At 41.2% G+C, this 144,179-nt stretch overlaps 6 protein-coding genes across 7 annotated transcripts; 3 read left to right on the forward strand and 3 right to left on the reverse strand.

Moving 5' to 3' along the window:
• Nucleotides 1-14,634: 14,634 nt before the first annotated feature.
• npc1l1 (NPC1-like 1) lies at nucleotides 14,635-34,098 on the forward strand. The gene is made up of 19 exons (XM_072682477.1): nucleotides 14,635-14,825; nucleotides 15,982-17,281; nucleotides 17,503-17,767; nucleotides 17,863-17,963; nucleotides 18,497-18,669; nucleotides 19,530-19,658; nucleotides 21,424-21,606; nucleotides 22,654-22,768; nucleotides 23,171-23,436; nucleotides 24,181-24,270; nucleotides 25,240-25,430; nucleotides 26,455-26,582; nucleotides 27,427-27,556; nucleotides 27,991-28,049; nucleotides 29,285-29,435; nucleotides 30,193-30,424; nucleotides 30,567-30,680; nucleotides 31,721-31,883; nucleotides 32,085-34,098. Exons 1-19 carry the CDS (start codon nucleotides 14,763-14,765, stop codon nucleotides 32,237-32,239), a joined length of 4,008 nt encoding a protein of 1,335 aa, XP_072538578.1. The 5' UTR covers nucleotides 14,635-14,762; the 3' UTR covers nucleotides 32,240-34,098.
• Nucleotides 34,099-36,183: 2,085 nt separating this feature from the next.
• Nucleotides 36,184-48,119, reverse strand: LOC140557003 (uncharacterized). Its single transcript, XM_072681131.1, has 5 exons — nucleotides 48,036-48,119; nucleotides 44,567-44,618; nucleotides 42,781-42,843; nucleotides 37,788-37,872; nucleotides 36,184-37,101 (listed from the first exon to the last, which is right to left on the reverse strand). Exons 1-5 carry the CDS (start codon nucleotides 48,102-48,104, stop codon nucleotides 37,059-37,061), a joined length of 312 nt encoding a protein of 103 aa, XP_072537232.1. The 5' UTR covers nucleotides 48,105-48,119; the 3' UTR covers nucleotides 36,184-37,058.
• Nucleotides 48,120-50,467: 2,348 nt separating this feature from the next.
• LOC140557004 (synaptobrevin homolog YKT6-like) lies at nucleotides 50,468-60,440 on the reverse strand. The gene is made up of 8 exons (XM_072681132.1): nucleotides 60,359-60,440; nucleotides 58,709-58,829; nucleotides 57,804-57,886; nucleotides 57,619-57,719; nucleotides 56,974-57,078; nucleotides 55,864-55,929; nucleotides 55,647-55,748; nucleotides 50,468-54,203 (listed from the first exon to the last, which is right to left on the reverse strand). Exons 2-8 carry the CDS (start codon nucleotides 58,810-58,812, stop codon nucleotides 54,168-54,170), a joined length of 597 nt encoding a protein of 198 aa, XP_072537233.1. The 5' UTR covers nucleotides 58,813-58,829; nucleotides 60,359-60,440; the 3' UTR covers nucleotides 50,468-54,167.
• Nucleotides 60,441-61,501: 1,061 nt separating this feature from the next.
• On the reverse strand, nucleotides 61,502-85,286 carry gck (glucokinase (hexokinase 4)). 2 transcript variants are annotated; one of them, XM_072682480.1, is made up of 10 exons: nucleotides 85,224-85,286; nucleotides 68,063-68,225; nucleotides 66,877-67,031; nucleotides 66,458-66,577; nucleotides 66,030-66,125; nucleotides 65,811-65,910; nucleotides 65,455-65,638; nucleotides 62,766-62,921; nucleotides 62,416-62,649; nucleotides 61,502-62,283 (listed from the first exon to the last, which is right to left on the reverse strand). In XM_072682480.1, the coding sequence occupies exons 1-10, from the start codon at nucleotides 85,224-85,226 to the stop codon at nucleotides 62,136-62,138; spliced, it is 1,359 nt and encodes a 452-aa protein (XP_072538581.1). In that variant the 5' UTR covers nucleotides 85,227-85,286; the 3' UTR covers nucleotides 61,502-62,135. The 2 variants fall into 2 exon arrangements, with proteins under 2 accessions (XP_072538581.1, XP_072538579.1); XM_072682478.1 differs by lacking the exon at nucleotides 85,224-85,286 and adding an exon at nucleotides 78,056-78,117.
• On the forward strand, nucleotides 82,502-85,418 carry myl7 (myosin, light chain 7, regulatory). Its single transcript, XM_072682481.1, has 6 exons — nucleotides 82,502-82,594; nucleotides 82,681-82,756; nucleotides 83,576-83,680; nucleotides 84,783-84,861; nucleotides 84,955-85,003; nucleotides 85,314-85,418. Exons 1-6 carry the CDS (start codon nucleotides 82,559-82,561, stop codon nucleotides 85,416-85,418), a joined length of 450 nt encoding a protein of 149 aa, XP_072538582.1. The 5' UTR covers nucleotides 82,502-82,558.
• A 2,993-nt stretch (nucleotides 85,419-88,411) lies between these two features.
• Nucleotides 88,412-112,254, forward strand: tbc1d10aa (TBC1 domain family, member 10Aa). Its single transcript, XM_072682482.1, has 9 exons — nucleotides 88,412-89,311; nucleotides 98,048-98,147; nucleotides 101,771-101,878; nucleotides 103,312-103,418; nucleotides 103,705-103,819; nucleotides 104,959-105,024; nucleotides 107,077-107,266; nucleotides 107,627-107,781; nucleotides 108,206-112,254. Exons 1-9 carry the CDS (start codon nucleotides 89,124-89,126, stop codon nucleotides 109,115-109,117), a joined length of 1,941 nt encoding a protein of 646 aa, XP_072538583.1. The 5' UTR covers nucleotides 88,412-89,123; the 3' UTR covers nucleotides 109,118-112,254.
• Nucleotides 112,255-144,179: the final 31,925 nt, after the last annotated feature.

The following is a 144,179-nucleotide window of genomic DNA, read 5'->3' on the forward strand; positions in this document are numbered from 1 at the left end:
GCGATACTTTGATATATCGATATATCGAAACAGTTTTGTGCTTTTCCTGCTCAAGCTCACCTGATTCATCTCACCCAGTAGTTGCCAGAATTAGTAGGTGTGTTACAGCAGGGCAGTCAGCAAACTGTGCTGGACTCCGGCCCCTGGTTCCCCACCCCTGTTCGACAGAAAGCCTATTACATCGACTGGGATATTTTGAATAGAATACAGGTGAATTCCATCAGATTTTACAGCAAAATCAAGAGACCAAGCAGCTCAAGGATGGCTCATTTGTGTAGCCAATGACCAGAAAAACCCTCATCTTTTCATGTCTTAGACAGTGGCACAGGCGAGGACCTGAGCTGATTCTGCGTCTCAGGGAACGTGACCATGTTCCTGCTGTGAAGCAGCATTTTAATCCAGCGAACAGAGCCAGAGCCTGGAGGACTACTGTACATGTGTCAAGCGCAGTGGGCTGGTAGGGGGAATGAATAATAGGGGATTTCAACAGCACTCAGAGGGTATGACTTCACTGCAGTGAAAGCCCACTCAGTGGTTAACCATTCAGTGAGCCCACTGGAGGCCCACACCCTGCATACACCGCAGACAGCAAGAGCACTGCTTTACTTCACCCTCTTTTCCACCTCTTGACATGCGACCATAATGGAAAGTCTTTTTTTATACTACCACTTGAACGTTGTCATAAACCAACTTGCTATTTTAAGGAAATGTGGTATTTTTGCACATTGTAGGCTTAAGTATTCCAAACCAGACACTTATGAAGTTATTAAATGGTAAGAAATAAAAGAAAAATATATATTTTATCATAATTGTCATGCAAAAAAAATTCTAAACTGTCAATGGAAGTCAATGAAAAAATATTTTTTCATTTTGGAGCATTTCTATTGGTCCATTAATCAAGAAATTCTGATACAATATAAAGAACATATCAGAAATTCATATTATGTAAAAAACATGAAATACAAGCTGTGTGTCAGCAATTCTCTCTCTCTCTCTCTCTTTCTCTCTCTCTCTCTCTCTCTCTCTCTCTCTTTCTCTCTCTCTCTCTCTCTCTCTCTCTCTCTATATATATATATATATATATATATATATATAAAACATATACTGACACACGCCTCCTTAAACACATGCACATCCAGCCACCGCCTCTTTCCGACCTGCTGCCGATGCAAGGTCACCAGCGTGTTTGGAGGAGAATACCAGGTACCCGGGTACCCGGTCAGCAACACTGAAGTTACTTGGGGAGAGAGAGCGAGCCATCTACCCACCCAAAAACAGCAAGGCCAGTTGTGCTCTCTCAGGCTCCGGCTACTGATGGCAGTGATGATATATTAATTACATTGACTTGAAATCCCTGTTTTTATTATAACTCCATGGACACTTAAAAGTCCTACTTAAACAGCACTTCCTAATTCTTATTTGGAGATTTTTGAGATTCAGGGATAGGGGCTATCCTCATTTTAGGATACATTAAAAAGGCCTCAAAGAAGTCTTTGTTTGAGCAGCAGTGGACTGGCACAGTTGGACCAAAGAACTATTTGAAGTACCTTTGTTTGTTTTAAAAGTGCAGAGTAAAAATATGATAGCTAGCTACACTATATGGACAAAAGTATTGGGACACCTGCTCATTCCTCATTATTTCTTTATAAATCAAAGATATTAAAAAGAGTTTATTCTGCTTTTGTTGGTGTGACTGTCTCTACTGTCCAGGAAAGAAGACCTTCTACTATGTTTTGGAGCAGGTGAGCATTAGTAAAGTCAGGATGTTGGATGAGGAGCACCAACCATCATTCTATCACAACTCTATGCTAGGGGGCTTTATACCCCTCTAGCCCACACCTGGCATTAAGCAGCATGATCACTACAGAGAGTCCTACTCTATTGGTGGTACTTCTCAACAGAGACTACACAAACTGTCTCTGTCTGTGTCAACAATGTGTGCAACTTAAAGTAGCTAAATGTAGCTATGTTTCATTAGAAAGAGTGTCCACAAACATTTGGACATATTAGGTATGACACCATATTCAGTAGAATTACAGCACCCCACCTTCTTCACAGACATGAATACTCATCTGTAGATGACAAACAAACATCTTATCACTGAAGGGCCACGCCTGACGTCGTAAAGCTAAAAGCATAAACCAGCTCATTTGTGGACTCCCCATGAGATTCCCTGACTCGGGCTGCGTGAGTGGGTGGAGGTATCGCTGTCAGTAGGCACACCGCTGTGATCTGTCTGGCTGTGCGATGGGATACGATACGATAGGCTATGGGGTATGACCCAACCGCAGGTGTGGTCCAAATGACCATTTATTCACTTGGGGGAGTAGACCATTCCTGTGTAGACCATTTCTAATGTCACATTAATAGAAAAACAGCATAAGCGAGATATAATTACTCATTATAATTTGCCAAAGTAAACTGTACTAGACTGGATATCCTGTATTCCAGCTTTAAATGACCACATGCTCCCAGAAGTGTTGTATATATGTCAACTATATATTTCCCAAGGCCTCTGAAGACGTCCTGTGGTATCTGGTACCAAGACGTTAGCAGCAGATCCTTCTTTAAGTCCTGTAGGTTGTGAGGATGGGCCTCCAGGAGCATCATCAAGCCTCGGACGCCCATGATCTTGCCGCTGATTCGCCGGTTGTCCTTTCTTGGAGCACTTTTGGTAGGTACTGACTACTTCATCCCAGAAATCCCCCACAAGACCTGCCTGGTGTCTTGGAGATGGACTGACCCAGTCGTCTCTAGCTATCACGGATTGGTTCTTGTCAAAGTGGCTGAGATTCTTGTGCTTGTCCATATTTTTCCTGGTTTTAACGCCTTCAACACCTTCAAGAACGGACTGTTCACTTGCTGCCCTTTGACATATCCCACTGCAGATGTTATGGCTGATGGCAGTACACCAGTATTGCCAGTGGACTCCCTCATACTCAGTATTTTTAGCACAGAAACGACTAAATCATGCTTTACAGGCAAAATGCAGACATCAGCATTGTGTAGGGAGTCTTGTTTGAGTTTCTGGAGGTCGGGTTGGGGTTGGGGTGGAGGGGGGAGTGGGTGTTTGTTTAGCCGAAGCACATGGTCTGTGTTTGGGTTTATGACAGTGCACATGCAATTCCAGTAATGTGTCTGAATTGGAAAAGTGAGCACTCACTTACACTAATATTAAACTAATTTACCCTATATACAGTACCTTTCCTTTGTTCCACTTCCAGTCCTTCATACTTAGCTCTGGGTTTGCATAAGGTTTCATTCTGTTGTCTGTTCTGCTATCCAGTGGCCCACACCTCTCACTTTTAGGCCCAAAATATTAAAAAAGAGAATCATAGAGTTTAACAGGCTTCAGTTCCTTTGCTGATAGATACTGGATGTGAATTCGAGGCCATGGCCATGGTCGAAAAACAACATAAGCAGGCCTGTTATAGTTATATAACTATAGTCAGTTATATTACTGAACTACTAGACATGGTGGGTGATGATTAAGTACCTATTCCTATTAAGGAACATCACTAGAGGGTTAGGCTAGGCTTAGGCTACTCTATAAATCATCAAGATGTTAAATGTAGTAATTCAGTTCAATTTAGGGGTCATCCATGCTAAGCAGAGAGGGTTAAGTGGCCCCACAGCTTAGCAGACCTGAGTATTGAACCCACAACCTTGTGATCAATGACCAAGCACTCTAATTACACCTGAAGTGCCAGTTTAGCAGACCTGGGAACTAAACTGACCACCTTGTGATTAAACCTTGTGACCCAGAATTTGAACCATACCTGAATAAGTGTATCGAACCCACAACCTTGTGATTCATAACCCAGCATTCTAAGCATTGATCTACAGCTGAACCCATAACCTTGTTCATGTACATTCAAAGCAGCATTTTACCTGCGTATAAATGCACTATATGTCCAAATGTTTGTGGACACCCCATCTAATGAATGCATTCAGCTACTTCAAGTTCAAAGCAGCATGTGGTTGGTGTGGTTGACCAGATAACACCACTTCCTGCCACTGAGCTGTCACACCATGTGGGAGACTGGGGTTCAATTCCAGGTCTGGGTGACTGTGGTGCTGCGCTACACCAATAAGAGTCCTTGGGCAAGACTCCTAACACTACACTGACCCACCTCTGTAATACAGGTAACCTTGTAAGTCACTCTGGATTAGAGCGCCAGCTAAATGCCATGAATGTAAATGTAAATGTAAGTTGTACCTGTTTCTGACGCAGATGTAGGAATCTACATCTGGAGCAGATAGACATCAGAGGGGTATAAAGGGGTATAAAGCCCCCCGTGGAGGAACTGTGTTCTCTGAAATGAATCCTGACCTCACTAATGCTGTTGTGGCATGATGCAATCAAATCCTCCAAGCAATGCTTTTTCAAAATCTTGTAGAAAGCCTTCTCCTCTGGATATTAAGAATTTTTTAATACCCTTAATTTTAGAAGAAACAATGAATAAACAGGTGTCTCAATACTTTTGTCAATATTGTAACAAAAAACCTATGCACAGTGGAGAGGTACCTGTGGAGGCCATTGTGAGGACGCTGGTGGGTTGGGACAGTATAATGTCCGTATTAGCAGTGTAGACGGCCCCTTTCTATCACCACCAGCGCTGTTTGAGGAAATCAGAGCTGATACGTTTCTCCTTTAAAAAAACAAAACAAAAACAAAATCAGAGGAACTTCCTTTTAATTCAGCAGACCCTTACATTTTCCGTAATGTGGTGCTGGCCTGGACCTCCGACCTCATTCAGATAATGTGTTGTTTTATCAGTCAAATCTTGGACACTGATAACGTTCATCCTAATTAATGGGATTCTCAAGGTCAGACATGCCAATCATTTACAGACTGCACCACATCAGCTATAGGTTACAGATTACATGACGGCGGGTGCAGCAAGGTTGCTGCAGAAGCACTGAATGCAGAGCTATTTACTGGAACTAGAGAATTTTAGAGACATTTTTTATAATATCTGGAAAAGACATCAGGAATTCATAGACAAACATCTCCATAGGCTCTCACAACAGCCTTCATCGTGGTGGAGCCACAAGAAGTTGGAAACGATTGCATCAAACAATTCCAGAAGATTCTTTAGGAGCCCCCTCATGTTGCCAATCTCCTGTTCTACCACACCATACAGGTGCTCTATTGGATTCAGGCCTGGTGACTGTGAAGGCCTCTGGAACACAAGCCAGTTTAGGAGACGTCTGGTGTAAGTGGCCGCTAGAAGATGGGTCAATGTGGCCCTGAAGAGATGCACAGGGTCAGCATCAATCCTCAAATAGTCCTCAAATTGTGTTCAAGCCAAGGTTGATTGATGGGACATTTCTCACACCATCACACCACCACCTCCACCAGCCTGGACTGTTTACATAAAGCAGGTTGGATCCATAGAATCATGCTGTTTGCCCCAGATTCTGACCCCACCATCTCTGAGCTTCAGCAGACATCCAGATTCATCAGACCAGGCTACTGTCCAGTGTCGGTGAGCCTGTGCTGAGCCACTGCAGCCTCAGCTTTCTGTGCTTGGCTGAAAGAGTGGAACCCGACGTGGTCTTCTGCTGTTGTAGCTCATCCTCCTCGAGGTCTGAGGTGGTGGTGTTCGTTCTGAGATGCTCTCCTGCTCTCCACAGTTGTACAGAAAGGTTATTTACGTTACTGTAGCCTTTCTGTCAGCTCCAACCAGTCCGAGTCTCTGTCTTTTATTAACAAGGTGTTTCTGCTAACTGGATGTGTTTTCATTATTCCACCATCCTGAGGAACTGTTGTGCTGAAAATCTGAGGAGATCAGCAGATCAAGAAATCCTGAAGCCAGCCAACAATCATAACACACTCAAAATCACACTTGTTCCCCATTCTAATGGTTGATGCTAAATTTTATGACTTGCAAAATGTTATGACTTGCTAAATTTTATGAATTGCAAAATGTTATGAATTGCAAAATGTTATAAATGTCAACATGTTATGAATTGCAAAATTTTATAAATGGCAAAATTTTATGACTTGCAAAATTTTATGAATTGCTCAATTTTATAAATGGCAAAATGTTATGAATTGCAAAATGTTATAAATGGCAAAATTTTATGACTTGCTAAATTTTATGAATTGCAAAATGTTATGAATTGCAAAATTTTATAAAATGGCAAAATTTAATGCATTGCAAACATTTATGCATTGCAAAATTTTATGAATTGCAAAATTTTATGCATTGCAAAATTTTATCAATGGCAAAATTGTATGAATTGCTAAATTTTATAAATGGCAAAAATTTATGAATTGCAAAATTTAATAAATGGCAAAATTTTATGAATTGCAAAATTCTATGAATTGCACTGCTGGCACATGATTGGCTGATTAGGTAGCTGCACAAATAAGTAAGTGCACAAGTGTTCCTAGTACTTAGAATTAAGCAATTCCAGACCACTTCTAATGGTCCATTCATCATGAATTGTCCACGCAGGCTAAAGGACAGTCGGCGCTTTCTGCTCTATGTTTCACTGACCTTTGTGAACAACTCAGAGTACAACTTCTGGAGCACTCCTGGAGTCTTCAGTCATGTGTCAGGCATGTGGGCAAATACTGGGTAAAAGGTGGAAGATAGATACTCGAAAGTTCTCAGAACACAAGAAGCATCAGGCTGAAAAAAAGATATTTCACACAAAAAGAGGCCGCAAAGATGAAACTACCGTAGCCAGTAGATACTGTACGTACAAGCACCTATGTACATGCTGACCTCCGACCCATATGGTTAACCAGCACTGTTAAGTTCGTCTCCCCTAATCACATTCACATGAATGCTGAGACGAAGCTTTCCTGGAGCAGGAATGCAGGCAGATACTGCAGATTATGTAGAGGTTATAAATTCTGAGTCAATGATTACAGCTGTTCAGCTTTTATTTGGATTATTAGTTTATATTTAAAGGTTATATTTAAATACCAAATATCGATTATTCTTTCCACATATTATTTACATTTATTTTATACCTAAAAGCTCTTTTAAATACCAAAATACAGCAATTTCTAGATTTCTATTCCATATACCAATTATAACATTTTTTCTACATATATTTAAATATTTTATAATTAAATGCTCTAGTTTTTATATTTTTATTTTTTATTTAATATATTTTTTTATTTTATTTAATATTATTTAATATTTAAGGGTTTTATATAAATACTAAACACAGTATTTTCTTTAGTTTTTTTTCATACATAAAGGCTCTTTTTAAATATCAATTTTATATTTAAAAAATATATATAAAAAATATCATTTTTTATATTCTTGTAATATGTCATTACTTAAATTCTTTATTTAAATACCAAATACAGAATTCTCTATATTTTTAAAATTATTTTATCATTAAATGCCCTATTTATATACCAAATACCATATTTATATAATTATTTTATTATTATTTAAATGCTATAAATATGAGTATTTTTATATTTCCATTTAATACAAACACCACTTACAGAATTCAGTATCTCTTTATTTATTTTTTCCCCCTCCACAAACTGAAGTAACATGTTTCCCCAACCTACTTTTAGAACTGTCCATTTTTCTGATGTCCCTTTTTTCCCCGATTGCTGTATTGGCTGTTTTCCAAAAGAAAGGCTTCAGTCAACAAAAAGCCCATCCTTAAAACAGCCTACCAAGGTCATGGAAGCAGCATTTGATGGACAGGGGTGTGTGAATGATAAGAAGGCACTGGTGATTAGTTCAATTTATGACTCAGGTGTGTTGAGGCAGGAAAACATTAGGACTGCATTTGGGAAACTTTGTGGAACAGCAGTTAAATATGCATATAAGAGAGAAGTTGCTGTACTAAAAGAGAAAGTCTGTTTTTGCATCACTAAAGCTGTGTTGCACTTTTCATAGAGAACCAAATAAACATACAAAAGAAAGTGCATCAGCATTTTAGCTGATATTATTTTTTCACATAATATGAATGGACGAATAGAAGTCTTTACACAGACTTCCATTAAAAGTGAAGAATGTTTTTTCCTCCTTTTGTAAAGTTTTCTCTGTGGAGATATGAAAAAAAAGGTAATGCATTTATTATTTATTATATATTATATTTATTTATTAATTTATTTATTAATCTATCTATCTGTCTATCTGTCTATCTGTCTGTCTGTCTGTCTGTCTATCTGTCTATCTATCTATCTATCTATCTATCTATCTATCTAGTAATACTGACTCTACTGGTGTGCTTTACACTTGCAGCTTGTGACTGGAACTCACATGCTGTCTGCTGAGTCTACTGAACGCTGCCACTGGCTGCTCATCCCTGTTGCCAATTACTCTTGGTTGTATTAATGTGCATTTTAAAATCTGTTATTACTGTTATAACTATTAAACTATCACTTCAGCCATTCCTAAAGAGTGTATGCTCAAAATGTAATAAATGTTTTTACTCATTTATAACTTTCTTTATGTGGTTATTTATTAATTTATTTATTTCTGCTAACATACTTCTTTATTCTTTTAGTTATCGCTATACTTATTCCTGCACTGTACAGACTGGTCTACCTCAGCCCACACTTCCAAACTCCCTGTTTCACTCTTCATTTACACGCACAGCACATCAGTGGAATACATATTTAATCTATTTAATTTATTTTATTGTAATACAGTAAATCATTTAGTATAGTAATATAGTATAGTACATTAACTTAGTAGTACAGTATCTTAGTATAGTAACTTAGTATAGTAACTTTATATAGTGTAGTAACTTAGCAGTATAGTAACTTTGTATAGTAACTTAGCAGTATAGTAACTTTATATAGTATAGTAACTTAGTATAGTAACTTTATATAGTATAGTAACTTAGTATAGAAACTTCATAAAGTATACTAACTTAGTATAGTAACTTTATATAGTATAGTAACTTAGTATAGAAACTTCATAAAGTATACTAACTTTATATAGTATAGTAACTTAGTATAGTAACTTTATATAGTATAGTAACTTAGTATAGAAACTTCATAAAGTATACTAACTTAGTATAGTAACTTTATATAGTATAGTAACTTAGTATAGTAACTTTATATAGTATAGTAACTTAGCAGTATAGTAACTTTGTGTAGTAACTTAGCTGTATAGTAACTTTATATAGTATAGTAACTTAGTATAGTAACTTTATATAGTATAGTAACTTAGTAGTATAGTAACTTTGTATAGTAACTTAGAATAGTAATTTAGTCAGTAGACTAGTAGATTAGTAGATTAGTGTAGTAACTTAGTAGAATAGTAACTTAGTAGTACCTTTAGTATATAGTACAGTATAGAAACTTTATATAGTATAGTAACTCTGTATAGTAACTTAGTATAGTGTAGTTAGTTAGTTGTATAGTAACCTAATATAGTAACTTAGTATAGTAACTTTGTATAGTAACTTGGTAGAATAGTAACTTAGTATATAGTGTAGTAACTTAGTGTAGTAACTTGGTATAGTATAGTAACTTAATAGTACAGTATCTTAGTATAGTAACTTAGCAGTACCGTAACTTAGTATAGTAACGTATAATAACTTTATATAGTAACTAAGAATAGTAATTTAGTCAGTATAGTAAATTAGTATAGTAACGTAGCAGTATAGTAAGTTAGTATAGTTTAGTAACTTAGTAGAATAGTAACTTAGTTTAGTTACCTATGTTAGAACAATGACAATAAAGTTAAATTAAATTGAATTGACTTAAATTAAATTCAATGATTAGTCCTGTATTTAAATCTGCTGGGAAACTTATGTTTTCTAATGAGTTTTAAACATTTCTTTAAATAGTAAAAAATATATATATCCATATATCGCATATATACATATAACATATAACCCATATATTGGTCATTATAATCTTATCAATCATCTGCCTATCAGAGTGATTTTGAGTTATCAAAGTTTGTATCAGTTCAGAAGATGATGCAGCAGATCTGTCTGTCCATCTATGATATCCATTGACGGACTTTGGCCTGGATGAAACAAAATAATGATGAAAACACAGAGTATTACGGACATATGCGTTTTGTAGCGTACACAGTGTAGCACTGCTAAACAACCCAGATGAAACAAGACCCACGCAAATCTTCAGGACTCAACAAAACTGTCCTTATCCTTTCATTTTGGCTTTGAAGTGTCATTTTGCTTTGAATAACATTCATTAATTGTTATGATTAAAGATGCATAAAGATGCAAAGTTGCAGGGACACTAAAGGGTAAGAGGGTGGGGTGCATGGATGGACGGATGAATGGACGTACTAATAAATAAAAGGATGGATTTCCTGTTTGGCTGTTCGATATGATCAATGATCCCAGACATACCTGCAATCCTGGATGACACTGCAAGGTGTGGTTTTAGTGAATCAGAGTTCACCACTTTAAAGGCTATTCAGAGGTTCTTTGATGAATCCAAAGTGATTCTTCTATGGCATTCCTCAAAGAACCTTTTGAAGCACCTCTGTTTTTAAGAGTGTAGTTGAAAGATGGTTGGGGAGGAAAGTGAAGCTTTCTTCTACTGCTGCTGCATTTTAACATCAAACATGAAATGATATGATCTGATTAACCTGTGGAAACTGCGAAATATGGCCAGGAACTAACAAAACAAAGGTCAATATTGATTTGAAGTGGACTTTAAGTAGAGATACTAGTCGAGTCAAGGTTGATCTGTCATTTGCACAACATGTCAGAATATTCTTGCATTGGAATGTTTGTGATGAGGCTCAGGTAATCATTCTACAGCAGGATAACACCAAATACACAGACCTGAACTTACAAAATATGCAGAAATCTGTTAAAATATGCAGAATTCAATTTACAGAATATGCAGAAATATACTGAAATATGTTAGAATATGCAGAATTAAATATACAGAATATGCAGAAATATACTGAAATATGTTAGAATATGCAGAATTAAATATACAGAATATGCAGTAATATACTGAAATATGTTAAATATGCAGAATTAAATATACACAATATGCAGAAATATACTGAAATATGCAGAATTAAATATACAGAATATGCAGAAATATACTGAAATATGTTAGGATATGCAGAATTAAATATACAAAGTATGCAGAAATATACTGAAATATGTTAGAATATGCAGAATTAAATATACAGAATATATGCAGAAATATACTGAAATATGTTAAATATGCAGAATTAAATATACAGAATATACAGAAATATACTGAAATATGCAGAATTAAATATACAGAATATGCAGAAATATACTGAAATATGTTAGGATATGCAGAATTAAATATACAAAGTATGCAGAAATATACTGAAATATGTTAAATATGCAGAATTAAATATACAGAATATACAGAATATATGCAGAAATATACTGAAATATGTTAACTATGCAGAATAAAATATACAGAATATGCAGAAATATACTGAAATATGCAGAATTAAATATACAGAATATGCAGAAATATACTGAAATATGTTAGGATATGCAGAATTAAATATACAAAGTATGCAGAAATATACTGAAATATGCAGAATTAAATATACAGAATATGCAAAAATATACTGAAATATGTTAGGATATGCAGAATTAAATATACAAAGTATGCAGAAATATACTGAAATATGTTAGAATATGCAGAATTAAATATACAGAATATGCAGAAATATACTGAACTATGCAGAATTAAATATACAGAATATGCAGAAATATACTGAAATATGTTAGGATATGCAGAATTAATGGAAATTTTGGACCCATCGATTTCATTTCAAGTTGATTTATATAGACAGGCTTTTTTGCAAAGTAGCTTTACAGAGATCTGGATCTGAGGCTCAAGTGAGCAAGCCAAAGGCAACAGTGGCCAGGAAATTGGTAAAAAGGGGAGCCTGCAGATAGCACAAGAAATAACACAACAAACTCATGGGTACATAAATAACTAAATATGATTCAAAAAACGTCATACAAAAGATTCGAGACCTTGCAAAGATTTGCTGTGAAATAATAAAGAGATCATTTCTGAAAGAGATGGTATAACTTCATAAACTGGCTCTCTGGAGTGCTTTGGTTAAGGTGAATATTTTGTTACTGTCATGCAGAAACCTGTTGTTTTTTCACTTTTTGACATTTTTAAAATTACGAATCCAGCTGTTGTTCCTTCAGGATGAATTTCAGGATGAATCGACCAATAGAAATGCTCCAAAACGACCTGGAATAAAATCTTTCTACTTCCATTAAAAGTCCCATTGATGTTTTTTTCCTTTGTCTTGTAAAATTGCAATTTTGGGTTTATAAATGATCATTTATAAATGTTTCTGCATGACAACAACAATTAAAAATTAAATTAAAACTTAATAAAAAAATATATAACATTCTACATGCATTTTTGTTTAAGGCAGTGCTTCCACAGGGCTGTACTGTTCCAGTTATTACTATTCCCAGTATTTCTTCAGACGCACTCTACGTAAATCTCGCTCACCTCTCTTTGCCCTGACCTCCATTGTGTCAGTAATCACTTGGCAAAAGGTGACAGTCTAAGGTCCCTCCACCAAGAAGTGTCCTTGATCGATAAGGTCCTTGATCATTTCTTCAAGCAGCCTTTGGCACTGATCCTATTTCAGACGTCTGTAGTATGTAGTTGAGCGTCGGATGTTTACTGTGGTCCTGAAAACGTTGTGTTGTCTTCTTTTAATGTTTATAATTTTGTTATTTTAGCCGGGGCAGCCATGCTTTGCAGAAAGTGCAGGAATGTCCAGAAATGTGGGCCATTTGTCTTGCAAAAGGGCTTGGCTAAATAATCTAATTACCATAAGCTGAGGTCACTGATTTTACTGATGAAAAACATGTTTGTGACTAAATGGACCTGCTGTGTTCTGCAGAACAGTCATCCATTTAACTCGGAAGACACAAAGGCCTATTTCACAGCCTATCAGGCTTTGTAGAAATTAAACAGCAAAAATTATAAACAAATTGACAAGACAACCATATTCCCCATCAGTGCACCATTTTGGCCCCATCCCCAAAGCCCTTTTTACGCACTACCTGTGTGTACCTCTCCCATGACTAACAAATCCTGGCCCTATCCAAATCTGACCGCCTTGAAGTTGGCGCCCTCATACCCTGATGTGACTTCCTGTTTGCTAGGCAAGAACAGCCTGGATCCGTGACATCCAGGAATCGGCATGGGTATCTCCAACAATGAGCCATACAAGAGGGAAGTGCACCCCATCCCAAATGTTTGGGTTGCAGTAATGTCCACCAAGCCACACCCCGGCATGGCCAGCATACATAAGGCCTGCTTCATTGCCAACCCCCAGAAGAGTCACCTGGGGCTTACCAGAACCTACAGAAGGTACGTCCCGACCTTACCTAATACACAGTGTTGAGTATTGTTTGCAGGCGCAACGGCAGGAGGTCAGAACACTGAACGCCAATGTTGATCCCCACTCCAGTACCCGTGCATTTTGGGCCAAGACATCTGCTCTCCTGGGTTAATATTTAAGGGGGGCGGGGGGGTCACCTGTGGCAGGTTAGAGGTCTCCAAACACCCCCTACGCTGTCCAAGGTTCTGAATTTTGGTCCCAGACTTTCAGCAGCACTCTCAGGCGAGGCATTGGGACACCTGTACATTTATTGTTTCGTCTGAAATGAAGTTTTTCTTGCTTTTGTTGGAGTAGGGAGGAGAGGAAGACCACTAGAGGAAGTGATTGTTGGAGAATTGCTATGGGGATTTGAGAGCCTTTAGCGTTGAGAGCATTAGTGAGGTCAGGATGTTGGATGATGATCCCCATCCCACCTCATCATCCCACCAACTCCCAAACTCATCCCAAAAGTATTGGATGGAGCACCAAGCATCATTTCAGAGAACACAGTTCCTCCACTGCTCCACAGCTCAGTGCTGGGGGGTTTTATACCCCTCTAGCCCAAGCCTGACATTAGGCAGCATGGTGCCAATAGGTTCATTTTGTTTATTTGCTCCAGAGAGTCCTATTGTATTGCCAATACTTCTCTACAGAGACTAGACAAGCTTTTTTGTGTGTGTGCATTTGCACATCTGTGTCAGCAAGGGCTAAATGCATTCATGTCCTAAAGCACTTTGACACATAGTGCATTAAAGCATTGTCTGCTATTGCACACTCCTAAAAGCTGAGAATCACCTCAGGCTACTATAAGCCCGGGATTTTAAGCAGTTAGGCAACAGACCGATGAGCTGAGATCTTGCGTTTGACCACAGGGGACGTTTCAAGGCTGTAGGTATGACTGTTGAGTATCAGTCCTGAGTTTCGGTGTAGCACCACTACTGCATTTCAGGTTTACTCAAATACGCAAACAAAGATATTTCCTAAGTTTTGGTTGCTCAGGATCGGGATTCTCTCTTCGGCTGAGAGGAGGGTCAGAAGGTGGGGTAGGCAGCTGCAGTGAAAAGGAGGATGTGTTGTTTTGCACCCCTGTTTCCATGATAACTAATGCTAAGTTATGTCCTCCCCCAAGTTAATTATCAATCCACTGTATTAGTCTTTGTCCTCTCTGATTGGCACTGAAAGCATCAGGCCAGATAAGAAGCAGTTCATCACCAACGTCACGTATGATTCCACGGAGGTGGGGGTAGAAGGTTTCACCTCCTTCTTCATTCCTTTCCACGTCACATATTTGGGGTAGACTGGGATAGACAGCAGACATCTATCGACCCCTCTAGTTCCCTCTCCTCTTTCTTTCCCGGGACTGTCCGTCGGATATAACACTCCAGTTCCCGTTCCTGCCTGACACTGAGTGGCAGAATGGGGATCCACAGGAAGAGCTGGGACAGCACCGTCATATTGCTTACAGTTGCTGCATGCCTGGTAAGTCTTGATTCAAATATTTATAATAATATATATCATTCAGATTCTACACAGATAATGTACAGTACCACACCTGGACACACCTGCTTGAATGTGTGCTGACCATCATCTTATAATTTTTAAATTATTTGATCCAAGAGGACACTGGGAACACACTGGTACACACTGGCAGTAAGAATGTCGTAGCTGGGGGGATTTCAGTTGGCTGAAGTTGTAGGTTGAACTGAATATATATTTGGTCATATTGGTTAAGGTCATTTACTGGTCTTTGCTAGATGAGTAAATGTAAATACATTAATGTACATTAACAATAACTGTAGCTAAAGGGTCTGTGAGGTATTTCCCCCCTACTTAAATCCACCGGCCTAGCCATGGCATCCTATCCAACTACAGTGGATAGTCATGTGTCCCCAGTGTGAGTGAAAACGGAAATATGGTCATCCTAGCATTAGGATTAACTGGTTTTAAGAGGATGACCAGCACCAGCATTAGTGTCCAGACTTTTGATGGGTACTGTATGTATGCATACGTCTAAAAATTGCATGTACGACAATTGATGCTTTTTAGAAGTCCTAAACTTAGACAACTGAAAATATGGGTTCTTCTACAGTCCTTTAGTAAATGCAATGGTTCTATCTGGAACTATGATAGACTCTTAAGGAAGCACTTAAGCTTAAATAGACATTTGCCTGGTTATGTACCATCCCATACCGATTCTGCCTTCTTCTCTACCACGTTAAAAGGTTGAAGGTCTCCTCAACTCAGGAACTCGGGTGTCAAAATTATCTCTGAAATTTTACTCTAGGAATTACGTTACATTACTTGAAGGGGTGTTCATGTACAACTTCCGTGTCGGGAACTCACCGGTATTCGCCGTAATTCCCATTAACGCATGTGAGCGTAGCACTCAACAGGCAAAGGCATCAGCTACGTTAGCATAGGCCTTAATTCTGCTAGTTGTAAAGAGGACATTAATAACACAAGCTTGCAAATGTGATGTTAAGGTTTGCTGGGATACTGCAAAACTGCCAAGGTCCTAACATTTAATCTTATTTGCACCCTCGAGTTTCTAGTAGACCATTGTCTTACCTTATGCTACAGCATCGATTTCCTTCATATCCTGCTGTTACTCATGATCCTCTCCCTACCGTTGCAGGTGATTTCCGAAGCTCAGCATGAACCTGGTTTCTGTTCAATGTATGACGAATGTGGGAAGAACCCTACCGTGGTGGGATCCTTGCTCAACTCAAACATACCCTGCAAAAACCCTGGCCCAGCGAGACAGGTAGTGGGAGCGCACTATGACCGTCTGAAGGAGGTTTGCCCCATGCTGGACAAGGGTAAGGGGCAAACGTTTGCCTGCTGCTCTTTACAGCAGCTCAGCTCCCTGCAGAACAGCCTGACATTGTCCAAAGCCGTGCTACTGCGATGCCCATCCTGCGCCTACAATTTTGCCCACCTTCACTGTGTGACTACCTGCAGCCCCAACCAGAGCCAGACAATCAACATCACCAGAACCATCCCTGTCAACATTTCCGGGACGGAAAAAGAGGCTGTGGTCGGCTACCAAGCCTACCTTTCTACTAGCTTCTCCAACGCTTCCTTCAATTCCTGCAAGAATGTGAGAATTCCAGCAACCGGAGGATACGCCATTGCAACGATGTGTGGTCGATACGGCGCCAAGCTGTGCACTGCTCAGCACTGGTTAGACTTCCAGGGCGACTCAAGCAACGGTCTGGCTCCCTTGGACATTGACTTCAGGCTCATTCCACCACAGCATAGCGCAGAAGTTCCCGCAGGAATGGTTGCATATGCAGGGGTGGTTCTAGGGTGCAATGAGACAACACCCACCGGAGGAGAAGAGTGCTCCTGCCAGGATTGTGAAGCGTCCTGCCCCTCAGTCGCTCCACCAGGCCCTTTACCTGATCCCATGACCATCGGAAATCTGGATGGGGTCCTCGTCATCTGCCTCATTCTCTTCTCCATTCTTGTTCTCCTGTTGTTGTGTTACCTCATAGCCAAGTGCAACCGTCGTGGAAAGGCAAAAAGGAGCAAGGACAAGAATGCGAATGATGTAGACCAGAACCAGACAGTGGATCCCAGCGACGTTACGTGCACCGACAGAGCAAGCCTGGCCACCCAGGAGTTCTTGGGTTCTCTGTTCCAGAGCTGGGGAACTGTAATGGCGAGACACCCGCTGAAGGTTATCTTTGCATGCCTGCTTGTTGTGGTAGCGTTTTCGACCGGGATGATGAACATGAACATGACTACCGACCCTGTCCAGCTCTGGTCAGCTCCCAACAGCCGTGCCAGGCGTGAAAAAGACTTCCACGATGCCCATTTTGCCCCCTTCTTCCGTACCAATCAACTGATTCTGACCGCTCCCGACAGGCCAGGCTATACCTACGACTCTTTGCTCTTCGGCAGAACAAACTTCAGTGGTCTGATCTCTAAAGGTACTTCATAGAATTCAGTTTTACTAGCCAGAGTGAGTGAGTTAACATAGGTGCTCTGCCTAATCTAGCATGTATGGCCTAGCCAGTGCCTTGACAGGTAGATGTCATGTAGACACTGATGATGATAGACTGCATCACTGGATCTAAAAGCCATGCTATAGCTGGTACATCTAGATAAGTGTAAGGCTCCAGTCCCGATGAACTTCTTCTTCTCTCCGCAGATCTAATCTTGCAGCTGTTGGAGCTTCAGCAGAGAATCCAGGCTATCGAATTCTGGTCCGACGAACTTAACAAAACTGCTAGCCTCAAAGATGTCTGCTATGCTCCACTCAACCCCAACAACCCCTCTTTGACTGACTGTGCTGTCAACAGCCTACCGCAGTACTTCCAAAACAGCATCGATAACATAAATGCAAAGGCCAACATGACCGAGCTCGGGGTGACCAAAGAAGTGGACTGGAGGGACCATTTTATCTACTGTGTGAAGTAAGTCTCATCGAAAGCACCACTGATTAGCTCATGACACATTTTCACATGGGTGTAGAAAAGTGTCAGCTCTGCTGATCTTTACCTCTGTGCAGCTCTCCGCTATCCTTCAAGGACATCACTGCACTCGGCATGAGCTGTATGTCGGACTACGGAGGACCAGTCTTTCCCTTCTTGGCTGTGGGAGGATATGGACGTAAGACAAACAGTACCAGTAAAATATGTGGACACATCTGGATGAATGTGCTGAATCATGAATCATCTTAAAAACATTAGATCCAGCATATTCAATTAATACTTAAACACATAAATATAGTACCAGTCAAAAGTTTGGACACACCGAAATCGAATGTGATTTCATCCACATACAATGGAGACCATATTTATTATTGACCATATTGGATATTGGAGACCATATTTTTGTTGTCAAAAAGAGGACACTGGGGACACACAGGTATCCACTGTAGTTAGGATGTCACGGCTGGAGGTGGGGTGGGGGGTCAAGTAGGCCCAAGTTGTGAGTTAGGCCTACTGGAACTACTCCTAACTACAGTGGATTCCCATGTGTCCCCAGTGTCCTCTTCTTTGAGATCACACTAGCTTTTCAATGTGTGGATGTGGATGTGTCCAAACAGAAAGACAGAAAGACAGGAGGACAGGTCACAGAAAGAGTCACGTATGTGCCAACAAAGAAAAAGGTGATTTACTCGCTTTGTTTTTTCGGTTTAGATGAAGACTTCACCACCGCCAAGGCCTTCATCCTCACCTTTTCTCTCAATAACTACCCACGAACCGACCCCAAGTTTAAAGTTGTGGAACAATGGGAGTCCATGTTTCTGCAGATCGTTGAGGAGTACCAGAAAGATCCCAACACCAACTTCACATTCGCCTATATGGCTGAGGTGAGTTCATATGACAACTATGCTGTCTATATCTTTAGGTTCTTAATGTAATACATAGATTTTTTGCCATATATTGTAATAATAATAGTAATCATCCTCATCAAAATAATCATAATAATCATAATATTAATAGGTGCTGTTATTATGTTATTATTATTATTATTATGAAGAAGAGGACAATATATATAGTATATGTTGATATATTATTATATGCTGTAGCCATACATTGTATTATTGTTGTTTTGGTTGTAAAAATATTTTTTATATATTTATATACAGCTACAGAACCAGTGAAAAGTTTGGGCCTACATTATGCTAGAATGTGCTAGATTATTCAATTTCATATATTATATATTGCATAAAAAGCAATGAATTGTAGCATATTCAATTAATATTTAAACACATAAATATAGTACCAGTCAAAAGTTTGGACACCCCTGCTTGAATACGATTTGATCCAAATGCTATGGTGACTACATTATTATTATTTTTATTTTATTTTATTTATTTATTTTTTTTTAATTATTATTTTATTTTTTTATTATTATTTTTTTTTTTAGAATACTGGGGACACACTGTTTTAGCCCAATAGTTAAGTTGTCATGGCAGGAGATTTCAAGTAGGCCTAAGTTGCAGGACTGTGGCAGTGTGTGTATGTGTGTGAGAGGCTGGAAAAAACTCTCAAACATTAATGCAAACACATTTACTCATTTAGCAAAACAAGTAAATAGCCTCATTAGCCTATACGTGACTAACTATGTGTTCAGACCTTTGACTGGTTCTGAATGTTGTAATAGTAGATTAGTAGATTATATACAGCTTCATTTTCTTCTCATTCCTGCCCAATTTCTCCCCATCAGAGGTCTTTAGAGGATGAGATCAACAGAACTACAATGGAAGACTTCCCCATCTTTATGATCAGCTATGCAGTCATCTTCTTCTACATCGCCATAGCTCTGGGAGAATACTCATCTTTCAAGCGCATCCTGGTGAGTCATTTCATCAATGCATTTATTGTCATTACACTTAAACAGCGCAATGGCATTTTCCCAGGGTCTGCAATGCTGTGCTGTGGTATTCCCGAAGCGGAGAGGGTTACGGGTCTGGCTTAAGGGCCTAACAGTTGCCTCTTAGGGAATGTGGGTGTCAATGCCCACAACCCTGTGAGCAACAGTCCATAGATCTTGAGGTCAGGGCTAGGATCAGGTTTATCCCTTTGGTAGCTTTGGGAACCACAAATTCCCCTTTTCGTGGAAAGTCCCTCAGTTTAGACCCTTACGAGAATCCAGAATCCATTCTGAAAGTGGTGAAGTGCTTTAAACGGCCTGCGGGAAGTAAAGTCCCGAAACTTGCTATCATGACAGGCACAGATTATTGTTATCAGTATATAGGTGTTTATCAGTTGGAGTAATATGGCTGCATATCTTAACAACAGCCCTTATAAATATACACCCCATGCTGAAACGTGACAGTTTGAAGGAATGGATTAATGGGAATTTCCTTCATTGATTTCATATAGGCTCTCTCTCTCCCTCACAAGTGTGTTACAATATAGCCACAGCATCTTCGCAATAGCAAACCCAGCTAGAGATGTTCGGCTAGTACAACATTAGTAGAGCGTAAATGTTCGGAACGTTACCATTTTGGTTCTTAGAGCGTTCAGCCTGTTCAATCAAAACTGAATATGTTTTTTTTTCTCGGTAGGTCTATTTTTAAGTTTACGAAGTTTTCATTTTATTGTATTTTAGTATTGCTGAAAGTTACTTCATACATACTTTTTTAATAACTGAGAACACTGCATGGATATTACCAATAATGTTGTGATGCAAACCATGGCTGTGACGGAAATGGATCCCTACGCCCTTATTAGTATTATATATAGGTGTAATATATAGGTGGAGACTGTTTGGTTCACTAAGTAGCGCTAGAAACTTCGGACTTTGGACACGTTCTCGTTATCAACATGTGTCAGCGCTGGTCGCATAAACTGTATGGGGCCTTTATGGGTACCAATACGGAAACCAGTTGGGCTACCTCGAGTTCCACATTGGCCCCACATAGGAATGCCCGCCAGGGTCAGTGATGGGACCAGGAGGGGTTAAACATAGGTCCTATCTGGGTTGTACACTGCATACAGGCCTTGATGGGACTCATTTGAGATGAAGTTGGGCTGTGACAATGAAGCCCATTTGGGTCCCAGTAAAACGAACCACGTTCCACCTATGAGCATGTTGGCTAGGGAACTACATTGGAAAATATCTGAAATTTACAGCGTTCAGTGGCTCGTAGCTATCTGTAAATGACTGCATTTCGTTCCACTGTCTGCTGCTTAATACACAGTAAAATTGCCAATTAAATGAACATTATGAGTTACAGTTATAGTTGCATATAGTTACAGTTATATAAGTTATAGTTATAGTGTTGATTTAACTCTAACTGTGTAGCAGCGAGACTCACAATGCATTTTGGTCCATGTTCAGCCCGTGTAGTGAGCTACGATGTTCACTATAAATGAGCAGTGCACTGTGGGAGTTTGTAGTGCCCTCAAAATCAGGCTCAAATTCCACTTTACGATTCAGAGAAAAATTACCGACGTACTCGTTAGTGCCCTAAAACATAAACAGGGAGCCATATTTGTCACATCCCATTATTATATGACACATTTTCAGAAGGTTCCTGGAACATTACATCTGTAAAACCTCGCAGAACATTCCCGGATGTTCCTATTCATGTATCTCTCTCTGTCTCTTTCAGGTGGATTCTAAGATTTTGGTTGGCCTGGGTGGTATACTGGTTGTAGCCTGCTCAGTGCAGGCATCTATGGGCTTTTATGGCTGGGTTGGAATTCCCTCCTCGCTGATCATTGTGCAGGTGGTGCCCTTTCTCGTGCTGGCTGTCGGAGCTGATAACATCTTCATCCTTGTTCTGGAGTATCAGGTATCTTCCCATATAAATATATAGATATATACATACTCCAAGATCTTCGCACAGTACTTTGTGTTGGACCCATAGCAAAAATGATGGTCATACGCTTTAAAAAAATTACCACTGCAGATTCACAACCCAGATAACATGCCCATGTGGGGCCTGTATGTCTAGCCCAACTGAGAACCAGGAAATTTCCTCCATGGGTTCCATGTTGGCCCAACATATGGATACTCACCTGGGTCAGTCATGGGACCAGGAGGGGTTAAATGCGGGCCCAATCTGGGATGTACGCTGCACTTGGGGCCTAGATGGGACTCATGTGAGATTAAGGTGGGCTTAATGATGATTAATGATAGGGCCCATTTGTCCCTGTAACAACATATGGACAAACCCATTGACCCACCCACGTCCCACCCATGTGAGCCACACATGAGCATGTTGGCTGGGAATTCGTATTGTTGGCTAATGGCGTGCTCACAACCGTGTGTAGAGTTACTCAGCACCTTGCGATGTGCTTGAGCTTTCCAGACCTCCGGTTGTAATCCACAGCACCTTTAATCCCCACTGCCTGACTACTGCTGCCAAGTTTATTACGGTTTGGAGCCATTAAAGCAATAAAGATCGCAATGAAAAGTGTGCAACCTCAGCAAACAGCGATCCACAGCACAATAGCACAAGACAGATGAAAGCAGCCAGTGTGGATAAATGTATGATTATATGCATTTTAAGGTTCAAATATTAAGATATAAAGTGTGTTTAGCTGAGATAGCTATCCCAATTTAACCCAAAGGAATATTTTGATAGCTGTATGCTTAATTAACCATCTTGGATACCTGCGCCACCTTGTGGCAGAGCAGTGCCATTGCCTCAGAGGGCTTTCAGCAGGTTCGAAAGGTTAATTAGAAGGTCCAGGACCGTCAGGACTCCCTGTAATTGCCTATATATACATATATAGACTGTATAATTGTTTAGTATCTATGCTGCTAAGAAACCAGTGAGTTTACCATCTCTCTCACACACTCTCTCTCTCTCTTTCTGTCTCTCACACTCCATTAGAGAGATGTACGTCGGCCTGGAGAAACGAGAGAGGAGCACATTGGCCGAGTTCTTGGAAACGTGGCTCCCAGCATGCTCCTCTGCAGCTTGTCTGAATCTGTCTGTTTCTTTCTGGGTAAGACTTTAATTCTAAAGCCATTGCAGCCTTTCAGCTCACCAACCAAATCAATCAGCCCACAGATATGAAAGCCCACAATCTCTCTTATGGACGTATCGGACGTATGTGTATTGCTCTGGATGTCATCATGACCTGTGCATATTGTTGTAGTGCCATTCTCAGCTGATAACAAAGATATGGGGTGGTAATCATCCAACATCCTGACCTTACTAATGCAATCAAATCCTCATAGCATTCTTCCCTGGACAGTAGAGACAGCTACTCTAACAAGCAGATGTCCCAATATTTTTGGCCATATTGCATATGTCGGTGGGCACTAAAAAATCCAGTGTGCTTGAGGACCACTCTCTTATTACTTCTCAGTGCCCTACATGTGTGTGTATGTGTGTATATGTCCAGGCGCCCTCAGCACCATGCCTGCAGTGAAGTCATTTGCGCTCTATGCTGCCCTGGCCGTCCTCATGGACTTCATGCTGCAGATGACGGCGTTTGTGGCTCTTTTGTCCCTCGACGCTCGGCGGCAGGATGGTAACCGCTGCGATCTGGCCTGCTGTATAAGAGTGAAGTCCCAGCGCCCCTCCAAACCCAGCCAGGGATTCCTCCTCCCATTCATGGAGAAGTACTATGCCCCTGCGCTGCTCAGCCGCATCTCCAGGATAGTAGTGGTATGCACATGGCCTTCTACTAGGGGTGTACATTTCTGACCTCAGGGCCAGTGTTGAGGCTTAGACTTTGGGTTTGGGAAACAGGTGGTTAAGCTAGTTATGCTGGTTGACCAGCTCAGCTCTTGACCAGCATTGGGTATGTTTTGAGGAGGGCCAGAGTCCAGCTCAGTTCGCTGATTTCCCTGCTCTCACAGACCTACTAAACTTGACAGTTAACAGGTGAGTTCAATCAGGTGTGCTTCAGCAGGAAAAGCAGTAAAAACTGTGCAGGGTGGGCTCTCCAGGACCGGAGTTGCCCACCCTTGGTTTAGCTGGTCTACTAATATGACTAGTAGAATCAACTAGTATGACCAAGCATGTTGACCAACAGAACCATGCTGTGTCCAAAAGTATAACCAGCTTTATGAAAGCAGTCAACCATTATGACCAGTTTAGTGACCGTGTTGCACCTGCTGGCAACCTGACTAGTCCACCATACTACATATAAAGCCTTAGCCTGTGCTGTGCTGGTTATGAGCTAAGCTGGCTTACCCAGCTGGCTTGACCATCTAAGACCACCTTAGACCATCTAAAACCAGCTCAATTGTTTAGCTCTGTGTCCATGTCCTTGCACGAATAACTAGCTTCAGTCCAGTTTGTCCAAATTAGTGTCCCCTCCAACCTGCTGGAGGACTCAACCAAAACAGTGTGTGTTGTCTATTTACTTACATACATGCCTCCTCCCCTCTCCTCTCCTCTCTGCAGATGGTGCTGTTTATCTTCATGTTCTGTGCTTCCATCTTCCTCACGTCCCAGGTGAAGGTGGGCTTGGATCAGGAGCTGGCCATGCCAAGCGTAAGTGCAGCGCTCCTCATCGAGGAGCAAACACACACTTCCTCAGCATCGTAGTCAAGTGATTCCGTTTGGGCTATTTACGTTGACCATCAACAGTCAGTCAAGGCTTCAAATTCAAGGTTTTTTCGAACACTATATAAAAATGAGCGTCCGGCCTATTTGCTTCCCGTGCTAGCTGAATTTTGGGTTTAGCAATTAGCTATTAGTCTATTTAACACGTTTACAAAGTATTTTCTTTTTATAAACAGAAAATCTGAATTAATTAGCTCATACATTGTTCATCATATTCAGATTTGACCAGGGACCTGACAGGCATGTGTTGGTGGGCACCAAAAATCCAATTCTCCTACTGCTGTGTCCACCAGTATAACCAGTTCTACCAAAGTAGTCAACCATTATGACCAGTTTGGTGAGCAAGTGGTTCAAGTTGGTCATGCTGATAGAGCAGCTAGTGTACCATGCTACATTAAAAGCCTTAGCCTATGCTATGCTGGTTAAGAGCTGTGCTGGTTAACCGGCTTAACCACCTTATTTTAGATATTTGATAACATCCCCATTCACCAAGGCTGAAGGAAGATGATGTGTGATTGGTTTTAAAGCATTTCCTTCCATATTATGGCATATTTCTAAAGACAACATATGGCAACATATGATATTAATAATATCTATAATATGAAAATAGATCATATATATTATTATTGTTGCTGCGCCCCCTGGTGTAAGTTTGCCAGATGCTTTACACTGGTGCTACAAGGCTAATGCAGCTAGTATATGACATGCTGTCTGTAACAATGGTAAAACATCATTAGCAGTTTTCTCAAAGCCTGAGCTTTGTCTATAAGTTGGGCTTGACCCTTGGTGCCTTGGCTGACCCCTTGGTTTGCAGGGAAAACTGAGTAATTGTGTACTCAACTGAAGCGTTGTCCTAATACTGACCCATAACCATGCCATTTCTTCTCCTGGCCCCAGGACTCCTACATGCTCACATACTTTGAATACCTCTACAAGTACTTTGAGGTCGGGGTGCCCACATACTTTGTGACGACAAAAGGCTTCAACTTCTCAAGCGTGGCCGGGATGAACGCAGTGTGCTCCAGCGTGGGCTGTGACTCGTTCTCCCTCACTCAGAAAATCCAGTATGCTACAGAGTACCCAGAAAGGTAAGCACCTCAGACACTGAGCGTCTGAGATGTGGGACTTGCATTGCTTTTGCTCTACCAGTCTTCAGCTCCTAGTTATAAACAGTGTATGCAAATACACTGTAAAACGTTGGCACTGCTGTGTAAATAGTTGAGTAAATTTAGTAAAAATGTTAAATTACAAGTTTGCAACCCTTCTGGCTTCTGCCTTCACGTTTTAAAAATGATCAATAACTGTTTGAACAGGAGGCTCACGTGATCTGCTGGTATTTCTTGTCTTATTCCGTGCTCACCTGACCTTGAATTTAGCTGATTTGATCAATATCTAAAGGCCACAGTGAGTGCAGCCTTGACAAGCTATGGCAGTTAATGTGTAATAGCAGTATGTAGAGATAGGTGAGACAGAGATACAGTTACAGGAATGCAGTCTGCTCTGAACCAGAGAACAAATTTATCAGCATTCGCTGAAAAAATTTATTTAATATTTATTTATTATTTTTTTGGTTAATGAAAATCTGAAATCTAAATTGACATAGGCTTGGTATTTAAATTACTATTTTATTTATTCATTTTCATTTTATTTATATTTTTTAATACTTAAAATTCACAGCTGGGTATTTAAAGTATTATTTTATTTTGTATTTTTTATTTTATTTGTATTTTTTAAAATCGGAATCCAAATTCATGTAGACCTGGGATTTATATTATTTTTATTTCTTTTTTGTTTACTGTCTGAAATTTGTTTAATATCTGAAATCCAAATGAATGTAGGCTTGGGATTTAAGTTATTGTTTAATTTATACTTTTTTATTTTACTTGTATTTTTTTATATCTGAAATCCAAATTGACATAGGCTTGACATTTGACAATTAATATTTTATAATATATCTGTAATTAATGAAATGCTTTATAATGGTGGTAATTTCATCTGTTATAGCGGAGATATTAAAGACAAAATAAAAAACACAACCAGGCCAGACCAATCCAAAGCACTCCTAAAGTTCTGAGACTTAAGACTGTAAATATGCCCTTTTTTTAAATGTAGATCCTACTTGGCTATCCCAGCTTCCTCCTGGGTGGACGATTTCATCGATTGGCTGAACCCTGGATCGAGATGCTGCCGCCTTTACACCACTGGAACTAGCTGGGGAAAATTTTGTCCGGCCAGTGAGAGTATGTATCAGCTAAGTATACATAATGAGACAATGCAGAAAAGTTTGCCTCATAGACACAAAGCAAAACAACTAAATATTACATCTGAATAATATGTTGTTTTCATTTATTTATAGTAATTTATTGATGAATAATCTGCCTTGAGATTTTTAATAAGAGGTATTTTACATTATAACTTCATTCTTTCTCAGTCCTTTGAAGGAAGCTGTAAAAATGAAGAAATGCTAGTTGCGTCCAGAGTCAAATCTGAAGAACATCAAGAATGTTAATAATAATATTTAATATAATATATAATATAATTAATATAAATGATAATATGACCTTAATAATAATAAAAATAATATCCATTTAAAAATATTCAAGTCAGCAAGAAAATACTGTACATACAGAAGATGATTACATGATTTGATAACACATGAATAAACACAGATCAGCCATATCATTAATACCACTGACACATAAAGGGGAAAACTTTGATTATCTTCATCTACAGTGGCATCAATCAGTCAAGGGGTGAATATATTAGGCAGCAAGTGAACAGGCAGTTCATGAAGATTATTGGAAGCAAGAAAATAATCAAATTTTGACAAGAACCAAACTGTGACGTTCTAGACTACTGGGTCAGAACTTCTCCAAAACATCAGGCAGCCTAGGTGGGGAGTTCCTGCTATGCAGTTGTCTGGACCTACCAAAAGTGCTCCAAAAAAGGAACCACCTGTGAACTAGCGAAAAGGTCATGGGTGCCTCATTTGGGCTCATTTGGAGGTCCCACCCACCTTTTTCTTGTTGCTAGACGCCCCTTGATGTTAGTATTCCACTTCTCACCAACCTCTTCTGCCTGCAGGTACCTTTTTATGTTTGCGGAGGTGTATGAGCCTCCCGTCGAGTGGGATCCTGCGGCCAGATGAGGCACAGTTCAACAAGTTTCTCCCCAGTTTCCTGACAAACCGGCCTGATCTGCAGTGCCCCAAAGGGTAAGCGAAGGTGTTAGACAACTCAGGGAAAGTGTGACTGCAAAGAAATGCTGTGTCCCTGGGAAATTCTTTAGACATTATTTGCTGTAACTATGTCATGACATTCAGTCTTTACTGATGTGTTTGAGTCTGCACTTCCAGCTTTTTATCAAAACATGACAAAAACATGTAAAAAATGCACAGGATTTGTTCCTTTTGGCAAAACTCTGCTCTGAAAGACTAGAATCTGTACTGTCCACATCATTTCTCTGCTTAATACATAAACAAAGCATGAAGCCATTCCATGGTTTAGGCCATGGAAGACATTGGAGGGTTGAGATTCATGAGGAACAGCTTAATTTAGCTCTTCTCCAGGAACAGCACTGAGAATATGGTGAAGAGTGAAATCAGTGTCTGCTGTGCTTTACTCATCATTCCTTCTTTTTCTGTGACAGTGGACTGGGAGCTTATGACACATCTGTGGTGTATGACAAAGACACTGGAGAAATATTAGGTGAGACACTTTAAACGCGAGCTGAAATGTGCTGAAAGCCCTAAATGTGGTGTTGAGGGTTTATTAGGGCTAAAGCAATACTCCACCGTCCATTTCCAGCCATGAACATCAAACCTTACTTTAGGGTCTTTTTTTTGAGAGATTTATCGTCTAGTCGGGCGTAAAGGAAACACAGAGGAGTAATGGGGTGTTAAAGAAATGGGGTTGGCTAATGTGGTGGTGAGAAGATAGGGTTAAGTATTGGGGCACTGACAACATGGGGGATGGAGTAATGGGGCATTGAGGTGATGGGGTGGGGTAATGAAGTATTGTGGAGATTTGGTGGAGTACTGGGGTGTTGTGGAGATGTGTAGAGTAATGGGGTGGTGAGAAAATAGGGGTGGAGTAATGGTGTGTTAAGGAGATATGTAGAGTAATGGGGGTGGTGAGAAAATAGGGGTGGAGTAATGGTGTGTTAAAGAGATATGTAGAGTAATGGGGGTGGTGAGAAAATAGGGGTGGAGTAATGGTGTGTTAAGGAGATGGGTGGAGTAATGGGTGTTGTGTAGATGTGTAGAATAATGGGGTGGTGAGAAAATAGGGGTGGAGTAATGGTGTGTTAAAGAGATGGGTGGAGTAATGGGTGGAGTAGGGTTGGTGTTCAATATTGGGGAACTGACAAGAAAGGGGATGAAGCAATGGGGTGTTGAGGACATGGGGTGGAGTAATCGAGCATTGAAGAGATGGGGTTGAGTAATGGGACAATCAGAAGATGGGTGTGGAGTAATGGGACATTGAGGTGATGGGTGTGCAGTAACGGGGGGTTGAGAAGATGGGGTAGAGTAATAGGACAATGAGGAAATGGGTGTGGAGTAATGGGGCATTGAGGAGATGAGTGTGGAGTAACAGTGGGTTGAGAAGATAGGGTGGAGTAATGGGACAATGAGGAGATGGGTGTGCAGTACAGGGGTGTTGTGGAATTTGGGGTGAAGTAATGGAGCACTGAGGAGTTGGGGTGGAGGAGATGGGTGTGGAGCAATGGCACATTGAGAATAGGGTAAAGTAATGGGGGTTGAGAAGATGGGGTGGATTAATTGGACAATGAGGAAATGGGTGTACAGTAATGGGGTGTTGTGGAGTTTGGGGTGGAGGTATGGGGCGTTGAGGAGATGAGGGTGGAGTGGGCTTTACATATGTTTGACCTACACCACAGGTTTTTTTTTTTACACCACAGCTTCATTTCTCTCTTTCTGCAGCGTCTCGGTTCATGGCCTACCACACCCCCCTGAAAAACTCCCAGGAGTTCACAGCAGCCCTGCTGCGGGCGAGGGAGCTGGCCCACAACATCACAATGAGCATGAGAAAAATTCCCGGGACGGCGCCGGACTTCGAAGTTTTCCCATACACGTGAGTGTCTCCCGTCCAGCCCAATGCACTCTTTCACACGCCGTGCTCTGCATGGCCCTCTCACTGAATGATAAGATTTATGGTGATTAAGATATTGTGCAAACGCTTGTGCAAACATGATAACGTGTGGAAAGAGCGCGTCCTGAAGGAGACTAAAGAAACCACCCACAAAAAATTATCTTTATAACTTTATTTTAAGACACGTTTATTCAGCACTTCTGACGGGAGATTCAAGGAAACAATGTTGGTTAAAAATGTACATTTTAAAAATAATAAAATATTTTCTATGCTGTGGTTTAATGCAGCATTTTTTTTTTTTTTAATTGTAAAAGTGTCAGTCACTCATACTTTTACATTTAATACTGTCAACCCTTTAAAGCCAGTTGTATCATATATGATATTTAATACATATTTGAGTTTATATGTGTGGCAATTACATAATCAATTATTTGAAATAACTAAAATATAAACAGTACTATGTAATAAATTAAATAAATAATGATGGATTGCATGAATTATATATATATATATATATATATATATATATATATATATATATATATATATATATATATAAAACATATCCCCCTGGTGGATTTTACCATGCACTGCATGCACCAAAAAAATACATAAAAATACATACAGATTTTTTAAGTATGAATTTACTTGATTTTTTTTATGTTTAGAATTTACATAATTTACTGTGATTTTATTGATCATTTTATTGAGCCTTTGTTTTCCTGCTGCATCCCCACAGTGTGACCTACGTGTATTATGAGCAATATACTAACATAGTGTACGAGGGGCTGGTGAACATCTCTCTGTGCCTGCTGCCCACCTTCGTGGTGTGCTGTATTCTGCTGGGCATGGACATGCGCTCTGGCCTCCTCAACCTCCTCACCATAGTGATGATCACTGTGGATACGGTGGGGGTCATGACCTTGTGGGGCATCGACTACAACGCGGTGTCGCTCATCAACCTTGTGACGGTGAGCTGGGCAATATACTGTATAACTAAAATCATATAATTCCTAATATTATGGATCATGATACTGAATATATGAACACAAGGCTAGGGGTTGTGCTGTTGCTGTGAACTGGTCCCTTATGGTGTCCCTCTCACGTCTCCAGGCTGTGGGGATTTCAGTGGAGTTTGTGTCTCACACGACGCGTTCCTTCGCCCTCAGTACTTTGCCCACAAAGGTGGAGAGAGCCAAAGAGGCCACGGCTAAGATGGGCAGTGCAGTAAGTATCACATCTGCGTTCATGCCACCCATCAAAAGTTTAGGGACATCACTTTTTTATTTATTTTCAAACTACTGTTAAAAGCACATATTGGCTCTAGAAGTGCTGACATCACACCAAGGGATAACATGGGTGTGCTTTGACACAAGCAGCATTGGCACTATTAGGCCTGCCAATCAAAATGAAAACCTAAACAATAGAATACAAGCATATTTTGCAAAGCAAGGTGTCCATAAACTTATGACACGGTGGCGCAGCAGTGGTTCTTAGGCATGTTTTGGGTTTTCCCTGCTCTAATGCAGCAGTGTTGGAAATGGGAAACGCTAAATTCCAGAAAACAAGAAATGTCTAAACTTTTAGTGGTGTTTTAATGGGGTTTTATTCCAAGTAATTGATTTTCATTGGTCCATTTATCCTTAAATGTTTCAGTTCTTGTAAAATGAAACAAATGAATTCTTGAATTACGTTCCACCCCATGTACCACATGTGATGTGAACGACAATAAAGTCTCCTTTATCCTTTAGATTGGATAAAAATACAATTAAATTGTCACTGCCGTGCAAAAAACTCAAAAACAGCAACTTTACACTAGAAGGAAAAAGCCTTCCTAACTTTCTATGGATGTAAATGTGAAGAGATTTGATTCCAGGTCATTTTGGAGAATTTCTATTGGTCCATTCATCATGAATTAACCAACAAAACAACTTCCAGATTCATATTCACAACAACATACAGATACAAAAGGTGTCCCAATGATTTATTACCAGTTATAAATAGTAACTAAATAGTGAAATATTACATATATATTTGTAGTATTTATTTAATATCTAATATTTTATTTTATTTAGTTGGTTTAGTACTGGAAATATCCCTGATTTACTCATATCGGGAAGGAATTCCTCACGATAAGGTTAAATATCGTTACATCGGCCTGCCCTATCTGGAGCCATTTGACGTAGGCTCAGTGGACTTCGCTCATGTATATAAGAGTTAAGTGTACGTGTGTTAGATAGCTGATATGCTGTACGCCATGTTTACAGGTGTTTGCCGGCGTCGCTATGACCAACCTGCCTGGCATCATCGTGCTGGCCTTTGCAAAGGCTCAGCTCATCCAGATCTTCTTCTTCAGACTGAATCTGGTCATCACTCTACTGGGCATGGCCCATGGCCTCATCTTCCTGCCTGTGCTCCTCAGCTTCTTCGGTATTACACTCTCAAATAGATATTACACACTCATTATATACCTTAGCACTATGCTGTGGTTGGGCTATGGCTGCCTTAGCCTTGCCAAAAAATGAGAATAATGAAAATAAATGATTAATAAGGCTAGAAGAACACTCAGATGATGGCACATTTTTGGATCTTCTTCTCAAGCTAAAAGCAACTGATGTTCTCCTTCTCCAGGTCCTCCTGTGAACAAGGCTGTACTACTGGAGCTGCAGAAGAAGAAAGCCAAGGAGACAGAATACCGCAACAAAGCACTTTATGACAACATGAGCTTCGAAAATAATGAGAATGGCATCAGCCTAGAGACCACCACGCCATCGCAGAATAACTGAGACAATGCCACTCTTCCTCTCAGCCTCCGCTTTGCAACCACACACGAGCAAGAGCTTGGCGTTGCGGACTGAGACCGGAGCTGGCTGTTTAGTTTGTTGAAAATGGGACATTACGCCAGTACACATTAGTGCAATATAAGGGTCAGAGGAGCTGCTCCGAGGATCTTACCCCTCAGGACTGACCCGTTAATCCAATGGACTATTATAGTCAAATGGACTCTGCAGTTTTGTGTTTCGCCTGTTCTAACACACCCGACTCAACTCAACCGAGAGGTTGTTAACTCGGGGATAAATGTGGACAGTTTACAGTAGACGGTTGTCTCCAATCTAGTCAATCAGCTTGAACTTTGTCCAAGTTTCAAAATAACAGGATGTCATATACAATACGTCAAAAACCACACCGGCAAGTCAGTTATAGTAGAGATTGATGACCTTTGTGACCTTGAAGGAAAAAGTGGTTTGGTGAAAAGATTCAGATGGGGAATTTCTTAAATTGCCTCTTTATCCCAGATGTAGCCGATCAGCCAAGACATACTTTCTCTCTAAATTTGATGTTGGAATTGACGGCACTGAAGATACTGGGCTAACATAGCTAACAAACACAAGAAGTAAGAAATCACCCGAAATATTTTCTGAAAAAAACTAAAACACGTGTGGTCAGAGCGGTTTAGGCCGCAGTATGACTAACTGGGAGCTGTAAAAATGAGCAATACTTAACCATGTAGCAGCTGACCACTGGGAGACCCCATTTAAAAAACAGCCATATTTGGTCTTCCACAGAATCCACCTCCCTCACTGTACGCAAATATCACAAATGTTGAAAAAAGATTGGTTAAGAGCTATGCCGATATGACGCATATGCAAGCAAATGGGAGTCGAATTGTGGCTGCATTAAGCTAAAAGTTAAATTCCTGTCCATTTTTATAGCTCTGCTCCCCTTCAATCGCATCGAGTCTTCGTAGCCTAAACGAAGACCTAGATGCGGTCTGAGAGAAGCATGTCAGCATATATTTAACATACAGAAGAGATTTTCGGTGAATACTAGCTTTATTTTTTTTAGTTTGCTAGCTACTACATTAGCCTAGTTTAGCTCCAGCGCTAAACTAAAGAAGCAGCATGTGGACTCCAACGGTCCTGTTTAATCAGCTGTATCAGAGATTAGCTGAAAATAAATAAAACGCTATATCAATAAAACATACTGTTACTGTTGTTAAATGTTCTTAAATGAACGTAGCTAGTAAAGTGCGCAGGCTGCACAGTGCTAATTGGCAGCATATAAGCTTCCATGACTTGTTAGCTAGCTATATTAGCCTTGTAGCTCAAGTGCAAAACTAGCCACAGAAGCTAACCTCAGACGCCGAACATGTTTCAGCTGATTGACTAGACTACACTGTGGGTAAAGACAAAGGGGATGACTGTAAAAACATAAAACTGCTCAGAAAATTGGGGTCCTAAGATCTAGGACTAGGAACTAGGATCTAGGGCTAGCCTTAATGCTTCAGGCTGTTAGCAGGCCGTAGCCTGTTTTCCTGAACGATCTTGCCTTTTCACGTCTGCCAGTCGGCCTGGTGTGACACGTATCTGCTGCAACTCTGTGGACTCTTCAATGGGTTTCCCATCATTTTCGGGAATTTACAAGTTTTAGATTCATTTATTTTTTACACAGAACACTCACACTTTTTCATTTATTTGTCAAATGTACTGTGTCTTATTTAATTTCGTTATACTCGCTTGTTTTAACGTGATACTGTTGTGGGAAATTAGCGGCACACCGTACACTCCAGAGAAAAGAGCGCAATGTCGATGTCTGTTTGTGTCTGAATGATTATAGAGAGATGAAATACACTTTGGGATTTTTACAGCTTGTCAGTTTGTTTTATTCGGTCATGGTGACAAGAATGCATTTATTGAGTATATTAAGTTGCTGTTATGTGACTCTGATTGGGGTGGGAAATGTTCAGATGCAGTTTTACCACCCTGTTTACAACCCTGTTATTTTACCTCAGCTGATTTTCCTTTTACAGAGGGCTTATTGGCTGGGTTACGGAACCGGTGATGGCGACGGCTCACAGTATTCATTTGTTATATGACAGTTTTAACATTGTAAAAAAAATATATATTATTACAGGTAAGTGCAGCTGCTGTCCTCTCGCAAGCTGAAGAGATTGTAGCCGGTTAGCATTTACTGTTTAGCCTTGCTCCCTCTCGCTTTCCCAGGTTGGACTTTCTCAAGTCTTACTTGTAAAAAAAAAAAAAAAAAAAAAAATTGGCAGGCTAAACCATTCCTTATAACTTCAGCAGAGAGCCTGGCCACTTCCTAGGCCTCTCGTTGTATCAAAAAATGACTGCAAAACGCCACAGGGAGTATTCAGACTAGGGAGTATTCAGTGAATGGACTTAAACGGCTAAAAACTCTAGTGTTTAAACACGTGTCCAGGACCGTCCTTTAATTTTGTATTTCAATAAAAAAGCAAAATTAAAAGCAAGCAAATAAATAAATAAATAAATAAAATCAATATCTCCTTAATTCGACAGCAAACAGGTTTTTAGAAATAGAGGCGCTAGAATTACTGCTACTGAGTGCTGACAGGTCAGCGAGGTGAGGCTGGATTGTCTTATAACTGGAGTTATTAAGCTTTAAAAAATACCTCATTTAAAATTAGGGCTTTTTTTATTAGGAAAATGAGCAAACATTTGTAAACTATGATTTTGCTTCATATTAACCCATTCATCTTGCACTTGCTCGGGAGCGCCCTCTAGAGTCTGACAAACCCAGACAACAAGTGGTAATTCTCCCCTCTACAAGTTCTCCGTTAATAGTCATATTTAATATTTTACTTTTATGACATCACAAAAACCTTTATATATATATATATATATATATATATATATAGGGGAAAATGTAAATATCTAAATGTGAAATGATATATATTATTTCACATTTAGATATTTACATTTTCCCCTAAAATAACATATTTTGCTTATGTTGCCCTGTAATAAGGAGAATAGCATAGCTGTTGTTGCTACTCCGTGCTCGGCTTATGCTAATCGCAGTTTGTAACTTTGGAAAAGCGGGCAGAAATATATTTGTGTAAAATCATCTTTGGTGTTGGTGTTGGTGGGGGGGAGGGAGAGGGGGGGTCCAGGAGTAAGAAATGCCAATATTTCCTAGTGTGACAGTGAAAAAGTGAGAGGAGACACTGGAGTAAGCATTTTTTCAAACCACTCATGACTTTAAACAGTAATAACTGACACAGTGGTGCTATAGTTAGACTCTTTTCAATACATCAAGCAAGCTGGAAGATATTTGAATCAGATATTACGTCACATCTGTCTTGGTCCCATCACCAGGAGCTTGCCGGTTCAATGCCCAGTGATACTACAGCCATCCGTAAGCAGGAGTCCCACAGACCACACTTGCTGGCCCTTCCTCTCCCTCATCACTCAGTGCGATACTAGCTGATGTAACACAGCTGGCAGTAGACATTCTCCTCCAAGCATGTTCAGCAGTCTATTGACTACAGTGGCAGTTCGAGACCGTGTGGTTGGCCGGCTGGCTTCATGTGACCCAGAGGAAGCGCATGCTTGCTAGCCTTCACTTTCCCAGCTGGGGAGCAGAATGGCCAGTAAGCCTCTCACAATAACCATTAAAAAAATGTGTACATTGGTAAAGAAATAATTGCAATAAACACAACTGCAATTTTTAAATAATTTTATGCCACTTATTAAAAACTATGTAATTTTACAACATTTAATTATTAGGAATATTCTGACATTGGAATTGGAATATATGCCAGTCAGCAGTTGTGCTTGACCATGCAAAGTATGGTCTCAAAGCACAATTAATAGATAAACCATTAATACCAGAGTTGAACACTGGTTTAGGATTTCCAGACAGAAATGTATTGACATGAAAACACAGTTTTAATAAATGAGGAAAAAAATTTACTTCGTAAAAACTTTAATTATTTACATCTTCACACAGTTTACTACAGTAGCAGATCGAAAAACACAGTAATTCAGCATAGCTGTGATGCATAACTTTCAAACCATCACACACACACACACACACACACACACACACACACTTTCACCCAGTAAGAACTGTGTTCACTGATAGAAATATTGCTGGTTCAGAGTTCACTGTGGTCAAAGGGGCTGTTGGAGAGAAACTAGGAGCTACGCTAAATTTACCTCTGAGCAAAGTCCTGCTTTAAGGAGAGATGGGAAATTCAGGCCTAGAGGGAATAAAAAAATATATAATCCACCTCTGGATGTTGTTCCAACTGTCCAGGCAGCTCTGCTGCAGCTTAGCTTAGAACAAAATCCTTGGGATGGGCTTTTTACTTTTTTATTTATAAGTCTTTCATTTAAGATCATCATCATGTGCCTTCATGCTCGTTTCCTTATTGATTCCTCAGGCCTGAAACTGAAACTGCCATGAAAACAAAGCTACTCAAAATGTGTAGCACGCTGCCATCTAGTGGCGGCCGTGACGAGAACCCTCTGCAGGGTTGTTAGCTTCTGAACCACCAATTCCACCGAACTCCTGCCTTATAAACTAACACCCCAAACCATCACTGTTTAGTATTTACCACCATAGTGAAATTCTGACTGCTGGAGCGGCCTGACCAGCCTTGAAAAAGACAGCAGGCCAAACCAGCGTAAGCAGGCCCTTTACAAACCCACATCCCAGAAGTATGGGGGTCTCCATGTCTTTAGAAATGTGCACAGACAGGAGCAGTCTGTGTGCAACAAAGAAAACCACCCGTCCACTGAGAGAGCGCAGAAGACTGATATTCCTGAGGCTGTTGGCAAGTCAGACTCCTCGCACTCCCTTCAGGATCCTTTTCCTTTTTCCCCTGAGAGAGAGAGAGAGACTGATAATCAGTGCTGCAGTCCAAGCCCATGGACAAAAGTATTGGGACACTCAATCTTTCATTGTTTCATTTCAAAAATCAAGGGTATTTATATTAAAAGACAGTTTATCTTGCTTTTGTTGGAGTAACTGTCTCCACTGTCCAAGGAACATTGCTGTGAGGATTTCATTGCACTCAGCAACAAAAGCATCAGTGAGGTCAGAATGTCAGATGGTCACCACCCCACCTCATTCCAATAGTCTTGGATGGAGCATGAACCATCATTCCACAGAACACTGGCGTTCCACAGCCTAACACTGGGGGGCTTCATACCCCTTTAGCCTATGCCTGGCATTAGACATGGTGCCAGTAGACAGGTTTGTGTGCAATGTTGATCGCAACCCGGGGGCTGAAACCCCCCACCCCCCCCTAAAATTTGTGAACAGGAAACCAGTCTATAGGTTCATCTGGTTGATCTGCTCCAGAGAGTTCTATTGTATTTGCAGTCCTTCTCTACATGGACTAGACAAGCTAAGAGTGCGGGTGGGTGTGCATTTGCACTTCTGTGTCAACAATGGGTGCAAATTAAAGCACTTGAATGCACTGATTAGGGGGAGTGTTCACATTTCGGTCATTGGATTGGATTGTTAATCACATGGAAGAGCAAGATCAGCCTTCTCCGTTCATACCTTTTGGGTGGGGAGACCATGCATTTCCAAAGGACTGTATAGAGAGCCAGTATGAAGCTTATGAACAGTGCTGCAGCTATCGCACCTGCGGAGACACACACACAAAGAAAAAAAAATTTAACAAGGTTGTAGAAATGCAGATGTAGGTGCCGACTGAACTGCAATGATTTTGGAATATATAACTGAATTATATATAAAATCGACTTATTGTACAATACATGGACCTCATATCACCTATTGTGTTCAGTTACTAAGGAGAGACCATTAGCAGGTGAGGACTTTCTTCAGAAACTGCTCATTTATTTATTTATTTAAAATAACCGTAATATTTAGGTGTATTTAGGAGTTATAATTTATGATATATAAGAAAATTATTTATCTAATGAATATTCTCATTAATTTAAAGTTCAGAAGACAAAACAACCTACTCAAGACTTCCCTAGTTGAATCACTTTATTTATAGGCAGTGTGTTTAAGGGAAATGAACATTTGCATTGCATTTCATAAACAATGGACAACATTTCTCCTAAATTCCAAATAAAAATATTTGATATATAGAGCATTTATTTGCAGAAATGACAACTGCAGAAATAACCTCCACTGCCAATCACAGCTCTCATGTCTTGGCCGGCTCTAAATTCAGCTATGACTGTTACACCCCATCCCCCCCAGCCCCCCCTTCTGCTGTCACCGTCTGATAATAACACTGTACGGTTCATTTTGCAGCATGTAATGAGTGACGATCTCAGAAGCAAAACACAGTAAACAGTAAATAACAACTACCACTCGACACCACGGTCCCCGAGAGAAGAAGCTGCACCCAGATCACCTGCTGAAAGCACACAGAAACCACATTCCAGCACGCTGTTACCAGGGTATTCTGAGGTCTTATGGATGACTACTACTCTCTGACATGCTGCAGCACCACCTCATGAAACCGATGGTGGCCACAGGGCACTGTGCAGCTCTGATCTCAGTCGTATGAGCTAAGCAAGGGCGCTGTCTGCAGGCCGGGGCTTGACAAAGCTCTCAAATGACAACAACAACAACAACAACAGGGATGGCTGTGTTCCTTTAAAAAGCTCACTGCACACTGTCCTTTGTGTATCTATGACCTGCAGAAGGCCTAAAGCAACTGTACACAGCATAAGCAAACAAACACACACACACACACACACACACACACACACACACACACACACACACACACACACACACACACACACACACACACACACAGTGAGTGCTGAATGGCTCAGTGCGTCGGTGTGGTCGTGTGAAGAAACTGAAGGAAGGAAAAACTGAGCGAGGGAACATTCCAGCGCTGACGAGATAACCTGTTGGGTCCTGTGTGAACAAAAAAAAAAAAAAAAAAAAAAAAAAAAAAAAAACGCAGAAAGAAAACCTCTGCCTTTCCTCCCCCCTTACTCACACACTTCTTTACCCACACTGGAAGGATGAAAATGGCAATAAATTAAAAAGTAAATAATTCGTTTGTTTAAAAAATAAATAAATAAATGAATAAAAATATATTTAATTAATTTATATATATTTTAAAAATTATATATATATATATATATATATATATATATATATATATATATATATATATATATATATATATATATATATATATACATACATACATACATACACACACACACAAAATAATGCAGATTGGCAAACTACTTTATTTACCCAGTTTTCCGAACCCACTTGTTAGTTCTCTCCCTCACCGACCCTGGGAGGGTGAGGACTGACACATGCGCAACCAGCCACCACTGCAACGCCACCAAGCAACCAACACGTTCAGAGGAAATCGCGGGGTACCCAGCTCTTATACATCAGCTAGCAGATGCTCGTGCCAGCCAGCATCATGCTGAAGTCATGTGGGAAGAGAAAAAAAGAAAGAAAGAAGAGTGAGAGAGAGAGTGAGAGAGCCATCTACCCACCCAGAGAGCAAGGCCAGTTGTGCTCTCTCAGGCCCTGGCTGCTGATGGCAGGCAGCCAGACCCAGGATTCGATCCAGCGGTCCTCGGGTCACAGTGGCAGCGCCTTGGCTTTCTCACTTTGATCAAAATAAGGTAAAACTAGGCCTCTCCCTTTCTGATCTCACCTCAGTCTCTGAATAAGATCCCTAGAAGACACATGTAAAATCTCTCCATTTCATTCCATCAGTGCAATAGGAGACCTCAAATGACCAGAGCAGTGCTGAGCTCAGTGAAAAAGAGGTCATTTGGCCTGTAGTTTCCTCAGAGGAGACAATTTTGGAGATTACTCTATGTGGGGGAAGTGGAGAATGGATAACCGGATGGTATTTGATAGGGATAGCGTGCAGCGGTTGTATTACAGAAAGCTCCAGAGCAGATTGCTTGTTGGTAAAGGCAGATGTGTAATACCTAAAACATCCTAATGCCCTTTTCTAGACTTTGGGAGGACCTTGGTGCCCCCATTTATGGCTTTTCCCTAATTTCCTTCGATACAAACAACCAAGCAGTGAAGAACAGCGCGTTCTGAAATCATGTCGATTCAACATGCAGGATCAGCTGCAGACACGACCGCGGCACTTGCATCGCTATCCTCAATTTTTTCCTAATGTTTCGAGGCGTGAGTAGCTCCTCCCTTTGTTTCGCATTAGGTTCTACATACTAGAGCTGGGCAATATGATGATATTTTATTGTATCGTGATGAATTTTGTTATGGTGATAGCAACATGCTTATATAAGCATATGGAGGAGACTGTTAGTGCTTAATAATCACTGATCAGCTGCAGGTTTCATTACAGACAGTGTAATTAGACTGGGTTAATTAGATGAAGAGCAGCAGATGTTGAGTATAAATCACTGTGTTCAGTACAGGAGAGGATCTGAATAGTAGTTTATAGGAATTTGGTGCTACTGATGTTTTTAGTCTTTGTATTTCGATAAATATCGCAAAAAAAGTCTTTAAATATCGTGATCTAGTATTTTTTATCATATCGCCCAGCCCTACTACAACCTCAGAAACTACTTCATATTACAAATGTTTACTAATTTACTAAATTTACTAAATTACTTACCCAGTTTACCACCATGTATAAGTAAAATCTACAATCAATAATAAAAAAAATAAAGTAAAATAAAAATTATATATAAAAATAAATAAATAAATCCCATTTTTTATATATAATTTTTCATATATATCCCATTTTTTAGTCTAACCTGGAGATTATAGCTACCACACACACACACACCAGCCTGTCTAACCAAAGCCAAGAAAACACAATACACAGCTCCTCTGTTCACCCTCAATGACACCCTCCCCACTCCTGTATACAAGTGAAATGAAAGTGTACAGGAACAGACTCGCCTCCACGACGGGCCTCACTGATCCCAAACAGTCACCACCACCACCACCACCACCACCACCACCACCACCACCTTGCACGTAGCTGAATTACACCTGCTAGTGTAATTCAGTTGCATTGGGCCCAAGTAGAAACCAGTCAGTGAAGGACGCTTCCTCTAGTAGAGGCATGTTGCTACAACAGCAGTTGTACACTCAGAAATCCCTCAATCCCAACAGCTACTGTTGCTACAGGGTTCGGTTTTAAAGCACAAATCCACACATGGGACTCAACAGGGTCAACAAACACAGACAGACATGTAATTGGGGCAGAGGAAGGGAGGAGAGGAGCGGGATTTAAGTGCAGACGCTCGGTTTCTGCTCACTGCAGCACAGCAGCTAGGCTACCGCTCAGTCCTTTACAGCCAGAAAACTACTACTAGCATTTCCACAGCACAGCGGATTAGAACACCACGATATCAGTTATTATAACTCAGTGGTCATCTGACTATTAGATCATATGAAACAACATACAGTAGTATACAAACGTCCGTAAAACCCCTAGACAAATTATATTGCCCCTTAAAGTAAAAGAACATAGAAAGAAATAATAACCTTGACAGCAAACTTTTATAAAAAATATTATATAAAACATTAAGACTTGCAAGAAAATGTTATATGTTACTTTTTATACTTTTAACTCAAATTTATTCATTTGAATTTGAAATTTGAATTTAACATTATCAAACCGTGGCAATAATAATAAATAATAATAAAAGTCCCTTATACTTTATAATACTATCACTTCTCTGTTAAGCAAGGCTACCTGTATGAAAAGCTATGTAATAAAATAAATAAATTATATATATATATATATATATATATATTTTTTTTTTTATTTTTTTTTTTTTTTTATTATTATTATTATTTTTTTTTTATTACTTGTAAATCCATATTTATTACTTATTCTGTAATTTTATAGCTCTTTCTATTACATGCCTTATGTCCAAATGTTTATGGACACCCCTTTATCTAACGGCAGCATTGAGCTACTTCAGGTTGCACCCACTGCTGACTCAGCTTGTCTAGTCCCTGTAGAGAAGTACTGCCAATAGAATAGGACTCTCTGAAGCAGATAAACAAACATGACCCTATTGGCACCATGCTGCCTAATGTCAGGCGTGGGCTAGAGGGGTATAAAGCCCCCCAGCATTGAGCTGTGGAGCAGTGGAAGAACTGTGCTCTCTGGAATGATGGATGGTGCTCCATCCAATACTACTAGGATGAGTAGGGGAGTTTGGGATTAGGTGGGGTGGGATGGTGATCATCAAACCAACATCCTGACCTCACTAACGCTCTTGTCACTGAACGCAATCAAATCCTCACAGCAATCCTCCTCCAAAATCTAGTAGGAAGCTTTTCTTCTTCCCTGGACAGTGGAGACAGATACTCCAATAAAGGCAGGATAAACTTCTACTTGATTTCAGAAGAAACTATACAAAAGCAAGTGTCCCAATACTTTTGTCCATATGATGTATTTTAGGGGATTTGAAAGTACTGGTGGTTCTGTTGGTGCAGAGTCGTTTGGGAGAGGTTTTTGAGCGTGGAGGGTGGAGGTGGAGAAGAAAAATTGAGGGGGTAAAGACTAAAGGTCAGCATGTCAGTTTACCTGGTACGATCCCACTACGTTTTGGGGTCTCTGTGAGCGGAGCTGGAGATGCCACCGTTGACCCTTAGGAGAGAAACAAAGAAGGTTGAGCTTAAAGAAGTTGTTCGACATCAAAGATCAAACTGCTTCACCAGTGCTAATGTAGCTAACAAGTAATGCAGGTCTGGGATCAGCAGTTTATCACTGTGCAAAGAGAAGGCCTAGACCATCGCACACTCAGCGTAAACCACAGAACATCGTTACGCCATCTCAAACAGACGTCTGTGGTCTCTGACCCTGTGTGACACACTGGTGTGTTTAACAATGGACAAATGTACTCAGCAAAGCTAAAAACAGCAGATCACCAACAGTGGATCATACAGCGGTGGTTCTGAACCTGTCCTGCACATTTTAGGGTTTACCCTGTTCCCAGCACACCTGATCCGGCTAATCAGCTCAATATCAAGCCCTTCCTGAGGTGAAGTCGGCATGATAGAGCAGGAAACCAGTAAAACATGCAAGGCAGGGGGTTCTCCCAGGGGGTTCTCTGTGCTATGTTCACAGAGCAGACTCAAACTTTAAATATCACACTAAATCTTGGGCATTTTTAATGTGGCCCATATCTGACAATTTTTTTTTTGATTGATTTATTTTTTAAATATTTTGAAATATGCTTTTCAATTTCAGTGCTATTGGTACCGACTATCAAATTAAAAGTATCATGACATCCCTACTCATTAGCCTTGTAGCTAAGTAGCTACATTTCAGACACCTTAAAATGACTGATTGTGGGGCTGTGTATTAGCAAGAACCTGAGGACACGATGTGCATGGCGATACAGGAGTTACCACCCAGTATATTGCGATATACTGCAATACTATAAGCAAGACGACACACCACTATTTTAGGAATACAGTCATAGTATGAAACACTGTCTTCTGCCTAAATTTTGAGTGAAAATCGTTACTTTTAATCCAATCAGAACAGTGGGATCTGAAGACAGAGTACAACACTGCCATCTAGTGGTCAGGGTTTAAACACAACACAAAATGAACCACTGTATGACACCAATATTTATGTGTGAACAATTAATTTAAAAATATATATAAATAAAATTCACAGTTTGAGAAACGATACAGTTTTACAAAACACAATATTGCAATACTTCGATATACTGATATTTTCTAACAGCCCTACCTGACTCTTCTTAAACTCGCCTTTAAAAGGCACTTGCATAAAAGATAACGTCCATATGTTCTATATCAAACTGTTCAGAACAATCCCAGCTCTCTCTAGAAGAAGACCCAATGTGACCTAGAGCACTGTGTGAAGAGATACTCTGACCCAAAACCTTAAGAAATTAAAGGCGATTTTAGAAATTCTTCATATTTCTCGTGAAATCCCACCTTTACCCATGTGGGCGAATTGTTTTGGTGCCTGAAATGAGTTTACCAGAGTCTTAGCTTCACTAAAGCAGCGGAAGGTGTTGTTAAAATAGTATATAAATGGAGAGGCCCAAAAAAGTTTTCCACCAGTTTAGACACGGGGGGAGGCAGAAGAGAGTATCTCGACCCATCTTAATAGCCTCGTAACTCAGGATGTAAGTCACGTACCGTCTGGCGACGAGATGCAATCAAAAGGGCGGGCTCTGCAGATTCAGGAAATGTCTGAACCCTATTTCTGCGCTGTATTATCTCAAAGATATTAATAGAAACATCGAGTAACAACGAATTTGATGCGTTATTTTATAGACTCCAGAGGGGGGTAAAGGAAAAAATGATGGAATGAAGGTGGTTTGAGGGCTTACCATTTTGGAGTGAGCTGCTGAGGGGGGCCCGTGAAGGACCAGGGAGAATGACCTGGGAAAAAGGAGAGGAAACACACCATGAGATTTGGGGGGTGGGGGAAACACCATGAAGATTCGCAGATACTTGCGCACACACTACACGTAACCTGCCAGGCCTGTTACAGCAGGAGGTTCACAACACTGGCCACATTTCAGAGATGCTTTCCTGGGGTGTTCCCTTTTTCGATGAAAGAGGGGAGGGGGGTTCAATACAGATCAAGTCTTTAGCTCATCAGCTCTACTGATCGATTAATTACTATTACGAAGTTAATTACTATTACAATCCAGGTCAATTATAACATTAATAAGAACGCTTACACTGACAGTCTGGACAGTTTCATGGTAAAAGCACATTTTATAAAGGACTTCTGATTAAAACTGACCATTACATCCACTGATTAACCATAACATTAGCATCACTGACAGGTGATCACTGATCATCATCATAATCATCATCATCTATAGTGTCATCAATCAAAAGGTGGCTTTATTGGTCAGCAAGAAACCAACTAGACGACTGGGTCAGAACATCTCCAACATGGCAAGTAGGTCTTGTAGGGTGTTCCCGGTATGCAGTGGTCAGTACTTTCCCAAAGTGCTCCAAGAAAGGACAGCCAGTGAATCAGTGACCACTGGTTATTGATTCAATTTGTGAATGTCCCACCTCCCGACTTACGGGACGTCTTGCTGCCAGATACCACAGGACACCTTCATGAGGCTTGTGGAGTCCATGGTGGAGTCAAATGGTCAGCTCTGCTGTGGGAAGGTGGTAATAATGTTATGGCTGATGTGTATACTACAGGAAGCCTGATTCTGGAGGTCGTCCTGCCCTGTGCTAATGTGTCAAAGGAGGAGTAGAAGCAGGATTCTCTCTAATGCACTGCCAGTATGGCCCGGTGCCACGGGTTTGAATCCCGAGCCATGCCACTTTGCCATTAGCGCCTGGAGCCGAGCTCTCTCTCCCCTCATTGCTCTTAAAGGATGTTGGCCAGCACAGGCGTCTGTTAGCTGGTGTGCTGGAGCTGTGGACCCGGTGCTTTTCTCCGATGCTGCATGGGCAGCAGTTTGCAAAGAGGCGGTGGCTGACTTTGCATGTATCGGAGGAGACGTGTGTTAAGCCCTTACCCTCTTAGTGTCTGGACCAATGCCAGCCCTAGGTGGAGCTACGAAAAGGTGGGTTAACCGGCATTTTTAATTAGGGAGGAAAAAAAAGGGAGAAACTGAACAAATGTTACATTTTAAAAGGCTGAATTTCTCAGTAATCCCAACAACTTCTGCTCAACTGCTCCTAATAGTTTTCCTTGTTAGATTACAGCACCTAGATGATGACAGGGATCCAAGACAGCATTAACGGCTTTTATTAAAAATGCCTTTATAATTTGGATGTCCTTAATGGCATTTTATTAAATGTGAAAATGCCACTGAAAGAGAGAAAACCCACACCAGCAGGATCTCACTAATACAAGCATGTCTGTAATTACAACTGAAAAAAGGAGTACAATTATATACTTTTTAGGTTATGAATGATGTGTGTATGAAGTAAAATGTTTGGTTTTGTTTTACTGGGTCTTTAATAAACAGCGGAGCAGACAGCTCAGCTAACCAGCTACTCCCAGAAATGGAAATGAACACATTACTCTAAATTTACTCTCATTACAGTACTTCAGTACATTCTTCCTTTAGAATTAAATTAAACCACATTGTTTTTACTTCAGTACTTTTATTTTTATTTTTATACTAATATACTAATTTATAATATATATATATACATACATACACACACACACACACACACACACACACACACACACACACATACACATATATATACACTAATTCTACTCAAAAACAACAAAAAAAGTTTATTTTTGATGGAGATTGAGGATAACGTTACTAGAACACAGTGAACTTACTTTGCGCAATCACATTAATATGTGCTGTGTCCTAAAATGTGTAGAAATCTCTGCGTTTTACATCTCCACCATGAGGAAGAACATAAACAGTTAGCTGGCAGGCTGGCCAATCTCAGCTCAACCGACAGTGTTTTTCTCCTCGTCATTTTACTTATTTATTTTTAAAGGTATCCGTCTGAGGTCGGTGAACGGAGTGTTAGCGCAGTCTTGCCCGAAGACAGTGTGGAGCGTGTTGGTGCTTGCTTTGCTGGAATATCGAACCCTAGTTCACCCCGGGGGGAACTAGGGAGCGGTGTGATTACCCACTACACTGCTCAGTTTACTCAATACTATGGCAACTGTCTATTAAACATCAAAATATCTAAGGATAATATTTAATTGCAAATGTATCACATTTTGGCACTAAAAAAAAACTTAAACTGGTTTTGATGGCATCTTATATCTCACATATCCATTTAGTTCCAACGGTAGCAGCGGCCTACAGGCAACCCTCAGAGTTTGGCTTAGCTTGTCCAGTCTAAAACCCTGAGGGTTGTCCCATGCAGCTCATCGGGTCTTCTAGACTGTAAATGAGGACATTTACAGTCTAGAAGACCTGATGAAATCTGGACACAGTGGGTTATTGTATAGGAAGCCAACACTTTCCAAGCTTGCAACAGCTGACCAGACCTCTTTTGGGGTGGGAGGCGTAGTCAAGGGATTCCAAGAACTGGATAATCTGGGGATGATGTCCATTGTAGCTCTTCCATGTCTCAAAAAGACCCTGATTACATCAAGGAAAACCAGAACTTCCCAGTCAGGTTTGGTGCCTTTCTAGTCATCTCAACCTTTGTGAAAACTAGCAATGGGTGACCAGACCTTCTATATGGGGAGGGAGGCCTAGTCAATGGATGGATGGGGGGGGGGGTCCATGTAGACTATGAAGACTATGATCTGATGTGCTTTCAAAGGAAAACACCCACTTTCAAGCAATGTTTCAGGACATCTTTGGAGTTTGGTCAATTTGAACACTTAGCAGACCTGGTCAAGGGATTCCAGGCCTCCTAATAGGGTTCATCTGAGAACCCTAGGGGTTAACAGAAGCTGTGGAGGGACAGAATTTAAGGGGGGGAGGAGAGCATGACCCAGCACCATTGTTTGACCAAGATAAGAGTGCATGGCACTGCTGAAAGTTTCCACAACATGCTGGAGGACAGGAAACGACCGAGAAAGAGAAATAAAGAGTGTGTGAGTGTGTGTGTGTGAGAGAGAGAGAGAGAGAGAGAGAGTGGGGGGGGGGCATAAGCCAGGTTCTGCACTAATACAAATATAGCCCAGCAATAGTGTGTTATCAGCCTACCTCCTCACCAACACACACACCGGGGATTTGACCCCTGCATCGACCCCTGCAGTAGAGTCCAAGGCAGACGATGCCACCACTGCCTCCAGGCTGACTGGCTGAACACGTGGGGCGAAGGGAAAGAGGGAAAACAGCCCGTTTTAGTGAAAGACTGATAAACAAGCACAGCGAGCTCTACCTGAGACAGGTTTCCGTCCCGTAGCTCGTCGTAAACCGTGTTGGTCCTGTTCTTCAGCTCCATCCACATGCTCAACCCCTCTGCTCCTCTCACACGGCGCTCTCATAATAAACAGCCTCCAAGCGCCCGTACAGGGGGAACGTGAGAGCGAGTGGGCGGGGCGAAGCGACGAGCGTCTGGGGGGCGTGGCCTATGTGTGCGTTGATTGCGTTTAGCTTTGTAAATATTTATATTATATTATAATTTAATAGGGTGCATTTGCTTGTATAATTAATTGCTTTAAAATGACAATACATGTAAATAGTAAAAGTAAAGGTAACGAAATGTCTGAAATGTTGAAATTAACCAGTAAAGAAAATTGAATTTCCAGAGCTTGTGAAAATAAGAAGGGTTGTCTGGACTGTCTACCATTGTTTTACATTTTATGGCCTTTTGCTGACATGACTTACAAGGTTACTCATATTACAGTCTTGCCCAAGGACTCTTATTGGTGTAGCACGGCACCACAGGCACCCAGACTGGGAATCGAACCCTGGTCTCTTAACTATCTGCCACTATTAATATCACCACTATTAACTATCATTACTCTCATTACTCTGACCATCACTGCTGTCACTATATCAAGTTCTACTACACCATGATTATTATATTATGATTATGATCAGAGCAGTTCAATAGTATAGATGGTTTGATAACTTTTATCAATAATTTATTAATAGTTCTGATCAGAGGAGGACGGGTCGGGTCCCCCTTGTGAGTCTTGGTTCTTCCCAAGGTTTCTTCCTCCAGCTCTGAGGGAGGTTCTCCTTGCCACTGTCGCTGTTGGGGTCTGCTCACTGGGGGTCTTTGATCCTTCATATCTTCTTATGTTATTTCTTTTTTTTCTGTCTTTTACCAATTACTAATTATGTAAAGCTGCTTTGACTTGACTTGACTTGACAACCCAGTGTTGCCAACTCCTCAGTAAGTAATATAGCTATCGGCTATTCTAAGAAGGCCCTAGAAGTCGCTAAATGACGCCATTGCCTAATTAGCATAATTGTCAATTTGCTTGTATTTGAAGCTGTAGGATAAAGGGATAACACTGTGGGAGAGAAAACAGTGATAATATACGTCGGAACTACAAATGAACTCTAAATAAAGGAACTTCTGTTGATTCTGTTTTTGTTTTGAAATAGGCCGTCACTTCTCAAAATAACTTCATGACTTAACTTAATGCTTTGTCTAGACCCACATTACATAAATCATTTTTACATAAATTATGTAAATCAGTTTTGTCCTGTGTTGTTAAATGTTAGCATTTCAAATTTAATCAAAAGACTGTATGTGGGGTGGAACTGCTACCACGCTCAACCCTCCTCCTTTATCCGGGCTTTGGACTGGCAAAGTGACCTTAAAAGAGACCAAAAAGAGAACTTAAAAGAACACAAGAAAAGGTCACTAGATTTGACGCTTGTAGCTTTAAAAAAAAAGTCGCTAGCGGGGTCTGGATAGTCGATAAATATATGGACAAAGTCGCTAAGTTGGCAACACCAAGACAACCCTGTCATTTTGTCATTCAAAATAGCAATTACAAGCCACCTCATTACAATTATACTACATCCTGTCTCAGTAGCTCCGCCCACTACCACTGGGACAGCAGTGTTTCAAAAGGCAGCTGCAGGTCAACTGTCAGGTCGTTGGTGTGTTTTTCAGGTCATGTCAAAAAGCTACTGTAAGCCAATAAATCAGGCTGCAGACAGTAGAAAATTACGAACTAGTTTATTGGTGGATATCAGTCCTGATTTGAGTAGCTGGAAACCCACGGATGGAAAGACAGGTAGATATATAGTATATATAGTAATAATAGCAATAATTAAATAGTAAATGAATAAAGAATGTGGGAGAGTGATTGAGAGAGAGAACCGTGAACTCAAGGTGAAGTAAAGGGAGGCTAGCTTGTGCGCTGGGTCAAATAAAAATAAACTTAGAAGTAAAGTATAAGGATTTTGTGTGTGTGTGTGTGTGGGGGGGGGGGGTGTTATGGGATAGGTTGAGCAGTATCTCATGATCATTTAAAGAAACAGGCCCTCAAACTAGTCATTCTGGATAGGGCTGGTAGACAGTGTGAGAATGGTGCTCTGGTGCTTAATCATTGTAGTAGTTTCACTTGACACTTCATTAAGTCCCCATGGATCTGTGTTAAGTTTGGGGAAAGGGGTAGAATAAGGTCACCTTTAGATTTTCTGTGTAAAGATAGGATCACTTTCTTTTTGATATAGCTTATTTATTATAGTGCATCCAGTGACTTCATTTCTTCTCTTATTGATTCTTATTGAAGCTCTTCTATGGAGGAATTCTACCGTCTGAAACACACCCAACAGACGACGTAAAAAGAAAATAAAAAATAAAGGAACGAAACAGAAACAGAGTCTTGCAATCAAGAGCTTTAATTAAGAGGGCTGAGAGTAACAATACTGCAATCCTTCAAGTAGGACACATAAATCTAACCGCTGCTACTGAGGCAATCCTGTAACCTGACAGTAAATACTGTAAACAGATGTACAGTACAGAAGACTGACGCTGGCCAAAAGCACATACATGGAAAAAAACCTGATACAGTAAAAGAAAAACAAACAGATAAATAAGGCAAATAAAAGAAAACAAGGAACTGTTTGTGCTTAAAACTGAATAAAACAGCCATAGTATTAAAATTAGACATGTTCAGATGGACATATCCATCTATTGCCAAGTCCTTTTCCATAAGACACAGCAAATCTATCACTAAACACAACACAAAAACACATACAACAGTTTACAATTTCTACATCTTTTGTGTTATTCTTGAGAAACAAGCCAAATTCCGGGACCCTGAAAACACTGACATCACTAACTCCTAACATCGTCTTTGACTGAATACAAACGATGATCCCTGGCTGACGAACGAGACGTAAACCTGAATGTTTTCAGTGATCTGACATTTTCCACCAATACCAAATGGTCCAAATGGAATGTACGACATGTGAGATGTGTAGATAATATTTTCTGGGAACAACAAGTGAGAGAGAGTGTGTGTGTGTGCTGTGGGAGAGCAAGCGAAAAACAGAAATGTGAACTCAAGGTGAAGTAAACATTAGCTTTACACATAGTAATGATGGTAAATCAGGTGAGCTGCTGCTGCTGCTGCTGCTGCTGCTGATGGAGTTGAACACATCCTCCACACTGTGCTGGCTGGACTGGGGGGCGTCCAGGAGAAACCTGGAGGAACCGAGCTCTGTTCTTCAGACTAGCTCACCGACAAGATCTCACTACTTTCTTTCTTCAGAATGAGAAGCTCTTGTTTCTCCTTTTTACTGATTTATGTTCACCTGCTTTATCTGTTCTGATGAGATCTGGAGTTTCCACAGTTTCTACAGCCTACAATGTGCACAGTACTGTATGTAAATATACATACACAAGCCAAAACCTTTAAAGGGGCTGTATACGATTTCAACCAATACACTTTTCTATAAAATTAAGCTTATGTTTAAGCTTATGAAAAAAAGTCAGGTGTTGGTACTTAGCCCTGGCAAATAAAGTGCCTCAGACCACTAAACACAACTCTATTCCAGCCAATCAGCAACATGGGGTGTTTGTGCTTATACAAAGGACGGGGGAAGGGGAGGGGCAAAAAAGACAGCATGAAAAGGGATGAGGATGGTGCTCTGTATGTTGTTTTGCCCCGTTTGCGAATGTCTGTGATAGATAATCACTACTAGTTTGATTAGCAGCAGTAACTGTAGCAACAGTTTGCCAACCCACAATGTGCATTACATTTTTGGGGGGCGGAGCTTCTGAAGGAGCTTTGAAGGGAGGGCTCTGTTTGTTTTGATGTTGAGTTCAAATATTAACAGACTTGTAATTTCCAGAATCGCATACAGCACCTTTAAAGCTGAAAATCAGATAATAATAATCAGGAAAAACAGATAATAATAATCAGGAAAAACAGATAATAATAATCAGAAAATTGGTTGCTGTCTTACAATATATACAATATATATAATTATATGAACATTGTTTATTTGCATGACTACACGCAAATATTATATATTATATTTCATGAGGAATGGACCAATAGGAACGATAGAAAAAGTAATTACATGAAAGGAATGTTCTTCTTCTTCTCCTATAAAGGAGATACAGTATAACGAGGCTGGGATAACGAAACAGACGCTCATTTCCACGGAAGCTCTAAAGCTGGTCTAAGTGCTTTCGGACACTTCTTCAATCCAGACTTTTCACACAGACTTCAAACTTCAAACAGCGTGCACTGCTGCCAAAGTAAGCAACAGTCCTCCACTACACTGTTTATAAATAATACTAAACGTCTGCAGACTGTCTCCGCTGTCTGCGCTAAGCTGCCTCTTAGCCGCCTCACAGCTCTTAAAGCGACTGTTCAGTAAAAACAAACAAACAAACAAACAAACAAATAAATAAATAAATAAACCACAAACACAAACACACAGATTTCCCCCGTCACCCCAAATGCAGCTGATCAGCAAAGGCATTTTGGTGTCTGACGTTACAAGAGCTACGTGGCTAATGTAGCTAACAAGCAATGGAAGCGTATGTACACCAATTAGCACATGTGCACTCTGCATGCTTAAAGAGAGAGCGCTCATTCAGATTTGGTTACTGTGCCTTTAATGCTAATATATGTAAATGAGCCTGTTTTGTATTGTGACTCAGGCCGGGCTGGAATACTCCTCATACCGTCAGTATATGAGTGGGTGGAACTGCTAGACTGCTGTAGAGTGAATAGGTGGATATATACTATACGGACAAAAATATTGGGACACCAGCTCATTTACTGAGAGTATTAAAACAGAGCTGATCCTGCTTTTCTTGGAGTAACTGTCTCTACTGTCCAGGGAAGAAGGCTTTCTACTAGATTTTGGAGGAACATTGCTGTGTGGATTTGATTGCTTTTAGCAACACATCAACCTCAACTCCTAAGAGTACTGGATGAAGCCCTTTTCACAATTCCAGAGAACACAGTTCTTCCACTGCTCCACAGCTCAATGCTGCTGGGGGGCTTTTTACCCCTCTAGCCCACATCTGGCATTAAACAGCACGGTGCCAATAGGGTCATGTTTATTTATCTGCCCAAGAGAGTCCTATTCTATTGGCCGTACTTCTCTACAGCGGCTAGACAAGCCCTGTGTGTGTGCAATTGCAAATATGTGTCAGCAATGGATGCTTAACTTAAGGAGCTGAATGCATTTATAAGGGATGTCCACAAACATTTGACCATATAACATATGGAAATGATTGATTGCATAATGGGCAGGTCATATATGGACTGTATAGTCTAGACCAGGGACTCCATATTCCAAAATATTAGTCCTTTAAAGCAGTGGTTCTCGAACTGTCCCTCGGGGCTCTTTCAGATGGTCCAGATATTTGCTCCAACCCCCGAGAACCAATCTGAGAGCCACAGCTTCAACCGATCACACACCCTAAGGCCATCTTCAAGCTTAAAGTTTGTCCATACCTTTGTCCAATGTCCTTTACAAATCTTACCATTACTTGTCAACCACATCAGACTTGTACACTATATGGACTAAAGTATTGGGACACCTACAGAAGCTTTTATATGACATCCTATTCTAATCCTATAGGCATTATTAATATGGAGCTGGTCCCCCTTTGCTCTAAGCTCTAACAGCAGCAGGTCTGGATCTGATGGAGGAAGATCTAGGAGGGAGGAAATTTCACCAGCTGACTTGTTGTTGTTGGCGCAGTGGTGTCTCCTATTACATACAGAACCACGCTGGAGTTCAGTGAGCTCTTCAGAACCTCCCATTCTTTCACTGATGTGTGGAAAGATAGACTGCATGGCTAGGGGCTTGATTTAATACATCTGTGGCAATGGGACTGAATCCAATGCTTAAGAGGTGTGTCCCAATACTATTGTCCATATAGTGCATAGTGTAACAGGCACCAAAATGAATGCTTTTTAGAGGCTCAGTAAAGTCAAGGATAATAATTCATAGGCTCCCTCCACTCTGATGGTGTCCTCAAAGAAAATCAAGAAAAGCAATGAGTGAAAAAACACATTCACGCCAGTCCCGGCGTCGCAATCTTCAGACTGGAGACCAGAGGCAGGACAAATCACATCATTTTGCAGCAACGGTTCTGCTTCCGAGCCTAAAGGAAGATAGACTGGAATCAAATTATTCAAGCGCATGATCATCATGATCATCCATCCAAGATAGAGGTCTACTTGCTGTGTAGTGTAAACGTAATAAAGCTGAGCAGTAAGAAGAACATCTGTGGTGGGTTCAGGTGCTCACAATTCCCAATAAAACATTCAGCGACTCATTAGAGGGATAGGCCAATCTGAATGAATGAATGAAATAAATGCAGGAGCCCGTTTTCTCTGGTAGCCGTTTCTTCAGTTCATAATGTTAAGAAATAGCAGTTCACAGAAATAGTGGAGGTCAAGTTGAGGTCTGGAAGACCATAAAAACGTTCATAGAGAACTGCTTGTTTACCTACAAAAGACCTTCAAAAGGTTTAGCACCCTGTAGTGGTGGCGCACTATTCTACTGTGCAGCATGGCAGCATAATAACCAGCTGTAACAGATAGAAGGCCACTTGCTGTGTAGTGTAAACTAGGGCTGGGCGATATGGTAAAAATATTATATCACGATATTTAAAGACATTTTTACGATACACGATATTAATCACAATAGACATGATTACAGAGAAAATGCATCATTAGTGACAGATTTTTAAAAACTACTATTCAGATACTCTCCCATATTTAGTACAGTGATTTTTCTTAAAAACCTGCTGCACTTCATCCAGTTAAACCAGTCTAATTACACTGTTTAGAATGAAACGTGCAGTTTCAGTGGTCAGTGTTATTTAAGCACTGGCGATATTCTCGATATGCTAAGAAAAGCATATTGTGTATCACGATCATAAAATGTATCACGATACGATAAAATATTGTCATATTGCCCAGCTCTAGTGTGAACCTAAAAATGCTGTGTAAAGAAATACAATCCACAATAAAACATTTAGGAACTAGTTAAAGCACCTGTTAAAGCGTGTGTTTATATAGTTGCTGTCAGACAAAAGCCTTGTATCTCCACTTTTTTAGATTTTTTTGACATCAGAATTAAGGACATGAGAATTTCAGTATATTAAAATGCATCAATAATACACATGGGCTCTTCTGAAGATATCTCATGAATCCCCTTCATGGGAACCATTGTCAAACCGCAGCCTATCAGGGTAGATTGGTTGAGGAGGAGGAGGAGGGGCTTACATTAAATACACACCCACAATCAAATTACATTTTTGTCGGCAGACCTTTACTTTGTCGCTGTCATAAAATATATAATCTCAATTTTGCCATTTTCACTTTTTGACATAATATGAATCTGGCAGTTGTTCTTGACATTGTGTCCAAATTTCAGGATGAACGGACCAATAAAAATGCTCCAAATAAAATCTTCTTAAATTGACTTCCGTTGAAAGTTAAGAAGGCTTTTTCCTTCTTGTGTAAAGTTGCTATATTGGAAATACAAGGTTTTTGCAAGACAGTGATGATATGCATCCCAGTGCATATCCAAACCTTACAGTTTTGTAAAAGGCTTTGGATGTTTGTCCAAGTTCCTCTGACTTCTGCACCAGATCATCCAGCTTCTCCCCTCTCTCCAATAACGACTCCATGGTCCTGTGCTATTGGAGACACAAAGAACGTATGAAAGGTCACATGGTTTTCTCAGGACTGCTGGTCTTGGATCAGTATTTGCTGTGTTTAATGGATTAAATGTCTGCGCCCAAATGATCTCACCAGAATGATCTTTGTCTCGTCCACTTCTGCCTGAACTCTGGTCAGTGCATCAGCTTCTCTAGGGTTCTGCAAGGCATGAGACAAGAGTTCAGACGGTTTCACAACAAAACACTTAATCCACTCACCCAATACCATGACTCACCTGAGACCTAACAGTTAATTAGCCAAGATACAATACATGTCCAAATGTTTGCGGACACCCCTTCTAATGAATGCATTCAGCTACTTTAAGGTGCACCTACTGCTGACACATTATGTCTAGTCCCTGTAGAGAAGTACTACCAATAGAATCGGACACTCTGGAGCGGGATAAACTAGATGAACCTATTGGCACCATGCTGCCTAATGCCAGGTGTGGGCTAGAGGGGTATAAAGGCCCCCAGCATTGAGCTGTGGAGCAGTGGAAGAACTGTGTTCTCTGGAATAATAGTTGATCTCCATCCAATACATTATGGGATGAGTTGAGGTTTTTAAATACCATTGATACCATTAATTCTGAATTAGAAGGTGTCCTAATACTTTCGTCCATATAGTGTATGTTTGGTATCTGAGGTTTGGTAATATTATTAAGAAATGGCCTGGAGGTCTGGAAGACCAAGAAAATCTGCAGAAAGAACTGCAAGAGACCATGGTGGTGCTCATTTCTTCTGTAGGTCTACCGTACGACCTTCATTGGAGAGTCATAAGAAGAAAACCTTGCCTGCAGCCTCACCACCAAGGTTCTTTATAAGGAATATCTAAGCAAGTCTGATGGATTTTGGAAACAGGTCCTTTGGAACTAACCTAAACATTTTGGTCAGCAAAGGTATGTTGGAGAGAGAAGGATGCAGAAGTTCATGAGAAGAACACATTTCCAACTGTTTGTGTTGTTTGTGTTGCAGCCAGTGGTACAGGGAACACTTTTCTGGTATAGAGAAGAAGGGATTCTACTGAATACCAGCGAATTCTGGAGGTAAACATCACAACATCTGTGTAAAATGATGGTAACTGGTAGCTGCTACACACTTCTTGTTACACATTTCTTGTTAGCTACATTAGCACCAGGGTGAGGGAGCAGTGTCTCTACAGCCAATGTGAATATTTATGTATGTGTATCCGTGTGTAGAGTACCTGGTATTTGCTAAGGTACTCTTCTAGCATGGTGAAGCGGATGGTCTCTGGAGTTCCTGTAGGCCACTGTCTGTCATCCACCTGTCTAGAGAACTCATCCAGCACCTTATGAAAGTCACATTATTAAAAATTAATGCACATTCTTGTGTAGAGATGGACTGACCACAGATGCTGGTGTACAATCAATCCTACATTTCAAAAATGTACTCATTCATATGCATATATTTATTTTCAATTACCCAATTCCCATTTATGTGAACTCACTGAATCACTAGCAATGCCCCTAACACTAGGAGCATGAAGGCTAGCACATGTCTCTTCCGACACATGAGAAGCCATCCACCCCTTCTTTTTTGAGAACTGTCGCTGATGCAGCATCACTAGGCAGATGCCCTGAAGTCCTGGCCAACATCATATGTTCTCATGTGGAGAGAACATGTGAAGTGCCATTAACCCACCCCTGAGAGAGCACGGACAATTGTGCCCACTCTGACTCCGACTGCTGATGGCAAGCAGCATAACCCGGGATTCATACCAGCAATTCTCTGACCATTGTGGCAGAGCCTAAGTCCACTGGACCAACTCGGAGTGTCGGTGAGTTACAGTTTCAGAGGTGCAAGCTTTCTTCACTGTCACGTTACACACCTTATCCAGCAGTGAGAAACACACTCGCTGTGGGTACTCGCTGTCTGCGATGACCACAGCAGCCAGGCCGTCGTCCCGTATGTGCACATGACACATATACTCTAGTTAAGGGGAAACACATCTAATTAGGATGGCTGAACGAGTATAAGCTGATTATGATGGATTCGGGAGGCGGAGTTACTGACCTTTCTCACTGATCGAAGCTCGACTGCCCAATGCACAACGCTCCACTAAGAGGCCACAAGTGAACGTCATGAACTCCTGAATACTGTCAAATGCATGCATATATGTGTATTATTTAACTGTATACACATATATTTAGACATAAACAATTTGGACAAATGTTTGTGGACACCCCTTCTAATGAATGCATTCAACTACTTTAAGTTGCACCCACTGCTGACACAGCTTGTCTAGTCCCTGTATAAAGGGACTGCCAATAGAATAGGACTCTCTGGAGCAGATAAATAAACATGAACTTATTGGCACCATGACCATACCTAATGCCAGGTGTGGGCTAGAGCGGGGGTATAAGGCCCCCCGGCATTGAGGAGCTGTGGAGCAGTGGAACTCTAGTGTTCTCTAGAATGATGGTTGGTGCTCCATCCAGTACTTTTGGGATGAGTAGAGACTTGAGTTACTCCAACAAAAGCAACCGATCAGCCATAACATTATTACCACCTGCCTAATACTGAGTAGGACCCACTTGGAGTCTCTATGGATCGCATCACTGCTTAGCCGAAGGTGCCCATGGCCTTCCGGTCGTTCTTTCTTGGACTACTTTTGGTTGGTACTGCCCACTGCATCCTGGGAACACCCCACAAGACATGACAGATGTTTTGGAGATGCTCTGATTCAGTCGTTTAAGTGTCAAAGAACTGGCCCAGTTTTTACTGCTCCAACACATCACCTTGAAGAATGGCCTGCCTGCTCACTTGCTGCCTAATATATCTAGCCCATGGCAGACAGATGCCACAGCAGATGAAGATAATACTACTAATGTTATGGCTGATCTGTGTTTTTACTGTATACACGAGCTACAAACCATTCACTGTAGGCTATGCTAGAGTTTGGGAACGTGAGAATGTACCTGGATCTTTGGAAAAAGCCGAACGAGGACAGTTCATAGGCGGCTTTAAGGAGGTTGGATTTGGGCTCTGCTTTGTAGAGGACGCCGAGACACAAGAGCTTCATTCTGCCTGTAGGAACACCTGCGAAGCAAACCCAGAAAACCAAGAGGATCATTATTATCAGCATTATTGGCTACAATATTGGTCACTTTTCCACATGGTTCTTAAAACTCTCATTGCATTTTTCCATTGCAGATCATTTCACCATTTCGCCAAATTCTGTGGTTGATCAAACCTCTCATAATATTAAAGTAGAAAGGTTAGGTGAATAATCCAGAGCTGCTAGCTGCTTCATATTAAAGGTTATGAGGTAGATTCAGTCTAACTGGTCTGTGATTCCCACTGATGGTGCTTTAAAACCAGTGTATCAAGACGTGTGAATTCCTGGGAAAAAAAAACAAAACAAGTTACCTTAGCAAAAATAGACATGAACCCAAGAAGGCGGCACCAGGTACGCTGGAGGTATGCTGTGTTGTTGCTGTTGAGAAACACTCCAGACCTCGACGATTTCGGCAGTTGTCAACTAACACTGAGCAGGGACATGGTCACAGGTCATGGTCAAGGGCCCTGAGCACAAGCATCTTTGGAGATCCACCAATACTCCCAACCAGAACTCAAAAACTATCAAAAAACAATACTTCCTATGTGCACAGCTTGGCTTCACCCACCATCCCTCAAAACATATGGAAGACAAGCATCTAGACTTTCCCTGTCCTGGAGCTGAGGTGGTCCCCAGGCTGTCTGAACAGAGTCGCTCGGCGCATTTAAACGGGACACTTATTAAAGCTTGTGATTGTAGTCTATTCACTCTAGCCAGCCAGATATGTTCTGAGTGTATGAATACACGTAAATAACCCAGAAATACCCAGTTTTATTATTTATTTGATCTAATTCCTTTTATTTGTATTAAAATAGATCATTTAGCTGTTTAGTAATTCTTTCTTATTTAGACAGCCTTAGTAATTATTGTTTAATTGTTCTTACCTTAACATTAATTAAAACATTGGATGTTGTCTAGTCTCCTGGCTGCCCATAGACTAGAGTTTTAGGGGCCTTTAACGCGTCAAGGTAGAATTTTTTTTTCTTTTTTTTCTATTTAAATCTATAACAAATATATTTATTATTTAAAATGTTCCTTTGATTTAATAATAAATTAAAAACGATTCCCTTATAAATAAATAAATTCGTCAATGTAATCATTTCCCCCTTACCCTATCAAATCGCTCCCTCAATATAGCCAATAAAGTGTCCTTTGTAAAACTAAGAGGCTTTAAAACTTATAAACAAATAAAATAAAGTGAATAAATGTTTTTAAAACTTTATTAAATTGAGGGAACTTTTAAAATGATTTTTGTCTTTGTTAAAATTATTTACTTTAGGGGTTCCGGTAGCTAGCTTGCTAGTTTTTAAGGCGCCAACTCGAGTGCACAAGTCCGGCACAAGGGCGCACTGCAGTGCAGATTGGAACGCGGCCCACATCCGTGTCTTCCGTCCGTTTCCTCAACACCGCTCACCCACCACCCAACGACCCACGTCAGCAGCCCTGAAAGTAGCTCTATTCCCGGTTCAGGCGCTGGCCTGTAGGCGGGCAGTTCCACCCCTGGACTCACCTGAGACGGTGAAATGCAGCTCTCCTCTCACAATTCTGGGTCTAATCGTCCCGAAACGCCGCGCTTCCCTTTAGGTCCTCGCTATGCGCTCTCGGTTTCCATGGTAACCGTAGGTAAACGGTCGGCTGATGAAACTGCATCGGGTGGAAGCGGCGGGCACTATAAATGCGTTCCGCCCTTTTCTACCACGCCCAGAGGCCTGCAAAACTTTAGGCACCCCTAAATAGCACAATACCTGTTGCTGTGAATAGCTGAGGCAGGCATAACGTCAAAGATGTACTTTAAAGAGTATTTTAAGCAAGATGACTTTTTTTTTTATTTACAACTTTTACGATTTCAAAACAGCAAATAGGGAAACAAAGGACCCGAAGCTAAAGTTTGGGAATCCTGCATAGTCAGTACAGTAAGACACCCCCTTTGGCGCCCATTCTTCTGACAAAAGGCTTCTAGATCTGTGAAATTCCCTTTTTTTCAGGTCTGCCCACAGATATTCAGTGATGCTTTGGTCTGGAGACTGTAATACCATGGCAGAACCTTCAGCTTAGGCCTCGTCAGTGGCGAGTCAGCGTGAGTTTAGGATCATTAACCTGCTGTAGGACCCGTTTTTCATCTTTTCAGCTTTTTACAGTTTGCTGGCATGTCATTGTCATTGAATCCACTCTTCCCTCCCCATGCCACTGGCTGCAACACATTCCCCTAAAGCATTGTGTGCAGGTGCTGCTGCACAGTAGAACGGTGCACCACCACTCCTTCTAGCATTGCTTCAGGCAGTCCTCGCGGAAGTTTTCCTGGTCTTCCAGATCTCAACGCGACCTCCATCATTCCTGTTAACCACCATTTCTTAATTACATTACTGTCAACTGTCTACTTATAGTCTTCTCCTGCTTCGCGGGCCTGTTCTGAGTGCTCTGCAGCTGCGTAGAGGAGCCCATGGCTGCTGATTCGAGGGGTCGGAGTATTTACAAAGCTTTGACATTTGCATCTCCTGGTCTTGGCAATCGATGGCAATGAACAAGCTATTGTCCTAGCATGCTAACAAAGGTCCGAGGCCTTGGTAAAAGTTATCTGAGAGCTCAGATATTGTATTATTCAGACATACACTTTATCTTACAGGAACTTTATTTACAATAATTATGCCTTTTACATGTGTAGTCATATCTGCTATGTAACATGGTATTTAAATTAAGTTTAGCTTATCACAGGATACAAACACAGTTTCAAATGTAATAAATAAAATAAGCAAAATACGAATCAATAATAAACCTTTTACAAGTGTCAGTTGCCTGTTGACAGTGCCATCAGTTCTCCTGCTCTCCAGCCCACGTATCAATACAATAAGAGTCACCACAATACAATAAAGACGACGTGTAAACCACAAAGCAACATCTACATTGTCGCCCATGATAGGAGAAATTTAGGAATCCTTCAAAGCTAATCACACTGCTATTTGAGACATGTACACGCATATGATTAACATCATCCTTCGCATGGAAAATACATAGCATACAAACAGCTTCTGAAAAGATAGCCTACATAAGAGACCGTAGTTTAGATGTCAAACATGTACAGCAGCATGGACTGTGCGGCGAGGACCTAATGCCAGAAAGGGGGCCAAAGCCATGTGCTCCACACAGCCAAGCCCCATTCTGAAGAAATGCACGTTCTGTGCGAAGGGAGGCTCAACAGGGCCGCTTCAGGTGAGCTTCACGCCTCACTGCGCTTTAGCAGTGATCCTGGAGCGCCATCTAGTGTTCGGGGCATCCCACAGCAGACCTTCTCATGGCGATATCATGCAGGCAGCCATCTTGCAGGCCACAGCAGAGATGAGCGCAGCTCCTCGGCCGCTGCCTTCTTCAGACTGGATGAAGGTGATCTCGCAGTTCGGGGTCAGCTCCCGGACGGCCTTGTGGAACCTCTCCTGGAAACTGGACCAAGAGATTCGGGAGTCAGCACTGGTTTTTTACAGACCAATAGGAGTAATGTCCCACATCCCTAATGAAGGGACATGTCCCTTGATTATCATTATCACCCCCCAGCCTTGCCCACCCGCTCCTCACCGTGGGTGAAGTTTATAGACGGAGCCGTCAACTCCCACTGTGATGTTCAGCTCCTCCTGGCAGCGGCGCTCCCTCATCAGGTCGATGACCCCAGCCAGCCCGGCAGCACACATGTGGGCGGCGCGGGTGGACACACTCTCACAGGCCAGGCGTACAATATCGCAGTCCAGCTCGGAGGGGAGGACACCCAGAGAGCTCAGGATGTTATAGATCTGCTTCCTGTCCCCGGTGTCGCTGGAGTAGGAAAAATAACCATTATTCTTGGTTATTAGGTCCCGTAGCTCATGTGAGCCCACTGTAATGCTGGTATTATTATAATAACTCTCAGCCTGGGAGACTCAGTCTAGTACCTCTCAATCTGGGAGACGAAGCGAGTCTCAAAGCTGCCCCTTGTCTTCAGCATGTCTGAAGCTTCACCATTAAAGAGCAAGTCTTCGTTCACCAGCTTTACCAACACCAGACGAACCAGCTCCCCCATGTACTTCCCACCAATCAGCTTCTCATACCTGAGAACACCGGAAAAAGAGAGTAGATTAAGTAAAGTCCTAAAGATCGTTCTAGTCCTAAACCTGAAGGAACCCAAGATTTGAAAGAACAGGACTACAAGATTGCTTATATGGAGAGAAACTAGTGCTTAACCTGATAGAACTGTGAGAACGTGGCACTAATCTCAAGGAACCTAGTAATAATTTTGATAGGATGATAGTCCTAAAAGAATCTAGTACTAATCTTAAAATAATCTAGGCTTAAACCTGAAAGAACCTAGTGCTAAACCACAGTGGTGGTCTACTAATCTTAAAAGAACCGGATGCTAGTCTTGAAAGAAACCAATGCTAGTCTTAAAAACATAGTGCTAATCCTAAATGAACCTAATGCTAGTCTTGAAAGAACCTGATGCTAGTCTTTAAAATATAGTGCTAATCTTGAATGAACCTGATGCTAGTCTTGAAAGAACCTGATGCTAGTCTTGAAAGTATAGTGCTAATCTTTAAATAGCCTGATGCTAGTCTTGAAAGAACCTGATGCTAGTCTTGAAAGAACCTGATGCTAGTCTTGAAAGTATAGTGCTAATCCTAAATGAACCTAATGCTAGTCTTGAAAGAACCTGATGCTAGTCTTGAAAGTATAGTGCTAATCCTAAATGAACCTAATGCTAGTCTTGAAAGAACCTGATGCTAGTCTTAAAAATATAGTGCTAATCTTGAAAGAACCTGATGCTAGTCTTGAAAGAACCTGATGCTAGTCTTGAAAGTATAGTGCTAATCTTTAAATAGCCTGATGCTAGTCTTGAAAGAACCTGATGCTAATCTTTAAATAGCCTGATGCTAGTCTTGAAAGAACCTGATGCTAATCTTGAAAGAACCTGATGCTAGTCTTGACAGAACCTGATGCTAATCTTGAAAGAACCTGATGCTAATCTTTAAAGAACCCTGATGCTAGTCTTGACAGAACCTGATGCTAATCTTGAAAGAACCTGATGATAGTCTTGACAGAACCTGATGCTAATCTTTAAAGAACCCTGATGCTAGTCTTGACAGAACCTGATGCTAATCTTTAAAGAACCCTGATGCTAGTCTTGACAGAACCTGATGCTAATCTTTAAAGAACCCTGATGCTAATCTTGACAGAACCTGATGCTAGTCTTGACAGAACCTGATGCTAATCTTTAAAGAACCCTGATGCTAGTCTTGACAGAACCTGATGCTAATCTTTAAAGAACCCTGATGCTAGTCTTGACAGAACCTGATGCTAATCTTTAAAGAACCCTGATGCTAGTCTTGACAGAACCTGATGCTAATCTTTAAAGAACCCTGATGCTAGTCTTTAAAGAAAGTAATGCTAGTCTTCACATTACTTAGCACTAAAATAAAGCTACTAATTAAAGCTAAAACATTTCCTTGCCTAAACGTTGGTTTCAGTGAGTGACAGATTGACTGAATATGAAATAAGGAATGATGGTTTGGCGCGTGTGGGAAAGCTAATGGTGAGTTCACTGCTAGCTTAAAAGCCCACTAGCCCAATGGGTCAGTCTGCGTCTGCCAGCATCACTCTGTGGTGTTAAAGGAAGCCCTAAGGGGTTAAATTTGCTTTCAGAGAGTCAAATTTAATCCACTTTAACCCTGTAGGAGTTAATAACACAGATGATTTTAACTGTGCACTGTAAACAGCCATTAAGCTAGCCACATCGCTAATGATCTGCCGCGGCTGCCATTAATCTCCCGGCGCGCGGCCCGCCACTGACGTGGCTACCTCCGCATTCGCAGAAAAACAACCCGGTCACCCGGAGACCGCACAAGAGCCCCAGACGGGGACCGAGCCAGAGCTCAGTCAGGCTGGGAACAGGGAAGCTGTGGGCAGCTATGGGAATTCTGGGCTAAACTGCTGGTGACGAGAAACGTGACAACAGCTAACAGTCGCTGGCGTCAGAGCCAGGTGTGTTTGTGCCGAGTCCAGGTGTGTAGAGACCAGGTGATGGTAAATGGGTTGTGTGTGTGTGTGTGTGTGTGGGGTGGGGGTCATAGCTTGTACTGATGCCCCAGGTGCTATAGGCCTATATACGTGCATAGACTGGCAGCTGTATGGGGTTCTTAGCCTCTCTGGCAGCTGGTTTCAGTGTATCTGGGTAAATTGGTTGAGGAGGAGGGGCTTAGTTTTAATCCACACCCACAATAAAAGTACTTTTTTCCTTATAAATTAATTATACAATGTAGAGGTTGTAATTTTAGTATTTTCGGCAGACCTTAACTTTGTCGCTGCCGTGAAAACCTTGTATCTCAATTTTGCCTTTTTTCACTTTTTGACATAATGTCGATCTAACAGTTGTTCTTTACGCTGTGTCAAAATTTCATGATGAGCGGACCAATAGAAATGCTCCTAAATGACTTGCAATGAAATCTTTTTCCATTGACTTCCATTGAAAATTAAGGAGGTTTTCACCCTCTCCTGTAAAGTTGCAGTTTCCTAGGCCTGCTCTGCCTCTGTCTGTTTTAGTGTGGCGGTGTTTGCTTTGATTTCCTTTGATGGAGGGAAGCGACTTACAGCTGTCGTCCCGGGTTGAGCGACGACTCGTCCACCACTCGGTCGTACTCCAGGCGGAAGTCCTCCAGCTCTCCGCTGTCTCCGAACGCACCCCACTCGGTATTCACACACATCCGGCCCTCTTCCCCCTCCACCAGCTCCACCTTACGCATCTCCTCCATATAACACGCATTACACCCCGTCCCTGAGATACAGAGCGGGAAAGAGGGAGAGAGTTCCACATTAGACTGAATGACATAATGGTTTCATGGCTTGTTTTTTTCCCTGCTTGTTCCTGTCGTAAAGTTTAGATGTCTGCTATAAAGCATGTGTGTTTGTGTGTTTTCGGTAGTGGTTGATTATTATTATCTCCTTACCCACTATCATGCCAACCTCACAGCTCCGGTCCTCATAGTAACAGGAGATCATAGTGGCCACTGTGTCGTTCACCATGGCAACCACATCCATCTCAAAGTCCTGCAGGGAATTTTTTACTTATTTATTTTTTTTACTTTATTGGTAAAGAGGTGTAATGAAGGTGATAGATACTGCATTACTGCTTGTAAATGATCCAGTAGTAACTGTTGCACACTGACCCCTCTCCTTTTGATGGCATCTCTGAGCAGGCCTACGACGTTATTGCCTTCAGCTCCGGAGGCCTTGAACCCTTTAGTCCAGTTCAGTAGAATGCCCTGTGGGAAACAAACAGAAAACACTTAGAGGTTAGTTTATTGTGCTTAAAAATCGTCGTCCAGAGGCAAACAGTCCAATATGGCGCCCAGATAGTGGTGAAAGTTTTGGTTTAACCCTTCGAGCCCATCCCTGTAATTGACCCTGTTTTATTACTAGGCTTTCTAGCTTCTAGCTGCTCTTTCAAGCACTAATAATACCCACCATAAGCTGATTAGAGACCCCTGGCAACTCAAATATGTCATCATGTAAAATAAAAAGTTCTCAAAGACTGTTTGGACTATTTTCCAACCCCCCAACACCCCCCCCCCAAAAAAAATGAGCAGGAACTGACCTTATCTAAGTCCTCATGGCGGACCGGAAAAGAGAAGGTGAAACCCAGAGGAAGTTTCTTATGTTTGATGTGATGCTTGTCCAGGAAGTCGGATATGCACTCAGCGATGTAGTCAAAAAGCTGAAGACAGAAGATGAGAAAAGAAGAGAGTTTCAGTGAAGTTCCACCAAGCTGATAATGAAATTTCCCAAATCCAGTCTGCCCTGCTAATCTGGAGGGCAATCTTAGCTCTCGACCAGCATACGGTGTGTTTTCTTTAGAGTTTGATGGTTTAGCTGGTCGACCAGCATGACTAACCTGGCAAGTCTACTCAACCAGCATGACCAAGCTCAAGGCCCGCCAGCTTTACAATGTACTCAACCAGTATTACCAGAACTAAGCAGGTCAACCAGCTTAAGCTTAACTCATCGTGCACTCACCATTTCAGCAGTTCCCGTCATGGCGTCCTCAGGGATGGAGTACATGTGATGCTTTGTCTCCACCTTCCATCCTCTCTCCTCATCTTCACCCACTTTCACCAGCATCACACGGAAGTTGGTGCCACCCAGGTCCAGCGCCAAGAAATCTCCCACTTCTGGAAGCATAGACGGAAAAATAACTCACTGACTAATTGAGTCCATTTTAAAATAATAATAATAATAATAATAATAATAAATAAATAAATAAATAAATAAATAAATAAAGCCACATGCGGTGTCCGAGACCACATAAGCATGTCTACTTGAGATTACTCAAAATCTCAAAATACTTTAAAGCAAGTGTGAGTTAGCATACTGTAGCCATATTAGCCTCTGCAAACTAAAGAGAGAAACTTCAGGCCACAAACAAGTCTTAGCTGTTGAGGTAAGGGAGGAAATATGTGAATTTAAACTTGAACAATCAGAAGTTAACTTGGTTTAGTAGATGTTGAGGTTGGAAATATGACACAAATGCCCAGTGTGGATATCTAATACCTTCACGTTTCACTACAAAGCATAATTCACCCTGTTTAACTAGTTGGAGTTCAGAACATTTTTGAATGAAATCACTAAAGTATTTGGACATTATAAAATCTGCCACTACCAGAGCATTTTGTACATATATTTTTGTTTGGCCATATTGCCCACCCCTTATTAAGTCATATCAGCAATCTTGCCCATTTCCCTTAGCCGTAGATGAGCCTGTATCAGAGCAATAACTACTGTATGTTGGTTTATTGAACACCGACCACAATTATTGACTCTGATAAGCAGTGTTTGAATGCTGATATTTCTTGGCACGTACAAAGTGACCCAATCCACCGGTCGGGATTTCCAACGCGGCTCATTTCTAAATTAACCCCTTAAACTGCAGTGGTTCTGGGCTTTGCCTTAGAGTGTTAGCCAACCTTTACATTAAGTGGACGCTCTTTACACGTCTCATTTACAATAGCTCAGTTGCTGTTTTCTTGTTATGGTCCCTTACTGCTTTTTTTTTATTATTTTTTTTACAATGTCTCAAAATTGATAATTTAATAATAATAATAATAATAGATTTGAAGTTTGCCAGGTTGCCAGATCATGATTAATTCTGCGTATAACCTTTACGTGTAAGGCCTATGAAAGTTTTAGGGGCGGTATCACTCACCGGAGCCTTCGGGTGTGGAGCGGACGTAGGTAGGCAGCATTTTAACGCTGGCCTCATCGTGGGTCTCCAAGCGCAACCCTCTGTTCATCTCTCTTTGCATCCTTCTCATCACTTCTCTTAGTTCTTCTTTGGTCAGGACAAACTCTGAGAGGATTTGGTCCACCTGTGCAGAGCGAGACAACACGGCCACCATTACTACAACAATTCTCAACAAGGCCTTATAATAAGGCCTGAAATAATAATCATATTACAAAATTAAAGCCTGAATAAAAGCCAGCAAAGCAAACCCTGTATTTAACCCTTTCAGTTTCTCAGTCAACTACAGGGTATTCTACACTCTCGACCCTCAGTTGATTTAGTGCTGCATTGAGTTTAGCTGACTTCAACATGAATACATTACACCAACACCTACAATCTGTCTTTTGGCAAAACCTCCCAAAATATGCAGTTTATGGAAATGATAAATGCACCGTTTTCAGTGCATCACTAAAAGCTTCTTTCAGACGTTCTTACCATCAAAACCTTCTCCAACACTGACTGGTAAGCACTCGGGATTCTCAGCATCTGCTTGCGGACGGAGGCAGGGCACGGCATCTTTGCGAGCGTTTTTTCTGAGCGAGTCAAGTGAGTGAGTGAGTGAGTGAGCTGGTGTGCGTTTGAGCTCCAGGCAGACTCAGCGCTCTTTTTATGCCCCGAGGAAGGATGGGCAGTCCATGTGCTCAGTGCTCTCTGTACACATTCCCCCCTCCCAACAAGAGTATACACACACACATACACACACACACACCTACGCACACATCGGCACTATCATCTCAGAGGAGTCAAGGACACACAACATGGTCACCTGCTATAACTTGGACGTGGCCTTCAAGTATGAGTCAATGTTAATAGTGGTTTAAAGCCTATCTGGGTTACGGTGGACTGCAGGTACTCGGCAAAGCAGTGTGCTGAATTCACCTGTACATCAGTTCCCACAGTAAAATAATGTATTGGGTGATTTTACTTGACATTCGACTTGGGCAATGGCATTCTGAAGCTACCAACCAATGCATTTCTATGTGCACTATGACTACTGACCACCATGTCACTATTGTAAAATCTAGCCTATAAAATCTTGGTTACCCCCACAGTTGTGGGCTGAAGTTACATACACTTAAGTATTGATAACCTGGTAGTATTGGGATTAGTATTGGGTAGTATTGGGATTGGGATTACTTGGGCAGAATGAGTTACATCATACATCTTTAATAAAAATGGTCAATATTTACTAGAAAAAGCCAAAATTACACAAACTACACAAAAATTCAGACCTGCTTTCAGATTCCAAAATGTATTTTAACTTGCCAAGGCCTAGACCTCTTAACTTCCTGTTAGTGATCATGATGGACTACAGCCCCTATAGAGACAAAGATCATGTTGTCTGGCCACAATAACAGTCCATGGTCCAGAGGAATGTGGGGCATTCAACTGTTCAACTTACTGGGGTTGTTTTGCTACCAGTAGGCTAACATTAAGCTTTTGCAATCCCAGCCAACATGGGTGGAATGTGGGCTAGGTGGGTTCCAGGTGGGCATGGGCTCTGAGTGGGTTTGTACATGCATTTTTACTGAGACCAGTTGGACTTTCCAAAAAGAGTCTCGCTGTTACATGCTACCTTAATCTTACATGGGTCCCATCTAGGCCCTGATGGGCATCCATATGTGGAGCCAACCTGGAACCTGAGGACAAAACGGTCTTGTTTCCAGTTGGGCAACCCATACAGGCCCCACATGGACATGTGTTAGCTGTTGTTAGCTGGGATAGCCTTCCCAAAGCCAGCCCTATAAAAAAATATATGGACTGTGCATAAAAGATTTAACTGAACTCTACTGAACTCAAATGTCCAACCAAGATCCAGCCAGAAGCTAGAAAGACTAACTTGCTAAGGAACATTTAACCAAATATTATGTGTGCTGTATGTGTCATTTTTGGCCTGTGTTGATTATTATTATATTTTTATATTAAAGTCTCATTCTGCCCTAGAAAGGAACAGGTCAAAGAAATCACTGGAAGCCCAATATGACCCTTATAAATTTACGTCACTGCATCTACATTGGCCCCCTTGCAGATTTGAGCCTTTACTGTGTTATAAATTGAGCCTGGCATGAATTGAGGTCAGAAGTGGGTTGTAGTGGGTTTAAGTTAAATTTAGTTCAGCGTTATTTCTAAATTTATCTTAAACCCTTTCGAACCTGAACCCTTTCTAAATTTAGAGGCCTCTGTTTGCACGGACAAACAGATGTAGCTGATGTTGTAACACTGTTGTAAGTTAAAGTCTAAACTTGCAATGTCTGTGGTAAGAGGTTGAAGAGTCCAGAGATAGCGCAACCTAGTCGAATGTGAGAAGTGGTTGAATATTCTTCCCAGTTTGCAGTTCTGAACCATTACTAGTCAGTTTAAGTACGATTACATAGCCAACAATAAGGAGTTATAACATGAGTTATAGTGTGGATTTATCTCTTAAAGGAAGAAATCCCTTTTGCAGTGTTGTCTTTAACAAGACAAGATCATCTTCTGATCTGCTTGGTCCAATTCAGGTGGTGGCAATATGGCAAGCAAAGAAGCCCAGGCATCCCTGACCCCTACCACTTTCACCAGCTCCTCCTCGGAGGATCCCCAGGCGCTCCCAGGCCAGTCGGAAGATACAATCCCTCCAGCAGGTTCATTCAGACTAGTTATCCAGATACTGGATAATGCATACAGCTGCGGTCAGAAGCTTACACGCACTCCTCATGGACATGAATGCTGTGGCAATATTGGGTTTTTAATCATTTCTTTGAACTGTTCTTGTTCTTGGGCAGAATTACAGTTACAACACACAGGGGCGTCTCTAGACTACTTGTTGTACTGGGGCACAGCTGTAGAGGGGCACAGCTGTACCCCTCTGTTTGCCTAATTTTATTACTAGTTAATACTATTACTGTTAATATTATTAATAATATTGCTAGTAATATTACTGTTGTTTTAATACTATTATTATCAATATATTATTAATATTATTAATATTTCTTTGCAGCATTAAACATGTGAAACTGTGAATTTTGTCTTAGAAAACACAGGCTTTTAAAATCAGTAGTTTACTGTAATCCTGGCTAACATTACATCACGTTATCATCACCCCTTTTATTAGCTAGCATAAATAAAGCCTATGCTAACGTAGCTAAATGATGCCGTTGCTAGTTTGCTAGTCTGCAGTAGTCTAATCTGCAATCCAGGATAAAATTGGCTTTTTGCCACTTTAATATTAGGTCAGGCACAGCAACACTTGAATGTAAAAAATGGATCTAATGACGTCGCGGATTACACACATCTTTAAAGGAAATAAACAAGAATTTGGTGCCCAAATGTACATTTTTGAAGATGTGAAATTTGAAAGGGGTCAGAAATACACATAAACCCACTTAAGTCATTCAGGGTCGCTGCTGAAAGCTCCAAAGTGGCTTTTAACTTGTCAAGGTCAAGGCCTCTTACCTTAATGTTAGCATGTTGGTGGTCACGATTGACCACAGCCACTGTAGAGAGACAAAGGCCAAGTTATAAAGGCCATGATAACCATCAATGTACCTGGGTGTTCAGCTGTTATGCACAACTGTTAAGCATGAGGGTGGTAGCCAACCAAATACTAGATAATAACAATTGCTAATACTGGGCCTCCACTGGAAGGTTGGTTAAATGATCACATTGTCATCTCTTTATTGTGTTAGTGGGTTTATTGTTGTGTTTATTAGAATTTTGGTAATTTTTTGGAGTAAATAATAAGCACCTAATTTTTAATTAACACTTTTAAGTAACAGTTGCACAGTACAGTTAAAAAACGTGCGTCTCCATTTTTGTTCTTTTTTCACTTTTTTGACATATTGTAAATCTGGCACTTGTCCTTTCTATTGTGTCAAACTTTCATGATGAGTGGACCAATAGAAATGCTCCAAAAGTACATAAAAATCTTTGACACTGACTTCCATTGAAAGGTAAGAAGGTTTTTTTCTCCTCCTGAGTGTGAATGCGGGACAGACATACTTTATGAGAATTTGTATATCATTTTTTTTTTATCTGTCCACGCTACCTCACCATATCTCCACCATATCTTTACTCCGCGTTTGATAAGCTGTGTTGATAGAAGGTCTGTTAACCTTTTTCTTCCAGTCATAAGACTGAGCGAGGGATCATAAATTCCAGACAAAATTCCAAAAAAGGTAAATGACGTCCAGCAGGGCTCTTTATTATTATTATTATTATTATTATTATTATTATTATTATTTTATACCTCAGATTTGATAACATCATACATTATCAAATCTTCTGTTTATGATTTACTATTAATTACTCACAGATAGAAATCATTAAAGTGGTAGACTCAATTCATACCATCCGAATATGTTGCAAATGAAAATAATTTAAATGTATTAAATGTAGTTTATTCATATTGTGGCTGTTGTGCAAAAACCTTGTATCTCCATTTTTGACATCTTTCACATTTTTGAAGTCTGCGAGTTGTTCCTTGTGCATTGTGTGAACATTTCATGATGAACGGACCAATAGAAATGCTCCAAAATGACCTGGAATTTCAAGATGGTTTTGCAGGACAGCGACGATATGCATGCAACCACCTGACACCTTTGAATCATATATATTGTAAGCACATATTGCGTTTCTCAGTTTACTCTAAGGGCTAGTAAATAGGGAACTGAGCTTGAAGCGACACGTGTAACACACACATTGACCCGGAGTGTCCCACTACACACCTACACCAAGTGGCCCCACATTGTGACATTGCTATTATCAGCTATCAGTGCAAACACACTCCTGATTTGGGATAACTTGCAAGGTCTTCCGTTTCGGGCTAATAATAGCTCGGTCAGGCGAAGCTAAAATTAGTTCAGTCAAACTGACCACTCGGTCAGAGCCACTAGAATATGCAGTACGGAGACTGCCAATCAGATCAAACATAACCTTAGTGCCATGGCCTGTACAACTCTACCGTGCCGTGTTCCCTGAATTTCTGTGAATTTTTGTGCAAACTGTTTATAATATACAGTATAATTTAGACCCCTAACCACACTATTTAAGCCAATTCTACCAGCAGTGAGAGAGTTTTTACTGTAGGAGCTCCAGATCTCATCAGAACAGATGCAGGTGAACAGGAATCCAGTAAAAAGGAGGAACACGAGCTTCTCATTATGAAGAAAGAAAGTAGTGAGATCTTGTCGGTGAGCTAGTCTGAAGAACAGAGCTCGGTTCCTCCAGGTTTCTCCTGGACGCCCCCCAGTCCAGCCAGCACAGCGTGGAGGATGTGTTCAACTCCATCATCAGCAGCAGCAGCAGCAGTTCACCTGATTTACCATCATTAAGCCCTGATTTACCACCAAACCAGGTGTTGATCTGAGGAGAACTCTAAATAATACTAGACTCCATGAGAGAGGAGAACCTTGGAGATGTTCTAATGATGAACACAGTGATGGAGAACCTCCACCACTTTAATGTTTATTCTAATATCAGTATTTTACTGAGCAGATAAACACTTACAGCCCAGATAAGCAGAATGTTTTGTAAGAATTTGCATATCATCGCTGTCCAATGAAAACATATATCTCCAAAATAGTGACTTTACAGAAGGTAAACTTGAACATTTCTATTAACATTTAACTTGAACATTTCTATTGGTCCGTTCATCCAGAGTTATTCACACAGTGTACAGAAGCAGCTACAGGGTTCAAACCATGGAGAGAAAACTACAAACAGACAAATGGAGATACATGGTTTTCTTTGCACAGCAGTGAAATCCACCTATGGCATATTTGTACGTGACATTACATTATGCTGCTTTGCTGGGGCATTAAGCTGGCTGGCAATGAAATATTCTAGGATGCTTTCCACGCAGATGAGGCCTAATTGCTGACCTGGATTCTAGTAAAAAAAGGTTGTTTTGTAAGTGTGAACATTAGTGCCCACTAGAGCATTTTTTACTGACCATTTCTACAGAATCAGAAATTTCATGTGATATATATATATTTTTTTGTCCTTACATTTGGTCCCGGAGTTGTGTCGTACTATACTAGGGTTAATGGGTAAGAGTAAGGCAGTGACTGGTAGTTAAACTGTTCCTTAGAGAACGGGCAATAAACCGTTTACAACCTTTATAAATCACAATGACTGGATTTGTACTGAATGCTACCATTCGAATGTTCAGCTGAAATTCTTATATAAGCCTTGTTCCTGTTACTTCTTCATTTGGAAAAAGATATATTTTTAAATAGGCCCAATATATAAAGTAGACATATATATATATATATATATATATATATATATATATATATATATATATATATATATATATATATATATAGTCTACTTATACATATATTTCATATATTGGGCCTATTTTAAAATAAATCTTTTTCCAAATGAAGAAGTAACAGGAACAAGGCTTATATAAGAATTTCAGCTGAACATTCAAATGGTAGCATACAATTTCATCAATCTATTGACTTCGTCCAGCAGACCGGGGTCAGCAGTCAGTCTTCAAAATTACACAATGGTGCAATTAGTATGTCCACATTCAAAACTCCATCCAAGCTATCTAAGAATCAATGTAAGCTACATGGACAAAAATATTGGGACACCTGCTCATTCATTGTCTTTTCTGAAATCAAGGGTATACAAAATAAGAGTTTATCTCTACTGTCCAGAAAAGAAAGCTTGAGATTGCTACTAGATTTAGATGGATTTGATTGATCGCCAAGAGCATCAGTGAGGTCAGGATGCTGGATGGTCACCCCACCACCATCATTCCAGAGAACACAGAGTTCCACTGCTCCACAGCTCATTATGTTTATCTGCTCCAGAGAGTCCTATTCTATTAGCAGTGCTTCTCTACAAAAACTACAAAAACTAGACGAGCCATGTGTGTGTGCCTTTGCACTTCAGTGTCAGCTATGGGGGCAACTTAAATTAACTGAATACGTTAATTGGAAGGGGTCTCCACAAACATTTGGACATATTGTGTATCATACTGGATAACCTTGGGGTTACAAACATGATCTTTTAAGAGTTCTTTTCCATCCATTTAATTTCACAGAGCGAAAATATAGTTGTAGTAAATGCAGTAAATCCAGTGGGAGCAAACTAGACTAAGATTGCATCAGACTGGTACAGGTATTGATTTGTGCAGTCCTGCCATAACTGCCAGAAACTAAGGCAAATAAGTCAATTTAAGTAGTGTCATCTTGTTCCAGGGCTCTTACACACATGACTGAGCTAATGGAGGCCTCATAATAACAGGGCCCAGATAGCACGCTGAATCATAGAACATGGGGAGCTCTAAACTGTGTAATGGAGGGGAGGTCCAGGACCATGACGGGAATCCACAGCACATTACACAACTAACCAAACAACATGTGTGCCTGTTTCTCTGTTTCTTTGCCTTTGCCTTTACCTCAAACATCTTCTATAATTTTAACTTGATTTACACCCCCCCACCCAACCCCCCACCCCCGCCCTTATATATTCTAAGGTTTTTATAGGCCCTCATTTCACAGGCTTTCAGTTCCTCATTTTAATACATACAACGCATGATTTACATATTACTGTTAGTCACTTCCCATTAATTTTTAATAGATACTATAAATAGCATATGATACAAGTTAAAATTTTAAGAAAAAACATAGTAAATATATTAATATTAATATATGTGCCAGATATTCATGCCAAGCAAATATATTTATTTACCTGCAAATGCTCTTTCTGAGGATCCCAGCCTGCCATTGTATGTCAACCACCATCACTCAGAATCATAAATTGCTCCCCAACCATTACTTGGTATCTGTGCCAGCCCCACCCAAACAAATCCACGTGTGTTACTATCAACAGTGTTCCTGGGATGTTGGGTGTCTTACAGTAACTGTAGTAAAATTCGTTGCTTGACCCAGTGTGTACATTTTCACTTCACGCTATTATGTTTATTGTTGATATAACAGCCATAAACCTAAACGATATCGCCGCCAACACTAATATATTCGCTGTATTTGATTATGGCATTGGACATGGCGTTTAGCTGATGAGCACCATTAGCACCATGTAAAAGGAATGGAAAAGGGTTTCTGTCCTTGACCTTCTGTCTAGGACCTTGAATCCATGACTGACCTCTATATAGGGGTAGTACAGAACCAAGAGATGTATACCTTTTAAGTCTTGATAAGGCCAAACCATTGTGATTTGGCAATGATGCCTGGATTTGATATAATTTAATAATAATAATTTTACAGTGGATGTGAAGTAAACCGAATACTGACATCAAGAACGACAGTAAATCCCACCTCGTCATGATTTTATGGCAATAAAATATCCAACCCTCCAACACATATACCCTAATAATAAGTTTATACTTGTATTTAGGCCAAGCAGTTACTGAATAACCGCACGTAAGCCATAAGGGGTGGCCTTCTAGAATCCAGGGTGATGTTGATACATCATTAGGCCCTCATTTTTTATCAGAATCATAATTTTTGGCTGAGGTTGCAATTTTGATACCAGCACTGTGTTGGGCCAGTGGTAAAGTATCAATGACGGTACATGGCAAACTCACTTTGTCAATTCCAACAGACAGATGTTTACAGCTAACTGCTACATCTGAGGCAAAAAAATAATAATAACAATAACTTTTCATAATGTCAAAATGTAAAATATGATTGACTTTTGGTAAAAAATTTTTTTTAACTAAATATAATAATAATAAAAGCATTAACTAAACTTTCTTTCCTTCATACTGTGGCGAATCGCAGGGTTGTGACTGAAGATTTTAGCTAGCTATGTCTTCAGCTGCTAACGGAAAGGCATTACTTTCATCGCTCACATAATGTCAGGCTAGCGTTAAAGGTCATTAGCATAGGAAGCTAGCTAACGTTGACGAGAATTGTAAGATTGTGATTGTGAAAATTGAACTAGCTAGGTACTTATTATGTTAACATAATGATTCACAACGTCAATGGATTAAACAAGGTTGTAAAATCATTGAATCTTTTCACATTGGCGAGATTTGTGGAGAAAAGCTGGACTAGGCCGCTATGCAGTGAATTGCTTAGGTGGACCAGGCCTCCAGTGCTGCTCAAGTGCTGCACCATTGGAACATGAACTGTTCCAGTTCTCAAATTTCAGTAAGTAGTAAGTAAAAAGTAGCGAGAGAAGTTCATGATAGATCCACGGTTACGTTAATTGCCATTTTAATGTTGGTTTGCTATCTGGATTAAGGGTTAACCTACTGGGCTCTGATAAGGGCAGCATTTCTGGGCAGATCCTGAGCACACTGGTTTGGATGGTCAGATATCTCTTTAACAGCTCTTCATGGAGCAGTTAGATACATCATCTTCGTGATGTCTGGGTTTGTCTCTCATGATTTTACAGTCGTTGTGTCAAAGGTTGCGTGATAACATTGAGGACGACGTTGAATGATAAAGGGCTATGTTTTAAGGTGTCATGCCGGGATTGGATTTCTGATGAAGCTCTGATGAGTTGGCAGGGATCGACTTTGGTGCTGAAATTAGAGCGAAGCATGACCGACATAAAAGACTAGCCCAGGGTTAAAAGCGCTAGATTGCAGTAGTGTAAAAAGAGCACCTTCAGCCAATGGACTTTACTTCAGTGGATGACGCAGAAGAGGGTGGATCAGATACAGATGAGCAGATCTTTGTTGTGGGGGGGAATGGGCTTATAGGTCATTAAACATAGCATTGTCCAGCTTCCAAACAGTGTAACTGCAACAATCCCTAGATAAGACTTATAAATATTTAGAGCCTCAATATAGCATTGGTTATTGGTTATTGCCCTAAATGCATTGAAGAACACTGATAGATGGGTCGGTGACCGCACCATTGAATTCATAGGGTAGCATTGTATGGTGTACCTGTATGTGTTAAGTGACGTTAACCATGTCCATCGCAATGAATAATGAGCTTAGATTACCTTTTCCATGGTGTGAGGTTCGATCCTGCATCTCCCAACGGTCATGGGTGCAACTTTTTCCCCCCAAGGCAATTCAGGTCAGCTTGGGTGGCTCCTGTTTTCCTTCCTGGAGATGCTTTGAAGTCTGGTTCAACTCCTGAAGTCTGTCCGAGACCACTTATTTGACTTCTTATTCGACTTTAATTGTCATTTGATGGCACACATGGACGCACATGCCGCTAACTGGCTGAATTAGTAGGCAAGGTGCATCTCGCACTTCTTGTGAAAGTGTCCAGGTTATTTTGCTGCTGTGATGGTTTTATAGGCGCGAGTAAAGCTTCTAGTTCTAGCTAGAAAGCACATGCCATGTCCATCTGTCCAAACATCCCAACACTGAAGACAATGTCCTCCAATGTCCTCCTGAAACAGTTGCTGTCGTGGTTATCCCTGTTTTAAATGTGTCAAATCCACATTCTGAGTAAATTCAGGATCCGCCTTCTGCAAAATTTGACAGATTTCATAGGTTCCTACCCATGTTCTCTCCCTCTCTCATCCTCTCCACGCTTGGTCCATTGCTGAGGGATGCTGCTCAACTGTCCATGGATTGTCCGCCTGAAAAATATTTGGTTGAAAGGAATCAGTTATATCTGGAATGTGTTCAATTCCCATGAAATTGCCCGTCGGCTGGTGTGGTATTGCCCTGGATATTCCGCCGGACCTCTAAAAGAAAAACGCCCTTCATTCATAACTTTCTTTCCTTCTAGGGTAACTAAGGCAACCCAAATTACCTCCTCGACTGATTTCGTCCAAAGCTCCTCGCACCTGTTGCCACCAGTGCTGCTCTCTCGTCACTATGGTGAGCCCGTCACCCTGGACGCCTGTAAAATCTGCGCACTTGATATGGAAAACACTTACCTTGGCCTGGGGTAAGTGCCCAGCTGGATTTGCTAAATGGGGCAAAATTGCCAAGGAAAACAGTAAAGGAGTGTGACTCTTATTTGGGGAGAGTGAGTGGCATCCTGCAGACCTATCACAGTTTTATATATATGTGTATATATGAGCAGGAGGCAGCCTGTCTCTTTAAAAGCTTCAAAATATGCTCATCAAATCACAGAATGATCATTCACTATTGCAAGAAAGGACATGCCAGGCAATAAAAGCTTAATCTTTGCCCAGTGAACTGGAATTCAGTCTGCAGGACACTCAGACTCGTTAGTAGCACCAGTTTCTACTCTGTTTTATTGTCCCAAAGAAGTTTCTAGAGATGCTGGACTAGGCACTTTGCACCATTTCTCCTATGAGCTGCACTGAATGGTTAAAGCTTTTACGGGAGTGGGACGATCGTTTGAAATCGAGGCTTGATGTTTCATCATGTCTGAAACCTGTACCTAATCACCAGTCTAGTGAGGGTCAAAAGGAGGGTCTAATAATTTGAATTAAAGTTTAGATCACAAGCTAGAATTGTGAACTCATTTATAACCGACAAACCAGACTGTACACAAAAAGTAGTGTCTGAACCTATAGTCTGTCTTCTGTGTTTGACTGTAGCCAACAAAATTCAGTCTGAACCCAACTGTAGATTAAAAAAGAGTCTGAACTCGCTTGTAGATGCCAAAATTCTGTCCAAACCCAATTGTAGCCCACCAGACGTCTGTCTGAACCGACTGTAGTCGACAGCATTCGGCCTAAACCTGATTGTGGCCTAGTAGAATTCTGTCTGAATCCAATTGTAGCCCAGCAAAAGTCTGTCTGAACCTGACTGTGGCCGACGGAATTCTGTCTGAACCGACTACAACCCAATAAAATTCTGTCTGAACCGACTGCAGCCCAATAAAATTCGGTCTGAACCAACTGCAGCCCAACAGAATTCTGTCTGAACCGACTGCAGCCCAATAAAATTCTGTCTGAACCGGACTGTAACCAACAGAATTCTCTCTGAACCAACTGCAGCCCAATAGAATTCTGTCTGAACCGACTGCAGCCCAATAAAATTCTGTCTGAACCGGACTGTAACCTATAGAATTCTGTCTGAACCGACTACAACCCAACAGAATTCTGTCTGAACTGACAACAACCCAATAAAATTCTGTCTGAACCGGACTGTAACCAACAGAATTCTGTCTGAACCGACTACAACCCAACAGAATTCTGTCTGAACTGACAACAACCCAATAAAATTCTGTCTGAACCGGACTGTAACCTATAGAATTCTGTCTGAACCGACTGCAGCCCAATAAAATTCTGTCTGAGCCCGACTGTACCCAGCCAAATTTAGTTGACATTGTGTTGGATCCAGTTGGCCCTGTAGGATTCCTGGTGAGTGGAGCTCAGACTGGAAGGGGCCATGACATATTTGTCTCTACCTAACTTCTGGAGACCCACTAACTATTTAACACACCTACCTCTAGTGCTCTTGATTAAGTGTTGATGTCAGGTTTGTGAGATCAGGGCTGGCACCTTTTCAGTTTAGTAAATTCCTCTATCATGATACTCCCCCATGATAGCCCCATCCACATAGATCTGTACATCTGTACATGTCTTCCATCCCTCCTAATTCTTCACTCCCTCCCCCCATCTCCTGTTCTGCCTCTCAGGCATCTGCCTACTTATGTGCTTATCATGGCTGCTGTTTTGGGGAGCCACTGAGTGGCCTTTTAGGGGACTGAGAGAGGTGCTGGAATCTTTTTAGAAGCAGCCCAGTGATAAGGTGTGCCACATAAAGCCCTAATCAGCAGCCCCACCAGCCTGGGCACTCACACTCAGCGAACACAAGCAACCAGTGGACATGGTGAGTAAACCGGACATGGAGGTTTCTGCTTTTTACATGTTTTTTAACCCATTTTCTTTTCATATACAGCTGAATAATTGAATCCACTGTTTAAATATGTAGATCGTCTTTGTCACATGAAAAACCTTGTATCTCCATTTCTTTATAGTTTTCACTTGTTGACATAATTTGAAATTGGCGGTTTTACATTGTGTCAAAATTTGTGATGAATGAACCAATGGAAAAGCTTCAAAATTACTATATATATATATATATATATATATATATATATATATAGTAATTTTGAAGCTTTTCCATTGGTTCATTCATCACAAATTTATATATATATATATATATATATATATATATATATATATATATTATTCAGCAGAAAGTTGCTGTTTTGGAGATATGGGGTTTTGCATGACAGCAAAAATATGCCTTTTTAAGGTATATAACAGCAAAATCTGTCCAAGTCTGATGCACTCATGTTTTTCACCTGAGAAAAAACTATTTAAAAATCCATATTCCTCAGAATTAAACAGGCTGTTTTCCGAGTGTGTCTTTAGGAAGATTATCAATTACGTCCATGATAATCTGAACACTCCTTACAACTGTAGCATAAACGGGCACAGCTAAATGTCTGTAGGCCAAATAAGTAAGGTGCAGATGGCATCTTGCCCATTTAAGGGAACTCTGGGTGTACGTTCGTATGACAGAAATAAATGGGAAAATGAAACTACTATATAATAAATATAACACTATTATATAAGAATATCAGCTTCTTGAAATGTTCTTTACAACTTTACTACTAACTTACCAAATTTCATTGAACTTTGACTGCATTTTTTATGAGCAATGTTCTTGAGGGTGCCAGTTTTATAATGCGTTCAGATGTAGCATCAACTGTACGATTCATTAATGAACTTGCAATTCAGAGAATGCAGTGACGATCGGGTGGAAACTTTACACAGGTCAAAGCTTATCAGGGATTTCTGTATCAATATCAGCTGCAATAGCAATGATTTTCGCTGCAGTAGCCCCAACATTTGGTGTGATAGCACCAATATTTGGTGACATAACAGCAATGTTTGGCACAATAGCAGCAATTTTTAAATCCCTTCACTTCTTCACGTCATAGTGAAATCAGGCTTAGATTTGGAGTTCCTAATATTAGCATGAAGACTGACAACATTGGTCAATAAAAATGCACTGATTTCCATGAAATCATAAAAAACATTAAATTGTTAACGGTTTCCATAATATATGGACGGTACAGACTGGGGCTTGAACAATGTGTTTTTTGCTAAATGTATTTCAAATTCCAGTTATTATGTTATCCTGTTATTATGTTATTATAATGTAATATATAATTAATATAATATAATATATTATAATGTTTAACTCTGAGTGTTAAACACTCAGGTCCTTTGTGAAGTGACTGGATAAAATAGAGTAAATCTGCTAACAGAAGATGTTCACAAATAATTTATGAATAATTCTCCAATTTCTTAATTTTTATTATTATTATTATTTATAAGCCATCCTGATATCTTAAAGGACCTCCATGCTAGTATACAGTGGTACAGTCTTTCCTTCATCGACTGTGAATATTTTCTAAAATCTGTTTAACCACAAATTAACCATCAAATGAAACAGTCGAATCGTTGTTGAAAATGCTTGTTTTTGATTAGGCTAGTAAGAAAGCAGCATCAAAGAGGAAGAATGCCCAGCGGGCCTCATCCAACGTCTTCTCCATGTTTGAGCAATCACAGATTCAGGAGTTCAAAGAGGTGAGGAATAATAACCGTCAGTGACCTACAAAGAGAAATATTGCTTTGGTTCAAACCATCCAGCAGATCACATGTTTTTTTTACAGGCCTTTGGCTGCATCGATCAGGACCGAGACGGCGTCATAAAGAAATCTGACCTGAAGGAAACATACGCACAGTTAGGTATGAGGGAGGAGCATCTCTGCCAACTTTTACTTACATCTATCACCAACTTTATCCATGTACAGAATGACTATTTTAAATACCACACAAGGCCAAACCCTTATATATGAAAGAAAGGATTTTTTGCTGAATAGCCTGAAAGCACTGAAATGTCCTCCAACAAGCAAAACTCTGATGACAGGGTTGTGGGTTCGATCCCCAAACTGCCACTATTGGATCCTTGAGCAAGGCCCTTCACCCTCTCTGCTCCCCGAGCACTGGAGTTGGCTGCCCACTGCTGTGTGTGTGTGTATGTGTGTGTGTGTGTGTGTGTGTGTTTACTACCAGACATAGTACAGTGACAAATACATGCACCATTACCTTTTTTTACCTTTAGTGTTTGATGGTGACCTAATGAGAGCACACATGAAACTACAAGAGATTAGACACATGTCCAAATAGTTGCGGACACCCCTTCTAATGAAGGTTGCACCCAGATGTGCGAAGGGAAGCTCATATACAGCGTGTCTAGTGTCTGAAGAGAAGAACTGGCAAAAGAATAAGACTAAGCTTGAACCTATTATGTCACCATGCTGCCTAATGCCAGGCGTGGGCTAGAGAGGGGTATAAAGCCCCCCCAGCAGCATTAAGCTGTGGAGCAGTGGAAGAACTGTGCTCTCTGGAATGATGGATGGTTGGTGTTGGGGAGACAGCCTTCTTCTCTGGACAGTAGAGACAGTTACTCCAGCATGATGATCTGTAAAGCTTCACTGCAGTGTCGAATAACTAAGTGTGTGTTTTCTCCTTGATGTGTGTGTATGTTTATGTGTGTGTGTGCAGGGAAGCTGAATGTAAGTGATGAAGAGCTGGAGGGCATGCTGGCTGAGGGGAAAGGTCCCATCAACTTCACTGTTTTCCTCTCACTGTTCGGAGAGAAACTCAATGGTATGTAAATAAATTATTAGTAGATATTCTGAACTTACAGTGGATCCAGAGAAAAGGTGCCTTCAAAGCTCCGCCATGTGATTTTTACCATAGCCGCAATTTTGTCTTGGGTATTTTTAAGGGTTTGAAGGGGAATGTATCATTATTGTTTCATAAAAACCTCATTACTTCATTCATTTATCATTTTTTTATGTGAATTGGAATTATTTTAATTTCATGCCATTACATGCATGATTTATTTATTTATTTATTTAAATTATATATTCATAATTTTACCCCAGTTAGTTTTCTACCCAATTTGGAAGTGCAAGTACCCAATCCCCGCTCATATAAGCTCCTCCCACCACTAATAATACCCCCACAACACTAGGAGGGCAAAGGCTAGCACATGTCTTCTCCAACAGCATTGCTAGGCAGCCAGCACAGGTCCAATATAATAGCTCACACAGACAGGAGTGATGTAGGGAGGAAGTGTCATCATCGCCCCCCTGAGAGATCAAGGCCAATTGGGCTCTCTCTGACTCTCTGGCTGCTGATGTCAAGCAGCCGGGATTCGAACCGGGATTCGAACCAGCGATCCTTGGCTCAAAGTGGCAGATACTTACAGATACTACCACTGTAACCACTCAGAGCTTGGGCAATCTTTTTTTTTTTTTTTGGTCTTACCCACTAGTCCAAGGTGACATAATCAAAAATGTCAATGAAATGAAAATATTTAATATATTTAATCTGACATAAAATGAAAAATCGTCTTCAATATTTCCTCAAAGGTCCAATCTTTCAAATTACAGTTTCTACACCATCTGAAACTGCCAGAAGCCCAGAAGTGTGACCAGTTGAGTTTACAGATGCTCACCAGTCACCAGTTATTTTGCAGATGTCTTACAATGCAGAGCTAGGACATTACTGTATTTTGGGAGGAGGATCACGGCCTTCTATCACAAAGCAGATGACACCTAAACTGCAGCCAAAAGTTCTCTCCCATCTCTTATAGAGTCTCTTCCCATTATCATATGATGGTGTGGAACTTGTGAAACTGACCGTATTAAGCCACTATGGCTTCACTGAGGCTTTAATTCCTGACCATTATCTCGTCCCACAGGAACTGACCCAGAGGAAACCATCCTCGCGGCCTTCAAACTGTTTGACCCTAATGGCACTGGCTTCGTCAACAAGGATGAGTGAGTGTGCCACACGTTGACTTATGGAATTCTTGTAAATGTTCATATATACATACAGTTTTCATGTATTTTGGTCATTTTATTTGCCATCAGGTTCAAAAGGCTGCTGTTAACCCAGGCAGACAAATTCACACAAGAAGAGGTTTGTGCTGCAGACGCATTTACAGAAACATAAATATACTGATTAGCAGCTTTATTACCCATACCGTATACCAGTGGTGGGCAAGAGGAACCAGAGTTTGGCACAGTTTGCTGATTTCCCTGCTCTGATAGATCGGCTAAACCTGGCAGGAATAGCACAAAACTGACGGAATCTGGCCCTCCAGGACAGGAATTGCCCATCCCTGTCTTACACAACCTACCATACTAGTATAGCAGTGGTCATCAAGTCCAAGCCAGAAGTCAATGATGTGTTGAGCCTCTTCTGTTCCTTTGTTTTTGCCCATTTCCAGGTGGAGCAGGCCTTCGCAGTGGCACCTATAGACGTGACTGGGAATATTGACTACAAATCCCTGTGTTACATCATCACACACGGAGACGAGAAAGAAGAATCGTAAAGAAACTCCTAGTAAAGATCTCAACTCGCTGCTGCTGTTATGATTAGACATGCACAGACAAACACACTTCACTGCTGTATTCACTTTGTGCATTCGGAATGAGCTGTTAGTAAACCTCAGTGAGTCATACATGGTGTAACAGGGTGGTTTTGCATTCCTCAAGGATACCAGAAGGTTTTAAACCGTCAGACTGGAAATAAATAACCCAGATGTTGTCTGCCTCTGTCTGCGTTAACATTAAAATCCTGATTAGCTCTTTCTAAAGCATCTGTCCTTCATTGTTGACCCTTTCCTCAGCCTCTTGACCTCCAGCAGAACACTGTACGCCACACCACGCCGTCATTTTCAAATGCCTGTTCAAGCAGTGATTCAAAGTTTACTAGATGGCAGCAAACAACCACGGGACATAAACTGCAAGTGCACTCCTGGCTGTCTACGCCCATCGGCTGCGCTCCAATTTGCACACTTGTAGTTGAGTACACTTGACTAGTGAGTAGAACAGAACTTGGCAGCTGCCATCAATGTGCTTGAAAGTGTCACAACATCAGTTAGGCCATGCCAGAGCTGGATTTGTGTGCGTACCTTAGGTTTATTTGTTGCTTCATGTCTATGGTTATATTAAGCACATATTAATATATTCTAATTTCTACCAAATGATATTCATTTAGTGGCTGCCTGTGAAAGGGTTCCTGATTTTTGGCTGTCATCGTTCACCAGCAACAGACAGGAAAAAATAAAACTATAATAATACCAGTAATATTATATTTGACCTCCTTTCAGTGGTTGTGCTGTAATGGGGCACGGTGGGCCCAATTTGTTTTTATTGATTAATAAGCAGGTACTGACAAATAAGCATTTACTGAATTATTAGAACATATAGAATTATCAGTAGATATTGAAAAATTTATAAAAGCTGAATAATTAGGTACTGCATAATTAGTACTTACTGAATACTAATACATTTAGAATATTAATAGTTAGTACTTACTGAATCATTACTAGATACTGAATAGTTAGTACTTACTGAATACTAGAACATATAGAATTATCAGTAGATACTGAAAAATTATTAAATGCTGAATAATTAGGTACTGCATAATTAGTACTTATTGAATACTAATACATATGGAATATTAATAGTTAGTACTTACTGAATAATTAGTAGGTACTGCGTAATTACTACTTACTGAACACTAGTACATATAAAATAATTTGTAGATACTGAATAATTAGTTGGTAATGAGTAATTAGTACTTACTGAACACTAGTACATATAGAATAATTTGTAGATACTGAGTAATTAGTACTTACTGAACACTAGTACATATAGAATAATTTGTAGATACTGAGTAATTAGTACTTACTAAATATTAGTACATATAGAATAATTTGTAGATACTGAATAATTAGTAAGTAATGAGTAATTAGTACTTACTGAACACTAGTACATATAGAATAATTTGTAGATACTGAGTAATTACTACTTACTGAACACTAGTACATATAAAATAATTTGTAGATACTGAATAATTAGTTGGTAATGAGTAATTAGTACTTACTGAACACTAGTACATATAGAATAATTTGTAGATACTGAATAATTAGTACTTACTAAATATTAGTACATATAGAATAATTTGTAGATACTGAATAATTAGTAAGTAATGAGTAATTAGTACTTACTGAACACTAGTACATATAGAATAATTAGTAAGTAATGAGTAATTAGTACTTACTGAACACTAGTACATATAGAATAATTTGTAGATACTGAATAATTAGTACTTACTAAATATTAGTACATATAGAATAATTTGTAGATACTGAATAATTAGTACTTACTAAATATTAGTACATATAGAATAATTTGTAGATACTGAGTAATTACTACTTACTGAACACTAGTACATATAGAATAATTTGTAGATACTGAATAATTAGTACTTACTAAATATTAGTACATATAGAATAATTTGTAGATACTGAATAATTAGTACTTACTAAATATTAGTACATATAGAATATTTTGTAGTTACTGAGTAATTAGTAGGTACTGAGTAATTAGTAGGTCCTGAGTAATTAGTACTTACTGAATACTAGTACATATATAATAATTTGTAGTTACTGAGTAATTAGTAGGACCTGAGTACTTACTGAATACTAGTACATATAGAATCATTTGTAGATACTGAATAATTAGTAGGACCTGAGTACTTACTGAATACTAGTACATATAGAATCATTTGTAGATACTGAATAATTAGTAGGACCTGAGTACTTACTGAATACTAGTACATATAGAATCATTTGTAGATACTGAATAATTAGTAGGTACTACATTAGTAAGTGCTGAATAATTACTAATAATTGAAACTAATCATACTGCAAGGTTTTAATGCTGCTTAACAAACATGTCAGTTATGGTTACGCAAATTTTCTGCCTATATCCCCCCTCTTGGTGGAACCGAGTGAACCAAATTTTTGTCTAAATGTTCAAAAGCACTGAGTGTAAAATCAATAACCAAATCACAGTCTTACACACACACACACACACACACACACACACACACACACACACACACAACAAACTTATTTTATTTATTAATTTTAGGATATTTATTTATTAGTGTTGGTTTATTAATGAGTAAATATTTATGCTTTAATGTTCATTAACATAGTTGCATAGTTTGAGAAATATTAAAGTCACTCCTACTCTAAGAACACACACACACACACACACACACACACACACACACACACACACACACACACTGCCACATAATCCTAATCGACCACATCATCCTAATAACCAAGGTGGACGGAAGTGTCCCCCATGTCCCCTTTTTAAAAAAAAAACAAAATCTGCCCACCCTCTGTAAAGAGAACTGCCTGGCTGGTAGGGGACCGTGCATGTGTCCTCCACAGCCTGCACTAGCTAGTGTACTAGGGCACAGAGCATGAGTGCGCCAACTGGAACACGTCCTTCCCAGAGACATGCGCAGCTCTGGCAGTTAGGAGGAGGCTGCTGGCAAACTGCAAACATGACATTTCAGCGTTAAGCTCGGCTTTTAAGGACTAACTGTTATTTCTTACAACCACGGGACTGTAAATTAGACCTATAAGACCGCTGACAAACGGGGGACTTCAGTAACTAATCCGCTCGGCGCGGTTTTATTTGGGGTTGTGGAAAAGGTTCGTGTCCCAATTAGCTGCAGCTGCAGCTAGCTCAATGAAGCGGACGCTAGCAGGATCAGCTAAGCTAACGCTTTCTGGCTAATGAGTTTTTTTGGATTAATTTAGCTAAAAACACAGTATTTCACATCGTATTTATGTGACTTGTTAATTTCTGTTGTATTTAGGTAGCTAGCTAGTTAGCCTGTTAGCTTGTTAGCTAGCTAGTTTAGATATTAGCTGCTAGCCAACCCTTTTTTCTGTCAACAAACCGACGTTAGCAGCTCTAAACTGCATCAGCAGGGCAGTGTTTTCCTCTTGGGAGACGTTTGACTGTCCGTCCAGCAAAAATAACGTCTGTCAATAATGAGCTGGAGAGTGGACAGTCGTTAGCTAGCTTTAGCTTTAGCTCTAGCTGCTAGCTAACGCTGCTAGCCCAGGTGTCAGACGGCGGTAGCGCTAATCTTCAGTCCGGGGTTGAACCATGAGCCGGGCTTCAGCGTAGTGTTGGGTGTAGAGTCGGTTGTTTAGCTGATGGCTTTTCTGGACAAGCTGGAGAACGGACGGCGGTCCGCGGACACTGTGAGTTTACAGACTGTGGGCAGTCAGCTGGATGAGGAGAGCTCCCTGGGCTCAGACTCGGAGGTCAATGGCTTTCCCAGCTCGAGGGAGACGGACAAGTATGGCTTTATTGGAGGAGCCCAGAAGTACTCAGCAGAATCGTGAGTGAAGATGTAACACACACACACACTCATACACACACACACACACTCATACACACACACACACTCATACACACACACACACTCATACACACACACACACACATACACACTCATACACACACACACTCATACACACACATACACACACTCATACACACACACATACACACACACTCACACTCACTCATACACACACACATACACACACACACTCACTCATACACACACTCATACACACACACACTCACTCATACACACACACCCATACACACATACACACTCATACACACACACTCACACTCACTCATACACACACACACTCACTCATACACACACTCATACACACACACTCACACTCACTCATACACACACACATACACACACACACTCACTCATACACACACACTCATACACACACACACTCACTCATACACACACTCATACACACACCCATACACACACACACTCACTCATACACACACTCATATACACACACACTCACTCATACACACACTCACTCATACACACACTCATACACACACACACACACACTCACTCACTCATACACACACTCATACACACACACACTCACTCATACACACACTCATACACACTCACTCATACATACACACACTCATACACACACACACTCATACACACACACACTCACTCATACACACACTCATATACACACACATACACACACACACTCATACACACACACTCATATACACACACTCACTCATACACACACTCATACACACTCACTCATACATACACACACTCATACACACACACTCACTCATACACACTCACTCATGCACATACACACACACACACTCATACACACACACACACTCATACACACACACACACTCATACACACTCATACACACACTCACTCATACACACTCACTCATACACACTCACTCATACACACACACTCATACACACACACTCATACACACACACACTCATACACACTCATATACACACACTCATATACACACACACTCATACACACACACTCATACACACACTCATACACACACACACACACTCTTACACACACACACTCACTCATACACACACACACACTCACACACACACACACTCATACACACACACACTCACTCATACACACACACTCACACACACACACACTCATACACACACTCATACACACTCATACACACACTCACTCAGACACACAGCGAGGGGTATACACTCACTCATATACACACACACACATACACTCACTCATACACACACACACACTCACTCAGACACACAGCGAGGGGTATAAAGCCCCCCAGTAGCATGGAGCTGTGGAGCAGTGGAGCAGTGGAAGTAGCATAGTGTGTACTCTGGGATGATGGTTGGTCATAGGCTCCATCCATCCAGCACTGTTGGGATGAGTTGGGGATGAGGGGCTATCGATGACTGACAGGGTTGTGACAGGGTTCGAGGGTTCCCTCTCTGCTCCCTGGGCGCTGCGGGAATGGCAGCCCACCACTCCGGGCACGTATGCTCATGTGTGTGTTACACACACACTGCACGGATGGGATTAATGCGGAAGCCAAATGGTCAACATGGTTTGATGTTAATGTTAAAAAAAATATATGGTGACAATGTCAAAATTTCATGATGAATTTCAGGGCCGCATATAGTTAAGGTTTCTGGCCGTCCTTTGACTCGCCCACTGAGTCTTGGGTGCCCATGAGCCTTCACCAGAAGGTTCACCGGTTGTCCTTCCTTAAAGCACTTGTGGTAGGTAGGTACTGACCGCTGCATAGTAGGAGCACCCCACCAGCCATGCCGGATCTGTTCTGGAGATGTTCTGACACGGTCATCTAGTCTCAGATTCGTTCACTCGCCCATTCTTCCTGCTTCCAGTTAATCAACTTCCAAAAAAACCAGATAATCAGTGTTTTAATGTTACAAGGGCTTATCTGTGTATATAAAAGGCAGGGAGTGTGGGTAGGTGTGGGGCGTAACCAGCAGCAGCAGGATAAGACCTCTAGTGCTCATCTTAGTGTTGATCTGTCTGTGTGTATGCTCTGCTGTATTTGCATGATATTCTCTCTCTCTCTCTGTGTGTGTGTGTGTGTGTGTGTGTGTGTGTGTGTGTGTGTGTGTGTGTGTGTGTGTGTGTGTGTGTGCACTCAAGGGAAAGTTGTTTGCTTACAATAGGCGCTCGTGCGCTCCGAGATAAGTTCAGAACATCCCAGGGGACTAACTATGGGTAATCTTCCTCCATTGTGAGCCAGATATCACACAAGTGTTTATATGATCGTGTAAACACACAGTATGCTAGCTGGCGGCTGACTGTGAGGTCAGCGGGATGGACTTTGTCCACGTTGTTGAAGAGTTAGAGAGCAGTCCTGCAGTGTCAGACTGAATTTGATCATTTATTTTTTTATTTTATTTACAATACTGACATAGATAATAAAGATTCCCCCACTTCTGTTAGAAGGACCATTCAAGAAGCAGCCATGAATCAGTTTCGCTTTGTCTGTTTTGGGGATGCACCGATCCCTCTTTTTCTGTTCCGATACAGATAGCAAGTATCATCCGATACCATTGTTGAATTAAAAAACATATGCCTGACCATCTGACTTCAAGCATCAGCATTGACGTAATCATTACTTTGTAAAACAAACTATAGCAAATCATCACAGATATAAATGAACCCAATTTCTGTTCATTGGTCACTAAAATTAATAACTGTGCCAGACCTCGGACCACAGTGTTGTCTGGACTCAGGACTTTTATTCTGAAATTCGAAGTCTGTGAGACTAAAGAGGTCCTAGCAGCTCCTCCCTTCTCCGTTCTACTTATACTGAAAACAAGCTGGATTGCTCGCTGATAGTTCATGACCGGTCGAGGGTCATGCTGGTTAGATAAGGGGAGTCTCAGAGCTGTTTGCTCTGATAAGTGTATGATGTCTGAAGGTTACTCAGATCCTGGGCTATGAAGCCTAGAATACCCCCGGTGCGAGAATCGGGTTCCATGAATGGAGCATTTGGTCATTTGAATCAGACTATTCAGATTATCCAATACCCGCTTGCTTGTGTTCTTTATGCCTATACCAGACTCTGTGGTCTTGTTTTGGACCAGAAAATGCATATAGAAAGAAAACCACCATTTCTTTTTCACTTCTGTCTTGGAGAAACCACAATGCATAGTGTATTATTAAACATGTTGCATTGTGGTCGTCTATATGGTTACTCCCCTGATTTCCACAACAGATGTGTGTGTGTGTGCTGAACGGGTGTGACGGAGTACATCCCTGTTGATTCAGGATTGTTTTGGAGCTTAGTTTCATTGTTAGGCAATGTGGTAGGAACTTGTATGATCAGATTTCAGTATTTCGGTAAGCGCACCAAGTATGTCCACATGCCAAGGTAGCAATGATACGGCCATATGGGACGGAAGAGGTAGCTTTGAACCAAGAGTCTCGTGTCTGGATTGTGAATCTCTTGTCGTCATTTGTCTGGATGAACCAGTTTTCCTCTGATTGAGTAAAGTTGACCTCCTCTTACTGCCTAGGCCTGTACACTTTACAATGTACGCTACTTTACTGTGCCCTGTAACAGGCTGTGCAGTCGAGACAATGAGTGATATGGTTGATGTTATGATATACGATATAAGTATGAAGTGTGATACACTGGAAGTATGTCAGCGAAACACTGACGAACGATGATACCTATCTGAAGACCCCCGTGAAGAGCTTGCCGTGCAGTGGGTTGTTAGTATATGGATATAGGGCATGGGCTGGGTGTAGGTATTAGGTATGTTTTTGTTTTTTTTTCCTCTTCTTGTAGTATTTATTTATAGTATTGTTGATATATGAGCATGGTGCTATACTGTGCTTCAAGATCCTGGTCAAGCCAGGATCAGACAGTAGCTGTTGCAATGTAGTGGTTGATCAATATAAGGGCGAAGGCAGTGGGCTGGACCCTGTATGTAACCCCAAGTATAAGGTGCAGAAGATTGCATGCAAAAATGTGCCATTATAAGGATTTAGTCTACTATGTTGATGTTCTGCTGTTATTATACGCTGTGTTGTTGTTTCCAGTCTCAACATATGTCTAGAACTGGTAATTTTATGGTACATGCAGTTGAACACTGTTCTAGAAATGCTGACGGTACCTGTGATTAGGCCTGTTGCAGCGTTTGTATTCTTTACAACCTGTGATTTAACCACTAAAGGCATTTAAGGAGAGGGGTAGTAATATACACCAATCAGCCATAACATTAAAACGACTGACAGATGAAGTAAATAACATGGATTAGCTTTTTCTACAGTGACACCTGTCAGAGGGTGGACATATTCGTCAGTTCCTGAAGGTGATGAAAGTGTGCAGAAAAAAAAGGGTGTAAGAATCTGAGCCATGGAGGCCCCACATTACCATGTCCAGGACTTCTGGACAAGGATCACTTTGAGCCACCACTGAAGGACACACATTTTTGGACAAGCTGAGAGATACAGGAGCGTGTGGACTGAGGTGGTAGAGTATTATTACAGGATTTTACACAAATATTATGCAGTTCTTGCAAGTGTTGTCCTGCCCTTTTTACTCCAGCTACGTACTGTAGTTAGTTAAGTCTTAAATGTGCCACTATTTGCTTGCTGGTGCATTTATTTCTGTTCAAAAGTGAAAAATAGAAAAGTGCAACACATAGTGTGTCACGGAAATGTCTAAAGGGAGTGTGGTGTTATGTTTGTAACACATATCCCACCTTTAGTATCACCTGCGGTGTTTACTTAGATGTTTAATTTGATACAGCCCAGCTTTACACTTGCGGCTTGTGTCGGGGCCTGGATCTGCTACTGCAGTTCGGAATAATTGAGTGAGCGTTAGACTGCACTGCTGAGTGGACGGTAGGCTTCCTGTTTCCTCTGCTTTATGGGCTTTGCTGCCCTGAGGTCATGCCAGCCCTGCCCTATTGTGAGCGACTTTCATTCAAAACAGGCTCTCAACTTTCTAAACATTTGTTTCACGGTTAATTTTTTTTATGTTGTTTTTTTATTTGTTGCTCAAGTACACGCTGTTAGAAAGTGGGGGATATAGGCCAGTTGTTTTTAAATGTAGTTTGGTCAGATGTGATAAAAGGGAACTATGCCTTTCATGCATGTCTTCACCTGGTTAGTATCATGTTTTCCATTAAGAGGAAGCTGTGTTTTGATCAAAGCAGTGGGCTGTGTAGCATTAAAATAATCTTTTATGAAATTTATTATGCTGGTTAAGTACTTAACCCTGTTTGGGCAGTCCGCACGGGTGTTTAGGCACTTTTAGACCCTTTTCAGATATCAGTCAACGTTTTTAATATTAATAACTGCACTATTTTATTTTTATTTTTTTATTTGTTTTTTGCAGAGCAGAATGTTATTGAAAGAGGAAGTGTATAAAGTGTGTGCTGTGTTTTTTAAGGGGGAACTCGAAACGAAACTACGGTTTAGTGGCTATATAAGCAGATCCTTAAACTTTAGTCTAAATTAGCCACATTTCAGCAGTAAAATGTGGTGAACGTGGTGGACTCTAGTCTTGCACTGGTCTTTTCTGTGCCCTTATTAAATGTCTTGATCATTTGCATTTGTATAAATGTGTTTTTTGTTTGGCAGATTCAAAAAGTTTTGAAGCCGTTGATGTCAAAGACATTTGCTAATGGTTCTTTAAATTGAAAATTGTGCTTTAAATAAGGCAAAACTATGATTTGTGACTTGTCAGTCAGATACACCTATTGGGACACCAGTTAATTAACTGTTTCTTAAAAAATAATGGTTCTTAATTAACTGGTGTGATGCCATAGAAGAATCTCTTTTGGTCGCGTTAAGAACCATGTTTGGAACCTCTCAGAGATCTAAATGATCTTCACTTGATGTAAAGTTATTCACCAATTCAGAGGTTCTTCATGGTCACACATCTCTACAACATGGTTATTTTTGGAAGCAAGGGTGGGTCTTCTGTGACAAAGAACCACTGAAGCATCTCTGTGTTTAAGGGTGTTGGTATCATTGCTGACTTCTGTTTCTGACAGTGATTTGAGAGTCTTCAAACTCTAGTCTGGGGGTATTTAAATAAAATTCATTAGGTGCAATTAGAGAAACAAAATCCTTAAACCAAAGTCTGGAACATTAATTCAGACGTGTATTTAGACTGTCAAATCAGATTCAAAGTTTAGTGACAATTTAGTACATTTTAGAATGATTTTTATTATTTTATCTTTGTACATTATTTAACATTTACATTTAAGGCATTTAGCAGACGCTCTTATCCAGAGAGACTTACAAAGTGATTTGCTGTTTACCCAAGAAAACCTCAGCTAGTTAGAATAGACTAATAGTTCAAAGATACCTCTAAGCTTTAGACATTACTGAACACAAGTCAATAAGGTGACCATAGTACTCTGCCATTCGTCCAAGTATTCTTAGAAGAGGTGGGTCTTCAGTCTGGGTTTGAAGACAGCGAGCGACTCGGCCATTCAGACACCCAGGGGAAGCTCGTTCCACCACTTTGGTGCCAGGACAGAAAAAAGCCTGGACGCTCGTCTTCTGTGGATTTTGAGGGATGGCAGGTCAAGCCGAGCCGTACTTGAAGCGCGAAGGTTTTACAATGTAAATGTAAATGTACATTTACATTTACTGAATGAACTGAATGAGTTATAAATAATAAACACTGTAAATTAATATTTTTTTTTCGCATTTTAAGTCAAATTGAAAAAGAAAACCATGCTTTAAAAAAAAAATGCACTTTACTGACATCTCTGCTTATAATAATTATAGTGTGGATTTAATAAACCTGTACAATAGTGCTGCACAATATATCTTTTTAAAGGTAAAAAAAAGGTAAAGGTGCACGTATTTGTCACTGTACAGTGTACACTGTACAGCCAAATGTGTCCTCCGCATTTAACCCATCTGGTAGTGAACACACACACACACACACACATGTGCTAGGGGCAGTGAGTACACACACACGCACACCCAGAGCGGTGGGCAGCCAACTCCAGCGCCCGGAGAGCAGAGAGGGTAAAGGGCCTTGCTCAAGGGCCCAACAGTGGCAGCTTGCCGAGCCCGGGAATCGAACCCACAACCCTGTTATCGATATCCCGGCGCTCTTACCGCTGAGCCACCACTGCCCCATCTGCATCAAAAAAATAAATTATCGAAAAATAAATTATCTATAGATAAAATTCACACTCTGCATGGACATGGTTAAGTATGCACCATTAATATTGAATACTATGAAACCAACATGCATCAGGCTTGATTTTCTCTGGGTTAAGTTGTGCCGTTAAGTCGTCTTCGGAAAGCTGCGATTTCTACAACTTGGGCTTCGAAACCGTGCAGTGAACAGCTCTTCTGACTTACTGCTGACATCCCCTCTTGCTCAGATGTCCAGGTCTGTGCTGTAGGTCTGGGTGGAGTTTACCACTTTAAACAGATGACTTGCTTCAGTCTAATCAGCGTGGGAGGAGAGCCCTAACTAAAGGCGCCTGCCACGTCCTCGTCCACCCCATAATTACAGGAATATGGTGGCGGGCTAGTGTGTAAATATTTATGATAATGAAATAATTACAGCTTTCTTGTTTCTTAAATTGAAAGTGCAGTAATGCAGAAGTGTCATTTGTGATCCTATGAGTGGCTCTTATGAGAGACGGTATAAAACAAAAAATGAAAGATGAATTGAACTGAGGCCGAGGGTTTCTGTGCTGTAGAAGAGCTAGAAGATAAAGAAGGACGAGGCTTAAAAGAGATTTCAGTTGAACCTACTGGATTGGAAAGGTATTTACTACGTCTTTGCTTTTTTCACTCCAAAGAGCCCTTTTTACTCCCCTCTGTCTGAGTGGAACCTGTTCTGTTCAGCAACCTTTCCTCCATAGTATTTGAAATGAGTGTACAGACCCATTATACTGGTAAAGCCAGTTCCCGTCAGGCAGATGCAGAGCTCTGTTGCTAACTCCCCCACAGATAGCACCTCAGTGAACCTGCTAAGAAGTTAATGTGGGGGAAAGAATGATAAATAATAAATGACAGATTCAGAAAATGAAAAACAGCAAACCTAGAGACAACACGGGTTATTCTTTTTTTAGGAAATTCAGTACACTACAGGGACAAAAGTATTGGGACATCTGCTCATTCATTGTTTTTATTTTTATTTTTGGAGTAACCATCTCTTCTGTTCAGGCAAGAAGGCTTTCTGCTAGATTCTAGAGGAGCATTGCTGTAAGGATTTGGTTGAATTCAGTGACTAGAGCGTTAGTGAGGTCAGAATGTTGGATAATCACCATCCCACCTCATCTCCAACTCATCCCAAAAGTATTGGATGGAGCTCCACCATCATTCCAGAGAACACAGTTCTTCCACTGCTCCATACTTCAATGCTGGGGGGCTTTATACCCCCCTATTACAACAGGTTCATGTTTATCTGGTTCAGAGAGTCCTATTTGGCAGTACTTCTCTACAGGGTCTCGACAAGCTGTGTGATAAAACATCTATATGTTTTTAAATAGAAATATTGTGTACCTCCTACCAGACCAGCAATGAAAGCTAATGTAAGTGTTAAGCATGGACAGAGGTGCAATAGAGGACATGATAAACCTTTCCTGTAACCTTTCATGTTCTTGTAAACAAATAATCTAAAAAATATCAAAAATGTTTGTATGTGCTGAGTTTAAAGATTTGAACAAACAAGGAACACATTTGTTTCCGTTCTCTCCTTGCAGAGCTCAGGATGTGCCCCCAGAAGTGCTGAGACAGAGAGAGGTGAAATGGTTGGACATGCTGAATAACTGGGACAAATGGGTCACCAAGAGATTCAAGAAGGTGAGACCTCTTAACTTTTGCTCCTCAGCGTCTACATCATGAGCTGCCCTTTCAAAAATAGACCCTTAGACAGGCCCTTTTTTTTCAGTAGGCTAGTGTGATCTGTCTATTAAAGCATGATCTTTCACTATGCAATTCTTTGGAATCCAGATTTCATAAGCCGTTCTTCTGCATTATAATGATCGAGCACCCTCTCTGACGTCATAACGAACAGTTTCAGTGCCTGAAATGTGGTGGTGCAGTAGAGTGTAGTTGTTCTTCAGGCTGTACAGCTTAACATGAGCTGCCTTCTGAATCTTAACATGTGCTTTATTAAGCAGTGTGACTAAATACATCTCTTATTAGATTACGAGGTGATATTTTTAAAAACATCATAAGCTACAACGCCCTGGTTCTGTCCATCATCCAAATCAAAAAATAGTTATTTTATAGTCTGTTAGAGGTTAAATGTGTTCGATGGAAACACCTTATTTTCTCTGCAGATGAATCGCATGATTGCATGTTCATGCACTTTACTGGTACTGATGATGAAACGTTGTGTCTGAGTCTGACTCAGATCTTAATAAAAGCAGTGAAAGGGTTCTTTTCACCATTAAGCTTATGTGAGGTTGCCGGTCACTATCTTACTGCAAAAATGTCGTCACTGGTCAAAATTGTCACCGTAATCGAGACAATAATATCGTCACATTTTCCAAACTTATCACTTGAAACGATGAATGGCCTCAGTCGTACTCCGGGGGTCTTTATATGCTTTATATTGTTACCATTACTTATAAGCATATCAATGATTATCGCTACACCTGTGTTTATTTGGTGTTAAGGTGATTTTATACCATTTGTGAGTCATTTATAAGCCATACGGACAAATATTGGGACACTTGCTTATTTACTGCTTCTTCTGAAATCAAGGGTATTAAAAAGAGTGTATCCTGCTGCTGTTGGAGTCTCTACAGTCTGTACAGTCTCTGATTGCATTCAGTGACAAGAGCATTAGTGAGGTCAGAATGTTGGATGAAAATCACTGCCGCACCTCATCCCCATCTCCCGAGCTCATCCATCCCAAAAGGTTTGGATGGAGCATTAACCATCAGAGATTTATACCACTCTAGCCCACGTCTGGCATTATGCATGGTGCCAATAGGTTCATGCTTATCTTCTCCACAGGGTCCTATTGTATTGGCAGAACCAAGGCCTAGACAAGCTGTGTGTGAGCATTTGCACATCTTTGTCAGCAGATAGGTGCAACTTAAAATAGCTAAATGCATTCATTAGAAGGGGTGTCCACAAACATTAGGACATAGTGTAAGTGATTTTGACCAGAGGAGGATGAGTCCCCCTTTGTGAGTATTGGTTTCTCGTGAGTCAGGGAGTTTTTCTTGCCACTGTGGTCTTTGGGTTGCTCACCTGGGGTTCCATGTTTCATTTGCTTTGTTCTGTAAAGCTGGTTTGCTCAGTTTGTAGGTAGTGCTATACATGTATATTTGACTTGCCTGCCCCGAGCAGGGCCATGAACGAAATGCAGCGAATTCCTCGTTGTTAGACACAGAGTCTGTTCTTTTTTCTTTCTGTTTCTTTTCCTTCCTCTTATATTATCTCTCAAAAGCAGCTTTCTCTGCCACTGCCAAACTCTGATGCCTCAGTGACTCAGTATCAGAGCTGAGCTTTGTCTAGGCAGGCACAGCATCTCCGTGATCTGTCCTTATACAGTTATACTGTGTGTATGTGCATGTGTGTTGCAATCGCTCACTCTTTTCTACTCCCTTAAGCTCTCTAAAGCTTCCACTGTGGGTGAAGAAACCTCAGGTAAAGAGAATAGTTCCCTTCTGAAGCATCAGTAATAGAGTTACAGTAGAGTTTTTCTGAGCTGTCATGGTTGAACTTGGTGTTTGCATGTCTGCCTGTCTGTCTGAGTGTGTGTGTGTGTGGCGTAATAGCTGATAGTCGTGGATCTGCAAGAAGGCTGAATTACTGCTGCTGCTTTTTCCTTTGAGTTTTTTTTTTTTTTTTTTTAATTCCCTGTGAAGTGTGAATGTTTACTGTAGCATGTGCATCAGCTCTTACTGAATGCTTACTCACAGTGAAAACTCGGCTTAAAGAAGAGGTCTGCAGTCTTTGAGGAGCTCTGGACGTTTTAGAAACATCTCAAAAAGGCCAAACAATGTAGGCCATCATATGGTTATTGCACGCAGGGATTCATTTCGTTTAGCAGTGGGGGCCGGGGGGTATCGATCACTGATTATTAAGCCCTACTCTGACTCCAAACCTGACAAATTTAAGTCAGATTTTAGAAATTCTTCATAGAATTCATCCCTTTACTCATGTGGATGAATTATTTTAGTGCTTGAAATGAGTTTATCAGAGCCTCGGCTTTACAAAAGAAGTGGAATGTGTCAGTTATATAATATAGAACAGTGAGTGTCTGAGTGTACATTGGTCTGTTTTTCGCAAACCTGTGAAAAGATGCCCAAATCCACAAACTACAGATGAGAGGCAGATGACAGACACACAAATCCACCAGTTAGACACAGTCGTATAACTCTGGATGTGAGTCACATCGTGCAATATTAGACGCAATGGAAGGGCTCTACACATTTAAGAAATGTCTAAAGTGCATTTCTGTGCTGTATTATCGGAAGGATATTGATAGAAACATCGAGAAACATCGGATTTGATGTGCCAGGGGGTTAATATTCATTCACTGCATGGACGCTTCATTTAGAGCTTAGTATATTACCACATACCACATTACCATATATTCTTAGTATGATTGCATGCACAAATGTGAAAAGCTATGAATACATGTACTACATACATATTACATTTATTTTAAGTTTAATGTGGTTTGTGATTTCAAAAGAAATCAATATATATATGTAAAACTTCTGTTATCTACATATAAAATGATCACTTTTACCCTTACTTTTCATTTTCAATGCCGTACCTGCCATTGCACTTTGTGGGAGTGAAATCATGCCGTTGTTACTGCTAACCTGTGCATCATAGTGAATGTGTGTGTTGAAGTCTGCTTACATATGGTGTAAAAAAGGAGTCCCTGTAGGGGCTACATCTGACGAGGAGGGCAAAAGGGAGATCTGTGTTCAAAAGTGTGGAATCACTGTTTTCAGTAACTTTAGTTGCTTATATAAATGTTTTTTGTATATATGAATGTATATAGACATATTGTCTCTGGCACACAAAAACTATTGTATTATGCACTATGCCAAGAAGTAAATGTAGATTCAAGGTTTTTGCATGACCATGACAGTATGAATCTGAGATAATTGTGACCAGAATGTGACTGGAGCTGTAGAAGACTCCAGAAAGTAGCATGTGGAACGACTATAGAAGTTGGTAGAACATCAAGATTGAAGCTTTTATAAAATGAAAAGCCAGAACGCCTCATTTTTCAAAGGTAGTGAACGAATACCATGGCAGATAACATTAGACTGACTGATTGTAATGTATATTATATGTATATTATATATTATATCATATGTATTACGTATATTTAGCGATAATAATTCAAACTTATGGAAGTGGAGTAACATAATAAAGTAATTGATTCCAGACTTTTGAATGGTTTGAGTACAAGTGTAACAGAGTGTTTCCTCCCTCACACACAGGTCAGGCTGCGATGTCAGAAAGGAATCCCTCCATCGTTGAGAGGCAGGGCGTGGCTTTACCTGTCAGGAGGAAAAGTGAAGAAAGAACGAAACGACGGCAAGTTCAAGGTCTGGGATATCTGCTCTTCTTACAACAACTACATAATGTCTTATGATATAAATGCCTTATAATATTGAGCTACAGGCTTGAGATTGCAGCTGAATTCATGGAAACGTACTTCAGACTTTTTTTTTTTAGAGGCATTTTAATATCTCTCTGATTAAACAAATGTTTGATATTTTTAATTATCTGTTAATGATCTAAGCTGCTTATCTAACACCAGTGGCAGCAGGCTGAGGCATAATTGTGGAGCTGCACTACCTTTAACCCTTTAGCAAATACGGTCCCACCAGCAGGCTTTGCCGTGGCTGGTTCCTGGTTGGTATGTTCCAACCTGTAGGATCGAATGTCTGGCATACGTCGTTCGTCATCGAATTTGACGTAACAACCAGCTTTAATTCCACTACATCATTCAGCCTACTTCCCCAGGCACACAGCGTGTCCCTGCAACACTGCCAGAACACAACACCTGGGTTAAACAATGCTAGACAATGCACAATCTGACAGTCATACCAGCCACACACTTGCTCGTTTAAAATGAATTTGCTTGCTTATATATGACTTTGAAGATATAAACAACAACACCTTAAAAACGCCATGGTTACATGCAAAAGCCCTTTCTTCCACACCATTTAAGGTGGAATGGACAATTCCAGTAAAAACAAAACTGGAGAATAACACTGGTGAGTGCAGCTCGTCACATAGTGTTAATATATTACTTGTTGTAGTAAGTGAGATATTTATATGTAGGTTATGGTATTCTTTATTTATAGTAAATATTGTAACTTATATTTCATAACATATAGGCAGTAGTTAATTCATGCCTCATTGTAATGAGAGAGAGATATGTATCTATAGTGGATTTTTTATATGACTTTTTAGACTGTACCACCTTTTATTATTGTATTGTATTAGCTAGCTATCTATAATATTTTAAACATCCATTTCAGAACGTGGCAATTTATGAGTTATTCTCCACCTTCATGCTGTCATTTTTCATTCCACCCTAAATGGTGCAGAAGATGCAGCTTTATGCACAGAACTGCAGAGCTGGTTTAAGGTGGAATATCACACATGGAAATCTTTTCTGTGATGTTTATATCTTGAAAATTATATTTAAAAAAAAAATATATATATATATATAAAAGATCCAGCAAATACATGAATTAAAGTCATGAAAAGTCAACCCCTTCATTATTAATCACAGGAATCTTGATCTGATAGTTCGTACAGTTACTTCCCGCTGATTCCCCACACCGCTCTCCAGATGACGTACAGCTAAGTTGCTCGTGCGGACCGTCACAGCCTGCCAGAGCTTACTTACTAAAGGGTTAGCAGAGCAGACCGTACTGTCTGGGTTAACGGCTTCTCTTCATGCTCTTTCTGGCTGTGATTAGTTGTTTGAACGTCTGGTCCAAACTGCATTCTTCTGTGTTTCCAGGAGCTGGACAGCATGGAAGGAGATCCGAAGTGGATTGATGTAATTGAGAGAGATTTACACAGACAGTTTCCCTTCCATGAGATGTTTGTGTCACGAGGAGGACACGGGTCAGTCTTCAGTAGTTTGTTTGTGTTTGTAAATACAAATGAAAAGCCAAGATTCTGAGAAATTGGCACTCTGCCTTTTAATGTGGATATTGTCTTACTATGAATTGAATTTTTAAAACATATAAAACTATACTATAATAGAAATATGTAACCTCTGCCAATCACAGTCAATTAAAACATCTGATTGGTGGAGTGTCTTAGTTGATCTTATGTAATGATTATGTAATTGATTCTTACATCGTATGTAAGAACATATTGGAATATACTATTTTCTACGTGTTTTTAGTCAGCAGGACTTGTTGCGGGTGCTGAAGGCCTACACATTATACAGACCAGAGGAAGGCTACTGCCAGGCCCAGGCTCCCATTGCTGCAGTGCTGCTCATGCACATGCCTGCTGAGGTCAGTTTTACAAAGGTTGCACTGTGTGGACTCACTGCTGGATATTGTACTCCTTTCCCTAACTTAATAAACTGTCAGACATTCATCAGATAATTAAAAGGTCCTTTATGATTTGATTTGGGTGTTTTATAGCAGGGAACCCATTCCAGCTGATATGTAGCTGCAATAGTATTCAGTTACTATTAAACACATTTTAGTGATTTAGTAAAATTAGCAGTAAAATACAAGCAGTGTGAAAAACTCTGCTCTGAAATCTACTGTATGGACAAAAGTATTGGGACATAATCATTGAATTCAGGTGTTTTATTCAGTCCCTCTTCCAGAGGTGTTTAAAATCAAGCATCTAGCCGTGCAGTCTGCCTTTCTTCCACACATCAGTGAAAGAACGGGAGGTTCTGAAGAGCTCACTGAACTTCAGCGTGGTTCTGTATGTAATAGGAGACACCGCTGCACCAACAACAACAAGTCAGCTGGTGAAATTTAGACCTTCCCTCCTAGATCTTCCTCCATCAGCTGTGAGTGGTATTATTATTGAACAGTGGAAGAGTTTAGGAGGAACCACGTAAAATCACAGAGCGGGGTCAGGGCCGAGTGCTGAGCTCAGAGCAGAGTGAAGAAAAGTCTCCAACTGACTCAATAACTGCAGAGCTCCAGACCTGCTGCTGCTGTTAGAGCTTATAGCAAAGGGGGACCCGTTCCATATTAAAGCCTATAGGTTTAGGATGGGTTGTCAGAAAAGCTTCTTTATATGTATGTATAGATGTCCCAATACTTTTGTCCATATAGTGTATATCCTATAATAGAAAGACTAAAACTTGAGCTTGACATTGAATTAGCTAAGAAACCTTGATCATCTATTTCAGAGGGGCATGGATAAACATTCACAAATTTAAATATATATTTCCCAGCAGCCTCTAGCTTTTATTGCTCCAAACAGCTGTTCTTACAGTCCAGACCTATAGGAAATGACCTAGAGTGCTGAAACACTAACATGGTTATACAGTGGACCTCCTGAATTTGTTTTTGGTCCATCTGTAAATGTCATAATCCATGCAGTGTGTTATTTCTAGGCATTTGTATTTGTCTAAATGTACAAATCCTAATTGTTTCTCTTGCTTTGTGTTTGTGTGTGTCTGTAGGATGCATTTTGGGGGCTGGTTCAGATTTGTGAGAAGTACCTCCCTGGTTACTACAGTGCAGGCCTGGTGAGTCTGATACAAAAGCAGGAGTCTAAAATGGTTTCCATTTAACTGAGAGAGTTTTAAGCTTAAATTAGATTTACAAACACATCTCACACCTTTATTTCTTTTTTATTTGCTGTTCTCTTTTCTAGACAAATGGTTCAAAATGTCTTAAATGTACACGAAAGCTAACCTTTTTAACCTTCTCCCGTACAGTGACCATGTTGGAGAGGTTTTGTTATGACAGTGCCGATACGCTCAGTGATTTAGTTGCTCATTGACGGCATGAACTGCACTCCTCCTTTTAACACAGTATCTCTTTAGTTACCACTGTAAACAAATACCTCTGTGGTTGCTCTCCAGCAAGCTAAGCTGCCAAGATCTTTAATGAAGTCATGCCTTAAAGCCCATCTGATAAGGGAGTATGAGTTGTTCCCTGTGAAAGGCAGCAATCATAATAAAATCCACAAGCTTACGCAACAGGGCTGTATTAGCAAGAACCTGGCGGTACCCCATACGTACCACGATACAGGGCTTACGATTTAATATATTATATATATATATATATATTATGATAGGCCAGTTGATTTATTGTCAGTGTTTTTTGTTTTGTTTTGTTTTTTTGGGCAGTGGTGGCTCAGCGGTTAGAGCGCCGGGCTATCGGTAACAGGGTTGTGGGTTCAATTCCCGGGCTTGGCAAGCTGCCACTGTTGGGCCCTTGAGCAAGGCCCTTTACCCTCTCTGCTCCCCAGGCGCTGGAGTTGGCTGCCCACCGCTCTGTGTGTGTGTGTACTCACTGCCCCTAGTTCACTAGTGTGTGTGTGTGAGTGTGTGTTCACTACCACAGATGGGTTAAATGTGGAGGACACATTTCGCTGTACAGTGCACACTGTACAGTGACAAATACGTGCACCTTTACCTTTATGCATAAAATAAAGGTTAACTTTTCCAATCCAGTCAGAACAGTGGGATCTAAAGACAGAGTCCTGCACTGCTGTCTAGTGGTTGGAGTTTAAACACAACACAAAATAAACCACTGTCTGCCACCAGTCTTTACATCTAAACTATTCATGAACTATTAAATCGATACTGTGTTTTTGAATAAAAACAATATTGTGATACTTCTATATCGATATTTTTTTACACCCCTGTTACACACACCAGTTTAGTACACCATGGGTCAGTAAGAGCTTGAATTGGAAACAGAAGCAAAAGTAGATATGCCAATTGTTTTTGCTTCCTTTGTTTGTTTTTATTTTCTGATTTTAATAAAAAAGCAATACTCGTTCCAGCATGACTCACTTTCAGAAAAAAAGTTATTTGTTGCATTTCCTCATTCAGAAGACTGCAAGATACAACATGCACAACTTGCACATTAAGACTAAGCATGTTCAGTTAAATAGAGTAGAAAATTCAGGATTATCCCACAATCTAGACCGAACTGAGAGCATCTGCTTAAGATTGTTCAGTCCAGTTCAAAACGTCTTGTCTTTTCTGGCTGAAAGCTAAGCTAACACATTCTCTGACTGATATGCAATCATGAGTCAGAGTCATTTTTCACATTCTTTTCATTACACACATATCAGAGATACGGTAACGTGCCTCCTGTGTCTGTTAGCTTCTGCAGACACTTGGTTATGCAGGGTTTCTTCAAAAATCAGGGTTTGAAAAGCTCCAGCTCTTCTGGGGAGGTATTACACTTAGAACAGAGCCACAGTAGCATTGATCTGTGAAGCAGTGGAACTGTGTTCTCTGAAATGATGGTTGGTGCTCCATCCAGTACTTTGGAATCGGTTTTGGAGTCATGAGGTAGGGTGGTGATCATTCAACACGCTGGTTACTGAATGCAATCAAATCTTCACAGCAGTGCTCCTAGTAGAAAGTTACAGTTACTCCAACAAAAGCAGGATCAACTCTTTTTAATACCACTGCTTTAGGAAGAAACCCTAAATCATTGGAGCTCTACAAAACTATACACTGTAGCCAGACACCACCCTCCCACACTTGATGAGGTTAATCAACAGCGCCATCTAGTGTTGATCTGTGTGTCCTTGTTTTGTTTTTGTTTTTTTGTAGGAGGCCATTCAGTTGGATGGAGAGATCCTGAATGCCCTGCTGAAGCGTGTCTGTCCTCCAGCATACAGACACCTGGACAAGCACAAGATCGAACCCATCCTGTACATGACAGAGTGGTTTATGTGTGCCTTCTCCAGAACTCTCCCCTGGGCCTCTGTGCTCAGGGTGTGGGACATGTTCCTGTGTGATGGTGAGAAACTTGCACATTTCTCTATTTGAACATCCCTGTCTGGACCTTGGGTGTCTCTCATTTTTTCATCAGTCATCCTGTCCTTTTACTCTCAGTAATTCCTCTGAGTTTCTAACTATGTTGTATCTAGAAGAGGCAATTTTGCTTACTGACTGCCTCAGGAAATGCTACAGGAAACAGAACAGATGTGATTTCATGCCACAGAACCTTTTTCACAATAAAGAGCTGATATTTTGGTCCCCCCATTGTTGGCCATTGGCCATTCTATGCAGCCAGTGGTGGTCCAGCAAAACAAGGGTTGCCTGGGTGTTTCTTGTCTAGTCCCCTCTCTATACTATGTTTTTTTTTCCCCTCACCCAGGTGTAAAGATAATATTCCGTGTGGGTCTGGTGCTGCTTAAGTGTATGCTGGGCACTCGTGAGAAGCTGAAGGCCTGCCCTGGTCAGTATGAAACTATGGAGCTACTCAGAGCCCTGGATCCCAGATACATGCAAGAGGCCTTCCTCGTACAACAGGTAACACACACACGCACACATTCCTCAGTCATTGAATAAGCTATTTCTTATAGATTCTTGGTCAGTGCCCCATCCAGTACTTTTGGGTCGAGTTGGGCATGATGAGGTGAGGTGGTGATCATCCAACATCCTGACCTCACTAACGCTCTTGTTGCTGAATGCAATCAAATCCTCACAGAAATGCTCCAAAATCTTGTGGAAGGCCTTCCCTGGACAGTAGAGACAGGTCTTTTTTTCTTGTTGTTGTTTTTTTTTTTAACCCTTGATTTCAGAAGAAGCCATAAGACAAAATTATCAGCTGTCCCAATACTTTTGTCCACATAGCACAACACAGTCCATTTGGCTGCATCAAGAAATGTAGTTGTACATTTGGATGTATCATATCGCTTTAAAATCATTGACAACTCTACTTGTTGTGTCACAGGTGATGGAGATGCCCATCTCGGCACGTGACGTGGAACGGGAGAACCGCGTGCAGCTGAAGCGTTGGAAGAAAACACACGGTGAGCTCCGCTACAAAGCCGCTCCCAGATTGCATGGTGCTCGGGCCATTATGGACGCTGAGCCTCACACGCGGCAAGACCTCCGCCAGAAGCCTACCATCATTGTCCATTACCCCTCAGCTCCTGAGCTCAACCCTGAATTCAGTCGTAGCAAAAAGCGGGGGACTTTCAGGAAAAATCCGACACTGGACATTGAAAACCCATACGCCCTACCCAGTGACTCCAAATCTGCCCATCCGACAGCTACTGCTAACCAGCCCAGCCAGCCGTCTTTAGCGGCAAAGCCACCTCCAAATCCAACAGCTTCAAAGGAAACATCTCAGCAACTGCCACAGCCTTCAATCACTAACCAGACGGCGTCCATTAAAGAAGCACTTCCTCCAGTAGAGCTGCCCAAACAGTCCCCAAATTCTTCAGTCAAACAGAATTCCTCAGAATCTGCACCTAATTCCTCTCTCTCTCGGCTCGCAATCACACCTCCTCAGCCTTTGCACCTCCCTCCTCCTCCAAGCTCCACTCTAATCCAGCCACCGCCACCCAAAACTCCTCCTCCTCCAGCACCCACAGTAGGAGAGCCGCTCCAAATGTGGCGTCCGCACCTGCAAGACCCCTCACCTGTCCAAACATCAGCACCAGTTGCAACACCTGTTCCCATCCCTGAGGATTCAGCAGTCCTTGAAGTCGCTTTAGATCCACCAACCACTACAAACTCAGACCCTCCACTTCCACCCAGCAGCGTTCCTGCCAGTAAGGACTCTAGCGCTACCACTGAAAATGACACCCTACGCAACTCCACTGACAGCGTCAACAGTTCAGAGGACACTTACTTGTAGCTCTCTGTCACCACCTAGTGGTGTGGAGCAGCATTGGCCTTTCTAGCAAGGTCTGCAGTCTGGGAGCGTTACTGCCTCAGTATAAATACAGGCACACAGGGAGAAAGACTGCAATACAACTACACAGAAGGTAAATTAGTCTAATTTAGACATGCAATGTTTAATTTGGGAGGACTAGAGCTTCAGAGCTTCAAAAATCCATAACCTGTGATAGCTTCCCGTGAATTCACTACTGACGGAAACTCGTCTCAAGAAAACTTTTCAACTGAGAAAATCAAATCAAGACTTGTCCATGTGAAAGTGACAGAAGAGTGCAGTGATGGATGAGTTAAACGTCCCTGAGAAGGCTTCACCAGCAGCATTCATCTCTGACCGCTTGTGTTAAGAAGATATATACAGGCCATACAGTTCTTTTTCCTTTTTTTCTCGCTCAGGCATGCCATTAAGAACCACAGTTGGCCTTTATAAGTGCTGAACAGCTATCAAAAACATCATTTCCTGGAACCATCGATCCTCTAAAGCTGATGGGAAGTTGGTTGAGGTTGAGGATTGGTGGAGTATGATGGTGACTCTCGTGCACACTGCTTTAAGATCAGCTTCAGCACTCAAGTCTCTAATTTCCAGCTGCTTTCTGTTACTCTCTTATTTGCTGCTTTGAAAATAAGGTCATTCTAACACATTTATAGATTTGTATTCACATACAATTGTATACCTGCCTTTCTTCGTAAACGCATAGCACGGACCACTAATGCAGAAATATTACTCAATGACTCACTTCAGGTTTTCTTACATGTGAAAGGGATACTCCATCGCTTCTTGACCGTATCTCTGTATGTAGCAGAGAGTCAGTTACTAAGGACAGTCATTTATCTGTATGTATAACAGAACCAGATTTTTGATATAATACATAAAAACAAGGCGTGGCTGAAAAGGTGCCTTAAATCAGCATGGACAAAAGTATTGGGACTCTTACAGGAGCTTTTATGACCTCCCCTCCTAAACCCATATGCGATTAATATGGCGCTGGTCCCTCTTTGCAGCTCAGCTGAGCATTGGAGAGTTTTCTGCACTATGCTTTTCTGCACTCTCCAACCTCGCTCTGTGACTTTACATGGTTCCAGTGGACTGTGCAGTGGGCTTCCACTTTTTAGTAATGCCATGATAATAATGGCTTCTTGTTGCAGTAGTGGCTCCTATTACAGAACCACGCTGGAATTCAGTGAGCTGTGGAAAGGCAGACTGCATGACTAGGGGCTTGCTTTTATACATTATATTGTTTTATACACCTTTGGCAATGGGACTGGATGATAACACCTGAATTCAATGATTAAGAGGTGTGTCCTAATACTTTTGTCCGTGTAGTGCGTGTCTGCTCAAAGCTAAACAACTCAAAACAACAGTGCAATGTGATCCACTGCAGTACAGTTCAGTCCAATACAAAGTACCGTAATGTTTCACACCCAGTAGAAGCCAATGAGAAGCTGCTTTAGCTGTAGCACCTCCATCGAGTCGCATTGTACATCAGTTGTTTTTCTATTATTATTTTTTTCTTTACTATGTACATGAAAACGCTGTGAATTCATTGCCTGTGCTGATCAACTGGATGCTACAGATATGACGGGTTAAAAAACAGTGGAGTATTCCTCTAATCACAGCGGCAAAAAGATCTGACACAAAACTCATGCATGTTGTTCCACCTCCAGCCACTAGAGGGAAGACTTTGTCTAGAAATGTTTACTGACGCTAAATGCAGAAACTGAAGTGCCTGAGCTGTTACTCACTACAGCCTTTATAAGGGAATTTCTCCAGCTCTTTATTGCCATTCGTTCATCTCCATACCTTGTTCTGGCCTTGATCCACAAGTTTCAGGAAAAGTCTTTCCACTCTACAGTGTTTGTAAGCGGACTTAACATGGCCTGAAGATGACTGACTTTATCAGAGATTGGAGGCTGGATTCAAAGCAGACAGTTATAATACACCTCTTAAAAATAAAGGTGCTTCAAATGGGTCTTCGATGAAGCCACTGAAGAACCAATTTTGGTTCCATAAAGAACAATAGGCCTCGTTCACTGACTGTTCTTCGGAAGAGACCAACTATTCTCTTCTTAAAATCCAGTGACATCCAGTGAGATCCATCATTATATGAACAGTTCTGTGCTTTAGAAACACCTCATGAACACCTCAAGAATCTGAGGTAGACTTCATAAAATGCTTTAGAAGATATTGGTAAATTGAGGCCCAATGTTTGTAACAGATGTGTGTGAGTGTGAAGAACCTTGGTGAAGACATTTCACATCCAGAGAAAGTTCTTTGGACCTTCACAATCACATGCACACATCTCTTTGACCAATGTGGGTCTATATAGAACCAAAGGTGCTTACCCAATCCCCGTTCCTGTGAACTACCCCTATTACTAGCAGTGCCCCCAACACTAGGAGGGTGAAGGCTAGCACATCTTGCTCAAGTCTCCTCTGACACACATGAAGCCAACAGCATCATGCTCCCCAGCTAACAGACCAGCCTGTGCTGACCAACATCACAGAAGGCGTGATCTGGGGAGAACGTGCCATCGACCCACACCTGAAAACCTGAGACCCACACCAGGCCTGTTGTGCTCTATTAGACTCTGGCTGCTGATGGCAAGCGTGATCCTTGAGCCAGCGGCTTGAGCAGGAAAAGCACAGATCTGTGCAGAAATCCCTGCAGGGCCCTCCAGGACCGAGACTGAGATTGCCTACCTCTGTTATATGGCATCGTTTAAAGAACCATTTGAACACCCTTATTTTTAGGAGTGCGTAACTTGCCGCTGTACCGTGGTGCGGTGGTTCAGTCAATGGGAGCTGTTACTTTAACTTCACTTTTTACTCGATTATTTTTAGTAGCTGGAGCTTTGTGACACTATTGTTGTTGTTTTGGTTTATTTGTCTTTCTTTCCAGAGAACTTTTCGGGCACTTTTGTTTATAAAAGAATATAAGAATCAGAGTTTACCTAATACTGATAATCCCATGTACTACTTTGTATCACAACTTACCAGCTTTGAAATGGGTCAGATTTGCTTTGTGTCTAATTTAACCTGCCTTAAAATCAGACTGTTATTCTGCAGATTTAGATGCGCCTTAATAAACAAATAACCTCACTGAAGTGTTGTTATTTACAACAGCGCCAAGCTATCAGTGCCAGACAGTCTGGCGTTCAGGGGTTTGTAAGCTTTCGCGTGTTTAGTCGGTGTCTAGTCAGTGTCTGAGCTCAGGGGACCGCGGGAAAAGCCATTGGGGGTCAATGGGTTACAAGGGTTAACTGCAATTTTATTCACAAAGTGCACAATTACAGAGCCTCTTTGCTTTGCTTTCTTTTGAGTTTCAGATTTCAGAGATGTGTGTGTGTGTGTGTGTGTGTGTGTGTGTGTGTGTGTGTGTGTGTGTGTCCACAGATTAACAGGGAGGACTTACCTGCAGGGGAAAAGGGGCTTAACACAAATGACTGTTTTCACGCCCCTAATTAAGGGACCTCCGTTTGCTTCATGTTACAGTGCGTTACGTCTCCGAGAGGCGCTGTTTGGTAGCTTTGAGAGATCAAAGTCTCTGAGACTACAAATTAGGGCTGCATAATGGATCATATGTTAATTGCCATTGTGACCCTGGCCTTTGCAGTACTGATATGAAGCCCCTTAACGAATTGAGGCATCTTGACCCATCACATTTTTGCTTGTATCTTCAAAAGAGCAACTTTACAGTACACGATTTTGGAGCATTTCTATTGGTCCATTCATCTTGATCTTGTGATACAGCATAAAAATAACAGCCAGATTCACATGGTGTCAAAAAGTGAAACCAAATGGTGAAAATCTGTCAAATGATTGAGATACACTATATTGACAAAAGTTTTGGGACACCATTTTTCAGAAATCAAGGGTATTAATAAGAGTTGATTCTGCTTTTATTGGAGTAACTGTCTCTACTGTCCAGAGAAGAAGGCTTCCTACTAGATGTAGGAGGAGCATTGCTGTAAAGATTTGATTGTATTCCATGACCAGAGTGTTAATAAGGTCAGGATGTTGGATGATCACCAACCATCATTCCAGAGAACACTGAAGTTCTACCGCACTGCTCCACAGCTCAATGCTGGGGGGGGCTTCATATCCCTCTAGCCCACGCCTGGCATTAGGCAACATGCCATGCGTTTATTATATTAATGTTTATTGTATCTGCTACTGGGAGTCCTATTCTATTGGCAGTACTTTTCTACAGGCACTATGGGTGCAATGTAAGATACTTCAGCACATTTATTAAAAAGGTGTCCACAAACTTTTGGACACATAGCATAGGACTTTAAGCACTGCACTGCTGATCCATGTTGTCTCAGTCAGTGGTCAATCCCACGGCCAGTGCATTAGCTTAGAGGGGTGTAAAGCCCTGCAGTGGGCTGTGGAGCCGCGAAGTACCTGAGCTCCATCATGTACCCTACAGAGGGGCTGAAAGGACCAGAACTAATCCCCCAGCATCAGCACCTGACCACATTGATGTTCTTGCGGTCGAATCTAATCAAATCCTCACAGCAGTGTTCCAACATGTACCGTAAAGCCATCTGACGCTGTTGTGGACCTGCCAGTCTTGGAGTTTCTGATGCAGGAGTAGTGTTTTCTCTGCTGACCTCAGTGATGGGCTCCTTTTTTTTATGTGAGCTCAGGAGGACGCATCAGCTGCTTCTCTTGTGACCGTGTCGACATTTAAACATTTGCATTGTCTCTGCATTCCTCACCTCAGCAAGTGTATTTAGCCCCACACACGTTCCTACCGGCCTCTAACGTAAACGTCCCATTTAAACCCCTCAGTCTGTCAGGATTCCCAGCAGTCTGGCCGGTATATTCCCAGCCCTCCCTGACAGCCAGCGCTGTTTTTATTAGCAGAAGTAGTAGTATTATGTCTTTTAATATGTTCAGTCTGGCAGCTTGCCCAGAGGCTTTTTTTTTTTGTCTTTCAGCTTGGCCTCTTTGGCATGGGGGCCCTTTAAAAACACACAGGGCTCTACAGCCTCTGCGCTGCAGGGCCTGCGGATGAGAGATGTGCTGCTGTTGTCAGTGTACACGGCTCGCACTGCTGGGCTACTTTAGAGGTTAACCTGACCTGAACGGTAACAAACAGGAACACCCCGGGGGGCTTTAACAGCCGTTTCTTAAAAAAAACACACAACCCCACACACAGAAGAAGTCGTCTAGACCACCACTCTTCAGCTCGGCCTTTGGAAAAGTGGCCTGTGTGGATACTGTGAGGAAACCCTGCCTTCTTTTAGTATTTGACTAATAAGCTACATCTGGCTTTTACTGTTTAGATTTATTTAATTAATTAATTTATTAATTGATTGATTAATTTATTAATTACTTACTTACTGACTTACTTTACTGACTTACTGACTTACTTACGGACTTACTGACTTATTTACTTACTGACTTACTCACTGACTTACTGACTTACTTACGGACTTACTGACTTACCTACTGACTTACTGACTCACTGACTTACTCACTGATTTACTGACTGGCTGACTTACCGACTTACTTACGGACTTACTGACTTACTGACTGACTTACTTACTGACTTACCGACTTACCGACATACTGACTTACTTACCTACCAACCACAGTGTCCAGTGACTGACCAATCCTTTGGGTGTGTTTAGCTCCAACTTCTCCACAGAGCTGAACAGTGGGCAGCTATTTTGAGTAGACGTCCCTGTAAGGTCCACTCATGCAGTCTTAATAAATACTTTGATCAGTTCAAAAAGCTTTTAGATTTATTTCAAAGCACTTAAATGAGAATATTGGCCGTGTGTTTACTACCTGATGTGAATTATGTCAGTAACGTAGTTATGAAAGTGAAGACGCGTGGGCTTACAGGGTCTACTGGGTTAATAAAAGCTGTGATGTACTTACACGTATAGCATTTAGCGGATGCTACACTCTCCAGTTTGAAGATACAGCCAGAGCCGCTGCTGTAGTGTAGCTTTTTGATCGATTTTTCGTTAGCAGTCTTAGCCATTCAGCTTCTGTTGTAAACTAAAGAAGCGAAAGTCAAGATTTTAATAAGGTCTTGGGTAATCGACTGAATTTGGGGTCAGTTATCAATCATGCTTGTTTGATATTTGACCAAATTACACCTTTAATTAAGCTGCTTCAATGAATAAATTAAATAAGCTGCTCATTTTAAAGCACTGTAGTTCTGAAAGAAGAAATATCGGATCAGTGTCGTATCCACCATCAGATTTCATGAACCGATATTATATAAGAACATGGTATTGTGCCACCTCTACTAATAAGTGGGTCAGTGGGTGATACGAACCGTACCTATCCCAGAAGTTCGTTGCCTTCTTTGTGAAATTTCTGGCTTTTAACAGTAATCCCAAAAGATGTAACATAACCCTGTAATAAGACTGCGAGTGGTGATGTAGGCCTAGGCTGTCCAGCTTTCAGCTGAAAGTGATATGAATGTGGTATGGTCTGCATGTCTTTTCACAGTGAATGGTGTTAACAGCTTGGAACCATTTGCACATTATCATGGAGTTCACACTCTGAACGTAAGCTCTCCCTTTGGTATTCTGACATTCCAATTCAGGCTATATATGGAAGAGGGGGGTTAGGAAAAGCATTTGATGGAGTGACCAACGTCCACATTTACATTTATGGCATTTACCAGACGTTAGAAGAAACCCTTGAAGTGAAAATACTGACCGACACAAGAGCCAGCGCTGAGAACCGGCTTAAATACTGCTATATTTAATAATTTATTAATACAGTATTTGATTCCTAGATAGAAAAATACTCTTTTGCAGCATTCCTGGACTAGTTTTGAGTATTTTACGCAGTTCAGGTCAGCAGAAACGGCCACTGGGACGAGATTTGAGAAGTCAGAGGTTTATAAAGCTTTAAAATTTGCATTGTCTGACCTTTCCTATAGATGAGTGTAAACAAGCCACGGCCCTAACAAGCTAATTAAGCTGTAAGACCTTGGTAAAAATTTGTCTTAGAGCTCAGATCTCTTGGGGTACCCAAATTTTGCACGGTGCTCCACTCCACTTTCACTCTAATAACACACTAATCTTGTTTAAAAAGTTCTATTTTGAAGCTTCATGCAGATCAGTTGACCTTCTACCCACTTCCCACTTCCCAGATTTTGACCAGGGGTGCCCAAACCTTTGCATTCCTCTGTATGTATTTACACACTCGCCCCCCCTGGCTCAAAGAGTATTCGCTCTGCTGGAATTCTGGCCCCGGGGCAAATCTATTAGATGACCCTGGTCAAGGTTAGAAGGTTTTCTGTATGTTATCACCGATATGATGTAATGGCTGAGGGATGGTCAGAAATGCCAGAGCTGTTATCTTCTTCCGGAAAAGGCCGTGGTGCGGGTTCTGGCCCTCTCCCTGCACAAACACAGCTGATTGAGCTAATCACGGCGCTGCAGTGAGGCCTAAGTAGAATCAGATGGAGGAACCGGGCCTGAAGGAGCCAAACTAGAACATTTCTGCCTCCAAAGGAATTCATAGAAAAGTAACAGCCTCTACTCGTCTGGCACGGCTTTACAGTAGCTGGTAGGACATGGCTGCGAGGATTTGATTGCATTCAACCACAAGAGCAGTATTGAGGTCATGGTGCTGATTGAAGTTCTGGATAACTTCATCGTTCCAGTTTTGCAATTTTAAGGGCCTCATTTCCTTCTAGCTGATGTTTGGCATTGGGGAAAGGTGACCTTAGGCCTTAGGCTCATGTGGGGCTGCTCGAGAAGAGGGGTTATGAAGGGGTTAATACTGTGGATCCGCATGGCTACCAGATCAGGCAAAATCGAGGACAGCAGACATGCTGATTTGCCATCAGCCAGAATCGGAGAGAGCACAACTGGCTGTGCTCAAGGGATGTTGGCCTGGCATGTTGGGATTGGCTGTGGATCCAGCACTTTCCTCAGAGTGTGTTGGCTGCCCGGCGATGCCGCATCAGTGGAGTGGGTTCACTGACCGTACCACTGACCGTACTTGTGCAGACAGGCCCTTTGCCTGTTGTTAATGTGACTCTAACCTCAGGTCCAAATCAGAGCTTGATTAGTTTGGGAAACATCCTGCAAAAGGTTTCCCCAGATCTGTTCTCCTCATCACTCCCTCATCCCTCTCTTCCTCCTCCTGTTGTTGTGGAGTTTGATACCTGATTTATCACCCTATTCTTTGGTAAGGATCGTCCACTCAAGGGGAAGTGCTCTGTTCCCTGTGTGGGCCGTGAAAGTGGGAAAGAGGGAACAGGCTCATCCTGGATGTTTTTCCCTTGCCCAACTTTGCGAGAGATGGAAAATTCAGGTCCAGAAAGTAAACAATCCGCCCCTCCAGAACAAAATCCTGGGGGGGTGGGGTGAGGGCGGATGTGCCACCCCGAAACTTCACAGCAACACAAGTGCCCAGTGGGTTTGCGTGTGTGGACAGAAGCTGGCTGTGGAGAGATATCCATCTGGTAACATCAGACTTGAGCGGTGCGCCGGACAGGACGTGAGCGCAAACACACCGGAGTCAAAGGTCGCCCCATTGGCATTGTGCGGGACGGCAGAACGGAAGGCGGAGTGGGCAGTGAGACGGCGTCGACTGTGTGTATGGGTGTGTGCAGGAGTGTAGGGCTGCATGTGGCAGAAGACAATAACCACGGACAGTAGGAAACATCTTAGGATTCGCTGCTAAAATCTCAGGCTTGGCCACATGCCTTCATTCATTGCTTCTTGAAGATGCTTTTGTCTTTATAGTTTGCTTGTGATTCAATGGGAACATCCTGCCATTGTCTGTCCGGGATAGACGTGTGTTTGTGTCTGTGCACAGTACGTGTCGTCGGGTTTGTTAGATTAAAGCGATAGTTCAGATAAAAACTGGTAAAAACTGCAGAAGGCCCAAATATCCCAAATGTTGTCGATCAGCCTAGTCATGGTGGGTTGGTTTGCTTTGTTAGCTTTACAGTGGAGCCGCGATGCTGATGTAGCTAACAAGGTGGCGCTGACGTGCGAAAACCTTCTGATCCTACAACTTTGACATTTTTCACTTTTCAGTCTGAGTTAGAATCTAACATTTGATCTTTACCAGGATCGTCTCCACAGTCCAACTCTATTATTGTCATTATTTTAAATATGTTAATAATAAAGTTAGTTCTTAATAGTATTATCATTATTATTGTTGTTTATACTGTCATTATTTTTCAAATGTTATTAAGACTATTACTTATTATTATCGGTACAATAATATTTATAATAATAATAATTATTATTATTGTTGTTTATAATACTGTCAATATTTTTATGTTTTAATAATAAAAGATTATTACTTACAATCAGTAGTATTCTAATAATAATAATAATTATTATAATTGTTGTTAGTAATGTCCTTATATTAATAATATTCTTACTTCATTATTGTTGTTGTCATTATTTTTAATATGTTAATAAGACTATTACTTATTATTATTATTATTATTACTTATTACTTACTTATTATTATTATTATTGCTTTTGTTCAATGTCATTATTTTCAATATGACAATAATATTACTTTAATAATATTACTCTAGTACTTTATTATTATTATTATTATTATTATTATTGTTAATAATACTGCCATTAATTTTAATGTTAAGATTTTTACTTATTATTAGTAGTATTATTATAATAATTATTATTATTGTTGTTACATTAATAACATTCTTACTTCATTATTATCATTGTTAATAATGTCATTATTTTAATTCATATTAATAACATTATTACTTTATTATTGTTGTTGTTAATATTCTGTTTTTATATGTTAATAATAATAATATTACTTCATGTAAGTTAGATAACACAGGCTGTTTAAATCAGCAGTTTTCTGTTATCCTGGCTAATGTTAGATCACAACGCTCATCAGGCAAACTCACTGTTTTCACTGCCCCTTCAACTGGCTAGCATTAATAAAGCCTATGCTAAATGATGGTGTTAGTTAGGTGGCTAGTTTAGTTAGCTAACGCTTTTCCTTCAGTGGTCTAATCCGTGTGTTTGAAGGGTTATACTGTTATAAGTGGCCCCCTAAATATTTACAAATATGTTGCATTATGGGAAATGTAGTACGTGAAGTGTCTTGTACTTCTGCTCAGCAATCCATCAGAAAACCATCCAGGCGTTTTACCGGCGTGATTATTGCTTATTATTAATGGTTATTAATTATACTTGATGGAGATAAAGGTGCATGTGGACCAGTAGTGGTGGTGAGAAGGCGGGACGTGAGCAGTCTCACCAAAGGGTGACGTGTAGATGCAGGTGCTTGTGGACCAGTAGTGCTGATGAGAGTGTTTAAAAAGCTGACCTGAAATCCCGGCCGGACGCAGTATTCACATCCCAAAAAGAGGAACAGGTTTGGGAATAAGAGGACACTGTGTGTGTGTGTGTGTGTGTGTGAGTGAGACAGAGTTAGAGTAGACACACTGAGTAGCAGCAATAATGATGAGACAACAGAAGGTGTTTCCTGTTAGCATCTTTCCCACACACTGGGAGCTGTTTCGATAAGCTGTACACATAAATATACACACACACACACACACACAGAACCTGCAGATGCGCTGGATGTGGTGGATAATTGTTTAATTGTGATTCAAGATGTGCCCCTCATCCTCAGCGGAAGACCCCTTGTGTAGAGATCAGCCTAAATTTCTTACAGGTGCATGCTCTCGATGCAAGCACACACACACACACACACAGAGACTCGGTTCTACTATGATTCTAATCACGTTCGTTGTTAATGTTCTGCCCATGATTGCAGACATATGCCAGCTATGCTGCTCTGCTGTCTGCAGACTGTTAATACATGCCATGCACAAGGAAATGTGTGTGTGTGTGTGTGTGTGTGTGTGTGTATGCTACAGGAACACGGGAGCTTCAAAATGCAGTGCTTAAACTGATGTAGATACGGTCCGCTGCAGCTTAAGGTAACGTTCACATCAACCATCAGAAGGGGGTATTTTGAGCGTGGCATGGTTGTTGGTGCCAGAAGGGCTGGCTGGCTCCAGCATTTCCAGATCTGCTGATCTCCTTAGATTTTCAGCTCCTCAGAATGGTGTAATGAAGGAAACGCCTCCAGTGAGCGGTTCTGCGGTTCTGCAGACGATGAGGGAGTTTACCAGAGAATGCTCAGGCTGGTTAGAGCTGACAGAAAGGCTACAGTAACGTAAATAACCTTTCTGTACAACTGTGGAGATCAGGAGAGCATCTCAGAACGAACTCCACCACCTCAGACCTCGAGGAGGATGAGCTACAACAGCAGAAGACCACGTCGGGTTCCACTCTTTCAGCCAAGCACAGAAAGCTGAGGCTGCAGTGGCTCAGCACAGGCTCACCGACACTGGACAGTAGCCTGGTCTGATGAAGCTGGGTTTCTGCTGAGGCTCAGAGATGGTAGGGTCAGAATCTGGGGGTTAACATCTTCAATCTTTGGACCAAACCTGCCTTGTGTAAAGAGTCCAGGCTGGTGGAGGTGGTGGTGTGATGGTGTGAGGAATCTTGGCTTTTTTGGCACACTTTGGGCTGAGTAATGCCAATCAATCATGGCTTTAGATCTTCTAACGGCTACTTCCACCATGTCACATGTCATGTCAGTAAAGGAAGCCCCTTCCCAGTGTGAGTATAGTCTTCCCAATAAATCACTGAGAGTGTGTGTGTGTGTGTGTGTGTGTGTGTGTGATGTTGATTACAGGTTGGGGTGTGTGACTGGGCCTCATGTTCACTTAACCATAAAGAGTCATCTGGTCTTCAGGACCCTAAGAGAGCCTGTAATCAGCAGAACAAAGACCACAGAATGAGCTGATGTTAATCAATAAAGCACCGTTTCCCTTCTGTTTAAAAAAAACCTAATGAGTCGCCAGCCTCTCTCTCTCTCTCTCTCTCTCTCTCTCTCTCTCTCTCTCTCTCACACACACACACACAAACACACACATAACTGGTGTTATTGGATACTGTAGGGAGTTCCATATATGTCAGCTTTGACCTGAACCTTTCAAACTGGATGTAAATGGAAGGGTGGGGGTCTACAGTTGGAGCTTTCATCAAGGTTTACGGTGCAGCTGGACGTCCTGTTTGAACAGCTGGATTAGTGATCAGTTGATATTGTGCAGAGAAGCTGACGATGTAACAGAGATGCATGACACCGATCAGCCATAACATTGACACCACCTGCCTAATACTGAGTAGGTCCCCCCTAGTGCCACTCTGACTCCACAAGACCTCTGAAGGATGTCCTGCGGAGCACATTTGGTAAGAACTGACCAATGCATACCGGGAACAGCCCGCCAGACCTGCCTGATGATGTTTTGGAGATGCTCTGACCCTTCATCAGTCATCTAGTCATTATAGTTTGGTTCAGACTCTTACGCTTACCCATTTTACCGATTTACCACCTTCATCATCTTCAGAAACTGAAAGACTGTTGACTTGCTGCCTAATATGTTGACCCCGCCACTGTAGATGAGGATCATCAATGTTTTTCACGTCACCGGTCAGTGGTATTAATGTTATGGCTGATTGGTGTATATACTTATTTAATTTTGAAAGTAAAAAAAACAAAAAACTGCTCTTAAAGGGCAAGGGCAAGACTCAAAATACTGTATTTCCTGAGTATAAACATATGTAGTAAATACTAAAGTATTTAGTAAATACTAAATACTTATTCAAACATTTTTGCAATTCTTTATTTTGTAGTGACTTTTGTTAAAAGTCTTTGTCCAACACTTGATGATAAATTACACATTTGCTGTTCTAAGCTTGACTAGAGCGCCCCTAGTGGTTGAAAATGCAGTAGTCAGCAGTCCTAACAGCCACAGTCCTGGATACTCATCACTAATTAGAGACTAAGAAGCACAAACTAAGCATTTGACGAGTCAATCAGTGTGGCCTGTGCAAAAGCTGGGGCACCACAGAATCAGGACTTTTATTTAGGCCAAAATAGAATAAAAGTCTTGTTCACCATGCTACTAAAAAAAAAACGCACCAGCTGAAAAGCTTACAAAGCTTTACAAAGCTACAAAGATGTCTTAGAAAACTGCTTGCCGCAGCAGTTTACGCTAGCGTGTTGTGATGCCGACAAATCGGCCCATTTGTTTGATAAGGGGTCTGCCAAACACGCAAGACCACTCGACCGCTCGTCGTAAACGTACCGCATGTATACTGTTGCATATAAGAATTCAGTTGATCTGTGTTTACTTGTTATAAAGGGTTAAATAAATTAGCATCTGCACAGCTGGCATGTTGTGAAATGGGTATTTCAGACTGAATAAGTTGCATAACAGGGTGGTAAGAAGTGTTTACTGTGCATTATTACAGCTTATAATACAGTAATGAGTGAGTCTCACATAATAATAGGCCTCCAGGTATGTACTAATAAATGCATAATTAATAAATCATTTCGAAATGTCTGGATATGTCTTTAAAACCCCTGATTTCTGTTCCTTAAGCGTTAAACACAGTGAACTTTCAGCAGGAAATGGTTCCCTGTGGTTCCCAAAAATTGTGGCACCCTGAGAGAGAGAGAGAGCTCCTGTTCAGTGGAATGTTGTATGTAAGTGTGTGTGTGTGTGTGTGTGTGTGTGTGTGTGTGTGTGTGTGTCGCATTTAAGAGATGCAGTGTGTCGAGTGTTGACAGCAGAGAGGCCCTAGTCTGCGTGTGGGCATTTAAAGGAATGGTTCACTGAAACATAAACCTTAGGGAAGATTTTGGGTGACACAGGCTTTTCAGTACCTGTTACCAACATTAGCCTCGTAGCTCCAGCATGAACCTAAAGCAGGACACTTCAGACCCCGAACATGCCTTGGCTAGTCAGCTACATTTGGGGTAAAGGGGAAAGCAGTGTGTGTGTGTGTGTTTGAGTGCAGTAGGCCTTTCCCCGTTTCATAACAGATAATTGCTGCTTGTCAAAGTCAAGGGGAAAGAATCATTTTTCAGTCTAATCTAATACTTCTGTCAGGTAATCAGGTGAGGCACACAGACACACACACACACACGGACATGGTGCCTTGCGGGAAAGTGTGTGTGTGAGCAGGTGTGTTGCTCAGGCTTGTTTCTGTCTGACCTCGCTTTGCAGATTAGCCTGCAGGTGAGGGGTCAACACTGAGGAAAAGAATGTGTTGAATTTACTGGTCTGTCTGTCTGTCTCTGTGTGTGTGTGTGTGTGTGTGTGTGTGTGTGTGTGTGTGTGTGTGTGTGTGTGTGAGGAAAATCCACAGGATCAATGTCAATGATCATAACATAAAAAAAAAACTCAACAAAAACTACTTAAAACTGAAGGGAATAAAGAATATTGCCATTTAATTTTATAATAATTAAAATAATTAAACAAAAAACTCCTAAAACAGCAAATCCTAATGCAAAGTTCCTCATCTTTCATTCCAAAAATTAATAATAATAAAAATCACCAGTATGACCTGAGCAAAAGCTGGGGCACCACATAAGCAGGACTTTTATTTTCGTTAAAATAGAATAAAAGTCTTTTACTTTTCTTTGCAGAAGTTCTGCAAGCTGAAATAATGTGTACCTATCCTCCTACAGCCTTTCCTTCTACCTTCTGGGCACTGATTACCTTAATTTCCAGGTCCTTAGACTGTCGTTTAGAGGACGGTTGATGACCAACCTGGTGTTACGCCTGCAACGAAACCATGCTACTAAAAAAACGTACACTTAGCCCCGCTTAACTCACGGCCCACGGCCACAGAGGCGTTTTGGAAATTGCAAATTGCACTGCATTGTGGGAAATGTAGTTCACTGACTACAGCTATTTGCATCTGTGCACATTTCATAAAGTGGTCTGATGAACATGCGAGTGTAAATGCTGAGCGGTGAGGCGCTAGCTAGCATATTAACTAGCTAAAGCTAGCTGTCCAACGAACTGAAGGATAGGCAACTAGTAGCTAGTGGAAGTGTTGTTAGCTTCATTGATTCATTTAAGAAATCCACCATCAGCGTGATGAACAACCTGAGTGTCCATCAATTTCCACCCCCTGGAGATGTGGCCATAGCGGTCAGTCGTAACACCGCTTGTTGGCGCTAAAAAACCTGAGGGACTTTTAGGAGCATGGTTACGTTTCAGGCGTGATAGCAGGCAGTTGAGGACTGTTACCATGAGGTTTAAAGCTTAAAGCCCAGAGATTTGATTCAGCTGACAGTTCCTGATTAGAACCGGTGGCATTGATCACGTCTGATTTGCTAATCAAGGTCTGAGGCCTTCTAAAAACGCCTGAGCCTGTGCAATGCTGAGGGTGACCAGACCTTGCTTAGACCACATCGACAAAATAATGATAAACTGTGACATTTGGAACATATTATCTGTGTGTGTGTGTGTGTGTGTGAGTGTGTGTGTGAGAGTGTATCGGGCTGTTTTGATGACCCTGTGTGCTGCAGGCTTTGTGTCTTGCTGGGAGCTAAGCTGTGTGTGTCAGGGGTGAATTTGAGCCTTGCTCTGTCTTTCTGCTTCATTGCAAATGTTCATTAAGCTGACAGAGCGAAGGAGGGGTGGGGGGGAGTTGGGGGGCACGTACGGGTCCCGGCACGCCTTTCTTCCTTCCCAAAGCTCAAATCCTGCTCTCTCAGGTTCACTAGAGAACATTTGAGGATCGGTTTACTAAAGCAGACCAAAGAGCATTAAGGTGCTTCTCCTCCTCCTCCTCCTCCTCCTCCTGTTTCTACATGGACACTGATGAGGGCTGAAGCCCACAGCACTTCACAGGGGACAGCAGATGACCGCTGAGGAGTCTTGAGTTTTGGGGAGATACTATAACAACAGGACATACTGAGCTGATCCTCAAAATCATCAGTAAATGATGTGTAGCCGAAACATTAAATTATATATACTGTGTAAGATGTGGCTCCGGTCTGTGGCTCCGCCCCCTTAATCTGTTTACTGATAATTCCCATCTGCAGGTTAAAACACCCCCTATCACATGAGGGGAGGCCTTGAGAATGAGTATTCTCAGACTCCTGATTATGGAGGGCTGTTAGTGGCGTAAAGGGGATTTGAACTTATGATCTCCTGAGCCTCTTGTCAAGCAGGCGGTTAGACAGTTGCTCCACTCCAGAGCTGTGCAGCCGTGTACTAGCTCTAGACCGGCCCTACGGTCTAACTGCTGCTCAGCAAGTCTGAGGAGATGATAAGTTCAAATCCCAGCTAGAGCTCAGCGCTCCATTGTCAAAAGCCTCCCAGGCTGAGGATGTCTATGTGAACTTGGGTGTCCTAACCTGCGGATGAGAATAAACAGTAAACAGAAAAAGGGGGAGGAGCCACAGACTAAACACTGACTAAACACAGTATTTAAACAGTGGTTTCTTAGGGTGTTTTTGCTAAGTGGCTGCTGTGGTTTCCCAGGTGGTTGGTGGGCTGTTGCTATGAGGGTGCCATTGTATTTCAGATGGTTGCTAGGTTGTTGCCATTCAGTTTCTATGGCATGGTGTTGCTAGGTTATTCCTAGGTGGTTTCTAAGGTGAAACAAAATCGATGTTGCCGTGGTATTCCAGGTGGTTGCTTGATTGTTGATATACAGTTGCCATTACATTTCAGATGCTTGATAGGTTGTTACTTTGCAGTTGCTATGGTATTTTAGTGTGTGCTATGTTGTTGCTAACAGCTTGACAAACAAAATGTTTCACTCACACACACACACACACACACACACACACACACACAATCACCATCCAACTAAATGTCACTTTTGTTAAAATGCCCATCCTGCCATTGTATCTGCGATGACCAAGCGATGGCCTTTTCATTATTAAACAGAGTGTGTGTGTGTGTTGTCTGTCTACTGTTTGCAGGTTGCACTGCAAGCATTGTTCTTTATTACTGTTAATCATGACTATACATCTGTGTGTGTGTGTGTGTGTGTGGGTGTGGGTGTCTGTGTGTGTCTGTGTGTGTGTGTCCTGAGCAAGCAGTTCACTTCTTTACTAGAGCAGACAGTACAATACCTCTCCAATGTCATATGGATACACTACATGTCCAAATGTTTGTGGACACCCCTTCTAATGAATGCATTCATCTACTTAAAATTGCACTCACTGCTGACACAGATGTGCAAATGCACACGAGAACACACAGCTTGTCTAGCCCCTGTAGAGCTAGAGGGGTATAAAGCCCCCCAGCATTGAGGAGCTGTGGAGCAGTGGAACTCCAGTGTTCTCTGGAATGATGGAAGGTTGGTGCTCCAGCCAGTACTATTTGGATGAGTTGGAGAGTTGGGGGATGATGAGGTGAGATGGTGATCATCATTCAATGTCCTGACCTCACTAATGCACTCTTGTTGATGAATGCAATCAAATACTCACAGCAATGCTCCTCCAAAATCTAGTAGAAAGCCTTCTTCCCTAGACAGTAGAGACAGTTACTTCAACAAAAGCAGGATCAACTCTTTTCAAATACCCTTGATTTCAGAAGAAACATTGAATGAGCAGGTGTCCCAATACTTTTGTCCTATATTATTTTCTAAAATATCCAGCTTACTCTCGCACCTCATTGATTAACATCTGGCAAAAAAGGTATTTAGGGAACAACATGACATTATTAAATAATGAACTGTAATTATATTCATAATCATTTATAATAGAGTATTATAATTATTATATTGTACTGCAACCAAACTGTTTTTTTATTCAGAAAAATACTGATTTTAAACTTTTGAACTGTAGTGTCCACAACTGTGTGTGTGTGTGTGTGTGTGTGTGTGTGTGTACTGAACAATACCTGTAGAGATTTACAGCAGTTCTATTGTGGTGTTAAGTTTGGCTCAGTACATCATACTCATTGAAATAGGTCATGCTTATTGTTCTCTTAATGGTTTATCCAAGCCTCCACCCGTACACCACCAGGGATGTTGAGTGGTTGAGAAGGAAAGGTGGGGTGACTTGTGTTGAGACCTTGAGCCCTTGGCAAACAAAAGACGTTTTCATATTTTCTCATCATACAAAAAAAAGAGTGAAACCACTAGAGGGCGCTCCCGAGCAAGTATTTACTGAATAGGGGTGAATAGGGCTAAGCGGCTACATTATCCATTGGTCGGCTGCAAATTTCACGTTTTGTCTGATTTGTCTGATCAATAGGATGCTAGCATTCTGGCTGCTGAGTGCTGATTGGCTGGAAATTTGATCATGATGATCTGATGATGACTATTATTCACTCGAGACATGGACTTCACAAGACCTCTGAAGACGTTAGCAGCAAGACGTTAGCAGCAGATCCTTTAAGTCCTGTAAGTTGTGCGATGGGGCCTCCATGCCAGTTCACCGATTGTCCTTCCTTGAAGAGCACCTTTGGTAGGTACTGACCACTGCATACTGGCAACACCCTACAAGACCTCCACCTGAGGTTTTGGAGATCTGGGTTCTGACCCTGTCGTCTAGCCATCACACTTCAGCCATCAGTGGTTTTAATATTATGGCTGATCGCTGCAAAAGTATATACGCATATACCTGATGATGATAAATGTATGGAGGGCGTACACAGAGGCTCTGATGTGAATCCAGACCCTTCAAGACACTCTCGCGCCCATTCGATTTAAGGCTGTTTGTGAAATTGAGTGTAATTGAGCGTAGAGGTTCTCGTTAGGCTTGGAACAGGCGCCTACAGGCTGGGATTAGGAATGGAGGGAAGATGCAGAGATAGGGAAGGGACAGGAGGAAGGAAGCACATTTTATCTTACTGATCTGTCTTTGTCTTTGTGCCCTCTGCAGCCTCAGCTTTCTGTTCTTGGTGGACAGAAGTGCAACCCGACATGGTCTTCTGCTGTTGTAGCTCATCCTCCTCCAGGTTTTGTGCATTGTGAGATGCCTTCCTGTTCACCACCATTGTACAGAGTGATTGGCTGAGTTACTATAGCCTCTCTGTCAGTTCTTGGAGGTGATGGAGGTCAAGAACCAAACGGTGTCAACTAGACGACTGGGTCAGAACATCTCCAGAACATCAGGCAGGCCTTGTGAGGTGTTCTAGTGTATTCCAGTGTAGGCAGTGGTCAGTACCCACCAAAAGAGGTCCAGGAAAGGACAGCCGGTAAACCAGTGACAGGGTCACTGGGCACCTACGGTTCATTGATGCTTATGGAGGTCCCACCCACCTCAAATGGTCAGATCTGTTGTGGCGGCACAAGGGAGGGGGGGGGGGGGGGGGGGAGGGGGGGCTACTCAATATTAGGCAGATGGTGCTAATGTTATGGCTGATTGCTGTAATAATATATGTATATATAAGAACTGACAGGTATGCTGCAGCTGTCCCTCAATAGGATTAGAGGCAGCTGCTATTGTGTGTGTGTGTGTGGGTGTGTGTGTGTGTGTGTGTGTGTGTGTGTGTGGGTGGGTGGGTGGTGTGAGGGATAACCATCAGAGAGTCATCATGAACTTTGTCCAAATATTTTCTCACCCTCACCGGTGTGTGCCATAGGGTGTTGTGTTGCCCTAAGGAAGTGTGTGTGTAACACACATGGCTTTGGCATTGACTTTGAGTGTGTGTGTGTGTGTGTGTGTGTGTGGTGTTATTTAGGGTCTGTTTGTCAGTGGCCAAAGCACCAAGAGCAGGCATAGAAACTGATGGATCAGTCTTATGTGTGTGTGTGTGTGTAAGTGTTTCCTGCCCTTTCCACTATGTGTGTGTGTGTGTGTATCTGTAAAAAGGCTTAAGTGGTCTTCATTACAGGAACACTAATAATAATCACAATATTACTGTAGCATGTGGTAGAACTCCGCTTTAGTGTGTGTGTGTGTGTGTGAAGATAACTGTAAGTGAACAATAACAGCTGTACTGTTGTGAGCTTCAGCTGCTGCAGAGGAAACACTAAAGAGCTCTAATGAAGACGAGGAGAGGAGGAGGAGGAGGAGGAGGAGAGCTGAGGTCGATGAAGATGATGGACAGGAAGAGCAGGACGGACACAATGAAGAGACGGAGAGAAGAAAACAACGTGAGTCACGATGCCTTACCTTGATTACAGGACAGATGTGGAAGTGGTGTGTATGTGTGCGTCTGTATAGGAAGGTGCTGAAAGCAGTGTTGACCGCCCCCCCCCCCCCCACACACACACACACACACATACACACACACTAACACTAGAGCGCCGTAGATGTTTTTAGTTTTTACAGTTTGGTAGATCAAAGCTTCATGCTGAGCGATGAAGAGTCTGTAAGTGGTTTAACTCCTTGCCTCCACACACTTACACACACACATACACACACACACACACACACACTCTCTAAATGAGACATGGCCATCAAAATAAACACACATGAATCAGTGAAAACTGTCATCACCGCAGCACGGCATTCCCCACACCCAGAACCTTTGGGGTTGTGACGGTAATAACACCTGGTTATTGGTTGGTGTGGTACAACAGGTAACACCACTAACTGCTAGTGAGCTACCTTCCCACGTGGGAGACTGGGGTTCGATTCCCAGCCTGGGTGACTGTGGTGCTGCGCTACACCAATTAGGAGTCCCTGGGCAAGACTCCTAACACTACATTGGCCTGAGTCTGTAATACGAGTAACCTTGTAAGTCACTCTGGATAAGAGCGTCAGCTAAATGCTGTAAATGTAAAAGGTGATTCCTTGGGGGAAGTTGGGGGAACTTGATTGCTATGTCCCCTGGTTATTAATGCATGTTATAAATACTTTATAAATATAAATAGCTTCTATTAAATCATCAAAAAGAAATTCAGCACCAAAATTCATTTTCATGTACTTTTTTTTTAGTTTTTAAACATCAATACTTAGATTTTTTGGCCTTGTTCCAGATTGTGAAATTTCTTTGCTGTAATAAAATGATAAAAAGTGATCAGTTCATTCAAAAAATAAATTAATGCAATATGTGTTTTACAGAACCTTAAAACAGCACATAATCTATTATTCTAGTGCTGTCAGCATTAACAGACTAACACACACCTTTAATGCATTAATTATTTTATTAATTTATTTATTTTTAAATAAGATAAGTCATCTTACCAAGTTTAGTCCCAACTTCCTTCCCTATGTCTCTCTCTCTCCACAGAGCCTAGTGACGTAAAAGCGCTTTTATTAACCATGTAAACACACAAAGCATCGCTACTGTCAAGCTCAGAGGGTAGATTATACGTTATTAATGCTAAATATGGATTAAACCTTAAACTCTCATTCTCTTACACACTCACACACACACACACACACACACACACTGCTGCTCCTCTCTTAACTACAGTCAGATTCAAAACAGCCCCAAATGGAAGAACCACTCTACTACTGTCACTTAGTGCATTTGCTTGTAGACTTGAGTATACAGGGTTCATACCCCCCTGCCACACACACACACACACACGCCTGCCTTTGTTTGAACTCTGTTTAGAGCCCAGCCCTGTAAAACGGGCCATTTGGCACACAAGTGTTTGGACTTCCTCCATGCTTTGCTGGTTCCCGGTGTGTTTGCGCTCTAATTCTGGAACAGAGGCAGAACGAGCACAAGAAATTCACCTGTTCCTTAAAAGACCAGTCCTGAATAGAATTTAAGATTGGTTGGATTCTGACTTGTTGCCTTCTTATAGCTCAGTCGGATTCAAAGAGAGTTTTGTTGGCTACAGTCGGACTCAGAGAGGAGTTTATTGGACTATGGTTGGATTTAGACAGTATTGTTGGGCTACAGTCAGATTAAGGTAGAGTTTTGTTGGCTACAGTCAGACTCCGAGAGAGTTGTTGGGCTACAGTCGAAATCAGAGAAAGTTTTGTTGGCTACAGTCGGATTTAGACAGTAATTTTTGGACTACAGTTGGATTTAGACAGTATTGTTGGGCTACAGTCAGATTAAGGTAGAGTTTTGTTGGCTACAGTCAGATTCAAAGAGAGTTTTGTTAGCGACAGTCGGATTTAGAAAGGATTGTTGCACTACAGTTGGATTTAGATAGTATTGGGCTAAAGTCAGATTCAGATGTTTTTTTTTTACTACAGTCGGATTCAAAGAGAGTTTGGTTGGCGGCAGTTGGACTCCGAGAGAGTTTTTTTGGCTACAGTCGGATTCAGACAGGATTTTATTGGACTGCAGTTGGATTTAGATAGTATTGTTTGGCTACAGTCAGATTAAAGTATAGTTTTGTTGGCTACAGTCAGACTCCGAGAGAGTTGTTGGGCTACAGTCGAACTCAGAGAAAGTTTTGTTGGCTACAGTCGGATTTAGACAGGATTTTTTTGGACTATGGTTGGATTTAGACAGTATTGTTGGTCTACAGTCAGATTAAGGTAGAGTTTTGTTGGCTACAGTCGGACTCAGAGAGGATTGTATTGGACTACGGTTGGATTTAGACAGTATTGTTGGGCTACAGTTGGATTCATATGGTATTATCCACAGTTAAGACCAAAGCTAAGCTCCACCAGAATCCACCTGTCACTCAGAGAACCTCTTTCCATTAGAGTCTTGCTGAAAGCACACACACACATACACACACACACACACACACACACACACACACACACATGGACCACTCAACGGTAGCCACATTTAGCATTGTTGTAAACCATATGGTGAACATAGTTTTGACAGATTGCGAAAACATTCTACTGTTATCATTGTCCTTTATAGAACAAGCCACACACACACACACACACATACACACACACACACACACACACACACACACACTGTAGGAGTTGTGCTGGGAACAGACAGAGGTTAAGAAATACATCATTCTCTTGGGAACTCGTCTGCCAAGCATGTTCTCTAAATACAAGAGCATATTCCTGGAATTCTGTTTTTAATATTTCTGCTATTTTGACATAATGGATCCTCTGGTAAATATATGTCATATATTTAGTATCTGGCTAAAGCAGATGTTTACATGATCCTAAATTTTATTAGAACTCCCTCCAACGTTTCTCCACCTTGCTGGTGTACAGTTAAAAACCGAGACCTATCTGCTGAAGCACAGTTTGTATTAGCCATCCTCCAGACCTTCATCAGTGGTCAGTTTCTGACCACAAAGCTGCTCTTGTCTGGATATTTTTGGGTGGCGGACCAACCGAGCAGTGACACTAACGTTTGAGGAAACCTCAGAAACACTGCTGTGATATACGCTCATAGCAGCATCACACACACACTACCATGCGTGTCACTGCTGCAGTGGGAATGGACCACCACTCAATAATGAATGGGGTGGAGGGGGATCTGATATACTGTGCAGGAACAGATGGGCTGGAGTCTATAATTGTAGACCAATATAGTGAGGCCTATAAGGCAGTTGGAACCCATAAAGTGGTCAGTACAGTGTCCACTGAACTTTGTACTGGGCTCTGGCTCCAGAGGAATCTGTGAAAACATCTGGATACAAGGTGTTTCAAATTCTTCTCAATAGTCTATGAAGTAAGAAGAATCTCAGACAGCGCTCAGTGGCCCTGTGGTTCAAATCAAATGCAAAAAGGATCAAGTGAGCAGGGATCCTTCCCTGCTCACTTGATCCTTTTTGCATTTGATTTGAACCACAGGGCCACTGAGCGCTGTCTGAGATTCTTCGTACAGAGGGGCAGCCTAAAACAACATCCTTAATGTCCTACTCAAGCGTGAAAGCAGTAAGTCTTGGGCTCCTGGGGTGCAGCCCTTACCCTCTGGGCCACTACTGACAGATGGTGGGACTGGATTTTGCATTGGTTAATAGATTTGTGAGGTGTTTTTTTATGCTGACAGGTGAGGTAAAGAGATTAGTAGGTACCCGGACTGAACATTGGTCATTTTATCAGAAACACTGAATCTTTAGGTGCACTGTGTAAAGGTTTACAGTTCTGGAGAACACCAGAATATTATGACCACCCCTGGTTTGGAATTAACTCGGCCCGGGACGTAAATTTGTGGGACTAGAGTCACCTATCCGGATACGTCCGGATACGTCAGAGTAGCATTTTGATCTATATGTATATCTAGATCATCCATTATCAGGACCTGACCTTACCGATGCTCTCATGGCCCAATGCAGATCCTCACAGCAATTTTGTATAATTGTATAATGCTGAGGACTAGAGCCTGTTAGTCTCCCCATTAACACCATTGCTGTCAAAAACATCATTAGAGAAACAGGTGTCTACAAACATTTGACCACACACACACGCCTTAGACTAGATTTTTGGAACATTGCTGTAAGGATTGGATGGCATTCGGCCATGAGTGCATCAGTGACGTCAGGTACTTTGCAGAAGACCAGAATTGGTGAGTCTCCTTATTATCAAAAACAACTTTGGAGGAACAGGTGTCTACAAACTTTTGGACATGGGTATGTGGGAGCATTTAGTTTGTCCATATATAGTGTGTGTGTTCTTCTTGGTCAAACATTTGTTTTCAGTGGGATTTAGCACCAGATGTGGCCAAATTCCTGCCCCCCTGGCCCCCCAGGAAAGGAGTTGGTTGGTGGCTTTCAACCTCTATCCCTGCTGTTAGTGAATGTGTGTGTGTGTGTGTCCGTCCTTGCTCTCTAATCCCTCTCATTATCCGTCCCAGCCTCTCATCACCTTTATCTTCCACCTCTCTTTCTTTGCTTTTCCGTGTTTTTCTTTGTCATGTTTTTCCTCCCACTTCCTCCTGCTCCTCCTTTCCCTCTGCCTCTGCCTCTGCCTCTGCCTCACTCCGTCCTTCCACCCTTCCATCCCTCCTTTTGGCCCACAGCCTCCAGCCTGCTCATAAACGCTCATCACTGGGATAATGAAGCCAGTTCTGGTGTGTTTTCCGTCTGGAGGTCAGTGAGTAAACACACAGATGGCCTCCTCGCTTCTAGCTGCTGCGTTTCTTCTGGGAGGAGAAGACACTGGACTTTTACTGTTTCCGACATTCTGCCTTAGTAATGACATCTGATCTTCCCCCTCTATCATCCTAAGCGTCTTTGATTTGGGCCTAAAATGGAAAAACTGTGTTTATCTTGGAGGTGACAAACTGTGAACCTCCTGCAGAACCAAAACAGAGCTGGAAAACGGGCCAATTCCAAACCCCCAAAACTGTTACATCACAGTCCTGACTCTGACACTGGTGAGACAGTAAAACACAGAGGCGACTTTGAGAGAATATGGAAAACATGGTGTTGTTGATGCTGGAGAGCAGCCCATCACCTCCGGACTAGGTGCTAGTTATGGGAATATGGGTTGCTACGGAAACCAGGCCTCATGACCGCGGCTTTTCCCGTGCCAGTGTCCGAAGAAGGGGAGCTCCAAAGTGAAAGCAATGGGGGATTCGCTCTAGGCTAAAAGCTACCGCTAGCCAATGCTAGCTTTCACCATCTCTTCTCTTCATCGTCCGCTCCCTCAGAATCAAACTGGACTCCCTCGGCTGAACCAAACTGGAGCTGAACTCGCCAGTAAGGCTCAAGAAAGCCGAACCTGGGGACGCAAGCGTGGTGGCAAGGATCAAAGCTAAGTGGCTACAGTCTCTTCAGCTTGCTAACACCTGAGAGGACACAGCGAGAGGACAGCAGCACTACCCGGTAAGACTCGGGAATAATGACAGTGTTTTTGTAACAGTGTTACAACTATTTGAGTCGTCGCCGGTTACGTAAAAACCAGCCAATCAGAGCAGAGCTTGTTTTTTTTTTTGTTTTTTTTGTCACAGGGTGGTAAACAGGGTTGTAAAACCGCATCTGAGCATTTCCACCCCAACCAAAGTCACACACTTCCTGTTTTTATACAAAAACAACAAAACCCACTTAATAAAGACAGTCTTTGGTGCCTGTAACCTCCTGGTGACCGTTGTAAGCGGCTTCATTCTGTTGAATGGAGCTAAAAGAAGGTCAGTGTTGAGCGAGCAGTATAAATATGCTCATCTTCCCTGGGATGTCCTGCCAGCCTCTAGAAAAACCAATATTTACATTATCAGCTCAACTCAAGCTCTCACAACACAACAGCCTCCCGTCTCCAAATAAAGCTCAGAATTACTTACAGCGTGAAAAACACACACCCTCACACACTCCCACGCACCCTCACGCACAGTCCGTGGGTCTTCTTGTGTGTTGTCCTGAATACACGATCTGCTGTCTTGACCGTTTAGGGAGCAAAGGTCAAAGGAGAGAGAGAGGTGAGGTCAGGGGTCACGGAGCCCCCACTGTGAGTAAGGAAACACCTTGTGGAACTCGGCTTTCTTTCCTGAATGAATTTTGAAACACATGCATGACAACACACACACACACACACACACACACATACACACACATACACACACATACACACATACACACACATACACACATACACACATACACGCACATACACACATACACACACACACACACACACACACACACATACACACATACACACACATACACACATAAACACATGGTCACTAACAAGACACTAAAACAGGAAGAAACTCAACTACAGATGTGTGTGTGTGTGTGAGAGAGAGAGAGAGAGAGAGAGCAATCCAGATGGCTTAGTTTTTATCTAGTCCATTATTTATGTCTTAATAATAAGCCATAATGTTCAGTAATTACAAGTAATTATATGGTAGCTAACATACTGAAGTGTGTGTGTATATATATATATATATATATATATATATATATATATATATATATACACACACAGCTTTTATACTACACTTTTATACTATATATATATATATATATATATATATATATATATATATAGTATAAAAGTTAAATATCTAGATGAAGTATATAATAGTTAGTAAATTAATAATAAATAATAAGGTATACAAAAAATTTAATATAAATATATTTACTGGTTTGTAAATTATATACATGCTAAAGTATATTATAAAAAATATATACATATAAAATATACACAAATAAAAAAGTATACATATACATATGGAAATGTATAAACATAAATTATTTATACATGCTAAACTATATAAAAGTAAACGCACATAAATGCACATACAGAAATACACAACAAAATAAAACATTTGCAAGTAAAATATATACATATGGAAATATGGAATACAAAATATATATAGTACATATTCAATATATGCAAAATGCATGTATCTACATTTTTGTTGTTCTTCACTTTTTTGACATAATGTAAATCTGCCAGTTCTTTACACTGTGTGTGTGTATGTGTGTGAGTGTATTTTGCACTGATGTGAATTGTGATATATAAATTTAAATATATATTAAAACTAAAATAAATAAACTGTCTAAAACGTCTTTTGGGATTAGAGATAAGTTTTGAAGATCTAAAATGTTCTGTTGGAAATGGGATGAGGTGAAAGTGGTCGAGAAAAGCGTAGATAAAAACCAAAGAAAAAAAATAATAATAATAATAAAAAAATGCAAATTCAGCATCAGATTCGTAGCGGAGCTGCTTACCTTCTCATGTGCATTATTATACTTAATCTTTGAAAGTCAAAAACTAAAACCTTTAGATTTGTTCCTTAACTGGACTGCCTCCCTATAAAAGCCTGAGGCTGAGCGTGTTTGTGTCACCGCTCATCATCACCTCATTAGGGCCTAAAAAGGCCTCAAAGAGCCACTTTAAAGTGCGGTTAACAGCAGAGAGGCGCGACATGTTAAACGGCATTGTTTTTCAGGGCCGTCTTGGCAAGTTTTCAGCTAGGAAGGCAGATAAGACACGAGCAGAAAGGCGTCTCCAGCAGAAACAGAAACACTGTCTCCAAACACACACACTCACACACACACACGGCTTACTGTCTGTCTGCTGTTTGGGTTCTGATAGATAGATCCTCATTGTTTAGGACGATTCAGTGAACGGCGCTGAGAGATTGCTGCCACACACACACGGCGCTGATTGGGATTCATGTGTGTGTGTGTGTGTGTGTGTGTCTGGGTTTGCAGCCGCATGCATTGTGTCAATGTTTGTCTAGCAGTTATTTCATTAGCCTGTTGGAGTGTGTGTGTGTGTGTGTGTGCATTTGTGGGGGTGTGTTTACTGCCAATATTGGCCATATATGAGTGAATGAATCAAATGAATTAAATGAATGAATCAAATCTGTGTCTCTCCCTCACACTCAGAGAGAGTGTGATGTGTGTGTGTGTGTGTGGGGGGGGGGGATCTCTGCTGTGTTATCAGTATCATCAGATCAGATTGAGGGTTACAGGCGCCTGCCCTTCTGTCTCCAGCTCCAGATCCAACTCCATCTGCAGGGAGAACTACGGAGTCATCAGAAAATCCCAGAAGAGGTGAAGGAACCTGTTTTGAACTGTGCTAGTGTACGTTACAAAAACAGCAGGCCTCGTCCACCAACAACTTCCTAGGACTTTTCGTTAAGTTGTCCTTTGAGCAGAGCATTGTTCACAGCTCTGCTCATATAATGATGAATCCCTCTGTCCTCGTAGACTGAGCACATCCCACATAAGAGAACATCGGTGAACGTCAGAATCTTCGTAAAAACTGCGTACGTGGGTTTTAAGAATAAATTGGTACGATTGGTGAATAAGGACCAATGTTGCATTCTAGTAATCTATGCATAATGACTTCTGACCACACCAGAAGGCGGGGCCTAGTAATACGAACCAATAATATCAGCTGCGTTCCAAAGCCTAGGCTGCAGACAAGATAGGGCGGGTCCTCGGTATGACTGTTCTATGCAAACTCCTTCTTAGTAGCCTATTGGTCACACAAAGGGAATGAGTTTGTTGGGCTCTCAAATGATTCAACCGACTAAGTGTTAGCTCTGTTATCAAGAGACCGCAAGTTTGACCCCTAATGACCCTTCAGCCGTCAATTTCTGCTGGATGATGAGCACCACCCCACCTCATCATCCCCAACTCCCCAGTTCTTCATCCTGTAAGTACTGGATGGAGCACCATCCCTCATCATTCCAGAGAACACAGTTCCTCCGCTGCTCTACAGCTGCTCAATGCAGGGGGGCTTTATTATACCCCTCTAGCCCACGTCTGGCATTATGCAGCATGGTGCCAATAGGTTCTGCGTTTATCTGCTTCAGAGAGTCCTATTCTATCGGCAGTACTTCTCTACAAGTACTAGGCTAGCTGTGTGTGTGCATTTGCACATCTGTGTCAGCAATGGGTGCAACTTAAAGTAGCTGAATGCATTCGTTAGAAGAGGTGTCCACAAACATTTGGACATGCAGCGTATTTACCGTCGTGTGGAGAACAACCAAACCTGAAGGACTTCTAAATATCTGAGGATTACCTCACTCGCATAAGACAACAGTCAGACAGGGATCAGAGTGTGTGTGTGTGTGTGTGTTAAGGGTGTAGAATAGCACATGGGTGTGATATCATCTGGCAGACGCTGGTCCTGATTTTTAGCATTCCCATCTCAAGCACCCAGACTTTACAGCAGACTGAAACACATGCCCACACATACACACACACACACACACACACACACACATATATATACAGCTGCTGCCTGAGGTGGAAAGTAGTGAAAATTCCTACTGATGATTCACCTGAATACCAGTGAAATAATCACTCAAAGGTCATGTGATCAGCATGGTGGGTGGTAGAGGTCAGTATACTCTATAAACAACATGCTCTATGTACGTAAATCGTCTGTAACACCCATCCTTTATTAATGAGGATTATTTCACCATAAAAGAATCTGCGGTCTGTACCAGCCACCGTGGAAATTACTGATGTTGCTGGCTGGCTGACTGGCTGGTTAGTCCACTATCAAGATCCATTATTTTGTATCCATGCATGATTTTAATTAGGACCTGTTTAGGGTGCTGTCTGTGCTTGGATCCTTAAATACTGGAACATTACGACGCAAGACTGCTGACAGATCAGGGTCGCTGACATTTCTCAGCCCTCAAGCATCCCAGCATCATCCCAGGAGTTATAGGCTAGGTTTAAACATGACGCAGCAAACGTCTGGTCGTTGTGCATGGTTGTGCACCTCTGGATATTTGCAACCTGCCTTCATTCAAAATGGACTAATTTGAAGGAGCGCTTGAAGAGCAGGGTACAGCTCTGCAGGCTTTGGTATGGTCCCTCTATGAGAGACCACAGAGGCCCAGAAGGTATGGAAGGAGGTAGCTTAAACGCTGTAAATGCCTATAGCGTTAGCGCAATCTTTAAGTGAGTCAAGCGAGCCTGTAGACGGCATGATACGTCTCTATGGCCTCGCTGTACCAACTTCCCCAACAGCGAGCGACAAAATAACGAATAGATTTGAAAGGACTGTCAATTTCCACTCAGGAAAGGTCCAAGGTGCTTGTTTATATGGTGGTCATTTGTAATAAAGGGCGGGGATTATGGTAATTGTATGGGAATAGTAAACCAAACTGTTGGTATCCATTAAAAACACGTTATACTAAGAAATCTGGGGTTTACACAGCGTTCGTGAAGCTGGTGGAAAGCGAGGTCCATTTTACTCCTGATTGCGGCCCGAGGAGTGTAAATTAGCTAGCTTACAGGCACGCGCAGTAGATCAGACAAGCAGCAGGAACCTGAACTGGTTCAGGGGACGAAACTGATGCCTGGGAATCAGCAATTCTTCCATAGAAGCAACAATTCCAACAAAAGCGTAACTGTTCCAGAAGAGAAAAGGTTCATTCGAAGCCCGTTTGTTGCCACTGCACTCATGAGACTCATGAGAGAAAAACAGCTTAGCTTGGGTGGGAATGTGTTGTGAATGTCTTTTGAACCCCACTGCCCTCAGTTCCTTGGCCTGAGTCTCACCCCACCCCAGGCTTATTCAGGTGACACCCAGAGAATACCCTCAAACATCTCAAACAACTCACTCCCTCTCTCTCTCTCTCTCTCTCTCTCTCTCTCTCTCTCTCTCTTTCCAGATGCCACTGTGTGATTTGTTAGGTTCAGAGTGTTTCACAAATCAAGCCATGAAGTCAGATCAGATCTGTCTGATTGCTGTCTCTGACAGCTTTATGCTGCAAACAGCCTCCGAGCTATAGCTTACTTATAGCCCAGCCTGCTTCAGCTATGCTAATAACTTCACCGTATGTGTGTGTGTGTGTGTACGAGCTTGCATGTGTATAGTTTATGTCAGTTTTAGGGGTGTAAATATGGCAAGACTGTGATGTAACAGTTCTGGGCTTTTGGAATTGGCCCATTTTACAGCTCTGCTTTGGTTCTGCTGGATTTTCTTCTGCTGGAGGAACAACAGTGTTTGAGGTATAAGGTACTCAGTTTCATGTACCGAACCCTCGTTATTCAACCATACCAAGGAAAATATAGTTTTCGATTCTGGGGCCCTTTTAAATCATCTCTAATAGACTATGAACATGGACAAACACAGGTTCCTAGGTGGCTGCTGCTACCATTTGTAGTGACCTTTGTCCATTTTCTTTTTAATGTATAGAATCAGTCAAAAAAACTAGAAGTGTGTGTGTGTATGTGTGTGTGAACTATTGCCTTTGTGTAACTTGGGGCAGCTCCTGCCATTCAAACTAATAACACACTGATTACACTCTAAACCAGCTCCTTCTACACACAGAGACTCTATTATGTAGCCTGTAGACTGTAGTAGCAGTATGATTACCCCATAGGACGTATGAAAATAACACCCACACACACAGCCACTCTGAAGCCCCCCCCACCCACACACACACACACACACACACACACACACACACCAACACCCCATGAATAATTCAGTTTTTATGTGGGCTTGCTTCTATGCAGTGTAGAAACAAAGACACACAGTGTCACTGACATGAAGCACCACTGTGGCCTAATGTCTGCGGGTTAATTTCTAGAGCAGCTCCTACGATATATTGAGTAATGCCATCGATATGTTCTATGATTCACTGGACGGTAGCAAATACAATAAACAAAGCAGCACCAGAATTATCGTCATACAAAAACCTTGTGTCTCCAAAAAGACAACGTTACAGGAGAAGGAAAAAAGCTTTTGAACTTTCAATGGAAGTCAGTGTACGAATTCCCAGTTATTTGGAGCCTACTTCAATGGCGAAGGCAGTGTTGTTAACCACTACACTACACCAACAATCAATTTAAAAGTCTATGAAGACTAGTGTTACATTACAGGGACAAAAGTATTGGGACACCTGCTCATTCATTGCTTCTTTTGAAATTAAGGGTAATAAAAACAGGGTATCCTGCTTTAGTTGGAGTAACTGTCTCTACTGTCTCTAGGGAATAAGACTTTCTACTAGATTTTAGAGGAGCATTACTGTGAGAATTTGATTGCATTAGTGAGGTCAGGATGTTGGATAACCACCACCCCCCCTCATCCCCAACTCATCAACTCATCCCAAATGCATTGGTTAAAGTAGCGGAAAAGCCTTCATTAGAAAGGGTGTCCACAAACATTTGGACATGTAGTGTAGCATGTGTAAAAAGTGTCTCAGACACGGTTTTGGACCTAAGGACCAATATATTTTATATTAAATATATAAAATAGTGGTGTCGGTCCAGATCAAACTGTACCATGGTTGATTTGTCCAAATGTTTGTGGACACGCTTTCCTAGTGAATGAATCCATCAACCCATTGCAGATGCACAGATGATGACTGACACACTGATGACTGTATAGAAGTACTGCCAATAGAATAAGACTCTCTGGAGCAGATAAACATGCCAGGCATGGCTAGAGGGGTATATAAAGCCCCCCAGCATTGAACTGTGGAGCAGTGGAACTCCAGTGTTCTCTGGAATGATGGTTGGTGCTCCATCCAATACTTTTGGAATGATTTGAGGAGTTGGGAATGAGTTGAGGAGGTGATCATCATCCAACATCCTGGCCTCGCTTATGCTCATGTGATCAGTAGAGACAGTTACTCCAACAAAAGCAGGATAAACTCATACATTTCAGAAGAAACAATGAATGAACTGAACTGGTGTCCCAATACTTTTGTCCTTCTTGTGTACCTACCAAACAAGGTAGGTGTGATAGCACTCCTAGTTTTGTGGCTGAACTTTCACTTGTAGGTGGCTGTTAGCTGGGGTTGGTGAGGAGAACTGCAGGCCTGTGCTGAACGGCGTGATCGGGATTACCACACTAAACACTCCTCACATTGAGAGAGTTTCGCTTATTTTAACAAAGTCTGTAGAGAATTTATCTGAATATCCGATTCATCTGTTTAATCTGTGACTTAAAGATGCGTGTGTGTGTGTGTGTGTGAGTGTGTGTGTGTGTGTGTGCATGCATGCGTGTGTGTTTGAGAGTCGTCAGGCTAATCTGACCATCTGTTTCTTATCAGACCTCCTTTTATTTTTTAAATTTGTGAATTTATTTATTTGTCTAAAGGATCCCGGCGAGCCGCAGGCGTCCCCTCCACTCTGCAGGGAGTTAGATAGCACCAAACCCACCTACAGAGGTGTGTGTGCGTGCATGTGTGTGTGTCAGCTTTAGTCTTAACACACCAGAACCTCTGAAGTGATGACTGACACGTCAACAGCTCTAAAACCTCCCGCTATTTCCATTTATATATATATTATAGATATATATATATATAAATGTGCCTGTGTGTCCCTCCACTAGGGTGCGCTGTGTTAGTTGGCCTGTTTCCAGCCCCACCAAGGCAGGAAGCAGTGTGTTGTTTTTTTTTGCCAGAGCGTCTGCTCCCGCGTGTGTGTGTGTGTGTGTTATTTCCCCCCTAGATACGGAGCACCGAGGTCCAACAAAAACAGCAGAGAGGGGAAGGGGGCCTGCAGACAGGGCCGGGGCAGGGCGGAGGGTAATGAGGGCAGAGCGTGAACTGCAGGACGTTTTCTACTGACCGCAGAAAAGGCTAACAAGTCTAACACTAAAGCTCAGCTCACTTTTATCCTTTATGCTTCAGATAATGGTGGCTAAGGGGCAAAATCTGCCAAGGCCTTGGGGATAAGGCCAGCGGTGAGCATGCTGAGTCAAATCTGTGGTGTTAATGAATATTATAAATATTATGAGTATAACTGGCCTCATACGCTCCAGGAATTCGCTTACCTAGTGAGCTGTGAAATGCATAAAATCATGCAGACATGAGCCAGCAGCTTCTGGTATTGTTCACATCAACCATCAGAATGAAGAGAAAATGTGATCCCAGTGATTTTGAGTGTGTTATGAATGTTGGTGTCAGAGGGGCTGGTGTTTCTAGGGCTGCTGATTTGCAGGGGTTTTCACCACAACAGACTTTAGAGGTGCTTAGAATGGTGGTCAACTGACAATATGTATGTAATAAACACAGAGCAGCAGAATACTTCATTTTTAATAATTAGATTAGTGGAATTGGACATGGTTAATTGTACCCACTTTTTAGTCGTCTATTTGAGTTAGTTAGGAACACTGCTAAGGTTTCAGCTGATGCTATATTATATTATTTGCACTAGTTTTACTCATATTTAGCCATATTCTCTTGGTTACAGGCCAACTTAATAAAAAAACTTCAAATCAGATTGTTACTGGCGTTCTTCATGTTGTACATATTATACATATTATATAAACATATTATAAAGGTGTTATTATGTTTAGTTGATTGTATTTCAAATAAACATTCTAATTATTGATCCAGATGTGTACATAATTTTCTGATAGTCTATGCAAAAAAATGCAAATATAGACTTAAGTATTGTTTTAATATATATATTATATTTTACATAAAATATATTTTAAAAAATATATAAAATATAAAAAATAAAGCATTTTCTGCATAGTTTAGACATTTACATATTTTCTTGTACATATTCAATGTGCCATTACTTTTGCACACACTGTACATGCATGTTTTTTGTGTGTAATATGTTAAATTAGATAAATTAAGTAATCATGCTTAATTACACTTAAAAAAATCTAAACCACAAGCTTTTAAATGAGACTGTATACGTCAGGATAATTTGTCCTTATGTCATTTTGTCTACTTTACAGTCTCGCTGTGCAATTTTTATTTTTTCTTATTTTATTTTATTTTATTTTATTTGTACCCAATCTCCACCAAAATGACCATTTGCAACCTGTAATGATCCCACATTAATTAAGCGGGCTGTTTTTCATACTCTGCCTTCAAGGCTTAAAGACTTAGATATGTAAATGAGCACTGATTGGTTTTGCTTGGCTGCTTTGCATTGTCTGGGCTAATGGGCGGGGCCACATCTGGGCTAATGGGTGGGACCACACTTCTTATGTTATAATACATTGGATTTTGTGACATCACAAAA

Source organism: Salminus brasiliensis, chromosome 6 (genome assembly GCF_030463535.1).
Source record: "Salminus brasiliensis chromosome 6, fSalBra1.hap2, whole genome shotgun sequence".
NCBI lineage: Eukaryota > Metazoa > Chordata > Actinopteri > Characiformes > Bryconidae > Salminus > Salminus brasiliensis.

Excerpts from the sequence above, each read along its gene's own strand:
- npc1l1 (XM_072682477.1), top strand. The coding sequence starts at position 14,763 with ATGGGGATCCACAGGAAGAGCTGGGACAGCACCGTCATATTGCTTACA. Across the intron at positions 22,769-23,170 it reads ATCTGTCTGTTTCTTTCTGG|GCGCCCTCAGCACCATGCCT; the intron begins GTAAGACTTTAA and ends GTATATGTCCAG. Across the intron at positions 27,557-27,990 it reads GATCTGCAGTGCCCCAAAGG|TGGACTGGGAGCTTATGACA; the intron begins GTAAGCGAAGGT and ends TTTCTGTGACAG.
- LOC140557003 (XM_072681131.1), bottom strand. The coding sequence starts at position 48,104 with ATGTGGATGGAGCTGAAGAACAGGACCAACACGGTTTACGACGAGCTA. Across the intron at positions 44,619-48,035 it reads GGGACGGAAACCTGTCTCAG|GTCATTCTCCCTGGTCCTTC; the intron begins GTAGAGCTCGCT and ends CCTTTTTCCCAG. Across the intron at positions 37,873-42,780 it reads ACGTAGTGGGATCGTACCAG|GTGCGATAGCTGCAGCACTG; the intron begins GTAAACTGACAT and ends GTGTCTCCGCAG.
- LOC140557004 (XM_072681132.1), bottom strand. The coding sequence starts at position 58,812 with ATGAAGCTCTTGTGTCTCGGCGTCCTCTACAAAGCAGAGCCCAAATCC. Across the intron at positions 57,887-58,708 it reads GGCTTTTTCCAAAGATCCAG|TATTCAGGAGTTCATGACGT; the intron begins GTACATTCTCAC and ends TGCATTTGACAG. Across the intron at positions 57,720-57,803 it reads AGCTTCGATCAGTGAGAAAG|AGTATATGTGTCATGTGCAC; the intron begins GTCAGTAACTCC and ends CCCCTTAACTAG.
- gck (XM_072682478.1), bottom strand. The coding sequence starts at position 78,100 with ATGACCGTTGGGAGATGCAGGATCGAACCTCACACCATGGAAAAG. Across the intron at positions 68,226-78,055 it reads AACCTCACACCATGGAAAAG|GTGGACCAAATCCTCTCAGA; the intron begins GTAATCTAAGCT and ends CGCTCTGCACAG. Across the intron at positions 66,578-66,876 it reads TGACGGGAACTGCTGAAATG|CTTTTTGACTACATCGCTGA; the intron begins GTGAGTGCACGA and ends TTCTGTCTTCAG.
- myl7 (XM_072682481.1), top strand. The coding sequence starts at position 82,559 with ATGTTTGAGCAATCACAGATTCAGGAGTTCAAAGAG. Across the intron at positions 82,757-83,575 it reads GGAAACATACGCACAGTTAG|GGAAGCTGAATGTAAGTGAT; the intron begins GTATGAGGGAGG and ends GTGTGTGTGCAG. Across the intron at positions 85,004-85,313 it reads ACAAATTCACACAAGAAGAG|GTGGAGCAGGCCTTCGCAGT; the intron begins GTTTGTGCTGCA and ends GCCCATTTCCAG.
- tbc1d10aa (XM_072682482.1), top strand. The coding sequence starts at position 89,124 with ATGGCTTTTCTGGACAAGCTGGAGAACGGACGGCGGTCCGCGGACACT. Across the intron at positions 103,820-104,958 it reads TCATGCACATGCCTGCTGAG|GATGCATTTTGGGGGCTGGT; the intron begins GTCAGTTTTACA and ends GTGTGTCTGTAG. Across the intron at positions 107,267-107,626 it reads GGACATGTTCCTGTGTGATG|GTGTAAAGATAATATTCCGT; the intron begins GTGAGAAACTTG and ends CCCCTCACCCAG.